We start from the raw sequence: 140,831 nt of genomic DNA, 5'->3' as shown, positions 1-140,831 counted from the left end.
ATACTGACCTATCCACTCACATACAGACCCACACTGACCTATCCACTCACATACAGACCCACACTGACCTATCTATCCACTCACATACAGACCCACACTGACCTATCCACTCACATACAGACCCACACTGACCTATCCACTCACATACAGACCCACACTGACCTATCCACTCACATACAGACCCACACTGACCTATCCACTCACATACAGACCCACACTGACCTATCCACTCACATACAGACCCACACTGACCTATCTATCCACTCACATACAGACCCATACTGACCTATCCACTCACATACAGACCCACACTGACCTATCCACTCACATACAGACCCATACTGACCTATCCACTCACATACAGACCCACACTGACCTATCCACTCACATACAGACCCACACTGACCTACCTATCCACTCACATACAGACCCACACTGACCTATCCACTCACATACAGACCCACACTGACATATCTATCCACTCACATACAGACCCACACTGACCTATCTATCCACTCACATACAGACCCACACTGACCTATCCACTCACATACAGACCCACACTGACCTATCTATCCACTCACATACAGACCCATACTGACCTATCCACTCACATACAGACCCACACTGACCTATCTATCCACTCACATACAGACCCATACTGACCTATCCACTCACATACAGACCCACACTGACCTATCCACTCACATACAGACCCACACTGACCTATCCACTCACATACAGACCCACACTGACCTATCCACTCACATACAGACCTACACTGACCTATCTATCTATCCACTCACATATAGACCCACACTGACCTATCTATCCACTCACATACAGACCCACACTGACCTATCCACTCACATACAGACCCACACTGACCTATCCACTCACATACAGACCCACACTGACCTATCCACTCACATACAGACCCACACTGACCTATCCACTCACATACAGACCCACACTGACCTATCTATACGCTCACAGACATAAAACAATATACCAATATCTATACTAACTGCAGATTTTAATATCACAATAGAGATATTCTTATTCTTCAGGAAGTCATCCAAACCCCTCTTATAGGCATTCTGGAAACCTCGTAGCCAAAATTAAAGGGGGGCCTCGGGTGCATTGATGTTTTCTAAGGGGAAAAAAGATCCCCCCTATCTGCCTATAATCCCCTCTGATGTACTTGTAAAGAGTAACCATGTCACAAGCGCCTTTACCGGTTTAGTTGCACTCTCTCCAGCTCATGAATCTCCTTCTTAAGGACTGAAACCCCAAACTGCCCCCATACTCACTATTACTGCCCCCATACTCACTGTTACTGCCCCCATACTCACAGTGAGGCCTTACCAGAGACCTATAAAAAAACAAAAATATGTTTTCATCCCTCAAGTTAATGTCATTTCATTATACCAGATGATGCTTTGTTTGCTTTAGTAGCCACTTACACTGCCTATAGTTACACAGTCTGTTATCCACAAACACCCCCAAACCCTTCTCAATTAAGGAGGCTCCCAGCACTTTATGATAAGTGTATAACTACATTACACACCATACTATCCCCATCACTGGTACAAAGGTATAGGTTATGCTGACAAATACAAAGAACACATTATTCTTTCCCCTACTTATTTTTATAATCACCAGTACCCAAAAATGACATTCTGCAAATTCCATGCTTAAATGATTCTGAGATATGATTTGTCAGTATTCCCGTAACACAGGGAGATACTCAGCAGCACTGTTTGGTCACCATGAGTTTCCTGTATAATTACAGGGCATCCTGGAGGTTCAGGCGCCACCTGACAGCATTTTTATTTGCTGTTAATGAAATCAACAAAAATCCAGACCTTTTGCCAAATATCACTCTGGGCTTCCAGATCCATGATACTTGTTATTCTGAGAGCCTGAGTATCGAGAGTGCCCTGAGAATCCTATCAGGAACCAGATATATGGTCCCCAATTATAACTGTCACAAGAGGGGAGGGTTGGCTGCCATTGTTGGGCATCTTCTGTCTTCTCCGTCTCTAAGTATCAGCACTATAATCAGTAACTACAGAATCCCACAGGTAAGTAAGTGTCCATACATGTCTGTATGTCAGTAGAAATGTACATACAAGGTTGCGGGGAGGCTCAGGAAGGGACAGGAAGGTGTATATTATATAAAGGGTATACAGTATGCTGAGGCATTAGCTGGTAGCCCAGGATGGATGCCCTTTACTGGAATGGATTCCTACAGCCAACCTTGGTTCAGGGGTAAATACTAGCCTGAATTGCTTTGTCTTAACTGGAGTCCCTACAGCAAGGCATAGAGCCTGGGGTAGGCTAAACCCGTAATGTCTCCTTTGGTGGGGCTAATGGCTGCCCTTTCTAGCTGGACTAACTATGCTCACCTCTCCTAGAGGGTGCTATTAAATATATCTGCTGTGCTTTCTTGTGCTCGTTCACAGGGCCCTGTCCCCGATTTTCACTAGGGTATAAGGTCCCCTAGGGTACAATTGGCTTTTGGGGCCTATGTCTGTTCCCAGGCTCAATGGAGCTCTGCTTAGGACACAGCCTGCAGCCAATAGAGGAAGCTGCACCCTCCTGCCAGACACTATATCAGTCTGCAGGGGGAGTGGTCAACCTGTGTAAACCTATGAGGGATACAGTTACTTAACTGAAACCTAAGAAGAAGGGCTTTGCCCAATAACAGAATAGCTTGTGAAGTAGGGGTATAAAGCCACAGGGGACTTAACCCTATGGGTCCCTACACAACAAAGAGAACGAATAAGCTCCGCAGATCTCAACTGGAGGGCCCCCACCCGTATCAAGACAGCAAGACCAGAGAAGGACAATGGACTATAACACAAAAAACCTGAGCAGATTGACCCTATAATCTTTCCTACCTCCTCTCTATCTCTTTTCCTTTCAGTTACTGTTATAGTTAATACACCTTACTGTCTTTTCTCCTCATACTTTCCCCCATATATACTATTCTAATCTGTTTAAGTAACACCAGGCAGCACATTCCTCTTACTAACCAGCTCAACTGGTGAAAGGGACCCAGGAAACATTACTAATATTGAGAGGCCTAGGTCTGACCCTTAATGAAGGGGACCCCCAATTTGATCTATCATCACTGTTAAATCTGACTATTATGGTTTGTTAAGACTTAAATATCAATAAAAATCTAAATTAAAAAAAAAAAAATGTTAATAATAATAATAGCGAGCATGCCCAGTTTAGTCTGTATACAGGATCCAGACAGGGCACAGCCCTTACAGGGGGTCTTGGGGCCAACTATGTGTATTGGAATACAGAGGGTCCGGGCTTTATTTGCCCTCACAGCAGGGGCAATTACCTTGGGAGAACAGGAATTCAGGCGGCTACACATAACATTAAACAGACATGAGCACAGGCTGTACCATTTGCCCCACACTTACATTATAGCAGAAGAGATAACATTTTTTTTCTCAGAGTACAAAAAAGTGGTTTTATCACACATGGGAGTAGGAGAAACAATAGGTTAGCTGAAAGCAGTTCTAATGTGTAGCGCCGGCTGAAAGCTCAGACTCAGGCACACTTTACTGCTGCGCTGCAAGTTGGAGTGATATCCCCCCCCCTCCCCCCCAGCAGCCAATCAGCAGAACAATGGGAAGGGAGCAAGATAGCAGCTCCCAGTAGGTATCAGAATAGCACTCAATAGTAAGAAATCCAAGTCCGGCTTGGGACTCCTCCAGTTACATGGGAGTAGGAGAAACAATAGGTTAGCTGAAAGCAGTTCTAATGTGTAGCGCTGGCTGAAAGCTCAGACTCAGGCACACTTTACTGCTGCGCTGCAAGTTGGAGTGATATACCTGCCCTCCCCCCCAGCAGCCGATCAGCAGAACAATGGGAAGGGAGCAAGATAGCAGCTCCCAGTAGGTATCAGAATAGCACTCAATAGTAAGAAATCCAAGTCCGGCTTGGGACTCCTCCAGTTACATGGGAGTAGGAGAAACAATAGGTTAGCTGAAAGCAGTTCTAATGTGTAGCGCTGGCTGAAAGCTCAGACTCAGGCACACTTTACTGCTGCGCTGCAAGTTGGAGTGATATCCCCCCCCCTCCCCCCCAGCAGCCGATCAGCAGAACAATGGGAAGGGAGCAAGATAGCAGCTCCCAGTAGGTATCAGAATAGCACTCAATAGTAAGAAATCCAAGTCTGGCTTGGGACTCCTCCAGTTACATGGGAGTAGGAGAAACAATAGGTTAGCTGAAAGCAGTTCTAATGTGTAGCGCTGGCTGAAAGCTCAGACTCAGGCACACTTTACTGCTGCGCTGCAAGTTGGATTGATACCCCCCCCTCACCCCCAGGAGCCGATCAGCAGAACAATGGGAAGAGAGCAAGATAGCAGCTCCCAGTAGGTATCAGAATAGCACTCAATAGTAAGAAATCCAAGTCCGGCTTGGGACTCCTCCAGTTACATGGGAGTAGGAGAAACAATAGGTTAGCTGAAAGCAGTTCTAATGTGTAGCGCTGGCTGAAAGCTCAGACTCAGGCACAAGGCACTGAGATGGCGCCTACACACCAATATTACAGCTACAAATACATTTGTTGGTTGAAGAATAAAAGGTTAAATGGCAGAGGGAATTATTTGCTGTGTAACAGGGTCATTTAGAGATAAACAGCTCCATAAATATCATGGCAGTGTCCCTTTCAATACTCTTTATGTTCCAAGTAGATCAGCTATGGGGCGATGGACCCTTCCTTTTCTGACAGGGAGCAGTTTCCCTCTTTCTTCCGTACGGTTCCCAACCAGCTGTCCCACCACCAGGCCATCATAGAGCTCCTCAAGCACTTCGGCTGGGTTTGGGTTGGCATTGTGGCTTCTGCTGATGAGAGCAATGCCAAGTCCAGTAGCCTTCTGAGGGAGCAGCTCATCAGCCATGGGATTTGTGTGGAGTTTCATGTCATTTTTCCAGTAGATAAAGGGGAAACCAAAAGAACAAATGTTCTCATCAAGAACTCAACTGCAACTGTGATCATTTTATACTGCAACATCGGCTACTTCCTCCAGTTAATGATTGGTGAGCACTGGGAGGAAATAAAAGGGAAAGTCTTTGTTACTTCTGTTACTCTGACACTTATTCGAGAAAACGTGTATAATTTCAAAACTCTTTATCCGCTCAACGGCTCCCTGCTGTTTGTAACACGAAGAGGAAACATTCATGGTATGAAAGATCTCATGGATTATGTTCCTAGAAGGGCAATCAGGCACATAGAGGGAATGTTATTTTCTCTTCCCAGTGATAGGAAAGGAAATCCTTTAAACAAAAGCAATTCCGAGCCCTTCCGTCTCACCTACAGCGTCTATACAGCCGTGTATGCCGTGGCGCACGCGTTCCATGATATGGTCTCCAAGGCACGGAAACAACCAGGGTTCCTTTCCACTGGGCAATGGCTCAGACATTTCCACCCTTGGCAGGTAGGCTTATACTTCATATCTTCATATCCTTATTTTTTTTGTAAAAAGAACGATCTAGCCCTATGTTTGAGCCAAACAAACTAGGGGTGTTCATGACTGATAAATGTATTAACGACCTTCTGAGCCTCCCATGATTTAACTTGGCATTAAGACGGCAGGGCAAGGTGCATTGTGGGCAAGAAATGGTCCTTAGATCACCATTTAAGGCTTCTTTTATTGTTCACATTCCCTGGAGTCTATGTAGGTTGGGGAAATTCTGTTTCCTGCTGATTCTTTACAACAGAGGTTGTCCCTCGGTGATGTCCAAGACTGACAGTAATGGAGCCTGGGCAGCTTGTTAGACTTTACAAAAAAAAAAATCAAATGTGACTGATAGGAAATGCTCTAATTTTTAGCTCTTACTAATAACTGACTTCTACCTATAGTAAGTACATTACGGATTAATACAAATGTAAACGTATAAAGAAATGCAGATTATATTCAGTATCAAATATTGATATTTTATTTACATTGCAGATGATCCCCCATCTAAATAAAGTACAATTTCCAACACAGAGCGATGGGGACTTTTTCTTCTCTGACGAAGGGGAAATGCCTGGAGAGTTCGATATCCTAAACTGCATTGTGTCCCCAGATGGGAAGGACCGAATGGTAGAAGTTGGCAGCTACAGGTCTCATCCTGCCCAGTTCCACATTAAAGATAGCGCCATAGGGTGGGGGAGCCCATATACAGAGGTGAGATGTTTCACGTACATTCTGGGGCTGAGGGACATAACCATTCAAGAAGAACTAATATACTGTATATTGTGTGTCGGTCCCTAAGCTCGGGGAGAGCAGCCCAGAGGATGATGGGGAGTTACCGGTGCATTTTCTGAGGCACAAATAATCCTACCTGCTATGGGGCTGTGGGGGTCTTGGGTTGGTACAGAGACATGAAACATGGAGTGTAACATGTCCAGCCTTAATATGTGTTAAGCTTTAGTTCTTTAGCTGCTGATGAATTGCACAGAAACGGAACCCTGGGATCAAAACCCTCATGGAGGAGGATTTACTCCGTGAGCGTCCCACCTACACAGCCGTAGTCGAGCTTGTGTCCACAAATATATTCCAGATTCTATTAAACACCTGAAATTACACCCACACTGACTAAGAACAAATAGAGATGGAAGGGGGTATTGCAGTAAGGGGTAAAAGGAATACAAAATTATCTTTTAAATATGTAAATAACAAAAAAAATGAAGCGAGACTCATAGTATCAGAGGGAGGTCAGTTGGTTGATGAGAACAGGGAAAAAGCAGAGATTCTGAACTGTTATTTTTCATCTGTCTGTCCAACTGAGGAACCAGTTAATAAAGGTTTTCATTAGAGTGTATAGATAGTATGTGTGTATATACATGTGCACTGGGGTCCACTTGGAGGGGTTTAACATGATGGACTTTGGTCTTTTTTTAACCCAACTTAACTATGTAACGTTGTAATTTGCATCCACATCGGTAAATCATCTCTAAAACAAGGCAGTTTCAGGGCTTCTCTATGATTTCATGATCTAGGAGCTGACAGTTATTTCATTTTTTTTACTGGAACAGACATGGGAAGGGAATGAACCATAAGTGTCATCTTAACAACAGGGTGTGGCACAGTGCTCCCATCTTCATAATATGGTTGCTTTTAGAAACTTAAGGTCCCCATATACGGGCCAATAGTGGGTCCCTTAGACCGATTCGGCAGCTAATTGGCCCGTGTATGGGCACTACCGACGGGCCTGCCCGACCAATATCTGGCCTGAAATCAGATTTCGATCGGGCAGGTTTAAAAATCTAGTCGGATCGGGGAGCGCATCGGCTCGTTGATGCGGTCCCCAGACCAACTTTGCCTATACCCGTCATTATAATTAGATCGTTTGGCACCAGGGCCAAATGATCAAATTACCCTGCATTCTCCCGATATCGCCCACCCATAGGTAGAGGATATCAGGAGAACATCTGCTCACTTGGTGACATTGCCAAGTGAGCAGATCTGCCAATGTATGGGGACCTTTACAGTACCTCTTTGCATTTTGGATATGTGAATTCCAGAAGATCTTATGGTTTATGATTATGAATCCCATGACCCAAGTGTTTGTTCCACCCAACAGGCTCCCCGCTCTGTGTGCAGTAGCAGCTGCCTCCCCGGCTCCAGGAAAGCCAAACGGGAAGGACAACCCCTCTGTTGCTATGATTGTGTTCCTTGTGAGGAGGGAGAAGTCTCTAATCAAACTGGTTGGTCCAACTTTGTACCTAAAGATATAGTCTAATATATGTCTATGAAGGCTTCATTCCTCCAGGCCATGGTATGCAGGATCTAGTAGTGATACGGCTGAAGCGACCAGACGTGGAGTCATCTTGGCAATTTTCCACCCCTCCTTTTGTGGCTCCTGTTCAGAATAGGTTTCACCCTCCCCCCCAGTGTGGCTTCTTCAGTTCAACGTCATGAGGGCTGAAACGATTTAAGATAACGAGCCTAGCATGCCAAACATTTTAATATAACCTGTATTCTCTTTATCCTTGTAGAATATAGAATGTCCATGAATCTTCTTGAATTTATTTGCATCTCAAGGATGATTCATAAAAATGTTTTAGATCATTAAAAGGTACAAATACAAAAGTTTTATCAAAGTAAGTAAAGAAACTAAAGGGGCGATTTCTCAACGTTCGAGTTTGAATTTTTTTTTTTTCACAATTCAAGTTGAGAACAAAAAACAAAAGGAATTCTGGGAATGAATTCCATAAAAAAAAAATCCCATAAACCATGTAAATGTAAATTTTCGTCAGTTACCTGTTTTGGAACCCCAGTAGACCTGAACCTCTTTGCTTGTGACAGATACTGGGAACTGGGATTTACAGCTCAGTGCCTCCCCCTAGTGGGCAGTAAGGAGCACAGCTCAGGGGAATTCCGCTAGGGAAAATAAAATACACCATTTTCAATGTTATTATAAATATATTTCTATTTTTTATGATTAATTTTGAGGTGCAGGATTTTTATTGTGTTTACTATTATTATTTGGAAGCCTTACGTATATCTGGGCTAAAAAAAGCTACATTGCCAAGTTAGTGTGTCCGTCTGCAGATAATCCTCTTGTGGGGTCAGAGTAGTCAAGAGTATGAGGAGCTAGTAAGGGAAGAGTGCAGGCAAGGGGGAGTGAGTAGAACCAGGCACTAGTGAATGGGATGTTTGTAATGTGGCAAATAATTGCCGTACTATAGTGGCCACGCTAATAATCTCCTTCCTTTCCAGATATGGACTATTGTATGAAATGCCCAAAGGACCAGTGGCCCAATAAGAGAAGGGATAGGTGCCTCCAAAGGTTGGTGGAATTTCTCTCCTACCAAGACCCACTGGGTGCAGGTTTGGGTGGGGCCTCCATTGGCCTTTCTGCTTGTGCAATAACAATACTGGGAGTTTTCATCAAATTCCGTGCAACGCCTGTTGTTAGAGCCAATAATACAAATATAAGCTACACCCTCCTGGTGTCTCTCTGTCTCTCGTTCCTCTCGTGCCTGCTCTTTATAGGCCAACCTAAACCTCTCGCGTGCATGGTCAGACAAGCTGCCTTTGGGTTGGCTTTCTCCATTGCTGAATCCTCTATACTCGCTAAAGCCGTCACAGTTGCCGTTGCCTTCAGAGCTACATCCCCAGACAGCCAGCTGAGAAGGTGGGTTGGACCCAGACTGCCCATCTATATAGTCATTGGCTGCTCGGTGGGACAGGCAGCCATTTGCTTAGCATGGATGGTCCTCTCTCCACCATTCCCAGACTACGACATCCAATCAGAGAAAGGAAAGATGATCCTTATCTGCAATGAGGGATCAGCTGTTCTGCTTTATGTGGAGATTTCCTACCTGGGGGTTTTGGCTCTGTTGAGCTTCACTGTTGCGTTTCTTGTGAGGAACTTACCCGACCGCTTCAATGAGGCCAAATACATCACTTTCAGCATGTTGGTGTTCCTCAGCGTCTGGGTCTCTTTCATCCCCTCCTACCTGAGCACCAAAGGAAAATACATGGTGGCCGTGGAGATATTTGCCATCCTGGGTTCCAGCACAGGGTTACTGGCTTGTATATTTATACCCAAAATGTGTCTTATTCTACTGAAGAGAGGCCTCAGCTCTAAAGTACATGTCACGGGCATGGATAATAAATAACTCTTTAGTTACCTCAAATCTTTCCGAGATATATTATGTGTCTAAACGGCTAAAATTCGAATTCAACAATGGTTGGCTATGACTAGAGGGTGTCTGGCTGAGTTAGATGGCACAATATATGTACGGCTTGGCTAGTATTGGGCTCTTCTTCTCCCTTTCTCTCTCCTTTATTGTTCTTTTTTTCTAGATTTGTTAATGTAAATTAAAGAGGCAAATAAAAACTTTAACAAATGGAACATATACCATCATTTTTCATTGTTTTCTCAGGTGAAATATCCATAAAAAAGCCCAAAAGCTGCTCCACTTGTCCCCTCTGTTTCTCTAAGGTGCCGCTGGCACTTTGTAATTCAGAACCAACAGTCCATCCAGTGAGTGAGGACTGGGCGGGCAGACGTGGGGGGCAGAGCTGTCAAGCCCCACTATTTTTTTGGGCCACTTAGGGGGGGTACAAAGTATTAAACATCTAACTTTATGGGCAAGTGTGTTATTCACCCTTTGTTACTATGTAATTATGTAACAGGCAGAAGATCATTACTGCAGCCTAATGCATGATCTGTGTAGGACAAATGGCTGTAACTACAGATACAATCAGTAATAAGGCGGCTTCACCCAGAACATGGATTTATTGTTCAGAACAGCAGAAGTATCCGGTACTTTCCAGGTACCCAGTAAGGATATGTTATGCATTAAGGTATTAAGGATATGCCCTGATTCAGTATCAGGACAAAGGCAGAACAAACAAGGAAATTCTGTGTCGCTGAAAAGTCACTTAAGCAAATATGAAATAACGTGTAGGTGGCAATAACAAACCAATGAAATGAAAGTAAGAGAGTAGGGGTTTAGTTCCTCCCAGATTTGCAAAGTAGGAGCTGCTTATTTGTCCGGAATTAGGAATCTTTGGGATCTGCTTACTGGGAAAAGGCGGGACCCTGCCACAAAGCAGCATCAGTAGAAGTAAAAAAATATCATAAATCGTTGAAGGAACTTCAAGCACGCCAGGACGAGCTGAGTCTGCTAAAACATGGTTTTTATTTCTCCATTTAAAATCAAAGTGCCTGACGTGTTTCGTGCACGTGCGCACTTCATCATTGGCGCGCGAAACGCATCAGGCACTTTGATTTTAAATGGAGAAATAAAAACCATGTTTTAGCAGACTCAGCTCGTCCTAGCGTGCTTGAAGTTCCTTCAGCGATTTATGATTCTTTCACCCTTCGGCTGCGGGTTCGGGGCTTTGGGCACCCGGACCACCTTTGGACCCTAGTGAGCTATTTGAACTTTATTTGATGCATTGATTTCCTTTGAGTGCTTTGGGATTGAATATTCTGAGATAGGTTCGGGGTTTATACACCAGAACCTCTAGGAGTCTAGGTATGCCTTATATTACTACTCTAACTTACCGTATATACTCGAGTATAAGCCGATCTGAATATAAGCCGAAAAGAAAACTGGAAAACTGTATTGACTCGAGTATAAGCCTAGGGTGGGAAATGCAGCCGCTACTGCTAAGTTTTTTTTTTTAACTGTCTATACTGTCTAATAACTTCTATTTGTGAGAGTGCATCAGGGTAGACTTACAGTTTGTGCAGGTTTACAGGGGCCTTATGCAGCCAGGGAAAAGCCAGGTTTGCTGGTGTGCCAAAGCACTGGGGTGCAATACATTGCAGGCCGAGTCGCTCCTTGGCTGGGAGCAGCCACTTTCAAGTTAAGGCACAGTTTGGACAGCTCTTCCTCAGTCCGGGTCCTGAGTTCTATGCAACCAGTTCAAATCCCTAATATTCATCTGTCTGAGGATTCCAGCAGTTGGCAATTCCCCCTCCATAACCAATGAAGTACTAGAAGGCTGCTGTGGTTTGTTGCAACTTAGCAACCAACCACCACCATGGACAACGCAATGGCTCTGCTTGCGCTGCAGCTTAGCCCCGGAGTAGCGGCGGGTGTTTACTGTAGGCTGGGAGCGGGGCCGCTTGAAGCTGCTGGGGACCGAGGCACGCACTCCTCTTTGTCACTGTCTCCGTTTTAGTTGTGCCTGTAGAGCGGTAAGCATAAGATGGGTCTCTTACGGATTATGGCATAGGAGCGCACAGCAACGAGGGGTCTTGGCAGTAAGAGCGCGCACGGCGACGGGGCGGGTCTGGGCGATACGTGCGTGCAACCACGAGGGGTGGTTGGTGTACGAGCGAGGAGCACAGAACGCAGAGCGGGAGCACAGAACGGACGTCCACGGGGGGGGGGTTGGGGTGCGAGTGCGCACACGGGAGCGCAGAACGGATGTCCACGGGGGGGGGGGGGTGCAATGAATGACATCTTATCCATATACTCGAGTATATACGGTAAATCCCACTGCCCATTTATTTATTTATTCATTCATTTACCGTTTATTTGAGTTTGTTTGTTATTAGACATTTTTTGAGAAGTAAGACAATACCCTGGCATGAATAGAAATGGGGGGAGAAAGACCAACGGAAGGAGCACTAGTCAGTTTGGAGGCAAAGCTCACTTTGGGTTTGGAAGTCAGACTTGGGAAGGTTCTACTGGGAAAGCACAGGGGTAAGTATCCCCTTTATTGGGCTTCCTACCTACCTAACAATGATCAAAGAGAAGGTAGAGCAGCACCAGATTTGTTATATGGGCGCCCCCATTCCTACATCCATTTAAACTCATGGAGCAAAATGTGGGCGAAATTTCAGTGCGGCTTGGGCAGCATGCTGCCCCCACACTTGTGCTGCCCCCTAGGCCCGAGCCTTTGTAGCCTCGCCACAAATCTGGGCCTGAAGATGAGCCTTTGCCCTGGTTAAAGGCTGAAAGAACAGATAAGGAGCTCCAACTTCTTCAGAATTCTTTGGTTTGAGTACGTGGACAAAAAGTGGTGGAACTTTATTCCCAACCCTTAGCCCCTGGGTTAAAACCAGTGAATGGCATAACTGCCTTAAGCTTTTGTGATGGTCCAACTGGTGGATAATCCAGAATTCTCACTGGGGCAAGGGGATAATCTTCTTAAAAATGGAAAAACAAGAATGAATTCTGTCTGTCTCTCTATCCATCCACCGATCCTTCTTATTTATCTATCGTCTCTGTCTAATCTATTTGTCTGTCTCTCCCATCTATCTGGTCAGGACAATCGCCCCATAATGCCCTGGCCCTACCCCAAGATGGAATCAGCTTCAAGGAAGGGTCGGATACTGTCACAGTGAGGGGGTCCCTATTACAAGGTTTGGTTCCTTTTACTTAGACAAACTGGGACCCTTTATCCATTTGTTCCCCCCCCCCCCAGGTCAGTAAGAAGCAGAATGGAAAGTATCTGGTCAAATAACTGATGTAAGTGCAGTATCTCTGAACCTGAGCAATGGATGGAATGTTCTGTAGAACAAGGTAACCTGTCTTTTCTCCTTTTGTTCTACTTGTTTGTATGAGACCAAAAGCCCAACGTGTTTCCCCTCCCTGGGTGCCAGGTAACCCGACTGCAACTCACTTTCACTTTTCATTTCTTGAAAAAAATGTTTATTTCTCATCACCCGCGGAACCGGCCTGGAACAACTGTCACTGTGATTCACTCACCCAAGGTACCCAATGTGCGGTAAGTCTCTCTGTCTGTATCTATCTACCTACCTCTATCTATCTACCTATATCTATCAACCTACCTATATCTACCTATATCTATCTACCTACCTATCTACCTATATCTATCTACCTACCTATATCTATCTATCTATCTATCTATCTACCTACCTACATATATCTATCTACCTACCTCCATCTATCTATCTACCTACCTATATCTATCTACCTATATCAACCTACCTATCTATCTATCTATGCTGTTTGTACAGCACATTTTGAGTATTTTTTTCCATTACAGTCCCAGCAATGAGGCTTCTGCTTTTCTGCATTTCTCTTGGGATACTGGGTCTGTGTATGGCTCCTCAGGTAAGAAATACATATCCAGATACCCTGAATTGTTCCATAGAATTTAATCACTGATTCAGGGCTGAGGGTGTGAGGTACCATAGGTTTAACAGCAGTGCAGTAATGTTATACAGATAGCTAGAATCTCAGCCATAAAGCAGGGCAGGACTGCTGCTTACAATGGGGGGATCAGATAGGATCTGTGCCACTGTGACAGAATGCTCTGTTATACAGATAGCTAGAATCTCAGCCATAAAGCAGGGCAGGACTGCTGCTTACAATGGGGGGATCAGATAGGATCTGTGCCACTGTGACAGAATGCTCTGTTATACAGATAGCTAGAATCTCAGCCATAAAGCAGGGCAGGGCTGCTGCTTACAATGGGGGGATCAGATAGGATCTGTGCCACTGTGACAGAATGCTCTGTTATACAGATAGCTAGAATCTCAGCCATAAAGCAGGGCAGGACTGCTGCTTACAATGGGGGGATCAGATAGGATCTGTGCCACTGTGACAGAATGCTCTGTTATACAGATAGCTAGAATCTCAGCCATAAAGCAGGGCAGGACTGCTGCTTACAATGGGGGGATCAGATAGGATCTGTGCCACTGTGACAGAATGCTCTGTTATACAGATAGTTAGAATCTCAGCCATAAAGCAGGGCAGGACTGCTGCTTACAATGGGGGGATCAGATAGGATCTGTGCCACTGTGACAGAATGCTCTGTTATACAGATAGCTAGAATCTCAGCCATAAAGCAGGGCAGGACTGCTGCTTACAATGGGGGGGGGATCAGATAGGATCTGTGCCACTGTGACAGAATGCTCTGTTATACAGATAGCTAGAATCTCAGCCATAAAGCAGGGCAGGACTGCTGCTTACAATGGGGGGGATCAGATAGGATCTGTGCCACTGTGACAGAATGCTCTGTTATACAGATAGCTAGAATCTCAGCCATAAAGCAGGGCAGGACTGCTGCTTACAATGGGGGGGATGAGACAGACCGTTTCTCTCTGTTCCCGCAGGTGGGGGCTGAGACCTACCAGCTGAGATATAAATCGGACGCATTTGATGATCAGTACATCGGCTGCGCAGACAAGATGGAGAAACACATGTTTCTGGTGCTGAAGAAGGAGAAGTTGAACAGAGAATTCGGCTCCGCTTGGGATAATGCGACGGAAAAGTGGGAGGAGATAGAGCCCACGTTGGAGCTTCCGGACGAGTTCCGGGATGAGTACGGAATCGCCCTATTGGTCTATACAAACGATTATCCCGAGGGGAACCCCATATTCCGACAGCTGAACAACAACGTGAGCGCGGCCGGGGTCTCTAGGGATCATTACATGAGGGAGTTTCACTTCAAGGCCCTTCACTTCTACCTGACGCGGGCGCTGCAGCTCCTCAAACCCGACTGTAACAGGACGCTCACGGCCTACCGGGGCAGCGACGCCACCTACAGCCTCTCGTCTCTTTTTCACTTTCGCCAATTCACCTCCTCCTCTCTCGATAAAAAGGTGGCACTGCGGTTTGGTATGGGCTCCGTATTCCGCATAGAGACCTGCTTCGGGGCCTCCATACGAGACTTCTCGTTCTTCCCGGCGGAGGCAGAAGTGTTAATTCCTGTCACGGAGCAGTTCCGATTCGTCAAACAGGTCAAATCGCTGTACGTGGTGGAGAGCACCGGGGTGCAATGCAGTTACTTCAACTGCGCCTACCTGGGAGGTGAGGGGATCTCTGCTGATTGGTGCTAATTCATCATGTGGTTACACTGGGGCTCATTCACTAACTAAGAGCAAAATATCGGGTGATGTTGCCCATAGCAACCAATTAGCAATTAGATTTGAGCGGTCACCTACACGTTAGAAAACAAAAGTAAATCTGATTGGTTGCTACAGGCAACAGCACCAATGATTTTGGCTTACACACTATAATAAATAGGCCCCTGTGGGTAAAAAAACAGGGGGAATTGTTTCGATATTTTGCTCTTAGTAAATGACTAAATGAGCCCCAGTCAGACCGCAGCGACCATGGCTATTAACCCCCCACTTGCTGGCTACAGATCTGATAACGTAATTATTGGTTACAATAATGCAAAACACAAAATTATTCAGGCAAAAAACATGGAGGCAAAGATGACTGCAACCCCCCCATATGTAATAAAAGGCACTAAGTTTGCCCGGGAACAGTAACCTATAGCAACCAATAAGGCATTTGTTTTTAAACAGCTGACCAGTAAATGCTTCCTGCTGATTGGTTGCTATGGGTTACTGCTCCTGGGCAAACCTAGGGGCACATTTACAAAAACTCTATCATTCTCTTTATTTAAAAAAAATAATTCAAACTCGACTAAACTCATTTCCCGAATGTCTAACATTTACTAAAACATCTGATTGGAAAAGTCAGTGCGAGACGAAGTTGCAAAAAGTTGCAAAAAAAGACAATTCCAAGTTGTTGCTCTGAAACCGCGACTTTTTCGAATTGTCATCCAAAAACCAACATCAAAAATCCGAAAACGCCACAGCTTTGAGGCAAACGTCGGATTTTTAGCCATTTAGACACATAATAAATCTCGAAAAACTTTTTTTTTTTTTTTAGCGGTAAAAATCCATGGAAAATTCATTTGAAATTCATTGAAATCCACAGAAATTCAAATGAAGCAATCTATAGGAAATCCATTAGAAATTATGTAGAAAAATCAAAGCTGATCCATAGAAAATCCATGGAAAATCATGAAAAATAGATAGAAAAAAATAGATAGGAAATTAAAATGAAATTCATAGAGAACATGATAAAAAGTGTGATGGGAATTTGTAGAAAATTCATCACTTCCTGTCAGGTGATCTCTGAGGGAGCACAAAGCTGTATCACTTCCTGTCAGGTGACAGCCCATCACAAGATGGTGGCTTTAGGGAAAAGAGCAATATTTACTGATAAATATATTCCAGTTTAAACTATCGGTTGGTTAAGTATGCATTGTGGGGGGATAGTTTTCCTTTAATGGGCAGAGTTCTGCCTTTTGCTCCCACACTACTTCCTGTTACAGTTAGAGCTGCATCACTTCCTGTCAGCTGATCTCTGAGGGAGCACACAGTCCATCACTTCCTGTCAGCTGATCTGTGAGGGAGCACACAGCCCATAACTTCTTGTCAGCTGATCTCTGAGGGAGCACACAGCCCATCACTTCCTGTCAGCTGATCTGTGAGGGAGCACACAGCCCATAACTTCCTGTCAGCTGATCTCTGAGGGAGCACACAGCCCATCACTTCCTGTCAGCTGATCTGTGAGGGAGTACACAGCCCATAACTTCCTGTCAGCTGATCTCTGAGGGAGCACACAGCCCATCACTTCCTGTCAGCTGATCTATGAGGGAGCACACAGCCCATAACTTCCTGTCAGCTGATCTCTGAGGGAGCACACAGCCCATCACTTCCTGTCAGCTGATCTCTGAGGGAGCACACAGCCCAGCACAAAATGGCGGCTCAAGGGAAAGGATGTAAAAGGGCAATATTTACTGATATATATATTCCAGTTTGGGAGATTCTTTAATAGGCCACTTAACATAATATAAACTGTCAGTTGGTTACGTATTTATTCTGGGGGTTTAGTTTGCCTTTAAAGGAAACCGGTAACAAATGTGCAGGAAATGCAATTATCAAATACCGGTAGAAAGCGAAAGATATCGCAGATTTTTCAGCAAAAATGAGGCTTTTGCAGCTCCACGTACTTGGCCTTTATTGTAGCAGCCGCGGGTTCAATGTATCATTTCCCACAATCCTTTTCACAAATATTGGGGGCAGGTTCTTGGGGGGTGGGGTTTATTTACATATTTCCATTGGTCCCTATTTTATTTGCTTTGCTTCACGACTCCTTTCTTTCCTTTGCAGCCGACAAGCAGACGCAGAGAAATTGCCACCTGGGTAAGAACAATATTTTTGTCTCTTAAAGCCCCGGCCTGTGGTTCCTCCTTGGGGCCCAGAGAGGGAATTCTGTGCTGTTCTGGTTCCAGCCCATTTATAGGGGATAATAAAGGCCACGTATCACTGCTCTCCAGGTATGGATACGGAGGGGAATGAAAGTGGCAGTGAGAGGCGGCAGTGCGAGGGGCAGGAGGAGAGAATCGCTGCCATAGAGGAAGTGATGGGCGCAAACCAGCAGCGATGGGGCGACAGCGAGAAGCAAATGGACGCCCTCGAGATCGACGCCCACATCAGCGCAAAGGAGTTTGGTAAAAAAAAAACTGAATTCGTTTCCTTACAGCCGGGAAAGTAGGGGTTAAATGTCGATTCAGGGTCATTACACTTCCTACTCTTTGTGTCTCTGTATAACGAATAAATACCCCCCCCCGATCCCCACAAATCTCTCCTCCGACAGACACAAAAATCGATACCCTGACCAAAGTGATGTTCGTCCTGTTCCTCCAATCAAATTACTCCACCGAGATCTCCGCTCTGCAAGAAGAGATCGCCAGAGTGCAGGAGATGAGCCAGGCCGGTCTCTTAATATCCCGGGGGCTGAGAGGTAGGAGTGTGTGAGAGACCCCAATACTGACAGGAGAGACCCCTCTGCTCACATACTGATAGGAGAGACCCCTCTGCTCAGATACTGATAGGAGAGACCCCTCTGCTCAGGTTCTGATAGGAGAGACCCCTCTGCTCAGATACTGATAGGAGAGACCCCTCTGCTCAGGTTCTGATAGGAGAGACCCCTCTGCTCAGATACTGATAGGAGAGACCCCTCTGCTCAGGTTCTGATAGGAGAGACCCCTCTGCTCAGATACTGATAGGAGAGACCCCTCTGCTCAGATACTGATAGGAGAGACCCCTCTGCTCAGATACTGATAGGAGAGACCCCTCTGCTCAGATACTGATAGGAGAGACCCCTCTGCTCAGATACTGATAGGAGACCCCTCTGCTCAGATACCGATAGGAGAGACCCCTCTGCTCAGATACTGATAGGAGACCCCTCTGCTCAGATACCGATAGGAGAGACCCCTCTGCTCAGATACTGATAGGAGACCCCTCTGCTCAGATACTGATAGGAGAGACCCCTCTGCTCAGATACTGATAGGAGAGACCCCTCTGCTCAGATACTGATAGGAGAGACCCCTCTGCTCAGATACTGATATGATATAAATGAGTTGAGGGAAACCTACCGTCGGAGCTGCGAGACTGCTGCTGGTTCTACACTTTCTAAAGTGACTTTTCATCCCCGACTCCAGACTATAAACTGCCGGAGTTGGTGCAAAGACTGAGCGACTTTAAGAAAGAGACAGCGCAGACCATGGGGACCCACAGCGCCGGAATCTCTGCCCTGGAAAAGAAATTATATTATATAATCGACCTTTATATGGAAAGCAGCAAACGTCACGTGACTATGAACCAACGCGCAGGTTTGTGATCCACTTATAGTCATGTATCCAGCCCTGTATACTGTATATTCATATATATATACTGCATATAGTGACTAAAGTGCCCCCTATTGTAACATATAGGGATATTATAAGCCCCCGAGGAGTTCCTTATAATATATAGTGAATAAAGTGCCCCCTATTGTAACATATAGGGATATTATAAGGCACAGAGGAGTTCCTTATAATATATAGTGAATAAAGTGCCCCCTATTGTAACATATAGGGATATTATAAGCCCCCGAGGAGTTCCTTATAATATATAGTGAATAAAGTGCCCCCTATTGTAACATATAGGGATATTATAAGTCCCCGAGGAGTTCCTTATAATATATAGTGAATAAAGTGCCCCCTATTGTAACATATAGGGATATTATAAGCCCCCGAGGGGTTCCTTATAATATATAGTGAATAAAGTGCCCCCTATTGTAACATATAGGGATATTATAAGTCCCCGAGGAGTTCCTTATAATATATAGTGAATAAAGTGCCCCCTATTGTAACATATAAGGATATTATAAGTCACAGAGGGGTTCCTTATAATATATAGTCGATAAAGTACCCCCTATTGTAACATGTAAGGATATTATATTGTTATATCAGAAGTCAATTCGGAGTTCCATGGCCAGTATAAAAGCGCCAGGCCTTCGGCCTCAGGTCATGGAACTCCGAGGTGACTTCTGATATCCTCATATTTTACAACAGGGGGCACTTTATTTATTATAATATACAAGTTTGAGTGAGTCATGTGACAGAAATGACATCACTAAGCTCTGATTATAACTGATGACATCACTAAGCACCGTTTATAAGGATATAATTTACAATTTGGTCCTACAGGGAAACTACCAAACTCTATATTATCTATATATATACAGTATACTGTCTATGTTCCTGGTTCTCGGCCACCACAGCTTACAATCTAATATAGGGGAACTGCTGAGTGAGAAGCTGCTTTGCGCGACATATAGGGGCCTATTTCTATATATTCTTACATTAATTTGGCACAAACTTCAGTGAACGCCCCAAAGGCTCAGCCTTGGTAGGTCTGATATTTAGTGCATTTCTTCCTATAATGTGTATTTTACATGAAATTGCCCCTTTGTTTATCCTACTGGGTGTTTTGGGGCATGACGCCTGGAGGGGCCCCATACATAATAAATAATATTGGCCCCTGGGATGCTATGGAGCAACCCTCCCCCCTATACACAAATATCACCGTCAGTCTGTGCCGAAACAGATCCATTTGGGTTCTAAAGGCCCAGTCACTATGACTAACAAACGGGTCGGACTGGGGGGTTCTGCCTCAGGGGCCCCTGCACCCCCCCCAAGGAGCCCCCACCGAGGCCTTCACAGCCCCCTTGACCCATCTGATCTCTTTCCTCCCGGTGGGGATCGGGTCATGGTCGGTGGGGCCCACTTGGTTTTTTCCCTGTGCCCCGGGGGCCCAGTCCGACCCTGATAACAAGGAACCCCCAAACTGACACAATGTAACTAAATGTTCTAATTCTATTTTACAGCAGAAATAAAGGAAGATATTTATTTTCTGAAGAAAATCATCTTTGGACTCGTCATTATCGTCGTTACTGTCCTCTGCCTGATTATATGGCCCAGCCGAGGGGCCGCACCAAAACGGACCCCCCGTTATTAGGGAACAGTTCCCACTTGTACTAAGTTTCTATTTATTGGGCGGGAATATTTCCTATTTACCTTTTCACTATATTTCATATTAAAGGCTGTATTTTCTGAGAGTCCCATAGCAACCAATCAGTGACTGGGTCTTTTCAGCAAGCTGCAGGTTGAACAATGAAAGCAAACATCTGATTGGTTGCCAAGGGTTACTGCCCAAGTACAAATTTGCCCAGAGTTTATAAATAAAACCCACTGGGGCTCATTTATCAACAGTGGGCAAATTTGCCCATGGGCAGTAACCCATAGCAACCAATCAGTGATTACCTTTTTTCAGCTAGCTGCATGTAGAACAATGAATATAATAATTTGATTGGTTGCCATGGGTTTCTGCCCATGGGCAAATTTGCCCACTGTTGATAAATGAGCCCCACTATCTTTTATATAAGGCATTCTTCTTTTAAAACTTGCTGGGGTCTAGAAAAAACAATGGAATTCCTATTATTTCTGTTGTTGCCCATCGAGCAAATATTTATTGGGCTCCTATTAGCCCCTATATTTATTGGCTTTTCATCAGTCTGTATATGCATTCTTATTAATCGATATATTTATGGGGTTCCTATTAGCCCAGATATTCATTCCTATTGGCCAATATATTAATTAGGTTCCTATCAGCCCATATATTCATTCCTATTGGCCAATATATTAATTGGGTTCCTATAAGCCCACATATCCATTCCTATTGGCCAATATATTAATTAGGCTCCTATCAGCCCACATATTCATTCCTATGAGCCAATAAATTAATTAGGTTCCTATCAGGCCACATATTAATTCCTATTGGCCAATATATTAATTAGGTTCCTATCAGCCCATATATTCATTCCTATTGGCCAATATATTAATTGGGTTCCTATCAGCCCATAAATTCATTCCTATTGGCCAATATATTAATTGGGTTCCTATAAGCCCATAAATTCATTCCTATTGGCCAATATATTAATTGGGTTCCTATCAGCCCATAAATTCATTCCTATTGGCCAATATATAAATTGGGTTTCTATAAGCCCACATATTCATTCCTATTGGCCAATATATTAATTAGGCTCCTATCAGCCCATATATTCATTCCTATTGGCCAATATATTAATTGGGTTCCTATAAGCCCATATATTCATTCCTATTGGCCAATATATTAATTAGGTTCCTATAAGCCCACATATTCATTCCTATTGGCCAATATATTAATTAGGCTCCTATCAGCCCATATATTCATTCCTATTGGCCAATATATTAATTGGGTTCCTATAAGCCCATATATTCATTCCTATTGGCCAATATATTAATTGGGTTCCTATAAGCCCACATATTCATTCCTATTGGCCAATATATTAATTGGGTTCCTATCAGCCCATATATTAATTCCTATTGGCCAATATATTAATTGGGTTCCTATCAGCCCATATATTAATTCCTATTGGCCAATATATTAATTGGGTTCCTATCAGCCCATATATCCATTCCTATTGGCTGATATATTTACTGGGCTCCCATTAGCCCAAATATTCATTACAGTGTATTGGAGATTTGGTACCTAATAAACGGAATTAATGCTGAGAGATTCTCTCCCTGTGGTTCTTTTTGGGTCGCGTCATCCCAAACTTTGTTGCAGGAATCGGAATGAACACGTTTAGTCGCAGAGCTTGACATACAGTCACATGACCAGTCCCTGTGATATATATATATATATATAAATAAACTGCTGTGTAGCCCAGGGCAGCCATTCAATCTGAAACTGGGTTAAATGGCACAGGTTACTTAGCAGATGGGCTCTGTAGAATACAATGGGGTTAGTTCTTACACAGGGTGATAAACAAAGGGAAAATATCCTTCAGGGCTGGGTCTCTGCAAGATTACAGGCTGAACCCCTATCCTATAAGATAGGACATTTGTTTCCAAGATATGTGTAGGTTCTGGATAAACAAATAGACTTTAACCCTTTCCCTGCCAGTAGTGTTAGGGGGTCTTATGGCACATAATACACATACCGGGTGCAAAAACTGCACGAGCCGGAGCGTCATATGTGAAAATTCATATGCACTATTTTTATTTGGGGGCCCCTGTACCCCACATAGTTTGGTAAATCTGTGTATATAGGGCCTCAAACTGTTCAGTAGGCCCCTGGCGTTCATATTTGGGGTGATTTGCCTTTGTACGCAAGAAATTGTGTGAGATAAATGCGCCAAATTGCAACATTTTTAGGCGATTTTCTGAAATGTCACCCTACATTTCTGACAGAAATGACAGATCATATGGGGGTTCCCATTGGGGCCCCTACATGCCACATACTTAGCTAAACCTATACATATTGGGCATCAAACTGTTCAGGGGACCCCTGGCGTTCATATTTAGGGGGGTTTACCTGGTTACTTTATGGCCTGTAGGAGATCAGATTCTATAGAAGCTTTGAAGCCATTTTTCAAAAAATTCACATATTTTGATAAAAACCAATAAGTTCAGGAAAGCATTGTGACTTGGTAGTTTGGAGCAGACAGACAGTTCTACCTATTCTGGATTCCCCAGAATCTGCTCTTTCCAAAAATGTATCATTTTCTGGGATAAACTTTCTGTTAGTGGAAGATTTGGCCTTTAAATCTAAAGTATGCAGCTTTCTGGCGCAGTGTTTTGGGGATTTGGCAGTGCCCTGCCGGGAGTTTGTGGCCTATACACGTGGGAATTCTCCATAAAACTATGTGTGTTTGGTATTGGCACCATCAGAAGGGATAGTACTTTCCAAATCAGTTGTATTTTTGTGCATAAAATAATTTTTGTTTCTGGTATATGTGTTTATATTATGGAAAATGTGATTTTTTTTTCATTTTTTAGACATTTAGAAGCCTATATCTTGTTACAGAATTGGAATTACACATATTTTGAAAGCTTAGGTTGTTCTGAAAAAAACGCTATATTGTTTTCCTGAGTAAACTAAAAGTCCCCCCGAGCTAAGGCCCCTAAAGTGAAACAGCGCAAAATGTTCACAAACTGTCTGGCAGTAGAAGTTCCGCTTTGTTCAAAACAGCTGGCAGTGACAGGGTTAAATGTAAAATAAATGTATTTCCGCTGTGTGACGTTACGGTAACACCCCGAGGGGGCGCTGCGCCTCCGCCTGACTCACTGGAACGGGAGGAAGTTACAAGTATCGGAGTTTGAGGAGAAGAAAGTTTTAGCAGACTGGTACAAAGGCTCAGAGGGGGGCGGGCACGGAGGGGTTAAAGGCAGCGACACAGACTGACAGCTGCGACTTCCTCCTCAGACAAAAACAGGAAGATGCGACTGTGCGACCGGCCCCGGGGCCCTCAGCTCGACCGCACCCAGGGGCCTGTAAGTGTCCGGGCTGGGACTGTGGGGTCTGTCAGGGCAAAGCATGCTGGGAATATGGGGGTCTGACAGGGGCAAGGCATGCTGGGAATATGGGGGGTCTGTCAGGGGCTGCCCAGGGGCAAGGCATGCTGGGAATATGGGGGTCTGTCAGGGGGCTGCCCAGGGGCAAGGCATGCTGGGAATATGGGGGTCTGTCAGGGGCAAGGCATGCTGGGAATATGGGGGTCTGTCAGGGGCAAGGCATGCTGGGAATATGGGGGTCTGTCAGGGGCAAGGCATGCTGGGAATATGGGGGTCTGTCAGGGGCTGCTCAGGGGCAAGCCATGCTGGGAATATGGGGGGGTCTGTCAGGGGCAAGGCATGCTGGGAATATGGGGGGTCTGTCAGGGGCTGCTCAGGGGCAAGGCATGCTGGGAATATGGGGGGGTCTGTCAGGGGCAAGGCATGCTGGGAATATGGGGGGTCTGTCAGGGGCAAGGCATGCTGGGAATATGGGGGGTCTGTCAGGGGCAAGCCATGCTGGGAATATGGGGGGGTCTGTCAGGGGCAAGGCATGCTGGGAATATGGGGGGGTCTGTCAGGGGCAAGGCATGCTGGGAATATGGGGGTCTGTCAGGGGCAAGGCATGCTGGGAATATGGGGGTCTGTCAGGGGCAAGGCATGCTGGGAATATGGGGGTCTGTCAGGGGCAAGGCATGCTGGGAATATGGGGGTCTGTCAGGGGCAAGGCATGCTGGGAATATGGGGGGGGTCTGTCAGGGGCAAGGCATGCTGGGAATATGGGGGTCTCTCCCTCTACTTACCCCACTGTAGCAATAAACAGTCAATAAACAGATAAAATATAGATAAAATAACAATAAACAGAGCAACTGGAGCCGCCCCCATCTCCTCCCGTACCCCTGAGGGACAAGTGGGGGCGCTGTGTCATGTGATTTGGGGTTCTTTCCTAATTAGGGCTTATTTACTATGGGCAGCGGCGAGTGCAAGTACTTTGCATAAAATTCCCCCCATAAATCCAATGTACAAAGTGGCTGTGGCCCCGGGGGGGGGGGGAATCCCACTATATATAGAGACGTGTATTTAACCCCCCAACGAGGAGTTCATTATCTGTATGTTTTACAGGTGGGTTTCTTCTCTCAGACATGGGGTAAGTGCCCCGGGCAGGGGGGGCAATGAGCCGACTCTTCCTGCTCTGTATCGCCCTGTGTCCGGACCTGCTGGGGGACATCCCAGGTAATGTGCCCTGTCTGTACAACCACCATAGATACATTGATAGGGGGGCTGGGGGGGGGGCTGTTTGTGCCTCTGGGTACTGGGAATGCCAGGGGGGCTGTAAGGTGCCACAGACAGTCACTATTTATTGGGCTGGGGGGGGGCTGTTTGTGCCTCTGGGTACTGGGAATGCCAGGGGGGCTGTAAGGTGCCACAGACAGTCACTATTTATTGGGCTGGGGGGGGCTGTTTGTGCCTCTGGGTACTGGGAATGCCAGGGGGGCTGTAAGGTGCCACAGACAGTCACTATTTATTGGGCTGGGGGGGGGGGCTGTTTGTGCCTCTGGGTACTGGGAATGCCAGGGGGCTGTAAGGTGCCACAGACAGTCACTATTTATTGGGCTGGGGGGGCTGTTTGTGCCTCTGGGTACTGGGAATGCCAGGGGGGCTGTAAGGTGCCACAGACAGTCACTATTTATTGGGCTGGGGGGGGGCTGTTTGTGCCTCTGGGTACTGGGAATGCCGGGGGGGCTGTAAGGTGCCACAGACAGTCACTATTTATTGGGCTGGGGGGGCTGTTTGTGCCTCTGGGTACTGGGAATGCCAGGGGGGCTGTAAGGTGCCACAGACAGTCACTATTTATTGGGCTGGGGGGGCTGTTTGTGCCTCTGGGTACTGGGAATGCCAGGGGGGCTGTAAGGTGCCACAGACAGTCACTATTTATTGGGCTGGGGGGGGCTGTTTGTGCCTCTGGGTACTGGGAATGCCAGGGGGGCTGTAAGGTGCCACAGACAGTCACTATTTATTGGGCTGGGGGGGGGGGGCTGTTTGTGCCTCTGGGTACTGGGAATGCCAGGGGGGCTGTAAGGTGCCACAGACAGTCACTATTTATTGGGCTGGGGGGGTTGTTTGTGCCTCTGGGTACTGGGAATGCCAGGGGGGGCTGTAAGGTACCACAGACAGTCACTATTTATTGGGCTGGGGGGCTTGTTTGTGCCTCTGGGTACTGGGAATGCCAGGGGGGCTGTAAGGTGGCACAGAGAGTCACTATTTATTGGGCTGGGGGGGCTGTTTGTGCCTCTGGGTACTGGGAATGCCAGGGGGGCTGTAAGGTGCCACAGACAGTCACTATTTATTGGGCTGGGGGGGCTGTTTGTGCCTCTGGGTACTGGGAATGCCAGGGGGGCTGTAAGGTGCCACAGTCAGTCACTATTTATTGGGCTGGGGGGGGGCTGTTTGTGGCTCTGGGTACTGGGAATGCCGGGGGGGCTGTAAGGTGCCACAGACAGTCACTATTTATTGGGCTGGGGGGGCTGTTTGTGCCTCTGGGTACTGGGAATGCCGGGGGGGCTGTAAGGTGCCACAGACAGTTACTATTTATTGCGCTGGGGGGGTTGTTTGTGCCTCTGGGTACTGGGAATGCCGGGGGGGCTGTAAGGTGCCACAGACAGTCACTATTTATTGGGCTGGGGGGGGGGGGCTGTTTGTGCCTCTGGGTACTGGGAATGCCAGGGGGGCTGTAAGGTGCCACAGACAGTCACTATTTATTGGGCTGGGGGGGTTGTTTGTGCCTCTGGGTACTGGGAATGCCAGGGGGGGCTGTAAGGTACCACAGACAGTCACTATTTATTGGGCTGGGGGGCTTGTTTGTGCCTCTGGGTACTGGGAATGCCAGGGGGGCTGTAAGGTGGCACAGAGAGTCACTATTTATTGGGCTGGGGGGGCTGTTTGTGCCTCTGGGTACTGGGAATGCCAGGGGGGCTGTAAGGTGCCACAGACAGTCACTATTTATTGGGCTGGGGGGGCTGTTTGTGCCTCTGGGTACTGGGAATGCCAGGGGGGCTGTAAGGTGCCACAGTCAGTCACTATTTATTGGGCTGGGGGGGGGCTGTTTGTGGCTCTGGGTACTGGGAATGCCGGGGGGGCTGTAAGGTGCCACAGACAGTCACTATTTATTGGGCTGGGGGGGCTGTTTGTGCCTCTGGGTACTGGGAATGCCGGGGGGGCTGTAAGGTGCCACAGACAGTTACTATTTATTGCGCTGGGGGGGTTGTTTGTGCCTCTGGGTACTGGGAATGCCGGGGGGGCTGTAAGGTGCCACAGACAGTCACTATTTATTGGGCTGGGGGGGCTGTTTGTGCCTCTGGGTACTGGGAATTGGTACAGTTGGTACAGGCCAAGTATCTTCAGCCCCAGGGGGGCTTATCATAAACATTTAAAGTTATCAGATAAACTCTTCAAACCAGGGGCAATAAGTTGCCACAATTACTGATACTTTATCAAATGACACCTTTTATTCTATTTCAGATTACTATGAAGTGATTGGGGCGGAGAGAATCAGCAATGGAAGTTGCCCCGGGCAGGACCCAGTCAGGAGCTACAACCCTGCGCCAAAGGTACCCCCGATACCCCCCAACCTTCCCTGCCCCCGGGCTGCTCCATGTGTATCAGCCCCGCCTGCAGGGCAAGGCCACATTCTCTAAATATTTGTTTTGAAAAATACAAACCTTTGAGGGGGAGCTATAGAAATCCTTATGGGGGGTGGCATATGGGTAAAGCAGGCGGCAGATAATAAGGGGCCCTATACGGGGGGGGGGGGGCACCAAGCAAGGAAATGCAATAGGGTTACAGAGGTGGGGTGAAACTGGATCGGATAAAATAGGAGAGGATGGGACTGGATAGGAATGGATTTGATTGGATAGGAATGTATTTGATTGGATAGGAATGGATTTGATTGGATAGGAGAGTATGGAATTAGATGGGACAGTATAGGGTTGAATGGGACAAGATAGGATTAGATGGGAGAGAATGGGACAGGACAGGACAGGATAGGATTGGATAGGACTGGATGGGGCAGGATAGGACTGGGTGGGACTGGATGGGACAGAATAGGACTGGATGGGGCAGGATAGGACTGGGTGGGACTGGATGGGACAGAATAGGACTGGATAGGATTGGATGGGGCAGGATAGGACAGGATAGGACTGGATGGAACAGGATAGGACAGGTGGCTGCTCAAACTAGAAACCTGGCACATATGAACCAATGGGGAGCTTGTCACATGCTCCAATAGAGATTGAGTTAAAGGTTAATCAGATGACAAGAGTTGGGGGCAACAGCTATCAGTACAGGAAAGTGCAGATGCCCCTATAACAGTGCCACCTGCAGGAGGAGTAACAACACAGGATTCTATTATAATCCAATGGGTCAGACTAGTGACCTGACTCCCGGCTGTATCCACTGGTGAGACAATCCCGTTAGTATTGGTTCCATTGGTTAAACCCTGACCCCATTGTTGAACCCACAGAGGAAATGTAACCTCCTGAACCTGGACCTAATGCCCAACGCCTTCGACGATGAGTACGAGGGCTGCGCTGAGGAGCTGGAGAGGGACTCCATGCCCAAGGTCCTCAAGATGGAAACGTATCAGAACCCCGTTTTTGGGTTGGCTTGGAAACGGGCGGAAAAAGACTGGAACAAAGTGAAATCTACTTTGCGCCTTCCCCTGGGATTTACCGACGCTTTTGGGACCGCCATTCGGGTTTATACAACGGACTGGCCGGAAGGGAACCCCCTGTACAAAGCCTTTAATGGCAACGTGAGCTCGGCCGGCAGGTCCAGGGAGCACTACATGGAGCACTTCCACTTCAAAGCTCTCCACTTCTACCTGACCAGAGCCATGCAGGTTCTCCGGCGCAACTCAAGGAGGCGCTACCGCACCTACAGGGGGACCGACGGCTCCTACGAGGTCTCTGAGGAGCTTCTGCGCTTCGGCAGGTTCACATCCTCGTCTCTGAACGTGGAGGTGGCCAAAGGGTACAACGCGGGGCTATTGTTTGAGATAACAACCTGCTTTGGGGTGGACATCCACAGGGTTTCCTTCTTCCCCAAAGAGAGGGAAGTTCTGATCCCGGTGGCGGAGAAGTTCCATTACGTGGGGAAGAGGGACAATATCTACGTCATGAACAGTACCTGCCAGCTCTGCACCTACTTCAACTGCGCCTACCTGGGAGGTAAGTGCCCCAGGGGCCTTCACTCTACAGGAACCTCCATTAAATGGTATATGTGAGTATCACTGACAGATCATTATGGACAGTTACCAGAACCTACTAACTCTCTCTTATTTATTGTAGAGGAGAAGCGAGAAGTTCCTGTGTGCAGCTCTGGTAGGTTTCTTTTGTAGAACTCACCCTCTGTGGCCTGCGCTTGGCGGATAGAAGATGTGTTCTAAGGCTTAGAACACGCCTTCTATCTGCTGAGCACAGGGGCAAGGTAGGGTGGGTCCAAAGAATGCCGGTTGCAGATGCAGATGCGATGCGGAAGAGGGCGTGGATAGAAGACGTGATCTAAGCCTTAAAACACGTCTTCTATCCGCCAAGCGCAGGCCACGCCCCTTGTTATTTTTTTTATTAAAGATTTGGCAGCGAGCCAGAGGTAGCCATCAAAAGAGCCACATCTGGCTCCCGAACCATAGGTTCCCTACCCCTGCTCTATGGTTATGGATGCTCTCCCTATAGTATGAGTTGCCCAACTCTATGGTATTGGATGTTCTCCCTATAGTATGAGTTGCCCAACTCTATGGTATTGGATGCTCTCCCTATAGTATGAGTTGCCCAACTCTATGGTATTGGATGTTCTCCCTATAGTATGAGTTGCCCAACTCTATGGTATTGGATGTTCTCCCTATAGCATGAGTTGCCCAACTCTCTATGGTAATGGATGCTCTCCCTATAGTATGAGTTGCCTAACTCTATGGTATTGGATGTTCTCCCTATAGTATGAGTTGCCCAACTCTATGGTATTGGATGTTCTCCCTATAGCATGAGTTGCCCAACTCTCTATGGTAATGGATGCTCTCCCTATAGTATGAGTTGCCCAACTCTATGGTATTGGATGTTCTCCCTATAGTATGAGTTGCCCAACTCTATGGTATTGGATGCTCTCCCTATAGTATGAGTTGCCCAACTCTATGGTATTGGATGTTCTCCCTATAGTATGAGTTGCCCAACTCTATGGTATTGGATGCTCTCCCTATAGTATGAGTTGCCCAACTCTATGGTATTGGATGTTCTCCCTATAGTATGAGTTGCCCAACTCTATGATATTGGATGTTCTCCCTATAGCATGAGTTGCCCAACTCTCTATGGTAATGGATGCTCTCCCTATAGTATGAGTTGCCCAACTCTATGGTATTGGATGTTCTCCCTATAGTATGAGTTGCCCAACTCTATGGTATTGGATGCTCTCCCTATAGTATGAGTTGCCCAACTCTATGGTATTGGATGTTCTCCCTATAGTATGAGTTGCCCAACTCTATGATATTGGATGTTCTCCCTATAGCAAGAGTTGCCCAACTCTCTATTGTAATGGATGTTCTCCCTATAGTATGAGTTGCCTAACTCTCTATGGTATTGGATGTTCTCCCTATAGTATGAGTTGCCCAACTCTCTATGGTAATGGATGCTCTCCCTATAGTATGAGTTGCCCAACTCTCTATGGTATTGGATGTTCTCCCTATAGTATGAGTTGCCCAACTCTCTATGGTAATGGATGCTCTCCCTATAGCAAGAGTTGCCCAACTCTCTATTGTAATGGATGTTCTCCCTATAGTATGAGTTGCCTAACTCTATGGTATTGGATGTTCTCCCTATAGTATGAGTTGCCCAATTCTCTATGGTAATGGATGCTCTCCCTATAGTATGAGTTGCCTAACTCTATGGTATTGGATGTTCTCCCTATAGTATGAGTTGCCCAACTCTCTTTGGTTATGGATTCTCTAAAGTATAGTCATCCAACTCTATATATATATCATTATGGATTTACATACCATTATTTAATGATATAATGCTCCATGGTTATGGGAGTTACCCCTATAGGGCAATCCATCCACATCTCTATGGTTATGACTGTTCCACCTATAGTCTGATGCATCCAACTTCTGTTCTTATACTGTAGATGTCTAGTATGGGTCACCCAACTGTCTCTTACTATGGCGGAACCCCCACAGTATGAGTTATTAAAGTCTCTAGTTATGGGCGTGCTTTAGTACGGGTAACCCATTTCTTTTTGTCACATTTTGGCCTTTCTATAAAATTGTACATTGCTCTTCTCAGTGGTATTTGTTGTTTTCTCCTCCCACCACAGGTCTCCAATAAGAATCTGGTCTCCAGTCTCTGCTCTCCTGCATGACCCAGATTATTCCATTCCCTCCTATAGATCGGAGCGGAGTGAGGAGTCTGCGGATGTTGAGCTCAGAGACGAAGATGTTGGGGCAAGATGATGGTCAGACTTACTGTATTGTGTCAAAAAAGATCCCGGTCAAGTAGAATGTTCTACAATACATTATAGGCAGAAGTGTCTTGTCAATAAAATCTATTTTTCCTCATTTTATGATTAAACTGTGTGTTATCTGCTAATTCCCACTGATTGTGACTCTAAACAAAAAGGCCTGGGAGGAGCAGAACCTACAAAGAACCCTCTGGGCATGGCCACCTCAACAAAATGTGGCCCTCAAGGCAAATGTGAAATATGAGCAGCGCCCCAGTGTCTAGGTTGAGTATAGTCTTTCCAGACAGTAGTGTAGGGTGAGGTGAGTAGGAGGAGGTTCCTTCTGGAACTTGGGCAGGAACCTACCCATGATGCAGTTTGATACTGGGCTGGAGGAATGTTGCAACAATGGTTGAACTGAAAGAAAGAAATTGGTTGTACTGAGTCTGAAAAAGGGTTTGTGTATGGAGAGCAATTCAGAGGTGCGGCAATGGCTTGAGGGACCCCATGAAATGGAACTCAACTGGGGCTCATTTATCAACACTGAGCAAATTTGCCCATGGGCAGTAACCCATAGCAACCAATCAGTGATTGGCTTTTGTCAGCCAGCTACATGTAGAACAATGAATGCAACAATTTGATTGGTTGCCATAGGTTACTGCCCATGGGCAAATTTGCCCAGCGTTGATAATAATGGGGGCTAGACTTGATGGGACTTGAGTCAACTACTCTGGCCATGGTTACTGACTAATCAAGCACCCCAGGCTGTATTTAGGTCTGGTGTCACCCTAGGCACCTAAATGCACCCCCTATTTGGAAGAAGTGACGCCACTCTCAATGTACAGGTCACATCCGGGCACGTGACATCACTTCATGTGTGGGGGCCGCATACCCCCCCAGTTCCGTTGTGGATCTCGGCAGGAACTCTCCAATGGGGGGGGGGGGGAGATTTTTCATTTTTTTCTAAAAATAAATCTTATATAGGCACCCGGGGGACCCCCCCCCTCCAAAAGCTGCCGCCCCAGGCCCTCGGGTGTCTATATATAAATACGCCCCAGCAAACACTGACTGGAAGAGCTGTATGGGCCAATGGTGCCATGTGATTTCCCACTTATTTCACTTTAGCTGTAGGTGTGGGGGCCTGCAAAATATTCTCCAGGGGGGCAAAGTCATTCAAAAACAAGTCTTTTCGAGACTAAGCCTGGATACAGTAACTAGGTGCCCAGTTTGCAGGAAATCACTGTATTGTAACTCACATTATTGTGTAACTAGGGGGCGCTGTTTCAGCAGAGAGTTTAAATCATGAGAATGTGCTGCTCTGTACATAACCCAATAGTAGCTACAAATCTATGTAAAAACCATTGTGGCACCAAGCTAAGGCCAATAAAGGGCAGAAAGCCCACCATATCTGGGGTGGGGTAGTACCCCCCCTTGCCCCTATGCACTTTGCGTGTTGGGGGCAGAAATACAACCATCATGCATGTTTCTATCTGCATGTTGGGGGGATACACCTAATGTGGGGGGCAGCGATTCAAGCACAGCCCTGCCCAGTGCATTTCCCATAAGTCCCTATATAAAGGGGAATGTTGGGGGGATACACCTAATGTGGGGGGCAGAGATTCCAGCACAGCCCTGCACAGTGCATTTGCCATAAGTCCCTATATAAAGGGGAATGTTGGGGGGATACGCAATGTGGGGGGCAGAGATTCCAGCACAGCCCTGCACAGTGCATTTCCCATAAGTCCCTATATAAAGGGGAATGTTGGGGGGATACACCTAATGTGGGGGGCAGAGATTCCAGCACAGCCCTGCACAGTGCATTTCCCATAAGTCCCTATATAAAGGGGAATGTTGGGGGGATACACCTAATGTGGGGGGCAGAGAGTTCAGCACAGCCCTGCACAGTGCATTTCCCATAAGTCCCTATATAAAGGGGAATGTTGGGGGGATACACCTAATGTGGGGGGCAGAGATTCCAGCACAGCCCTGCACAGTGCATTTCCTATAAGTCCCTATATAAAGGGGAATGTTGGGGGGATACACAATGTGGGGTGCAGAGATTCCAGCACAGCCCTGCACAGTGCATTTCCCATAAGTTCCTATATAAAGGGGAATGTTGGGGGGGATACACCTAATGTGGGGGCAGAGATTCCAGCACAGCCCTGCACAGTGCATTTCCCATAAGTCCCTATATAAAGGGGAATGTTGGGGGGATACACCTAATGTGGGGGGCAGAGATTCCAGCACAGCCCTGCACAGTGCATTTCCCATAAGTTCCTATATAAAGGGGAATGTTGGGGGGATACACCTAATGTGGGGGGCAGAGATTCCAGCACAGCCCTGCACAGTGCATTTCCCATAAGTCCCTATATAAAGGGGAATGTTGGGGGGATACACCTAATGTGGGGGGCAGAGATTCCAGCACAGCCCTGCACAGTGCATTTCCCATAAGTCCCTATATAAAGGGGAATGTTGGGGGGATACACCTAATGTGGGGGGCAGAGATTCCAGCACAGCCCTGCACAGTGCATTCCCCATAAGCCCCTATATAAAGGGGAATGTTGGGGGGATACACCTAATGTGGGGGGCAGAGATTCCAGCACAGCCCTGCACAGTGCATTTCCCATAAGTCCCTATATAAAGGGGAATGTTGGGGGGATACACCTAATGTGGGGGGCAGAGATTACTATTGGTGAAAAAGTGTTGCTATACGGGAGTATATCCGGGAGTAAAATGCTATTGCTGTTTGTGAGATGGGATTCAGCCTTACAGACTCACACACACACAGGGATGTTTGTTATTTGTTGTTTTTATTGATTTTGTTGTTTTGTTGGCGCCTGTCAGCGGGGCCCCTGCTGAGCCTCCCACACCAACCCACACAGCAGGGGCCCCGCTGAGCCTCTCAATTTATTTATTTTTTTTATTCCTAACATAACTAATTGGTATATTTACCTAAGAACCCTAATAACTTGCCCCAGTTGGGAGAAAAGTTATGGATTCATCCATTATTTTTGGGTTTTTTGTGTTTGTTTTTTTTTAATTTCGTAAACTAACCTATTTTCTGGGGTTTTTTTATTTTCTAAACCTATTTTTTTTGTCTGTTTTTTAATTTCATAAACTAAACAATTGGCCTATTTACCTAAGAACCCTAATAACTTGCCCCAGTTGGGAGAAAAGTTATGGATTCATGCATTTTTTTTTGTTTTTTTTTTAATTTCCTAAACTAACCTATTTTTTGGAATTTTTTTGTGTTTTATTTTCTAAACCTATTTTTTATTTTTTGGTTGTTTTTAAATTTCATAAACTAAAAAATTTACCTAAGAATCCTAATAACTTGCCCCAGTTGGGAGAAAAGTTATGGATTCATCCATTTTTTTGTTTCTTTTAATTTCCTAAACTAACCTATTTTCTGGGGTTTTTTTATTTTCTAAACCTATTTTTTTTGTCTGTTTTTTAATTTCATAAACTAAACAATTGGCCTATTTACCTAAGAACCCTAATAACTTGCCCCAGTTGGGAGAAAAGTTATGGATTCATGCATTTTTTTTTGTTTTTTTTTTAATTTCCTAAACTAACCTATTTTTTGGAATTTTTTTGTGTTTTATTTTCTAAACCTATTTTTTATTTTTTGGTTGTTTTTAAATTTCATAAACTAAAAAATTTACCTAAGAATCCTAATAACTTGCCCCAGTTGGGAGAAAAGTTATGAATTCATCCATTTTTTTGTTTCTTTTAATTTCCTAAACTAACCTATTTTCTGGGGTTTTTTTATTTTCTAAACCTATTTTTTTTGTCTGTTTTTTAATTTCATAAACTAAATAATTTACCTATGAACCCTAATAACTTGCCCCAGTTGGGAGAAAAGTTATGGATTCATCCTTACCTGTTGGGGCCTGTCAGCGGGCCCCCTGCTGCGCCACCCACACACCAACCCACACAGCAGGGGGCTCCGCTGAGCCGCTAAAGTTTTTTTGTTTTTTTTCTATTTGCTAAACTAACCTAATTTTTTTTTGTTTTTTTTGTTTTTTTCTATTTGCTAAACTAACCTAATTTTTTTTTTGTTTTTTTTGTTTTTTTCTATTTGCTAAACTAACCTAATTTTTTTTTTGTTTTTTTTGTTTTTTTCTATTTGCTAAACTAACCTAATTTTTTTTTGTTTTTTTTGTTTTTTTCTATTTGCTAAACTAACCTAATTTTTTTTTGTTTTTTTCTATTTGCTAAACTAACCTAATTTTTTTTTGTTTTTTTTGTTTTTTTCTATTTGCTAAACTAACCTAATTTTTTTTTTTTTTCTATTTGCTAAACTAACCTAATTTTTTTTTGTTTTTTTCTATTTGCTAAACTAACCTAATTTTTTTTTTTTTTTCTATTTGCTAAACTAACCTAATTTTTTTTTTTTTTGTTTTTTTCTATTTGCTAAACTAACCTAATTTTTTTTTTTTTTTTCTATTTGCTAAACTAACCTAATTTTTTTTTTTTTTTCTATTTGCTAAACTAACCTAATTTTTTTTTTTTTTTTTCTATTTGCTAAACTAACCTAATTTTTTTTTTTTTTTTTTCTATTTGCTAAACTAACCTAATTTTTTTTGTTTTTTTTTGTTTTTTTCTATTTGCTAAACTAACCTAATTTTTTTTTTTTTCTATTTGCTAAACTACCCTAATTTTTTTTTTTTTCTATTTGCTAAACTAACCTAATTTTTTTTTTTGTTTTGTTTTTTTCTATTTGCTAAACTAACCTAATTTTTTTTTTTTTTTCTATTTGCTAAACTAACCTAATTTTTTTTTTTTTCTATTTGCTAAACTAACCTAATTTTTTTTGTTTTTTTTTGTTTTTTTCTATTTGCTAAACTAACCTAATTTTTTTTTTTCTCTATTTGCTAAACTAACCTAATTTTTTTTGTTTTTTTTTGTTTTTTTCTATTTGCTAAACTAACCTAATTTTTTTTTTTTTTTTTTTCTATTTGCTAAACTAACCTAATTTTTTTTTTTCCCCCCTAACCTAATTGACCTATTTACCTACGAATCCTAATAACTTGCCCCAGTAGGGATAAAAGTTATGGATTCGTCCTTTACAACCTAAAAAAGAAAACAAACAAAAAGGACATTATTAGTGTTGGAAACCTTGGAATAGATGTGTAACATACACACTAACACAAAGGACAATGATACAAATGATTTTACCTTTCGCACTCCCACACTGGGAAAGGCATAGGCATCGCTAAAGGCCCCCATACACGGGCCGATTCTAGCTGCCGATATGGGCCCATTAGATTGGGCAGCTAATCGGCCCGTGTATGGGCACTGCCGGCGGGCCTGCCCCACCCATATCTGGCCTGAAATCGGGCAAATCTCGATCGGGCAGGTTAGAAAATCTAGTCGGATCGGGGGCCACATGGGCTCGTTGATGGGACCCCCGGACCGACTTTGCCTAAACCCGCCGTAATAATCCGATTGTTTCCTCACCCCCACGCCTTATTATCTATTACTGATGATAAACTAATAATAAGCCCGTCAGTAACTACTGATGCAATGCCTGCAGCCCCCCCTGAGCCGCTAAGTACCCTATACACACAGACCCTGATCTAGCAGCCCATTTACTCACAAATAGTTATATCTGGTGTTTTTTACTTACGTAACGAACCGCCTCCCATTTGGCAACTTTTTCAGTCTAAAAAAGAAAAAAAAAACCCGTTATTATTTTATACAAATAAACCAAACCGCCAAGTATGAGGCGTCGGCAACGGTTACACGTTTATCTCTACATCTCACTAGGGAAATACGCAGGGAGCAAAGGGACTAATGCCGCACAGTATGGATTCCATGGACCCAGGGAGGCTTCTGGGAGTTTATATTAGGGAGGCACCGAATCCTTTTTAAAAGTTTCGGCCGAATACCGAACTGAACCCCAATTTCCATATGCAATGAAGGTAAGGGAAGGGTTAAAGAGAAGCGCGCACATAGTGCGTATGGAACATTTCCGCTTCCGTGCTTATGTGATTGGGTTCAGCCCGGCACATGGAAATGCTGCTGTAATGGGCAAAGCGCTATTGTTAGAGCCACGGCGACTAATCGCCCCGTCTGTCTGCGCCATAAAGGCTCCTTGGGGGCTCATTCCGGCTCATATACACATTAAACATTGTAGGAAATGAGAGCGCAGAGACGGGTGTAAATCTGTATCTTACCTCCTTTTTGTACCCGAGCCGTGTGCAGACACCTCTCACACAGTCAAGGATACAATCAAAGAGTCTGGGCGCCATTGTGGTACAGGGTCGTTACTGTCGTTATATGGAAGGGAACAAAAACACAGCAATTAGTAACAACGTAGCAAATAATGTGTGTGAAGGAAACACAGGCAGTCATTATTGGGGGTCAGTGTATGGGGCATTAGGGTACCCATATATTTATACATACATATTCCTGTTATTGGGGGTCAGTGTATGGGGCATTAGGGTACCCATATATTTATACATACATATTCCTGTTATTGGGGGTCAGTGTATGGGGCATTAGGGTACCCATATATTTATACATACATATTCCCGTTTGTTTAATGGAAATAAATGCTGGGATATGGGGCAATGTAGAGCGCAACGTTACAAAACTGAAATGAAATCTAATTGGTAGGAGAGACCTGAGTATTTTTCTTAGGAGTAAAAAGTATTTTTTCCAGTTAATCAAAACATTAGAGATTTTCCGACTCAGGGAAAATGATGGGAACGGTGAGATTTTGGTGCGAGTGCAAATTAGAATTGTAACAGGGAGGAGCCCATAGGAGGGACAACTTACCGTTTCTGCTCTAAAAAGCAATCTGAAGTGTTTCCCCAAGTTGTAACAGTTACGCACACACGGCTGGTATTATGACATCAGCGTTGCCATGGAAACCCATTGTGACATCACCAGCAGGCTGCTTAGAGCTAAATGCTCTTAGTTGCAAAGGTTTTGCAATATGAGCTGACCACATGGGGGGTCTAAAGACATCAGCGTTGCCATGGGAACCCACTATGACATCACCTGCAGGCTTCCTTCAGCTAAATGCCCTTAGTTGTAAAAGCGATGCCCTCGCTGCATCATACTAACAGGGAATTGAATGGTGACACCCCCTTTAGGTTCCTGTGTAAGATGATTGGTCAGGGCCCACCTTAGCGCCAAACAAGGGGTTAGACATTTGAACACATTGTTATGATTCCCTGTAGATCTATAATAGCAAATGGATTTCCCCCCTAATCTCGCCTTAAATGAATCAGATTTCATCCATTGAATCTCTTTGTTTCCATGTGTAACGCTCCCATTCTCACACTATTTACACCAGGTTCCCAGTCACTGGGCGACTACATATTCCAGGTTAGAAAAGTGGGCGGAGCCACCAAGAGCCAATGGCATTTTTTTCATTGATTTTAGTGGGTAAATTGTAACTGCTGCCATCCTTACACCTTTAATGTCAGGGCCCCCAAGCTTTGCACATTGTGTTACTGGGGGCCCCGTATCAAGTAGAAAAGTGGGCGAAGCCAACGGCCCAATGGGGGGGAAATTCAGCTTGCTGCCATTCTCACAGTAATAACGGCAGGGTGCCCAAACTCTTCCCAGTTGGCCACTAGGGGAGTGCACTTTTAGGTTTGAAAAAGTGGGCGGGGCCACCAACAGTCAATCAGATAAACCCCATTAAATTTCATTGGTTTAAATTTAAAGTGATGCCATTCTCATACTATTTACGCCAAGGTCCCCAAACTTTTCCCAGTTGATTACTGGGTGATTTTGTCCCAGTACTTCCCCTCTGGCATTCCCAGTACCCAGAGGCACAAACAGCCCCCCCAGCCCAATAAATGCCAGGGGGGCTGTAAGGTGCCACAGACAGTCACTATTTATTGGGCTGGGGGGGCTGTTTGTGCCTCTGGGTACTGGGAATGCAAGGGGGGCTGTAAAATGCCACAGACAGTCACTATTTATTGGCTGGGGGGGCTGTTTGTGCCTCTGGGTACTGGGAATGCCAGGGGGGCTGTAAGGTGCCACAGACAGTCACTATTTATTGGGCTGGGGGGGCTGTTTGTGCCTCTGGGTACTGGGAATGCCAGGGGGGCTGCTGTAAGGTGCCACAGACAGTCACTATTTATTGGGCTGGGGGGGCTGTTTGTGCCTCTGGGTACTGGGAATGCCAGGGGGGCTGTAAGGTGCCACAGACAGTCACTATTTATTGGGCTGGGGGGGCTGTTTGTGCCTCTGGGTACTGGGAATGCCAGGGGGGCTGTAAGGTGCCACAGACAGTCACTATTTATTGGGCTGGGGGGGGGTGTTTGTGCCTCTGGGTACTGGGAATGCCAGGGGGGCTGTAAGGTGCCACAGACAGTCACTATTTATTGGGCTGGGGGGGGGCTGTTTGTGCCTTTGGGTACTGGGAATGCCGGGGGGGGCTGCTGTAAGGTTTCACAGCTCTGGATATTTAGGGGCCAAGAACCAAGGTGTGACAGCACAGTCTATGGCGCTGAACCTTCATAAAATGCCAACAGGGATCAGAACAACCGGTCTCTAAGAGCAATTAGAACCCACAGTTTTGGCCTCAAAGAACGATTATGTAGAAACAACTGGGATATCACCTACCTGATAATTCTGTGTGAGTCCATGTTCTGCCCCTGCACAGTCTGGTACTGCAGAATGGGAGACTTTGGGGGTATAATCCTGTCAGCAGATTCACCTGTGTAACACAGAAACATGAAATGTAACTACTTCATTTGTATCAACTTGCCTACATCTGTTCTGTACTAGCCCCCACACAGTAACGATAAGGATATTGGGAGTCGCTATGGGGTTCTGTGCCCATATAAAGGCGCAAGGCTGCAGGCTGAGTTATACAGGGAACTCTGAGTATCACTCATGTATTATAAGGGATAATGTACCCCCTACTGTAAATGATAAGGATATTAGCAGTCACTGAGGGGTTCTGTGCCCCCCATATAAAGGCACAAGGCTGCAGGCTGAGTTATACAGGGAACTCTGAGTATCACTCATGTATTATAAGGGATAATGTACCCCCTACTGTAAATGATAAGGATATTAGCAGTCACTGAGGGGTTCTGTGCCCCCCATATAAAGGCGCAAGGCTGCAGGCTGAGTTATACAGGGAACTCTGAGTATCACTCATGTATTATAAGGGATAATGTACCCCCTACTGTAAATGATAAGGATATTAGCAGTCACTGAGGGGTTCTGTGGCCCCCATATAAAGGCACAAGGCTGCAGGCTGAGTTATACAGGGAACTCTGAGTATCACTCATGTATTATAAGGGATAATGTACCCCCTACTGTAAATGATAAGGATATTAGCAGTCACTGAGGGGTTCTGTGCCCCCCATATAAAGGCGCAAGGCTGCAGGCTGAGTTATACAGGGAACTCTGAGTATCACTCATGTATTATAAGGGATAATGTACCCCCTACTGTAAATGATAAGGATATTAGCAGTCACTGAGGGGTTCTGTGGCCCCCATATAAAGGCACAAGGCTGCAGGCTGAGTTATACAGGGAACTCTGAGTATCACTCATGTATTATAAGGGATAATGTACCCCCTACTGTAAATGATAAGGATATTAGCAGTCACTGAGGGGTTCTGTGCCCCCCATATAAAGGCACAAGGCTGCAGGCTGAGTTTATACAGGGAACTCTGAGTATCACTCGTGTATTATAAGGGATAATGTACCCCCTACTGTAAATGATAAGGATATTAGCAGTCACTGAGGGGTTCTGTGCCCCCCATATAAAGGCACAAGGCTGCAGGCTGAGTTATACAGGGAACTCTGAGTATCACTCGTGTATTATAAGGGATAATGTACCCCTACTGTAAATGATAAGGATATTAGCAGTCACTGAGGGGTTCTGTGCCCCCCATATAAAGGCACAAGGCTGCAGGCTGAGTTATACAGGGAACTCTGAGTATCACTCATGTATTATAAGGGATAATGTACCCCCTACTGTAAATGATAAGGATATTAGCAGTCACTGAGGGGTTCTGTGCCCCCCATATAAAGGCACAAGGCTGCAGGCTGAGTTATACAGGGAACTCTGAGTATCACTCATGTATTATAAGGGATAATGTACCCCCTACTGTAAATGATAAGGATATTAGCAGTCACTGAGGGGTTCTGTGCCCATATAAAGGCACAAGGCTGCAGGCTGAGTTATACAGGGAACTCCGAGTATCACTCATGGATTATAAGGGATAATGTACCCCCTACTGTAAATGATAAGGATATTAGCAGTCACTGAGGGGTTCTGTGCCCCCCATATAAAGGCACAAGGCTGCAGGCTGAGTTATACAGGGAACTCTGAGTATCACTCATGTATTAAAAGGGATAATGTACCCCCTACTGTAAATTCAGAGGTGCGGCAATGGCTTGAGGGACCCCATGAAATGGAACTCAACTGGGGCTCATTTATCAACACTGAGCAAGTTTGCCCATGGGCAGTAACCCATAGCAACTAATCAGTGATTGGCTTTTGTCAGCCAGCTGCAGGTAGAACAATGAATGCAACAATTTGATTGGTTGCCATAGGTTACTGCCCATGGGCAAATTTGCCCAGCGTTGATAATAATGGGGGCTGGACTTGATGGGACTTGAGTCAACTACTCTGGCCATGGTTACTGACTAATCAAGCACCCCGGGCTGTATTTAGGCCTGGTGTCACCTTAGGCACCTAAATGCACCCCCTATTTGGAAGAAGTGACGCCACTCTCAATGTACAGGTCACATCCGGGCACGTGACATCACTTCATGTGTGGGGGCCGCATACCCCCCCAGTTCCGTTGTGGATCTCGGCAGGAACTCTCCAATGGAGGGGGGGGGGCAGAGAGTTCAGCACAGCCCTGCACAGTGCATTTGCCATAAGTCCCTATATAAAGGGGAATGTTGTGGGGATACACCTAATGTGGGGGGCAGAGATTCCAGCACAGCCCTGCACAGTGCATTTGCCATAAGTCCCTATATAAAGGGGAATGTTGTGGGGATACACCTAATGTGGGGGGCAGAGATTCCAGCACAGCCCTGCACAGTGCATTTCCCATAAGCCCCTATATAAAGGGGAATGTTGGGGGGATACACCTAATGTGGGGGGCAGAGATTCCAGCACAGCCCTGCACAGTGCATTTCCCATAAGTCCCTATATAAAGGGGAATGTTGGGGGGATACACCTAATGTGGGGGGCAGAGATTCCAGCACAGCCCTGCACAGTGCATTTCCCATAAGTCCCTATATAAAGGGGAATGTTGGGGGGATACACCTAATGTGGGGGGCAGAGATTCCAGCACAGCCCTGCACAGTGCATTTCCCATAAGTCCCTATATAAAGGGGAATGTTGGGGGGATACACAATGTGGGGGGCAGAGATTCCAGCACAGCCCTGCACAGTGCATTTCCCATAAGCCCCTATATAAAGGGGAATGTTGGGGGGATACACCTAATGTGGGGGGCAGAGATTCCAGCACAGCCCTGCACAGTGCATTTCCCATAAGCCCCTATATAAAGGGGAATGTTGGGGGGATACACTTAATGTGGGGGGTAGAGATCTCAGCACAGCCCTGCACAGTGCATTTGCCATAAGTCCCTATTTAAGGGGAATGTTGGGGGGGATACACCTAATGTGGGGGGCAGAGATTCCAGCACAGCCCTGCACAGTGCATTTGCCATAAGTCCCTATATAAAGGGGAATGTTGGGGGGATACACCTAATGTGGGGGGCAGAGATTCCAGCACAGCCCTGCACAGTGCATTTCCCATAAGTCCCTATATAAAGGGGAATGTTGGGGGGATACACCTAATGTGGGGGGCAGAGAGTTCAGCACAGCCCTGCACAGTGCATTTCCCATAAGTCCCTATATAAAGGGGAATGTTGGGGGGATACACCTAATGTGGGGGGCAGAGATTCCAGCACAGCCCTGCACAGTGCATTTCCCATAAGTCCCTCTATAAAGGGGAATGTTGGGGGGATACACCTAATCTGGGGGGCAGAGATTCCAGCACAGCCCTGCACAGTGCATTTCCCATAAGTCCCTCTATAAAGGGGAATGTTGGGGGGATACACCTAATGTGGGGGGCAGAGATTCCAGCACAGCCCTGCCCAGTACATTTCCCATAAGCCCCTATATAAAGGGGAATGTTGGGGGGATACACCTAATGTGGGGGCAGAGATTCTAGCACAGCCCTGCCCAGTGCATTTCCCATAAGTCCCTATATAAAGGGGAATGTTGGGGGGATACACCTAATGTGGGGGGCATAGATTCCAGCACAGCCCTGCACAGTGCATTTCCCATAAGTCCCTATATAAAGGGGAATGTGGGGGGGATACACCTAATGTGGGGGGCAGAGATTCCAGCACAGCCCTGCACAGTGCATTTCCCATAAGCCCCTATTTAAAGGGGAATGTTGGGGGGATACACCTAATGTGGGGGGCAGAGAGTTCAGCACAGCCCTGCACAGTGCATTTCCCATAAGTCCCTATATAAAGGGGAATGTTGGGGGGATACACCTAATGTGGGGGGCAGAGATTCCAGCACAGCCCTGCACAGTGCATTTCCCATAAGTCCCTATATAAAGGGGAATGTTGGGGGGATACACCTAATGTGGGGGGCAGAGATTCCAGCACAGCCCTGCACAGTGCATTTCCCATAAGCCCCTATATAAAGGGGAATGTTGGGGGGATACACCTAATGTGGGGGGCAGAGGTTCCAGCACAGCCCTGCACAGTGCATTTCCCACAAGCCCCTATATAAAGGGGAATGTTGGGGGGATACACCTAATGTGGGGGGCAGAGATTCCATCACAGCCCTGCACAGTGCATTTCCCATAAGCCCCTATATAAAGGGGAATGTTGGGGGGGATACACCTAATGTGGGGGGCAGAGATTCCAGCACAGCCCTGCACAGTGCATTTCCCATAAGTCCCTATATAAAGGGGAATGTTGGGGGGATACACCTAATGTGGGGGGCAGAGATTCCAGCACAGCCCTGCACAGTGCATTTCCCACAAGCCCCTATATAAAGGGAATGACCCAGGTTTGTCCCAGCTGATGGTACAGGCAGGGAAGGGGTTAAGCAGTTCCTGCCTCCCCCCCCCCCCCGAGAGTCGCTAATTAATTAATTAAGGCAGGTTCTTGCCAATAAAAGGTTGAGGGCCGGGTGGGGCTCATTTTATTGAGAGAGAAAGAGAAGTTGGATCATGGCCGGGCTGGTTTACCCTCAGTACCCTGTGTTCCCAGGATTCAGACACCCCTACAGGCCACATCCCCCATTCTACAAGCCCAAGCAGCCATACTGGAAGCCGCCATACAAAGGGGCCCCGGGGCCCATGAAGCCCACTAACCCCCTGGACTGTTTGGATGGGTACAGGTGGGCTCAGCTGAAGGCCCTGCTTAGCCAGTTGGGCCCAGAGTTTGGCTTGGGCAGACGCTTCACTAGAGAAGTTGGGGTGCAAGTGAACCCCCGGGTGGATGCGTGTATCCAGTGCTCACTGGGGCCCCGGACTCTGAAGAGTTTTAAGGGGGGGCCCTTCCATTTCCATGCTGTGCCGGGGCAGCACGCCGGCTTGGGCATCATTACGCCCGTCAGGTTCCCGCGCACCATTGCCGTGTATTCCCGCTTGTCTGACCGTAGGCTCTTCACCGTGCCCACCCAGACCCCCGAGGGAGAGGATGGGACCCCCAAGGAGTCCATTGAGGAGGATGTGCTACTAAGGAGGCCGGCCTTCCAGGTCAGACTGATATGGGGGTGACTGGTGGGCAGGGTGGGGGGTACCTATACCCAGAATCCTGTGCTTTCTCATTTGACTATTGGTTCTCTTCCTGCCTCCTTCTGTGGGTGCCTGTAGGGTTGGGGTGGTGCAGTTTAGTAATGGGAATAGGGAGGCTTAACTTCCCCTTGGACATGAGATGCATGGATTCTACTGACTTTTACTCTTCAGTATGAATTGCACCTAGGGGTATATTTATCATGCTGTGTATAAAAAGTGGGGTAAAACATTACTGCTGAAATCTAATTGCTGATTGGTTGCCCTGGGCAAAATCACCGGTAATGTGTCACTCCACCTGTTACACAGCATGATAAATATACCCCCTAGTGTTAAAGGGGTGGTTTGCCTTCAGGTTATAGTATGTTATAGAATATCCTATTAGCAACTTTTCAGTTGGTCTTTATTATTTGAGCCCAGCACCCAAATAACTGCTGAGCTTACCATTCTAATGTTATTGCTACTTAATTACATATATATAATATATGTTAGGCCCTCCTATTAATAGTCTTTTAAACTACTCCCTGGTTGCTAGGTTAAACTGGACCCTAGCAACCAGCTCCTGAAATTTCAAACTGGAGAGATGCTAAACAAAAAGCTAAATTTAAGTCCAAATAAATTAAGATTAAAGTTGATTAACTCCTTTTTAAAATATGGAGTGCTGGGTATTGGTGGGATCTTGTTCTGGCCAGAAACTGATGGGGTTTTTTTGGAGGGGGGGGGATTCGTTATCCCCCCCTTCGTTATCCCCCCCTTCGTTATCCCCCCCTTCGTTATCCCCCCTTCGTTATCCCCCCTTCGTTATCCCCCCCTTCGTTATCCCCCCCTTCGTTATCCCCCCCTTCGTTATCCCCCCCTTCGTTATCCCCCCTGTGCATGTTTAAGGCAGGGGAGGCTATAATGGGTTTATAGTGGGGTTCTTGGACTTTGTGGCACTTTAAGTGGGTAAATAAAAGGACTGGGGGCAGTTAAGTAAACCCACCCAAAAAATATTGCCAGAGCAGTGACCCAAGTGTTCAGGTGGCTTTGATCATTTGGTGCCTGCTGCAGGCTGCACTGCTCTGTATAGAGAATTAGCCATGCCTGTTCCACATTTTTTATTATAAAGAGGACACTAGTCTGGCCTTTTTAGCCTTATGCTGAGTGTTGCATTTATACTCCCTGGTTGCTAGGGACAAATAGCCCAACAACAAGGACTCATCCAAAGATGCATTAAAAAAAAACAAATAAACTGGCAATGTATCATCTGGTTATGATCGGTTTGTATGAATGGGAGCCAAATGGGCACACTGGCCTGGCCTATCCCAGCACATAGGTGGCCAAAGATCTTTAAGTGTGTGGCTAGTGTGATAAACACAAGGGGAGGTTAATGATGTGGGTAAGTTGTTGGGCTGTGAAACTGGATATTGGGCCCCTGTATCCCATAGGTGCTCACCCCCCTTATGATCTCATTGCAGTTCTTGGAGCAGAAGTATGGCTTCTTCCATTGTAAGGGCTGCCAGGTCCGATGGGAAAGTGCCTACGTGTGGTGTGTGTCGGGGACCAACAAGGTGGGTGACTGTTACCCCAATGTTTCTATATATCTGTAACCTTGTTATGGGCTAAGGGGGCCCAGCCTGAAGGCCAGTTACAGGGGATTTGGGGTGAGTGCTTATATGTGCCCTGGGTACCCCTGGAACTATAGTGGGGTGACTGTTACCCCAATGTTTCTATATATCTGTAACCTTATGGGCTAAGGGGGCCCAGCCTGAAGGCCAGTTAGGGGGGGATTTGGGGTGAGTGCTTATTTGTGCCCTGGGTACCCCTGGAACTATAGCAGGGTGACTGTTACCCCAATGTTTCTATATATCTGTAACCTTGTTATGGCTAAGGGGGCCCAGCCTGAAGGCCAGTTAGGGGGGGATTTGGGGTGAGTGCTTATTTGTGCCCTGGGTACCCCTGGAACTATAGCGGGGTGACTGTTACCCCAATGTTTCTATATATCTGTAACCTTGTTATGGGCTAAGGGGGCCCAGCCTGAAGGCCAGTTAGGGGGGGATTTGGGGTGAGTGCTTATTTGTGCCCTGGGTACCCCTGGAACTATAGCGGGGTGACTGTTACCCCAATGTTTCTATATATCTGTAACCTTGTTATGGGCTAAGGGGGCCCAGCCTGAAGGCCAGTTAGGGGGGCATTTGGGGTGAGTGCTTATTTGTGCCCTGGGTACCCCTGGAACTATAGCAGGGTGACTGTTACCCCAATGTATGGTGGGGGGGGGGTGTATGGGTGATTTTCCATCCCACTCAGCAGTCCCTTCACTCTCCCCTTTCCCTGTGACACAGGTTTACTTCAAACAGTTCTGCCACAAATGCCAGAAGGGGCACAACCCTTACTTTGTGGAGTCGATAGAGTGTAAGGTGAGTGCCCACTCGTTCTTCATGCACTGATGTCCAGGGCCCACAAATATATACAGTATATAAGTACCCCTATTGTAAAATATAGGGATATTATAAGTCAGAGGCATTTCCTGATCACCAAGGTGGCTTCTAATATCCTCGTGTTACAACAGGGGGCACTTTGTTATAATATAAAAGTTTGAGTGAGTCATGTGACAGAAATGATATCACTAAGATCCAATTATAACTGATGACATCACTAAGTACTGTTTATAAGGAAATTAATTGACAGTTTGGTCCCATAGGACTGTATGTTTGTATATAAACACACGTACAGGCACAGAATTCCTTTGAGCCGCTCTTTCCCCCATATAATTTCACTGTACCTCAGGATTCCTGCCATCCTTCTCTGCTCCCTATATTTTTGCCATTTTACTTCCCCTTTAAATCAGCGCTTACACCCCTTGTACTTATTTACTCCCCTTTCTCATTCTTCCCTATAATTTCTCCTTATGTCTTTTACACTTTTTTTGGTCTTTTGGATCTCATTCCTCTATGCCCTTTCTCTTGTTACCCCCAACTTCCCTTCTGCCTGCTCCCCATTTTGCTGAAGTAAAATAAGTATTATACACAACACTATTGTGGGAGGTGTGCAGTTAAAACTATTGTTGCTCCAGGCATACTGCCCCCTGTACTCTATAGACCAGTTCTGGTTGGGTGACTATTAGACAGGGCCAGATTTAAAGTACTTATTATGCAGGATACTGTACCTGGTATATAGATAGGCAGGTCAGATGCTGGGGATTTACTTCGTACTGCCAGTTTGACTGATCCAGTTCATTTCTATTGGGCCTATAATACTCTATGATGCCATTGTGAGTGGGTGGTTCACCTTTGAATTAACAGTATGTTATAGAATGTAGTATTCCTAGCAACTTTGCAATTGATCTTTATTTATAGTTCTCAAATTATGTTTTTTTTTTTACTTTTTCCAGCTTTCAAATGGGGGTCACTGACCCCAGCAGCCAAAACCTATTGCTCTGTGAGGCTCCAGTTTTATTGTTACTTTTTATTCCTTATCTTTCTATTCAGTCCCTCTCCTATTATTATCCTATATATTCATATACCAGTCTCTCATTCATACTACTGCCTGGTTGCTAAGGTAGACAAGACCCTAGCAACCAGACGGCTGCTAAAATTCCAAACTTGAGAGCTGCTGAACAAATAGCAGAATAACAAACTACAAAAATGAAAACTAATTGCGAATGGTCTCAATATCAATATCTTAGTTGGGATCAAGTACAGGTACTGTTTTATTATTACAGAGAAAAGGGAATCGTTTAACCATGAAATAAACCCAATAGGGCTGTTCTGCCCCAATAAGGGGTAATTATATCTTAGTTGGGATCAAGTACAGGTACTGTTTTATTATTACAGAGAAACGGGAATCATTTAACCATTAAATAAACCCAATAGGGCTGTTCTGCCCCCAATAAGGGGTAATTATATCTTAGTTGGGATCAAGTACAGGTACTGTTTTATTATTACAGAGAAAAGGGAATCATTTAACCATGAAATAAACCCAATAGGGCTGTTCTGCCCCAATAAGGGGTAATTATATCTTAGTTGGGATCAAGTACAGGTACTGTTTTATTATTACAGAGAAAAGGGAATCATTTAACCATGAAATAAACCCAATAGGGCTGTTCTGCCCCCAATAAGGGGTAATTATATCTTAGTTGGGATCAAGTACAGGTACTGTGTTATTACAGAGAAAAGGGAATCATTTAACCATGAAATAAACCCAATAGGGCTGTTCTGCCCCCAATAAGGGGTAATTATATCTTAGTTGGGATCAAGTACAGGTACTGTTTTATTACAGAGAATTTTTGTAAACATTTTTAATTGATTTAAGTGCAGTCTATGGGAGATGGCCTTCTTGTCATTCCGATTTCTGGATAATGGGTCCAATATGTGTACAAATTCTCATCCTAATGGCTGTGCAGTTTCCATGTTGCTCCATAAAGCTGACTAGGTGTGAGCCTTAGTGCAGGCCAGGCTTGCATGTTGGTCACATGGTGTGTGTATAGACCCTTGCTATTGGCAGAAGGTCAGCTGTTGATCATGGAACTATCAATGGAATTAGATGGGACAAAGTGCAAGCTTCTGTTGCAAGAATGCTTTCCAAATCTCCTTTATGTCCTTAGTTTGGGGGTTTTCATGTACTTTGGGGGCTTTAAGGCTGACTGTTCCCTATGTTTGTGCCCTAGAAATGCAAGAAGGCCTGGTGCCCCTGCCCCGAGAGGCGACACATTGACCTGAAAAGACCTCACTGCCAGGAGCTGTGCGGCCGGTGTAAGGGCCAGAGACTCTCCTGCGATAAAACCTACAGCTTCAAATACATCATCTAGCCCCGCCCCCTGCACTGTGGGGTGCGACTCCGGAGCAAGGGAAGTGACCTTGTTTTGGGCTTGGGAAATGGCACGTTGGCTATAGAATAGGGTTTTGTACTATAGTATCTTTTTCTTTCTGTAAAAATGATTTTTGTAAATAAACGTTGGAACCAGAATCCATGAGCCGTTAAATTGTCTCACGAATGAACGTAGAATATGGCGGATACTGGGGGGAGGGGGTGGGGTTTCTGTATATAATGTCTGTATTGCACACAAGCCGCCTTCTATGTTGTTTAAAGGACCTGAAAGCACTTGTCTAATAAAATAATGGAATTTGCTGTTTGTTTCTGTGGACTTTATTCATGTTGGCATGTAGGAAGGGGCGGGCCTAGCAGGGTGGCCATGGAAACGGTTGCCATGAATGTGGGGGTGGCTAGAATTTATTGCAGCTCCGTATCTGCCCCAAACCCCCATGAGCAGTTCAGAGTGCCGCCTCCATCTGGTAACACTGAGGGGCCCACTCACTAACCGGTTTTTCTCAATTTAGATTTAAAGTCTGACTTTTGGATTTGTTTAGACGCATAGTAAATCACGAATCGGGCAATTCGCCGGGTTAAACTTTCATGTAGGAGTCGATGGCAGAGATCCCTTTCCTAGAAGATCCTTTTGCCACAAAGCTTTAGAGGTTTTGGATCTTTTCTGCAGAATGTAAACCGCCGTTGGGAGGGGAATACGCGGCACCGCGATTTACATAGTAAGTTGGGTTGAAAAAAGACATACGTCCATCACGTTCAACCATAATGCCTATATATAACCTGCCTAACTGCCAGTTGATCCAGAGGAAGGCGAAAAAAAACCCCATTTGCCAAATTTGCCTTGGGAGGAAACCGGCGCCTTCGGCAATTTACATTCTAATGGGTGGGACGGCGCAGTGGGGAGATTAGTTGCCCGTGACAAGGGAGATTTGTGGTGGCGCGACTAATCTCCCCGTTCATTTTTAATTACTAGTACATTGTGATTGGTTAACCTTTTCTGCAAAGTGATTGGCTATTTTTGCTTTGAATACTAAGGGGCACATTTACTAATTACTTTTGTGCAGTAAATAAAACAATGAAATCAATATGACGGCTCCTGTGTGACTTCCTTATGCCTGGATGGAATATAGAAGGGGGGCCGGCAGTAGATACCCCTCTGGCATGGAAAGCCCCGCCCCTTGGTGGAAAATGATGATTGACGTGACAAATTCTCATGTATTTAATAGAGAACTGAACAAAACCCAATATAGGCCTCCCTGAATAACCACATGGGTTCCTGCTGCGCCCATCTAACCTGTACCAGGGCCACAGGCCAAGGGAATCTTCAGGGCAGGGGGCTGCTAGACAAGGTAGGGGGTACATTATCCCTTATAATACATGAGTGATACTCAGAGTTCCCTGTATAACTCAGCCTGCAGCCTTGTGCCTTTATATGGGGGGCACAGAACCCCTCAGTGACTGCTAATATCCTTATCATTTACAGTAGGGGGTACAGAATCCCTTATAATACATGAGTGATACTCAGAGTTCCCTGTATAACTCAGCCTGCAGCCTTGTGCCTTTATATGGGGGGCACAGAACCCCTCAGTGACTGCTAATATCCTTATCATTTACAGTAGGGGGTACATTATCCCTTATAATACATGAGTGATACTCAGAGTTCCCTGTATAACTCAGCCTGCAGCCTTGTGCCTTTATATGGGGGGCACAGAACCCCTCAGTGACTGCTAATATCCTTATCATTTACAGTAGGGGGTACATTATCCCTTATAATACATGAGTGATACTCAGAGTTCCCTGTATAACTCAGCCTGCAGCCTTGTGCCTTTATATGGGGGGCACAGAACCCCTCAGTGACTGCTAATATCCTTATCATTTACAGTAGGGGGTACAGTATCCCTTATAATACATGAGTGATATTCGGAGGAGTTACGTGGGGTTATCACATACACACTCAGGGCCGCCATAAGGGGGGCACAGGGGGTACAGCCGTCCCGGGCCCGGACGATTTTAACTTTAAAAGGGGGCCCGGCCATGCTAAAGTTTTCTTAGTAGCTCGGGCCCCCTTTAATCTGTTCTGGGCCCTGTCATTGGTGGTCAGCGGGTGATCCTATTGGCGCAACCTTATAAAAGGGCCTGTGTTCTGCCGGCACTCAGAGGTGCAGAGGGGTCGTGAAGGAAGTACCTCGCCGGGGGAGTCCGAACTAGACGCGGAGGGCTGTGCTGTGCTGGCTACCAATGTATTGGGGGGGCCCTGCTGGCTACCAATGTACTAGGGGGGGCCCTGCTGGCTACCAATGTACTAGGGGGGGCCCTGCTGGCTACCAATGTACTAGGGGGGGCACTGCTGGCTACCAATGTACTAGGGGGGGCACTGCTGGCTACCAATGTACTAGGGGGGCCCTGCTGGCTACCAATGTACTAGGGGGGGCACTGCTGGCTACCAATGTACTAGGGGGGCCTGCTGGCTACCAATGTACTAGGGGGGGCACTGCGGGCTACCAATGTACTAGGGGGGGCCCTGCTGGCTACCAATGTACTAGGGGGGGCCCTGCTGGCTACCAATGTACAAAGGGGGGCACTGATGACTACCAATGTACTAGGGGGGGGCCTGCTGGCTACCAATGTACTCGGTGGGCCCTGCTGGCTACCAATGTACTAGGGGGGGGGGGCCTGCTGGCTACCAATGTACAAAGGGGGGCACTGCGGGCTACCAATGTACTAGGGGGGCCCTGCTGGCTACCAATGTACTAGGGGGGCCCTGCTGGCTACCAATGTACTAGGGGGGGGGGGGCCTGCTGGCTACCAATGTACAAAGGGGGGCACTGCGGGCTACCAATGTACTAGGGGGGCCCTGCTGGCTACCAATGTACTAGGGGGGCCCTGCTGGCTACCAATGTACTAGGGGGGGGGCCCTGCTGGCTACCAATGTACAAAGGGGGGCACTGCTGGCTACCAATGTACAAAGGGGGGCACTGCGGGCTACCAATGTACTAGGGGGGGCACTGCTGGCTACCAATGTACTAGGGGGGGGCCCTGCTGGCTACCAATGTATTAGGGGGGGGCACTGCTGGCTACCAATGTACTAGGGGGGGGCCTGCTGGCTACCAATGTACTCGGTGGGCCCTGCTGGCTACCAATGTACTAGGGGGGGCCTGCTGGCTACCAATGTACTAGGGGGGGGGCCTGCTGGCTACCAATGTACTAGGGCGGGCCCTGCTGGCTACCAATGTACTGGGGGGCCCTGCTGGCTACCAATGTACTAGGGCGGGCCCTGCTGGCTACCAATGTACTGGGGGGGCCTGCTGGCTACCAATGTACTCGGTGGGCCCTGCTGGCTACCAATGTACTAGGTGGGCACTGCTGGCTACCAATGTACTAGGGGGGGGCCTGCTGGCTACCAATGTACTAGGTGGGCCCTGCTGGCTACCAATGTACAAAGGGGGGCACTGCTGGCTACCAATGTACTAGGGGGGCCCTGCTGGCTACCAATGTACTAGGGGGGGCCCTGCTGGCTATCAATGTACTAGGGGGGGCCTGCTGCTACCAATGTACTAGGGGGGGGCCTGCTGGCTACCAATGTACTAGGGAGGGGCACTGCTGGCTACCAATGTACTAGGGGGGGGCCTGCTGGCTACCAATGTACTAGGGGGGCCCCTGCTGGCTACCAATGTACTAGGGCGGGCCCTGCCTGGCTACCAATGTACTAGGGGGGCCCTGCTGGCTACCAATGTACTAGGGGGGGCACTGCTGGCTACCAATGTACTAGGGGGGGCCTGCTGGCTACCAATGTACTAGGGGGGCACTGCTGGCTACCAATGTACTGGGGGGGGCCTGCTGGCTACCAATGTACTAGGGGGGGCCTGCTGGCTACCAATGTACTAGGGGGGCCTGCTGGCTACCAATGTCTCATATCTGTGAGTCCCTTGTACCGGTGGGAGGGGGGGCCCAGAAGATGTTGTTGTGAGGGGCCAGTGATTCCTGATGGCCCTGGGGGGCCCTGCTGGCTACCAATGTACTAGGGCGGGCCCTGCTGGCTACCAATGTACTAGGGGGGCCCTGCTGGCTACCAATGTACTAGGGGGGGGCCTGCTGGCTACCAATGTACTAGGGGGGGCCCTGCTGGCTACCAATGTACTAGGGCGGGCCCTGCTGGCTACCAATGTACTAGGGCGGGCCCTGCTGGCTACCAATGTACTAGGGCGGGCCCTGCTGGCTACCAATGTACTAGGGGGGGCCCTGCTGGCTACCAATGTACTAGGGGGGCCCTGCTGGCTACCAATGTACTAGGGGGGGCACTGCTGGCTACCAATGTACTAGGGGGGCCCTGCTGGCTACCAATGTACTAGGGGGGGCCCTGCTGGCTACCAATGTCTCATATCTGTGAGTCCCTTGTACCGGTGGGAGGGGGGGCCCAGAAGATGTTGTTGTGAGGGGCCAGTGATTCCTGATGGCCCTGGGGGGCCCTGCTGGCTACCAATGTACTAGGGCGGGCCCTGCTGGCTACCAATGTACTAGGGGGGCCCTGCTGGCTACCAATGTACTAGGGGGGGGCCTGCTGGCTACCAATGTACTAGGGGGGGCCTGCTGGCTACCAATGTACTAGGGGGGGCCCTGCTGGCTACCAATGTACTAGGGCGGGCCCTGCTGGCTACCAATGTACTAGGGCGGGCCCTGCTGGCTACCAATGTACTAGGGCGGGCCCTGCTGGCTACCAATGTACTAGGGGGGCCCTGCTGGCTACCAATGTACTAGGGGGGGCACTGCTGGCTACCAATGTACTAGGGGGGCCCTGCTGGCTACCAATGTACTAGGGGGGGCCCTGCTGGCTACCAATGTACTAGGGGGGGCCCTGCTGGCTACCAATGTACTAGGGGGGGCCCTGCTGGCTACCAATGTATTGGGGGGGCCCTGCTGGCTACCAATGTACTAGGGGGGGCACTGCTGGCTACCAATGTACTAGGGCGGGCCCTGCTGGCTACCAATGTCTCATATCCGTGAGTCCCTTTGTACCGGTGGGAGGGGGGCCAGAAGATGTTGTTGTGAGGGGCCCATGATTCCTGATGGCGGCCCTGCACACACTATACCAGAGCCCAGCGGAACAAACTACAAGACGTTATTATACCATAGTGCTGCCCGGCGGTACCAGCTCTCTACCCCCTCACGTTACACGCCGCCTTTCCCGCCGCTCCTTCCTCACGTACAGCTCCTCCCTTTCTCTGACGTTTAGTTGATAGCCCCTCCCCCTCAGTGTCAGTTAGAGGGTCCCTTGTAGCACGATTGGTTGGAATGGCTGTCAGTCACAGCAGGTTCAGCGTGGTTTTTGTGAGGAAGCGTCACACCGCAGCCCCGCCCCCCTGCGCGTCACTAACACGGGCCGGATTGGCGCGGAATTTGTTTGTTGGGCTTCGCGCCTTTTCCTGACAGGATTGTGGGCTCCGGTCTCAGCGCTCTGTCCGCTTGTCTGTCTGTCCGCTTGTCTGTCTGTCCGCTTGTCTGCTCCCTCCCCCCGGCCCGGTGCGACCCATTCCCGTCTGAGCTGACCCGGTACCTGAGCCCCAGCGGCACCATGCATGTCATTAAGCGAGGTGAGTGCCCCAGGGTAATAACCCTTCTGTTCTGCCCCCCCGGCCCCTTCTGTTCTGCCCCCAGTCCTGCCCAGTCCCTGTGCCACACTCTATGCCAGTGCCCAGTTTTTCCCTTTCCTTCTGTCACTGTACTTACCCCCATACACTCTGCCTGTTTATTTACCCTCTTCTACTCTGTCCCCCTCCCCTTATATAGCCCCCCCTGCGCCCCCCTCCCCTTATATAGCCCCCCCCGCGTCCCCCTCCCCTTATATAGCCCCCCGCGTCCCCCTCCCCTTATATAGCCCCCCCGCGCCCCCCTCCCCTTATAATAGGCGCCCCCGCGTCCCCCCTCCCCTTATATAGCCCCCCCGCGTCCCCCTCCCCCTTATATAGCCCCCCCGGCGCCCCCCTCCCTTATATAGCCCCCCCGCGTCCCCCTCCCTTATATAGCCCCCCTGCGCCCCCCTCCCCTTATATAGCCCCCCCCGCGTCCCCCTCCCCTTATATATGCCCCCCGCGTCCCCCCTCCCCTTATATAGCCCCCCCCGCGCCCCCTCCCCTTATATAGGCGCCCCCGCGTCCCCCCTCCCCTTATATAGCCCCCCGCCGCGTCCCCCTCCCGCTTATATAGCCCCCCGCGCCCCCCCTCCCCTTATATAGCCCCCCCGCGTCCCCCTCCCCTTATATAGCCCCCCCCTGCGTCCCCTCCCCTTATATAGGCCCTCCCCGCGTCCCCCTCCCCTTATATAGCCCCCCTGCGCCCCCTCCCCTTATATAGCCCCCCCGCGTCCCCCTCCCCTTATATAGCCCCCGGCGCCCCCTCCCCTTTATCAGCCCCCCGCGTCCCCCTCCCTTATATAGCCCCCCGCGCCCCCTCCCCTTATATAGCCCCCCCGCGCCCCCCTCCCCTTATATAGCCCCCCCGCGTCCCCCCTCCCCCTTATATAGCCCCCCCGCGCCCCTCCCCTTATATAGCCCCCGCGCCCCCTCCCCTTATATAGCCCCCCGGCGCCCCCCTCCCCTTATATAGCCCCCCCGGCGCCCCCCTCCCCTTATATAGCCCCCCGCGCCCCCCTCCCCTTATATAGCCCCCCGCGTCCCCCTCCCCTTATATAGCCCCCCCCGCGTCCCCCTCCCCTTATATAGCCCCCCGCGTCCGCCCTCCCCTTATATAGCCCCCGCGTCCCCCTCCCCTTATATAGCCCCCCGCGTCCCCCTCCCTTATATAGCCCCCCGCGTCCCCCTCCCCTTATATAGCCCCCCCGCGTCCCCCCCAAGCCCCCGTCCCCCTCCCCTTATATAGCCCCCCCGCGTCCCCTCCCCTTATATAGCCCCCCCGCGTCCCCCTCCCCTTATATAGGCGCCCCCGCGTCCCCCTCCCCTTATATAGGCCCCCCGCGTCCCCTCCCCTTATATAGGCCCCCCGCGTCCCCCCTCCCCTTATATAGCCCCCCCGCGTTCCCCTCCCCTTATATAGGCCCCCCGCGCCCCCCTCCCCTTATATAGGCCCCCCGCGTCCCCCTCCCCTTATATAGGCGCCCCCGCGTCCCCCTCCCCTTATATAGGCGCCCCCGCGTCCCCCTCCCCTTATATAGGCGCCCCCGCGTCCCCCTCCCCTTATATAGGCGCCCCCGCGTCCCCCTCCCCTTATATAGGCGCCCCCGCGCCCCCCTCCCCTTATATAGGCGTCCCCCTCCCCTTATATAGGCGCCCCCGCGCCCCCCTCCCCTTATATAGGCGTCCCCCTCCCCTTATATAGGCCCCCCGCGCCCCCCTCCCCTTATATAGGCGCCCCCGCGTCCCCCTCCCCTTATATAGGCCCCCCGCGCCCCCCTCCCCTTATATAGGCCCCCCGCGCCCCCCTCCCCTTATATAGGCCCCCCGCGCCCCCCTCCCCTTATATAGGCGCCCCCACGCCCCCCGTCAGCTGATTCTTCTAAACTGGGCCCTGTGCCCTACCCTCCTCCTCACTGTGCCCCAGGTAGCCTTGCCCCCCCCCCCCCCCCCCATTCTCACTTGGTTCATTCTAGCCCCCCCCTTCCCTTTGTGCCATTCCATTCATCCAGCTCCCCATTTGCCCCCTGGGTGCCGGTATATCCGTACTGTGCCCCCACCCTCTCCCTCCCACACAGTCTCCAGTTTTTATTCTATTAGACATTTAGCTGCTTACAGGTTGCAGGGAGTGGCCGGTACATAAGGGAAACTATTACCCAATCAGTACTGAGCAGAATTCTGACTGTAGGGCATGTTACTGGGAGGGGTTGGGTGCTGCAGTATGGGGGGTATATGGGAAGGGTTGGGTGCTACAGGATGGGTGCTATATGGGTAGGGATGGGTGCTATATGGGTAGGGATGGGTGCTATATGGGAAGGGTTGGGTGCTACAGGATGGGTGCTATATGGGAAGGGTTGGGTGCTACAGGATGGGTGCTATACGGGAAGGGATGGGTGCTGCAGGGTCGGAGTTGTATAGGAGGGGTTGGGTGCTGCAGAATGGGGGTGCTATATTGGAGTGGTTGGGTGCTGCAGGATGGGGGGGGGGGGGGTACCGGGGAAGGATTGGGTGCTGCAGAAGGAGGTGGAGGGGTGAGTAGTGGAAAATGAAGTTATTGGGTAGTGAGGTGTAATTGCCTATAATTAACCAGAACTGTTTATACACTCTTAACTAAAGTAACCATTACCGCACCCATTATCCTTGTACTGATGTAGCCAGTGTGCTGGCACTTGCTATTATGATTGTGCTGGGCCTGCTGAGTGCCGCTCTTACTCTGCCAGTGTGGTACCCGCCGGTTACCCAGGCATTCCTTTCTGCTGAGCCCCTTGGGAGGCAGTTTTTCCTGCAGTCTCATTGGGTTACAGTCGGCCGAGACACTGGGGCAGTGGTTCTCAACCTTCCTAATGCCGCAACACTTTAATACAGTTCCTCATGTTGTGGTGTCCCCCAACCATAGAGGAGCGGGGTGTCGGTTCCTAAGACCATCGGAAATATGTGTCTTAGGCCTTGATAACAGTATTCACAAAATGGCGCCGTCCTTCTGGCCGTGACTGTTGGGGAAAATTAAACCATTTTTATAGAGCAAAATAAAGTTTATTTTGCCCAACTAATATGAAAGAAATACATTTGGAGTTATTTCTTAGGGTGACAGGTCCCCTTTCACGAAACTACAAACATTCCTTAAACCTAAAGTTTAACCAAAAGACGAAAAAATAAAAATAAGGTTCTAAAAATGCTCATCTGGGCTTCCCTCTAGTGAAACTACTACTCTCTGCTCAGTATAATTCTTGTGCGTAAATCCAAGCGGCATTACTGATGTGAGAAACTGTTTTATCCCACAGATGGGAGGCAGGAGCGCGTCATGTTCGACAAGATCACGTCACGGATCCAGAAGTTGTGCTACGGGCTGAACTTGGAGTTTGTCGACCCAGTAAGTACTTGTTCTGAACAAGATCCTGTATTAAAGGAACAGTAACAGCAAGAAATGAAAGTAATTAAAATAAAATATACTGTTGCCCTACACTGGTACAGCTGGGGTGTTTGCTACAGAAACCCTACTATAGTTTATATAAATACCCCGCTGTGTAGCCCCGGGGGCAGCCATTCCTGCACTGGTACAGCTGGGGTGTTTGCTACAGAAACCCTACTATAGTTTATATAAATACCCCGCTGTGTAGCCCCGGGGGCAGCCATTCCTGCACCGGTACAGCTGGGGTGTTTGCTACAGAAACCCTACTATAGTTTATATAAATACCCCGCTGTGTAGCCCCGGGGGCAGCCATTCCTGCACTGGTACAGCTGGGGTGTTTGCTACAGAAACCCTACTATAGTTTATATAAATACCCCGCTGTGTAGCCCCGGGGGCAGCCATTCCTGCACTGGTACAGCTGGGGTGTTTGCTACAGAAACCCTACTATAGTTTATATAAATACCCGCTGTGTAGCCTCAGGGGCAGCTGGGGTGTTTGCTACAGAAACCCTACTATAGTTTATATAAATACCCGCTGTGTAGCCCCGGGGGCAGCCATTCCTGCACCGGTACAGCTGGGGTGTTTGCTACAGAAACCCTACTATAGTTTATATAAATACCCCGCTGTGTAGCCCCGGGGGCAGCCATTCCTGCACCGGTACAGCTGGGGTGTTTGCTACAGAAACCCTACTATAGTTTATATAAATACCCCGCTGTGTAGCCCCGGGGGCAGCCGTTCCTGCACTGGTACAGCTGGGGTGTTTGCTACAGAAACCCTACTATAGTTTATATAAATACCCCGCTGTGTAGCCCCGGGGGCAGCCATTCCTGCACCGGTACAGCTGGGGTGTTTGCTACAGAAACCCTACTATAGTTTATATAAATACCCCGCTGTGTAGCCCCGGGGGCAGCCATTCCTGCACTGGTACAGCTGGGGTGTTTGCTACAGAAACCCTACTATAGTTTATATAAATACCCCGCTGTGTAGCCCCGGGGGCAGCCGTTCCTGCACTGGTACAGCTGGGGTGTTTGCTACAGAAACCCTACTATAGTTTATATAAATACCCCGCTGTGTAGCCCCGGGGGCAGCCGTTCCTGCACTGGTACAGCTGGGGTGTTTGCTACAGAAACCCTACTATAGTTTATATAAATACCCCGCTGTGTAGCCCCGGGGGCAGCCATTCCTGCACTGGTACAGCTGGGGTGTTTGCTACAGAAACCCTACTATAGTTTATATAAATACCCCGCTGTGTAGCCCCGGGGGCAGCCATTCCTGCACTGGTACAGCTGGGGTGTTTGCTACAGAAACCCTACTATAGTTTATATAAATACCCCGCTGTGTAGCCCCGGGGGCAGCCATTCCTGCACCGGTACAGCTGGGGTGTTTGCTACAGAAACCCTACTATAGTTTATATAAATACCCCGCTGTGTAGCCTCAGGGGCAGCTGGGGTGTTTGCTACAGAAACCCTACTATAGTTTATATAAATACCCCGCTGTGTAGTCCCGGGGGCAGCCATTCCTGCACCGGTGCAGCTGGGGTGTTTGCTACAGAAACCCTACTATAGTTGATATAAATTACCCCGCTGTGTAGCCCCGGGGGCAGCCATTCCTGCACTGGTACAGCTGGGGTGTTTGCTACAGAAACCCTACTATAGTTTATATAAATACCCCGCTGTGTAGCCCCGGGGGGACATTTAATCTCTGAGCTTCATATCTGAAAAACCTTCCTTTGTTTTCCAGGCCCAAATCACTATGAAAGTCATTCAGGGGCTTTATAATGGGGTCACAACTATAGAACTGGACACATTAGCAGCGGAGACAGCAGCCACCCTGACCACAAAGCACCCAGATTATGCCATTCTGGCTGCCCGGATAGCCGTCTCTAACTTGCACAAGGAAACCAAGAAAATATTTAGCGGTAAGTATGCGCTGCCCTATGTTTCACCTTTAAGCTCATTTCTAGTATTTTATAGAATGGCCTATTCTAAGCAACTTTTCAGTTGGTCCTTCTTGGCTTATTGGATTAAAAGAATACAGTCATGCTTGTTACAAACCCATCCGTTAATAGAGCTTCTCCCGCAGAATCCTGCATTGTAACCTGTTTTTCCCATGGGGCTAGCCATATTCTTCATTTCCCAGGGTGCCGCAGCCATGTGACCTGTGTTGTGTTAAACTTCAGTATCACTTTACTGCTGCGCTGCAAGTTGGAGTGATATCCCCCCCCCTCACCCCCAGCAGCCGATCAGCAGAACAATGGGAAGGGAGCAAGATAGCAGCTCCCAGTAGGTATCAGAATAGCACTCAATAGTAAAAAAAAAAAAAAACAAGTCCGGCTTGGGACTCCTCCAGTTACATGGGAGTAGCACTCAATAGTAAGACAGTATACCTTTAAGCCTGTTGGTTCTGTATTTTTTATTCTGTGCCTTTTTGCTTTTTGTAGATGTGATGGAAGATCTGTATAACTACGTGAATCCTCTCAATGGCAAACACTCTCCCATGGTCTCCAAGGAAACCCTTGACCTTGTGCTGGCAAATAAAGACGTGAGTGAGACTGATGGGGCTTTGATGCACCTTTAACATTCGATTTAAAGCCGCAGGTTATGTGAAAAATACAAACCTTGGGTTTATTTTACTTTACCTCAAAAGGAATACTTTCTAAGTTCTCTTAGATACGTAGTGAGTATGTAATGTGTATAAATAATACACTTTAACAAATACTTAGCATTTCTCACCCCAAACTTAACTCTTGTGTTCACTTGTGCTTCCTCCAACACTACGTTTTTTTTTCACCAGCGTCTCAACTCCTCTATTATTTATGACCGTGACTTCTCCTACAACTTCTTTGGATTTAAGGTAAATAAATCTAAATTAAAATTCCTGACTCCAAGATGGGTATCGGACCAGTCCCTTGACCAACTTGTACTAAGAGCCATCGGCCATAACCCTGTATTCCCTCACTTGCTAAAAAGCCACCCAACCCCTACTTGTACCTATCTAATGTATCTGCCAGTACCACTGATTCAGGGGGGGATCCCACAACTTCCCAGCCCCCCCTGTAACTCCCCTTCCTTGTATTTATCTAATGTATCTGCCAGTACCACTGATTCAGGGGGGGGGGGGATCCCACAACTTCCCAGCCCCCCTGTAACTCCCCTTCCTTGTATTTATCTAATGTATCTGCCAGTACCACTGATTCGGGGGGGGGGATCCCACAACTTCCCAGCCCCCCCTGTAACTCCCCTTCCTTGTACCTATCTAATGTATCTGCCAGTACCACTGATTCGGGGGGGGATCCCACAACTTCCCAGCTCCCCTGTAACTCCCCTTCCTTGTACCTATCTAATGTATCTGCCAGTACCACTGATTCGGGGGGGGGGATCCCACAACTTCCCAGCTTCCCCTGTAACTCCCCTTCCTTGTACCTAAATTATGTATCTGCCCTCATGTTAGTACCTACTGGTAAATAAAGAATTGGAGAGATTATTATATTATCCTCCTATATATTCATAGTTATCATATCTCCCTTTAAACGCCTGTTCTCCAGTGCTAACAACTGACTCGTGTTCAGTTGAGATCCCAGAGTCCCAGCTGCTTTTTTCAATAGCTGGAAAACAAGCGGTGGAACATTATTTTTCTAGGGCCAGAATGATTGCAGGCAGGCTAAACATATCTTGAAAGCTATATCTATCTGAAGCATCTTTAGCTCTTCTGACCAGTTGGGGATGGGGAAGACTGTAACTGCCCTGACAACTGACAGATTGTGTTTTTGTACTAATGTTTATTATACCTAAACAATTTTATTCTCTCCTAGACGCTGGAACGATCTTACTTATTAAAAATTGATGGAAAAGGTAAACATTGGGCTTGTATGGGAATGTTAATCTTATTTATGGGAACTATGGAGGACTGAAAGCTTTATTATGCAACAGAACAAGGTTTTAAATGCTGAATCTCTAAAGGAAGGTGGGGGAGCTGAACACTATGGCACAAAGGGGGCAGTGAGGATTATTCATTATTTAAGAATTGCATGTTTAATAACTTATATACCGATAAAGCCAGAGTAGGGACTTCAGTGTAGTGAGAGACGTGTATTGGGAAGATGAAATGACTGGCTTCTCTTCTCCCCACAGTGGCAGAGCGCCCACAGCACATGCTGATGAGGGTATCCGTTGGCATACATAAAACAGACATTGACGCCGCTATCGAAACCTACAATCTGTTGTCTGAAAAATGGTTCACGCACGCTTCTCCCACACTGTTCAATGCTGGTACCAACCGTCCACAGCTGTCCAGGTATGTAGGTGTCCTTACTTAAGGTGGCCATATATGGGCCGATTTTAGCTGCCGATTTGGGTCCTATAGACTGGTCTGCTGATCTGCCTGTCTGTGGCCACTAACGACGGACAACATCTCAATCGGACAAGTTTGATTTTTATGTCTGATAGGGGACCGCATTGGCTTGTTGATGCGGCCCCCAAACCGATGGTGCCTATGGCCGCCATTTTAATTTGATCCTATCCCAGTAGCCAGATATTGCCCACCAAGTAGGTTGGCATATCGGGAGAAGGTCCGCTCGCTATGGCCACCTTACGACAGAGTTTGTAACAGGGCTGGAACTAGGGGTAGGCAGAAGAGGCAGCTGCCTAGGGTGCAACGATTGAGGGGCGCCAGGCAGGAGCCTCTTCTGCCTACCCCTAGTGCTACTTTTCCTCCGCCGCTTGTCATTAGCGGCGGAGGCAATGACCGATCTAATCGCCCCGCCCCCCTGCACCCGCCTCCTGTGCTTTGGCGCGCATGCGCTGTTCGGGAGGGGAGGTGGGCGGAGTTGGCCGAACCGGGTTGCCTAGGGCGCCCGGTCGGCTTGGCCCGCCCCTGGTTTTGTAATATAACCAAAGATGTAATGTATGTATTCCAAAATGAAAATCTAGAAAAAAATCCAACGGTTCGAGTACTGACTGTACTCTTCAGGGGCAAACCAAAAGACCATACAAACCCACCCCCCTACATATACCCCTCCACTGAAAAAGGGCGCAAAAACTAGTGATTGTATCCACAGTAACCTGTGTAAACTGTGCAGAGAACAGATCAAAGTAAAAAAATAAAAGTTAGAAAATAAAAGACCACAAAATACACACTAAGGACAGTGTCACCACCTAACATAAAGGGATAAGGTGTTGCAAAAGGCAAAAGAAGTGAGTACGGAACATAACAAGGGTAGCTGACAGTAGTGCTGGGCGGTATGACCAAAAATTTATATCACGGTATTTTTCAAAATTATATCGGTATCACGGTATTTGACGGTATTTTTTTTTCCCCATGCATGATTAGGTGACCACCCCAAACACCCGCCACCCGCACCCCCCCCGCCACCCCAAACACCCCCCCATCCGCACACACCCCCCCACCCCACCCCAAACACCCCCCCATCCGCACACACCCACCCCACCCCAAACACCCCCCCATCCCCTTCACATAAATATAACCCCCCACCCCACCCCATCCCACCCCCCCAAACACAACCCCATCCCCTTCACATAAGTATAACCCACCCACCCCAAACACCCCCCCATCCCCTTCACATAAATATAACCCCCCATCCCCTTCACATAAATATAACCCCCCACCCCACCCCCCCCCAAACACAACCCCATCCCCTTCACATAAAATATAATTACTGGCCAGGCACCCCCCGACAGCTCACATTGGTATCCGACTCTGCGTCCTAGCGATGGCGCTTTTGTAGAGTGTGCGCGCTGACGTCACGTGCGCACCCGGAAGTATTCAGCACACCGGTATGGGGGTATGTAGAAAATTCATATCGGTTTAAAAAAAAAAAAACGGTGATCGGTTTTTACCGGTATACCGCCCAGCACTAGCTGACAGTGGAATCTGTTGGCGCTGACTCGCGCTGAAACAAGGGAGGGAACAAAGTGGTATGTCGGGAAAAAGCACAGAGGCATAAATGGAGCTATATTACTAAGCAGCTACCTGGGTGATCACAGCAGGACCGAGCACCATAGACCCAAGGCCAGCCGCAGCGGCAGTTAGGGAGCGTCATCACAAGGTGCCTATTGTGTTGCCGTTGCCATGGCGACAGCGGAACGAAAAAGGGCAGCTAAACAAACCAGCGGTTTCCATAAGGCACATATACAGTGTATTGAAAAGATACTCTAAGTAGGTCCAATCGTACAAATAAGCAAATTGGACGGGAGGGAAAGGCCAGCACAATAGCGCTAAAAGTAGGAGTCAAAGTTAAAAGTTGATAAATCTGAGACTCCAAGCTAATAACTCAAAAAAAAAAATATATTAAAAAAAATCATGCACCAATAAGGATGCTGTAAAGTTGTCAAATTGCCATAGGCACCCAATGTATTATAGCGATTATTAAAGGCACCCTTGTGGGCGCTCATAAAACACTGTGGGGTATTGTTGGTACCACTGCGGGCACACATTGTGTTATTACTAGTACCACTGTGGGCACATTCCATCATTGCTGGTATCACTGCGGGCACACATCATCGAGGGCCAGGGCTGCCATCAGAAATCACGGGGCCCCTCACAAAAAAAATTTCTGGGCCCCCCTCCTCCCACACCCCCAATGGCCCCTCCCCCAGTTACCCCTCCTATCAATACAAAAGACATACAGACATTGGTAGCCAGGGCCCCCCTGAAACATTAGTGGCCAGGGGTTACGTTTTGCATTGGTGCCAGGGCAGGTACCCCCTAAATCATTGCTAGCCAGCCCAGGGCCCCCTAAACATTGGTGGTCCTCCCCCAAATTACTCATACTATGGCCTGCTCTCCACTGCTTCCTTCCGCATCCTTCGGCTCCCCCGCAGCGTCCTCCTGTTTCTTCCCAGGCCACCCAAGCATCCTCCTGCTTCCCCTCAGGCCCCTCCAAGCATCCTCCTGCTCCCCCCCAAGTATCCTTCAGCTTCCCCCAGGCCCCCCCCAGCATTCTTCAGCTCCCCCAGGGCCCCCTAAAGTATCCTTCAGCTTCCCCCAGGGCCTGAGCTATGGACACTCCAGTGCGGCCGGGCCCCCTTTAAAGCTAAAAACGCCCGGGCCCGGGACGATCGTACCCCCTGTGCCCCCCTGATGGCGGCCCTGTTGAGGGCACACATTACACCTCATCAGGCACTCATTCCACCACTGCGGGTGTCGTGCTCACCACTTAGGGCTTTAGTCACATCCATAGGACCACACCTCTGCGGCTGTCTTGCGCGCCACTTAGGGTGCTAATGTCATCTGGACGGACAATTTTCTGCACGAGTTCATGTGCCACAGAAGGTGCTAAATGCATTCTCTGCTCTAATCCAAACACCACGGTAGGTGCTGTCTTCAATAGCTGAGGGTGCCAATAGCTACTCTACAAGTGCCATTACACCCACCACAGGTAACAGTTTGCACCCCTAAGGTGCTGCTGACAATATATAATACAAAGGGTGACCGTCAAGAAGCAAATCAGGTCTATAATTTATTAATCTTTCATTTTTCATTTTCACCTTTTTTAATTTTTATTTTTAATGTTCTAGCCTACCACCACAGTATGCATGCCAGAAAAATGCAATAATAATGAAAAAATGAGAAAATGAAGAGAAAAATGAAAAAATAAAGTAATAAAAAATAGACTAAAAAACATTCGTTGCTGTCATTTGTTCGAGGGGGATACAGCTCCATTAAATTTAAGGTAGTGTGCATAGTCTATTCCCAAGCTAAAAGATCGGACCACAGGTAAAGTCACTATTCAGAGGCTGCAGCAAAAAATATACATATAGGGATAATGGAAGAACCTGTACTGTGATTAGAAGTGAAAGAACTTGCAGAAATACAGACGTGGTGTTGGGGAAACTGGACAGGAAAGCGTGAAAACAATAACTAAGAGTGTTAATGGACATAAAAGTAAAACAGAGAAAGAGACCTAACAGCGTAAAGACCAGGAGAAATGATAAATGCCCTATCAGCAAGTCATCATCACATCAACAAAAAATATATAAAGAGAGCCATTACGTAAATATTAGGTACACAAGACAGAATACATATTCAGTATTTTGAAATACAAAGAAATGGAAAAATAAATGTAACAAGTTAATAAATGCAGAAACTACTGCAGTATGATATAACAGGATTACATGAGATAGATGTAGCCACCAGAGAACCCGCAAAAAGATAAATATAAGTGAAGCTCAATATTAGGGGTACTTAGGCCACGGGGGTAGACTGTATCAAGTCTGTAGATCCATCATATGAAAATGGACAGAGGAAGAATTTCCTTAAGTCCACGAGGGTTAACAGTATCCAGTCTGTAGATCCATAGAGATTCCAATTTTAGCAAATCCAGATCCCTATTGCCACCCCTTCTTGGAACTGGAATGTGGTCAATCAACATGTGTCTAAATTGAGGTAAAGAATGTTTAGCAGTCAAAAGATGTTTAGCAATGGGTTGATCAGCTTTACCAGAGGCCAACGGTGACTGTTCATCCTATCCCGATAGGGTGTGTGCGGCTCTCTGTCCGTATAGTTCCTAATTTTTGCCAGCACCCAAGGCATTTGAACCTAAATAGGGTGTGCTCCACTCTTCCGTGTGTGTGTGTGTAATATATATATGTATATATATGTATGTGTGTATATATATATATATATATATATATATATATATATATATATATATATATGTATATATATATGTATATATGTATATGTGTATATATATATGTATATATGTATATGTGTATATATATATGTATATGTATACGTATATATATATATATATATATATATATATATATATATATATATATATATATATATATATATATATATATATATATATATATATTATATAATATCCTTGTAGACTTTTGCCTCTTTTGTGTTGCCGAATGTCATCTGCATTGTTATTGGATGCATTAGCTGGAAACATTGTTAGGTTTGAATGATCAGTTAGAAGCTGGAACTATATTTGGATTCATCCAAAGCCTGCCTATAGGGATGTAGGTGAGCTTTACACATTGCCACTCACACCAATTGAATGTTTCTTCCTGTCCCTGTAATTGCCGACTTGAATGTCCTTTTCTATCTTTTCTAAAAGCTGTTTCCTGCTCTGTATGAAAGACGACAGCATCGAAGGGATTTATGACACGCTGAAGCAGTGCGCTCTGATCTCAAAGTCTGCTGGGGGTATTGGTGTTGCAGTCAGCTGTATCCGAGCCACTGGCAGTTACATTGCTGGGGTAAGTTTCTTCTGTTCTACATATCCGCAATCATAAGGGTCGGTACTTAGAGTATCTTTAAAAATAATTGATATATATATATATATATATTGCAAACTTCATCTGAGCACAGCTTACTATTTTCAGTTTTTAGTGGTTTCTGAGATTTGCAGATTTAGCCTTTTTTTTTACAGTCTTAGTCTTACAGTGGTATAGGCAAGCACTTAAGGATTAAGCATTTAGGTTTCAAAGTTGTCTGTACTACAGAATGTCATGGAAACCAGTGCATATCCTTGGAAGTTCTTTAGGATGAAGACACACAGAGCTACTAGTAGCAGCTACTTGTCACGGCTACAAAAATAGACAATACTTATCATTTAATGGTAATTGTCTGTACGTGTGTTTAGCAGAGCCAGTTCTCAGTATTGTCTATGGCAGGGGATATTCTGGGGTTTAGTAGCCGTGACAAGTAGCTGCTACTAAGTAGCTCTGTGTCTCTTTACCCTTAGGGTGAAGACACATCTAGCTACTAGTAGCAGCTACTTTTTCACAGCTACTGAACCCCAGAAAATCCCCTGCCATAGACAATACTGAGAACTGGCTCTGCTAAACACATGTAGAGACAATTATCAGTAAAAGATCACCATTGTCTATTTTAGTAACCATCACAAGTAGCTGCTACTAGTAGCTCCATGTGTCTTTAACATTAAGCATTCCCTGTTGGTGTATTAAATACAATAAGAGACCAAAAATTACTTCTAAATGAGTAAAAAATGTCTTTACATTTATTTCAATAGATTAAAAACATAAAAAAACCCTTACATGCAATGCCTGCTGGTGTCTTTAAACCTTTTGTATATAGAGGAAAACCCTATCATAGCACCCACTGTGCCTGATTCTGCAAAGATCTGGAAGGGAAGGTTGGTGTAACTGTCCTTCCTATATTCTTTAGACAAATGGCAACTCGAATGGCCTTGTACCGATGCTGAGAGTGTACAACAACACTGCGCGATATGTGGATCAAGGAGGCAACAAGGTTGGTACTGGTGGGTTGGAGGCATTAAAGTTGGTTCTTCTGTGAATGGGATCTCCAGTAAAAAAAAAAAAAAAATAAGGACATTAAATTAGGGCTGATTTCTCACACTCTCACACTGACTCGTGTCTCACCCCAGAGGCCTGGTGCATTTGCCATTTACCTGGAGCCGTGGCACTACGATGTCTTTGAATTCCTGGACCTAAAAAAGAACACTGGAAAGGAGGAGCAGAGAGCCAGGGATCTGTTCTATGCCATGTGGATACCAGATCTCTTTATGAAACGTGTAGAGAATAATCTGGTAAGGGAATACCTTTATATGCATTTAAATTGTGCTTCATATTTGCAGTGACATGGCTTCCCCAGTCAGTGAGCAGTAACGGGGCTGCATAGAATGCACTGAGCATTTAATAACACTGGGCTAAGGATTATACTATCATGGTGCCAGGGTCAGTGACCCCCACAGCCTGATGTTGGAGAGGTTCTGAGCAAACAGCCATCAATAATTATCCTCTTAAGGGCAAGAAATAAAACTGCATACCATTTTGTCTTTCAGGATTGGTCGTTAATGTGTCCTCATGAATGTCCTGGCTTGGAAGAAGTGTGGGGAGACAAGTTTGAAGAGCTCTATGAAAGGTACAATTCTATTCCTCATCTGTGCGCTGATTAGTTTTTGAACCATCGTCCCATAGTTGTTTAGAATGTGTGCCTAAATAGCTCTACATATAGATATGCACACAATAAACAAATATGGGCTCACAGTCTATAAATCAGTTTGTACCGGCAGTTAAAGGGGAGGGGGAGTGTTAGTAATTGTTGTTAGTAAGAAATTACCTTTTTTGCTGAAATGATTGGTGTAGGCAGTGGGATTATTTTTCTTTCTCTGAATCCTTTATGAATTAAGAGGTGTATATTATTTTCTGCCTTAAATGTTAGTGATTGGCTTATTGCAAAATGTAATTGGTGTAAAATCCCTTACGCTGTTTTGGCTTCCACAGATATGAGCAGGAAGGACGAGCCCGTAAGGTGGTGAAGGCCCAGCAGCTGTGGTACGCCATTATAGAGTCGCAGACGGAGACTGGCACTCCCTACATGCTGTACAAGGATGCCTGTAACCGCAAGAGCAATCAGCAGAACCTGGGCACCATTAAGTGCAGTAACCTGTGCACAGAGATCGTGGAGTACACCAGTGACGACGAGGTAATGGCAGCGTATGGCTTTCTGGGCTATCAAACTTTTTCTTCCCATTTACATTCGGTAGAATGGAGAATAAGATGCTCAATAAAGATGCCTTTAAAAGAGAAACTATTGCTGAAAACATGTGATAGTGTTTAGTTTTAATCTGCTAAAGGTTTTGGCATATAAATTGCCAGCCTAGAAACCAAATTCAAATTTAGATACATATTGTATCTTGTGTATTTATATCGCCATGAAAACCAATCGGGAGCATATGTTTTGGTTTTAAAATAGCGTAACAAAATAGCGTGATTTCCTCGGCTTTTCAGTTACTTTTTGGCAATGTACATTGTGTCCCACTCCAGTGCTTCGTGCCTCTTTAGCCACTCCTTTGTGTCTCCTAAAGCACTTAGAATTTGCCCCTTCTGACTACCCATATCTACACAAGCATGAAAGTTCCTAGGTGGTGGCCAGTAAGGGCTATGATTGGCTATTGAGTAGCCCCTATGTGGACAGGCAAACAGAAGGTTCTGTTTGGCAGTACATCTGGTTTTCATGCAACCAAAACTTGTCTCCAAGACTTGAATTCAAAAATAAGCCCCTGCTTTGAGGCCACTGGGAGCAACATCCTGGGGGTTGGGGAGCAACATGTTGCCACTGGTTGGGGATCACTGGGTTAAACCTGTTGTCAGCCTGTGTTTCTCACCCCAAAGGAAAGCCACTCTGCCATTAAGCTGAGTAGGTGGGTTTAGTGTTGGAGTATTAAAGACAAACAGTTCTCACATTTTTCTTTTGTAGCTGCAGACATTTGACCAGCTTATCAGGTTGGGTATATACTGTATGTTCACAAGAGGCTAAACATTAGATTAACAATTACTTTTTTTTAGTCTCCCTGTTTTTTTTTTATCTTGGTATTTTGTGGTAACACATCTAAACATTATAATCATTGAAGCACTATTTGCTTACCAGAGAGACAGCTAGAATAATAACAATAATTATCTTAGCCTTTAGATTTAGTTAAAGGAGAAAGAAAGGCAGTCACTTGGGGTTGCCAAAATGTTAGGCACCCCCAAGTGACTTGAATCGCATACCTTTTACCCCGGCTGGTGTCCCTGTATGGAGAGACCAGCACCAGCCCGGGGTAGCTGCAGCGCTTCCTCCTTCCTGTAGCGCTGCGCGCGCATGCACAGTAGAGTGAATAGTGGAACTTTAACAGAAGTCTGCTTTTCACTCTACTGCGCATGCACCTGCGTGTAAGTCTTAGCGAAACGCAGGCGGAAGAAGGAAGCCCATCGCTCCAGGTACCCCGGGCTGGTGCTGTTTTCTCCTAACAGGGGCACCAGCCCGGGGTACGAGGTAAGCGATTAGTCACTTGGGGGTGCCTAACATTTTAGCACCCCCAAGTGACTTAGCCTTTCCTTGGAGCGGTTCAGTGGCCCACAATAGATCTCTATCGCGGGTGGCAAACCACTCCGAAATGGCTCTCCGCCGGCATTAATTGAAGTTGCCAGTGGAAAACCCTTTGCATCGCTTTGTCTTCAGAAGTTGCCTACAGGAGGAAACTTGGGGATTACCAAAGCGATCTGAAGGGTTTCCACCAGCGACTTCAATTGTTGCCGGTGGAAATCAAAGTCACTCATAATAGAGATCTATTGTGGCCACTGAACCGCTCTGTGGGTTCATACCCTGAAGTCTTCCTTTTGTCATGCTGAATCTGTAACAGTGTATCTGTCTTCTACACAACATTTCTCCTTTACCTTCCTTGTCTCATTTTCCCTCTCATTATTATCATTCCTCTGCCCCTCCCGTAGGTTGCGGTCTGTAACTTGGCCTCTTTAGCCTTGAACATGTACGTGACTCCAGAGCGCAGCTTTGACTTCAAGAAGTTGGCCGATGTTACCAAAGTCATTGTCCGAAATTTGAACAAAATTATCGAAATAAACTTTTATCCTGTGCCCGAGGTGAGTCTCTTTGTTCCATAAATAAAAAGAAAAGCGAAATTGTGAGCTGTTACAAATAGGGGTGCACCGAGCCCAGTTTTTTGGTTCGGCCAAATCCATATTAAGGGAACGGAATGCAAATCCTAATTAAGATTTGGAAATGTCGGCATGTGCAGTGAAAAATTCTACACTTCCGGGTATATATATTCTGTACAACTTGGCACCTTTCCTTCTCCTTTATATACAGAGAGGTACAGGGAGTCATTTCATATACAAAACTGACCAACCCAGGATCTGAGTTACCGTTTTATATGTAGTAAATGGCAGGATCTGTCTATATATTAGATATGTGCCTCAGAGCACACAATATAGTACAGGTATCCGATCCCTTATCCGGAAACACATCCAGAAAGTGCCAAATTACGGAAAGGCCGTCTCCCATAGACTCCATTTTAATCAATTTTTAATAATAAAACAGTACCTGTACTTGATCCCAACTAAGATATAATTACCCCTTATTGGGGCAGAACAGCCCTATTGGGTTTAATGTTTTATTAATTTTTTAGTAGACTTAAGGTATGGAGATCCAAATTACGTAAAGACCCCTTATCCGGAATACCCTTGTTCCCGAGCATTCTGGATAACGGGTGCTATACCTGTACAACCATTATTTGCACGCACACAAAATAGAAGATATTGCCAGCGCTCGGCTTTAAACTGGGTAAATCCCTTCACATTCTTGTTAATGTACTGTAAAATGTATTTAACCTACATCTGCTTTGATTGATGCGTTTGATTATTTACAATGTATGGAACATTAGTTTAGTGCCATTTGTCCAATTGCCATTTAATTCATATCTGTACGTCGGCTTCCTGCTGCGGCCTGTACTGCTGTGGCATAACTAAGCTGCCCTGTTTAATGTTTCCTTCATTGTTTTGCACCATTTTTATGATTTTTTTATTTTGTGATCAAATCTTTCCTACAGGCCGAATATTCCAACAAGAGGCATCGGCCAATCGGGATTGGAGTGCAGGGCTTGGCAGACGCCTTCATCCTCATGAGATACCCGTTTGAGAGTGAGGAGGCTCAGCTGTTAAACAAGCAAATATTTGAGACCATTTATTACGCTGCGCTGGAATCCAGCTGTGAGCTGGCCAAGGAGCTGGGTCCGTATGATACGTATGAAGGGAGCCCCGTCAGTAAAGGGGTAAGAATGGGGTAAAACTGGAATACAGACCCCACTGCCTGTAACTTGCAGATGTGTATTATGGTTCTGGTTATAGAATTACAGCTGGGTTTGTGTGTATCCATCTTGTCTCTCGCAGATCCTACAGTACGACATGTGGAATGTAACTCCCACAGGTCTCTGGGACTGGGCTGCCTTGAAGGAGAAGATTGCAAAGTGAGTAGTGTCTGTCTGGCTTATAATGCCTTGGTAAAGTGCTTACAGTTAACTTTTAGTATAGAATGGCCACTTCTAAGCAACTTTTCAGTTGGTCTTTATAGTTTTTTTAATTATTTGCCGCCTTCTAACTTTTTGCAGTCACTGACCCCCGCAGCCAAAAAACTGTTAAAATGTTATTGCTACTTTTTTAGTTTTTCTATTCAGCCCCTCCCCTATTCAGCTATCAGTCTTTCATTTAAACCACACCCTGGATGCTAAGGTAACTTGGACCCTAGCAACCAGATACCTGCTGAAACTCCAAACAGGAGAGCTGCTGAACAAAAACTGAAATAAAAAAAAATACAAATAAAAAATGAAGACCAATTGCAAATTCTCGATGTTACTCTTCTACATTATACTAAAAGTTAACTCCAAGGTGAACATCCCCTTTAATGATGACTTCCCCGTCACCATCCTATATAGTATGGGTTTATATATGACATACTCAACAGCCCCTGGATGTTAGTTCAGCAACTAAATGTGTTTCTCTTGACCCATTTCATATGTTTCAGTTAAGCCTGTATGTGTAAGGTACCAACAGAGCCCATAGTTTAGGGCGGGGACCCTCCACTACGACCCGCTGGCTGGATATACCCGCCCCCCCCCCCACTGAATTCTCACCTACCTTCCTCAGTGTGGCTTTTTGCCCCATTGCTTCACAACACCATGTCCCACTGGGTGACACTACTGATGTGTAACGCTGTGCTGTTGTGCGCTGCCCCCCCAGCTGGTGAGGGCGCTGGGGGGGGCTAATAACTGTAGTCCAGCCTCCAACAGTCTGAGGGGTCTGAGTTTGACCCCTGATTTACTGTATAGGGTACCTGCCAGTATATGTGTTATATATCTATCTTCTATTTATCTTCCTGCTCTTCCTGTTGCCTGTTTATCCAATACGTTTTCTCTTTGTTTTGGAATTCACTGTGTAAATTACATTGATTATCTTTGTGTTTACAGTCTGCGAGGTATTCATAGGGCTTAATTGCACCTAAAAGCCCATTATATAATGGATAATTGCCAGTTAGTCTTAAACAAGGTGTTATGGCTTTCTAAGCGTACTCCTCTGGGATTGGTGTGTGTATAACTAGTGTTCCCATGTTAATACTGAAACTCTCCCACCTCCCCAGTGAGTCAGTGTGCTTACTGTCACATTGAAACCCAGCTGCCAGCACTGTTTTACCATGTTAGGCTTTCAAACCTTAAGCCTTGTTAATTCTTTGGTTTTTTTTCCCCTAGATACGGCGTCCGGAACAGTTTGCTTCTGGCTCCAATGCCCACGGCTTCCACTGCACAAATCCTGGGCAATAATGAGTCCATTGAGCCATATACCAGCAATATATACACACGCAGAGTCCTGTCTGGCGAGTTCCAGGTAGGTCTCGGCCTACATACGTCTAATGTTGTTGCATGTAGAGTTGCAACTTTCTATTTTGTATGAAATAGTAAAGTGTGCCTGAGTCTGAGCTTTCAGCCAGCGCTACACATGAACTGCTTTCAGCTAACCTATTGTTTCTCCTACTCCCATGTAACTGGAGGAGTCCCAAGCCGGACTTGGATTTCTTACTATTGAGTGCTATTCTGATACCTACTGGGAGCTGCTATCTTGCTCCCTTCCCATTGTTCTGCTGATCGGCTGCTGAGGGGGGAGGATATCACTCCAACTTGCAGCGCAGCAGTAAAGTGTGACTGAAGTTTATCAGAGCACAGGTCACATGGCTGTGGCACCCTGGGAAATGACCTGGCTTCTGTGAGTAACAGACACTTTATGTACCCTAAAGGCTTGTAACTTTTCTCTTACAGATTGTGAACCCACATTTAATGAAAGACCTGACAGAGCGAGGGCTGTGGAACGAAGAAATGAAAAATCAGATTATTGCCAACAATGGCTCCATACAGGTATGGGTCTGGGCCGCTGCTGGCTGTGGGGCTCATCCCAGTGGAATTGTTTATAGACATTGTAGAGGGGCTATTCTGTATATTCCATTTATTCCTGGCTTGGAACATTCTTGGTCTATGATCCATCTATTATAAGATTGTATGGATAATGTTGAAAAGAATTAAGAATTGGTGATTGTAGGTATCCAGTTGATTCTGGTCCAGCCTACATTTAGGCCAATATAATTGGGCTGAAGTTTTATTTGAAATACTTTAATGCTGTAGAAGCTGCTGAGGCTTTAACTCTTCATGGGACAGAGTCCAGAGTCTGCCCCATTAGTGTCACTGGGATGTGCTTTGTGTCTGTCTCTAACGTTCTATTGTCCCGTCTCCCTAGAATGTCCCAGACATCCCTGCTGATCTGAAAGAGCTGTACAAGACGGTGTGGGAAATATCTCAGAAGACGGTGATTACAATGGCGGCAGACAGAGGAGCGTTCATCGACCAGAGCCAGTCACTGAACATCCATGTCGCAGAGCCAAACTACGGCAAACTCACCAGCATGCACTTCTTTGGCTGGAAGCAGGTAACGAACTTATTCTCCTGTTCAAACCCAACTTACACTCCGTTAGTAGCGACCATATTATGTGGAAATTGATATTGGGTTATTTTACAATAAGTTTTTTTTTTTTAACAAGACTAAAAACCTTCACATCCCCAGGCAACATGTAGCAAGAGAAGCTCATCCCACTAGGTACAAAAGAGCTCTGCTACAGGATAGAACAGAACCTCCCTGTCTTGTATTATGACCCACTAAGTCACCATTTTCAGCAAGTGAGGAAATACAGGGGTAGGGGGGATAACTCTCAGTACAAGTGAGGGAATACAGGGGTATGGGGGATAGCTCTCAGTACAAGTGAGGGAATACAGGGTTATGGGAGATAGCTCTCAGTACAAGTGAGGGAATACAGGGGTAGGGGAGATAGCTCTCAGTACAAGTGAGGGAATACAGGGGTAGGGGGGATAGCTCTCAGTACAAGTGAGGGAATACAGGGGTAGGGGGATAGCTCTCAGTACAAGTGAGGGAATACAGGGGTAGGGGGGATAGCTCTCAGTACAAGTGAGGGAATACAGGGGTAGGGGGGATAGCTCTCAGTACAAGTGAGGGAATACAGGGGTAGGGGAGATAGCTCTCAGTACAAGTGAGGGAATACAGGGGTAGGGGGGATAGCTCTCAGTACAAGTGAGGGAATACAGGGGTAGGGGGGATAGCTCTCAGTACAAGTGAGGGAATACAGGGGTAGGGGGGATAGCTCTCAGTACAAGTGAGGGAATACAGGGTTAGGGGGGATAGCTCTCAGTACAAGTGAGGGAATACAGGGGTAGGGGAGATAGCTCTCAGTACAAGTGAGGGAATACAGGGGTAGGGGAGAGAGCTCTCAGTACAAGTTGCCCCAGGGACTGGTCCGATTGCCATCTTGGAGTCAGGAAGGAATTTTTTCCCCTCTGCAGCAAATTAGAGAGGCTTCAGATGGGGTTTTTTGCCTTCCTCTGGATCAACTAGTAATTAGGCAGGTTATATATTGTCATTATGGTTGAACGTGATGGACGTGTGTCCACCCAACTTACTATGTTACCAGGGCTCAGGCCATAGGACTAAGGTCGATTTTTAGGATTTTAGCCGCCTCCCTAATGTTCCCGTCTCTCATGTACATTGTGGTAGCCACAGGCAGCGCAGTATTTCTCTCCCTATGTATCGGGGATTAACTCTGCAGGGTGACTTTGTGCAATGAGAGAGGCCAGGGTCAGACTGGGCCAATGGTGCACTGGGAAAAAAACCTGGCGGCCCAGCTGTCCTAGACCCAAACCTTGTGTCGCTCCTAAGGTAAGACTAAAGCAGGTGTGCTCAGGGGAGGGGTTTGTGGGGCCCCAATGGGCCCTGTACCCCCCAGTCTGACCCTGGGAGTGGCAGGGGGTTGTGCTGGGTTGAACCTTGGGTGGTGGTTTTGCTGCCTACAGGCTGGAGCATCTCAAGTGCTGCCTTTGGGGCTGAGGGAGAGAAATAGAAATTTAAGTAGAAATATGTCCTTTCATGTCAAGGCAGTAACTCGTGGTAACCAGTCATAGTCATAGTAACATAGTAAGTTAGATTGAAAAAAGACATACGTCCATCACGTTCAACCATAATGCCAGTCAGATTTCAACCTTTTTTTTGTCGGTTTTATTAAGTGTTGAACCTTGAGTGATATTCCTACGAGGTTCAATAGGTATAATAATTGCATGTCTTACAATTAATAGTTTTAGTTTTTCAAAATAAAGATTGTAACTGATTGTAACTGATTTAACTGGCAGAATACTAATCCCTGATTGGGCTGCTTTGTACGTGGGCTGTAACCCATAGAACCCGGTGTTAGTAACTGGGCCCACACTCTGGCTGGTTCTGTGTACATCAAGTCTAACCCCCATATTCTCCCGGCAGGGGCTGAAGACAGGAATGTACTACCTGCGCACGCGGCCGGCTGCCAATCCCATCCAGTTCACACTCAATAAGGAGAAGTTAAAGGAAAAGGAGCTGATATCCAAGGAGACTATGGAGAAGGACAAGGAGGAGAAAGAGAAGAACAAGGCGGCCATGGTTTGCTCGCTGGAGAACAGAGATGAGTGCCTTATGTGCGGCTCTTAGCGCGGGGGGGCCCGGGTGCATCTGAATAGAGACTGGAAATCTTGTGCTTTTTCTCTGGGCCTGTTAGGCACTTCCCTGAGGGTAGCGGTTATTCCTGGACTCTCCGGTGTTTCTAGGCTCCGAGACAGTTACAAGTCTGTGGCACCAACCACATATCTCAGAGATTGATTTGCCGGAGCTTTTGCCTCTTTTTTTCAGAAAAAAATTAAAATGGAAAAAAAAGCAAATACTTTCTAGTTGTGTGGGGGTTTTTTTTTTTAAATACAGAATCTGACGCATCCAAAAGGGGCACATTTACTAAGCAATATTGAGCCTTTTGAAATAACTCCGTAATTCATGATGTTGAATTCACAGGTACAGTTAGCAATCAAGTCAATCATTTTCTAGGATATGTAACTTAGAGATTCAGCATCTTATAATATCTTGGGCCTAGTAATTGAGGATGACTGGAGTCTCTGGATCGGTATTGGCCTTGCTGCTGGTCCAGATCCTTCTTTGTAAACCATCTGAAAGCCTAAACTTGAGGGAAATTTGCCTTCAACATATTTTCCTGTATAAAAGGATAGTAGAGTAAGGGAATGTAAGGAAAAGAGTGGAGGGATGAGGAGAAAAGGTGGCTAGCGGTGGTAGATAGGGGTGTAGAGAGGAGAAAAGGTGGCTAGCGGGGGTAGATAGGGGTGTAGAGGTGGTAACAGAACAAAACCAAAACTTCCACCTGGAATTGGATAAACGGTGAGGAAGTAAAATATCGAACACTGGGATTAATAGTCTCTGGAGTGTGGGGTCTGTAGCATTGGATATAGTGCCTAAAGGGGGACTGCATTTTTCAAAGTGAACAGAGTCCAAATTAAGATCTCATTATACGGGAGAAAGTCTAATGGTTGTGGGTTGGCCAGGCCACGGAACTCCCAGATTAGCCAGGTATCCGTGTGTCGTCGGACTTGACTGGGGAGTCGTGCAATTCTGTATTCAAAGTCCCTATTGCTGTTGAGCCTCCGTTGCCAGTTTGAAGCGATGGGTAGTCTCGCGGAGGGTAAGTATATGGCTGGGCAATATTCGAAGATGTTTTGGTAAATTGGGAAAGGGTCGTCCAAGCAAAAGGGTCATTATGCCCCTCTGGAGTCGGGTTGGAATGAGTGTTTATATTATGGAAACAATATTGTCCCAAAATGGTTGAATTACAGGACAGTCCCAGAATATATGAAACTTGTTGTTGCCCCAGTGTGATAGAAGGGTGGATTGAGACTTGGGATGGAACTCTGATTATTGAGATGGTGTTTAAGGGGTGAGGAGATGTCAGTCTGTGTTTGAATTTCAATTTGTTCCATGTGTGTAAAGTGAGGAGTGGAGCAGTGTTGGGGGCAACATTAAAGCTTTATTAGTGGAGCAGATTATTGAGTTTGGGTATTTGTCAGTAGAACATTTTCTACTCTGGGCCCATTTGGTTCCACCCTTTTTCAAGGGAAACTTAATCCCATCCTTGTTTTCTACTTCACCCAGTTTCAAGGGAAACTTAATCCCATCATTGTTTTCTGCTTCACCCAGTTTCAAGGGAAACTTAATCCCATCATTGTTTTCTGCTTCACCCAGTTTCAAGGGAAACTTAATCCCATCATTGTTTTCTGCTTCACCCAGTTTCAAGGGAAACTTAATCCCATCATTGTTTTCTGCTTCACCCAGTTTCAAGGGAAACTTAATCCCATCATTGTTTTCTGCTTCACCCAGTTTCAAGGGAAACTTAATCCCATCCTTGTTTTCTGCTTCACCCAGTTTCAAGGGAAACTTAATCCCATCCTTGTTTTCTGCTTCACCCAGTTTCAAGGGAAACTTAATCCCATCCTTGTTTTCTGCTTCACCCAGTTTCAAGGGAAACTTAATCCCATCCTTGTTTTCTGCTTCACCCAGTTTCAAGGGAAACTTAATCCCATCCTTGTTTTCTGCTTCACCCAGTTTCAAGGGAAACTTAATCCCATCCTTGTTTTCTGCTTCACCCAGTTTCAAGGGAAACTTAATCCCATCCTTGTTTTCTGCTTCACCCAGTTTCAAGGGAAACTTAATCCCATCCTTGTTTTCCAAGAATGAGCGCCAATGCCCCTAAAATGGCTGCTGGAGCACTTCCTGTTTGGGGGGAAAAATAGAGGATTCATGGAAATGAACGTCCGTTTATACTCAAATTTTTCAAGTTTTAACAATTTTCAGCTCGAAAAATTTGGGGATTTTCGATTGTAAACTCGAAATTTCAGTACGAACGATTCCAGCATTATTGTGCCATTTTATAAATACAGCAATGATTGTGTTTAATTCGAATTTATAGCATGTTGAGTTTATACGAAGAAAAAAAACAAATTTTAGTTAATCAGCCCCTTACTGTGATGTGCAAATGTCTGTCTTTGCCCACTGTGCCTCTTATAATCCCAGTGTAACTGCTCAGCACTGTCTGGTGCATTTTTTTGTTTGTTTTTTCCATTATGGGGGAAGAAACAGAAGGAGTAACGAGTTCTGATTGGCTGATAGTAGGTGCAGGCGATGGCGCATAATGGTACCAACCAGCATCCATACATACACCATTTGGCTCCCTGCACTCCTATAAAGCGCATCAAAGGCACCACTGTACTCCCTGCCATGAGTATGACCCCCCCTGCACTCCGTAGCCAATGACTGTGGCAGTTTTGCTTAAAGTGATACACTAAACACTACTCTTCAAGTTCCCTATGGGACCTGCCGATGGTTTGTCGCTGATAGGGCTGCTCTTGTGTGTAATTGTTACTTGCCCAAACCTTTATCGTTTTACCGGCTCGGCTGTCTCTTCTCGTTGTTCCTGTGCCGTGTCGCTTCCCTGCCGCAGTGTAACCGCAGCCCAAGGACCTCCAACTGTTGTTGCCCCTCATAAGAGCCCAGAGGCACAAGTTTAACAGCGGCTTAATGAGCGCAGTTGTTCGCCCCTTTGTTTCTACCCTGGTGCCCACCATTAACTCTGTTACTAAGCTGGCGTCCAAGCTCTCTGGCTTTCTGGTTCTTATAGGGACGTCACCTAGTGATGGCGGTGCCAGGGTGCAGGTATACAGGTCAGGGGGCAGGGAAACATAGGTGAATGGGGCAAGTAGGCAAGGCAGTCACTTCACTAAGGGACATTTGAACTGCCATACACCTTCCCCCTAGGTGGTGCTTTGCTGATCCCAGCCCAAAATGGCTGCCAGTCCTGCTGAAGGGGGAATTCATCTTAGTCTTAGTCACACTTATGTACAGGCCACTGTGCAGGGCAACATGTCTTTAACCCTCATGGCTGTACCATAGAATTACAGCAAGTGCTCCCCCCCAGCCCAATTGCCCTTACACGCCCAGGCTGTGCCCTCTGCCAGCATCTAGAATTATTTGTACACACAAGTCTGTGCCAAGGGTGTGTATTCTGTGCCGCGTGCCTGGAATAATTTAGTGACACACAGATCTCGGGAGTTTTTTCATTTGTTTTTAAGGACAAGTAACCCCGACGCCAGTTCATAGTAAGGGGGGGAGGCTCAGAGGTCTTTTAAAAGGGGATAGAAGTTGCCAAAAAACATAAGTATCGACTGACATTTTAATGCTTTTTTTGGACAATAAAAACCAATTGTAAAGCCTTTGCTTCAACCCAGTGCACCGTTATCTTCAAGGGGAAGTCAATCCTAATCCACTTACAGTTGTTTTATTGGGCCAATTAAGGCCGGCGTTACTGAAGTGAAAGTATGATCCAGTCACAATGGTACCAGGCAAGTCCAGTTGCCTCCGACTGATCCCTATGAGATACTGTCATTATTGTGTTTATACACACAGTCCCACTGAGAGTCCAGTAGATGAAACCCAAGAGCTAGAGTAACATGACAAAGTTTAGATGGTAAGTTTTCACACAACCATTGGTTATTGATGCTCAAAATGGAGAAGAAAGAAAAGCTGAAAAAACTACTTTGCGCCTCTATTGGGCTTAAAATTGGTTTAATGGACATTCTATAAGTTTCCCAAAAATCTTCATATTAACATTACGTCAAAAACCACATTTTTCATCCAGATTGGACCTTGAGATAAAATGATCAACCCTCCCATGTACCCCACTACAATTAATAATAGTAGCAATTAATAATAGCTCACACCATGAGTATTGCCAGAGGTCTCACCAGAAGATGAATCCTTCCCATCCCTGGGGTTCAGTCCCATCGTTTATAAGGAATGTGTGACTGTTAAACAGAAGAAAACAAAGTATAAAATGTAAAGCTTTAGAATCTTCTGGCAAGTGATCATGACCATGAAGCTAAGAACCTTCTATAGAACATTACTATATAATATCCAGGGAATCACTTATCCTCCTATTGCTATTAATCCATATCTATGTCCCAGTTCCCAGTATCTTTCCCATTGCAAAGAGAACTATAAAACTCCTGTTTAAGCAAGTATACAGCCCCAAGAAGCGAGTGGTTACACGCCCAAGGATGGAAGAGAAGAACAGATGGAGACACTGGAAGGAAGGGAACAAGTACCTAAGTAAACTTACTGGCAGCTCATATCTCCAGGCTTCTGATTATTTCTTCTGCTGTTGGTCGAGTGAGTCTTGTTTCTGCTCTTCTCAGATATGGACTTAGAGCCTCACAGGCAGAGAGACTTTCCCTCAGCTTCTCCCTAGGGATCCTCAGGGGCTCATTCTCAGGCAGGTGGAAAACAAATATCAGATGGTTCCAAACGCAGTAAGTGCCTCTATTTTGGGCACATTGTCCATGATCACAATCAGGGCAACTCACGGGACAATCTCGCTTACGGCACTGTTTTTCAGAGATTCTCATTTTTAAGATGTCGGCTGTAGACTCAGGTCTCCAATACAACTTTCCATCTTCTTGGGAGCGGAAGACAAAAGGTAAGGGGTTGGCATTTCTCCCAACAATGGGCACAGAGGGCAGGTCACTAAATTCAGTAGTCATAGGGCTGTGCACTAATACAATATGAGCAATCTCCTCTTCGTACATGGCAGTGCCCAGCACCCTGAACTCCGGCTCGGCACCCTGGCAGTGCTGCTCCTTATACTCCGACATGAAATCTGATAGGGACAATGAGAACTTGAAGTTTCCATAACGAGAAGCATCAGCATTAAATGCAGGAGAGTTGGCAAACTGGCGGTTAAAGACACCTTCAAATTCTTCGGCATTGTGTGGTGGGACCATTGCCTGAAGAGCTTGGAAAGCCTCCTGACGTAACTCCTCTATCTGATCCTTGAGGATCTCCACGCTCCAGTATAACAATTTGGCATTGGGGTGGCTCCATGGCAATCTAGATTGGTCTCCGGCACAGAAATATCCCAACTGCACAATTTGCCTCGTGGGAATTTCAGTAGTGACGTGCTGCAGCCTCGTGACTGGGAAGGTTATTCCCAACTGCAGGAATTGGTCCGGAATTGTTCTTTCAATGTAACCAACGGTCTTCTTCCCTGCTTCACTTAAACCTTCTAGCTGATTCTTCAGGCACCTATAGACATCTTCAACTGACAGATAACTGTTGCCCACAAAGATGCCGACTAATCTATTTACACCACGCAGTTCCCTTACTATATCTACAGGCTGAGCGGCCGCCATGGCTCCTATGTTGGTGCCCGGTACAGACGTGACTGAGCAGTGACCAATGCTGCCAATATATATTGACGAGGATCCATGCCATACCCAGATGCCAGAGCTGGTTGGTAAGAAGTGAAACTAAGAACATGAATGACAACATTCCTATGTACGTGCATATCACTTGGAGACGCAGCGATGGACAATATGTGGAAACGCACAAACAGAAAGGACAAACGTTGCAATAAATAATATACAGAGATTAGGCGCCACGGAGTAAGGAGAAGCACAGGAAGGTTTGGGCAGGACTGTAAGCTCTAGTTATAGGAAATGCCTTTCTTATTGGCTCTCGAACAATGGAAATCTACCCCTCCCTTGCATATAGACGTCTGTGTTTCCTTATAACAAATAGGGGCTGTGTAGTGGGGGGCTGGGGCAGCCCCCACATTCTGACTCAGTGGTAAAAAAAATCTCAGGGCAGAAGGTCCCTAAGAAAATATTTATTTTAGGAATGGACCGAATCCAGGATTTGGTTTGGGATTTAGACTTTTTCAGCAGGATTCGGGCAAATCCACACTTCTGGCTGAAATCACTTTTTTGACACGTAAACTGTTGAAAAACTGTTAGGTATTCGGCCAAATCTGTCACGAAGGATTCAGGGTTCGGCGGAATCTGAAAAAAGTGGATTCAGTGCAACCCTAATTCCCTGGGTCTGGCTGAAGAGTGGGCATTTGTTACATCACGGGATGAGCCTGAGGTGCTTTTACATTCCAGTGGCCAATCCTTACTCACAGGACCAACCTCCGTGACTAAGACCGGGGCTACCTACCTCCAAGTCTTACTCTTCTGTTTCTTTGATGGGGTTACCAAAGACCGTCACAGCTAAACATCTCCCCCACAATTTATACACTTTGTCAGTGGTTAAGAGTAAGGGCCCATGGAGAGGTTCGGTCAACAGCAATAAATTTCTTCTATTGTTAGCGACTAACCTCTTTCTACCAGTAACAGTAGGAGTTGCTGGTGGAAATCTCTTCTCATCGCTTCATTTTCTGAAGTGGCATGAAGTTGCCTGCAGGAGGAGACTTTTGCTTTCCTGCCGACAATGGATTTCTAACCATCCCGAAACCATCTAACCATCCCTAGAATATAGAAGGCAGTGTTTCCTTATAAGAAATAGGGGCTGTGTAGTGGGGGGCTACGGCAGCACCCACATTCTGATTCAATTAGGATTCAGTTCAGTATTTGGCCGAATCTGTCACGAAGGATTCAGGGTTCGGCCGAATCCGAATAAAGTAGATTATGTGCAACCCTAATTCCTTTGGGTCTGGCTGAAGAATGGGCATTTGTTACATTATGGGAGGTGCTTTTACATTCCAGTGGCCAATCCTTACTCACAGGACCAACCTCCGTGACTAAGACCGGGGCAACCTACCTTCAAGTCTTGCTCTTCAGTTTCTTTAATGGGGTTACCAAAGACCGTCACAGCTAAACATCTCCCCCACAATTTATACACTTGGTCAGTGGTTAAGAGTAAGGACCCACGGAGAGGTTCGGTCAACCGCAATAAATTTCTGCTATTGTTAGCGACTAACCCCTTTCTACCAGCAACAGTAGGAGTCGCTGGTGGAAATCCCTTCTCATCGCTTCATTTTCTGAAGTGGCATGAAGTTGCCTGTAGACTATTAGGTGACTATTGTTGGTGACTAACCCCTTTCTACCAGCAACAGTAGGAGTCACCGGTGGAAATCCCTTCTCATCGCTTCATTTTCTGAAGTGGCATGAAGTTGCCTGTAGACTATTAGGTGACTATTGTGGGTAACTAACCACTTTCCACCAGGAACAGTAGGAGTCGCCGGTGGAAATCCCTTCTCATTGCTTCATTTTCTGAAGTGGCATGAAGTTGCCTGCAGGGGGAGACTTTGTTCAACTGGATTCCTAAAGCGATGTGAAGGGCTTTCCACCAGTGACTCCTATTGTTGCGGGTGACTGAACCACTCTGTGGGTCGTTACCCATAGAAAGTTCAGTCTGTTGGATGTATTGAGTCTCAGACACACTAGTGGAGCTGTGCTATGTTCTCCTAATACTTCTGCCCCAGGGAAACAACCTCCTGCCAGTGGGTTCCTACTCAAAATCGTTGAGTGTAAAGGCCGTGGCAGACGAGGAGATTTACTGCGGGTGCAAAATCCCCCCAAAATATCATCCCATTCTCTAATGTTTCACCACAAGTAAATCCCATTCCTCGCCCCAAGGCTCCTGCCCTAGGCACTGGAATAATCCAGATGAGGTTTTTCAACCTTCTGCTTGAGCCCCAAACATTCCCACCGCTATCGGCCAATCGGCTCACCGACATGTTGTTGTGCCCATGTTCCCTACTTTTTGTCATACACCCAATCAGGCGCCTTTCAATACCCCCAATGCCTTTGTTCAAGTCCTACATTCTGAAGAGTGTGAGCTCTTGGGAACAGGGTCTTCTTTCTGCTTTGCTTTCTTTATTCCAGAACATATTGGTGATTGGTTGATATAGAAATAAAAGAAATCCCACAGCTTCGGGAACAGGATAAAGCAAAACCTCCTTTGCAGAGACTGTATATGGGCCTCAAATACTCCTGTTCTTAGTACAGATCTAACTTACACGGCTCCTTGGGGCTCATTTATGTGAAGTTGCTGAACATTAATGGGAACAGACGAGCCTGATGTAGATAATCTGCCCCGGGAATGGATGGGTGCAGCCCCCACAGGCTTTATTTTGAGCTTCATTGCTGTGTAGAGGATTTAATGTATGAAAGCAGGAGGGGCCCCTCTCTAGCACTGAGCCCCCGGGCTGAACCAGCAGCCCCGACATATACACACGAGACGTCTCCGCCGTTTGCGAGCCCCATGGCTCCAGATGGGGTTGGATCTGCAGGACACAAGTCCCGGCCATATGGCAGCACTCACACACACAATTCAGTCATTTACTGCAACATGGCAGCACCAAAAGAGTCATTAACAAACACAGCCACCTACTGAGCAAAGTCGTAAATGACCCTTACAATTTACAGCGTTTAGATTTGCTGTCGGTAGGTAGGTAGGGTAGGTAGGTGGTTAAGTAGGTAGGGTAGCATACTGCTACTGATGGTCACTGGAGATCCTATCCTTGTGATAGGGCTCAGCAAAATACAATGGCAACTTCCAGAGCTGGCCAATCAAACATGCATTCTAGGCAGTATATTATATTATATAGGAATCTACAGTATATATTATATAGGAAGCCATTGGTGAGCATGCCCAGTTCAGTCCATATGCAGAATTTATACAAAGCTTTTACAAGGGAACCTGTATATGGCAACGTTACCCAGGGTTGGTTTGTTCCTATAGCTGAGCCCCACTAAATGGAAGAAGCTTGAATGAATACTGGCTGCATCTTAAATTATTTATAATGGAACCAAATGTAAATATGGATTACACAGTTTGGGTTTATGTTAGAAGGGGAGCAATTTCATTTATAGCTACATATTGGGAAGGGCAAGCCCCAACATTGTGCTGAAAAACTTGCCAGAAATAAAAAATTTACCCTTGAATTTGTGTAACTTACCTGTTCAACGTGTCTCACCAAGCTTAGCTGAGTCCGTACCTTTGGCTTGGCCACCTTCATGCAAATAAAGGGCAACCCAGAGTTAAAGGGTCCCAATACTGTATTGAACAGGTTGATCCAATGGCGCCTGTACCCCCCCCCCCCCCCTTCTTCTCTGCTCTCCAGGTCTGTTTTAGTGATGTGCGAGCCGCCCCATACCCCTGGGACCCATAGGTGCTGGCCCCTTATTTCCTCCTTGTTGGAACCCCAGCTGCTCATCTATCTGGCTTTTCTCTATCTCCCAGGGCTCCCACCACCTACAGTGAGCTCTACATGATTCATTGTTTTAAACATGAAGAAATAAATTTTGGATTTTAGCAGTCTTCACGTGTCCGGAGTGCTTGATGTTCCATATGCTAACTTTGGAGATTTCCCCCTTCAGCTGCGGGTTCGGGGCCTTGAGCACCCGGACCACTATCGGCTTGTGGTGAGCTATTCTTTGATTCCTCAGCTTTTACACTATTTGAGCGATGTGCATTGTGTGATTCTTTGAACCATAGCGTCAGGCTCAGGGTTTGAACACCCGGGCCCAACCCGATACTGGGTACTATATATTTATTTACTTCATATAAATTTATGCCTGGGAATCCCTTTGGGGTTTGTTCGTTCCCCTTTTCTTTTATACTCTACATGATCTGCCCTACCACTAGCTAACCTATCACCACTAGCTAACCTATCTGTAGGGCTGGTAACTCTCTAACCTTCAGTTCTGGCCACTTTTATACCTTCTTCCCCTGCCTGTGACATCATACAGCCTGGTTACAGGCAGGGGAGAGATTAGATTGGTTGGGAGGTGGGAAATGTGCCTGAAGCTTGTGGGGAGCCCCAGGGTATGTCTGGGAAGGAGAATGAAGCCTCTTTGGTTCCTGTATCAGTCAATAAACTGTATGTTTCATGTATATGTATATATATAACCATTTATTGTACAGCTCTGTTACTGCACATACAGTACCATATTTCATGCCAGTTGGGTCTATAATTGCAGAGTTGCTGTCTCTGATAGATAGATATAATAGATAAATTTAATAAAAGTTCAAGCTAAAGGGTAGCAATAAAGAGATGAATGCAATATGTTACATTGATTCTCCTGTTAACCATAAACACCTTGATGGCCAATTTGTGATCCATTTCTTCATATCAACAAGATAAATTGCGTCATTCCCGGGGTTCAGCCTCTCCCATACGGACACCGCTGTCTAACTGCGATTCAAACGCAAATGAAAGATAATCTTAAGGTGGAGCTTATAGGGAAGGGGTAAATAAAGAAGAGAGGCGAGGGGGGGGAAGTGTAAGGGGGCAAGAAGAAGATTGGGGGCTGAGCACAAGATTGGCATCAAAGTAAAGCTGAGGAAACAGAAACCAAAATGTACTGGAATGAAGAGGGTAGAAGGAAAGGAAAGGGAAGAAGAAAACAAATAGTGTAAAGAGAGAGAGAAATGATAGGGCTGGAGAGATGGGAAAAATAGAAATGGAAGAAGTGAGCAGAGTGGTGAGAAGATGAGACCATCAGCCTTGGGGTGGGGACATTTTACCTGCAAGTTTCTTATTATTTCTTCTGCCTCTTGTCGTGTGAGTTTTGTTCCTTCCTCCCTGAGATACGGCTCCAGAATATCACAGGCAGAGAGACTCTCTAACAGCTTCTCCCTAGGGATCCACAGGGGCTCATTCCCAGGCAGGTGGAAAGCCAATATCAGCTCGTTCCAAACACTGTAGGTGTCTCTACAATGGAAACAAGTTCCACGTTCCTCATAATAAGGGCAACTCATGGGACATTCCCTCATACGGCACCGGTTTTCAAATATTCTCATTTTGAAGATGTCGCTGTAGACTCAGGTCTCCAGTAAAACTTTCCATCTTCTTGGGAGCGGAAGACAAACGGTAAGGGGTTGGCATGTCTCCCAACTATGGGCACAGAGGGCAGGTCCCTGAATTCAGTAGCCATAGGGCTGTGCACTAATACAATATGAGCAATCTCCTTTTTGTACATGGCAGCGCCCAGCACCCTGAACTCTGGCTCGGAGCCTCCACAGTGCTGCTCCTTATACTCAGAGAGGAACCAGGATCAGGAAAACGAGAACTTGAAGTTTCCATAACGAGAAGCAGAATTAAATGCAGGAGAGTTGGCAAACTGGCGGTTGAACTTGCCTTCATACTCTCTGGCATTGCGTGGTCCCACCATACCCTGAGCAACCTGAAAAGCTTCCTGACGTGCCTCTTCTACCTTATCTGGAGGAACCTGAACACTCCAACATGAAAGGCTGATATTTCCAGCACAAAAACATTCAGATTCCATAATTCGACTCAGAATCCAGCGTAGTGACGTGTTGCAGGTTGGTGATGGGAAAAGTTACCCCCAACTGTAGGAATTCATCTGGGATTGTGTTTTCAATGTAACCAATCATCCTCCTTCCTGCTTCATTTATACCCCTTGGCTTATTCCTTAGGCAGTTATTGACCTCTTCTACTGACAAAAACTTGCCATCTACAAAGTTACCGGCTGATCCGTTTAAACCACGCAGTTCCCCTACTGGTTGGGTTCCCAGTACAGAGGTGAGGGAGCAGTGAGAAGGCAGTGAATGTGAAATCTGTATTTATCAGTGTTATAACAAGCATCAGGTTACAGGGCAGTTTGGGAAGAAACGTAAAGATATGGACTTCAACCCTTATGTGTAAATTCCCTCAGTCATGGGAACTGGGCCTCATAATATCTGCCTGTGTCTCCCCCATCAGTAGCTGAAGCCTAAACATATAACATGGTGGTTAGTGTATCATTAAAATGAATTCTCCTGGCGTGTAGGTACCTGCAGGTAGGTTCCCACTCGCATAAAGGGGGTGCTACTCTGGGGGAGTCATATCGTTATGAAAATGGTTTATTTAGATGAAGCAGGGTTTTACATGGGAGCTGTTTATGCAATATATTATTATAGAGACCTACATTGTTTGGGGGTATAGTTTCCCTTTAATTGCATGGTGCAATGGCTGGATTAATACACATGGACTATAATAACTGATTCCTTAGCCTTTTAACCCTCCTAAATTCCCTCGAGTCTGGGGGAAGGTCGGACACGGGTTCTATTCAGACACTTTACACCCAGAGAGAAGATCACAGCAGCGTAAGGAAGGGTGGGGTAGAAAGGAATATAGGGGGGCGCACAACGATGGCATTTCCTGGGACGGGCGGAGCTGTTCTGCAGAATGGATACTTCCCTGGTGTTAGAGCTTGGTGCTGAGTAATTACATTGGGTGTGTAAAATCGAGCCAATCTATGTGCAGCCTACTGACCTCATTGCACCCAGGCGTCTACTGTGTTGTGGTCCCATTACGTTACTCACCAGTGTTCTTGGCACTAAATTCAATAGCCTCGGGGCCCTGACTGGTTGATAAGCTTCTAAACTATAGTGCTACATACTTATAGAGAATATTTGGAGTGAGGATCAGTTCTACCTGAGGGTTCCTATACAGCACCGTTCTGCCCAAGGCAGATACCCCATTGGTGCACCCCTTTAGGCCAACAGAAATGTGTGGCAGTGGTTTCCTCACCCTAGCTAACACCCACACATTTGTAGCACTAATACCTGGGGGGTCTGTATATACTGGGCCCATCTGCGCTCAATCCAGGGAGCAACCTGAATAAATACCCAGTGTTCCCATCAGAACTAGGCCCATTTGTAGCGGTTACTCAGTGATAGGGCCTTTTTTAAATGAATATATGAGTATTGCTCATCCAGCCCAACCATTCTCATGGGGGTCACTGTTTCCAACTAAGGTCTTTTGCCTCAGAGCTTTATTGGGACCTCCCCATACCCCACAATTCTTATCCCACTTCTGACACCATATGTGGCAGGGTCACAGGGAAAGGTAAAGTTAAATCGATGGGGGGGGGGGCAAAATGTTAGGGACACCCCAATATTGTAATCACTTACCTGATACCCCCAGCTGGTGCTCCTGTTATGAAAAAAACTGCCCCAGCCAAAATCCTCCAACCCCACAAGCCGTGGCACATACAAGTCCTTATGGCTCATTAACAGGCTTTCTGTATCTTTCCTATATATCTAACTGGCCTATCCCAGGAAACCAGTGACCAATGGGAAACTCAGTGCCATAGCTGAGAATTAAAGTTTTACTTTATACATTGCACTGCATTTGTAAAAGAGGCTTCAGGTGTCAAGATCACTTTACATAAAATATATCAATATCATCCAAACAAAAGGGGGTACAACAACCTGGGGGCTAGTAATGTGGCAAGTTTAGTGGCTAACTCTACCTCTGGTTTTCAGCTATTGCTGATTTTTTAAAGAACAGCCAACTGAAATGTTCCCTGGATTCATGGGATTGCTTAAGTCTTACAAAAAGTTAATCTGGGTAATAATTCTGCATGGAAATTCCCTTATTACCCACTCGATACACCCCAATATAATGGAAGGACAGATTAAACCATAAATAGATCAGATCATATCATTTATTACTTTTATTCTTTTCTTTCAACAATGTAGAACAACTTCAGGCTCAGACTTCATGATTATTATTGGTGATCATTTCTGCTCAACAAGGGGGCTCACTGCCATTCCCGGGGTTCAGTTTCTTCCTCTCTACTGGTTCTGCCTTGGAACAAATGGAAGATAATAGAATATAATGCATGAGAATCTTCTGGGAAGTTTGAGATACAGAAAGAAATTGAATTATTAAAAATAACCATGAAATAAAGTTGGACAGAAGAAACGTCTTCAATGATTACTCAGCGAGTCCAGTTGCTCTGGATTTACCTACACTAGATATACCCTCACCTGGATATATGGAAATCTTCATAGTCATACAACCATGAAATGAGATAAAAGAGATAAAATGTACAGTCTCCTCCTTCTATTAAACATTTTTTACCCAAAACATTGTCTTCAAGAAACCAGGGGAATTCATTATCTCCTCTACCTTTTTGGCCATTTTTGTGTCTCCACAAACAGGAGCATTGACTCCCCAACAAGTCGTTCTACTGACCCCTTCCCGGGAGGGAGCGGGAAAGCACAAGAGAAGGGAGAGGGGGGAATGGAATTGCATTGGGGGAAGGAGGGAGGCTATGGCACATAGGGAAGAGGAATGAAGAGAGGGGAAAGGGCACGGGTGGGGGAGAATAGTAACAATGGAAGGATGAGCAGAAAGTAGAAATTGCAAAAAAAGTACAGGATCCCAAGAGAAGGGCAAAGAAGAGCGTGAAAGTGAAAAAGTAATGTGAGGACAGGTTTAAATATAGGTGTTTAAGCGTCAGGCCTACTAGTAAATTTGAGGCCTAAAACTAGCACAAATTACAGTAAAAGTTTATACATTTAAAATAAGTTGTTTTGTACACTTATGTAAGTTGTTTACAGATAAGGAATGATTAATTGCTATATGCTGAATCATACATCGTCACCCCATGCTATCGAAGGGCCCCAGATGTCCAGAAACTTCTAGTATCACGCGTGGTCAAACGTGAGGAGAAGATTCCCGAATGATGGATAGATAACAGGGGAACATTGGACTCTGATTGGACAATACTTGGGGGCAGTGGGGGCCTTTGGAAATCCCCCACTGAAGGGTATAAAAAGGCATGATACAGTGTAAACAACTTGGAGGTTTTATGCACAATATTCCTTTGTACATTGTCTCCCCATCGATGTAAAAGATTAAATCTCTTCTGATAACTGAAGAACGAAGTCTAGGTGGTGTTCTTGCATTGTTACATAATTTGTGGGCCTCACAGTTGGTGCCGAAAAGAACGTTTTTTTGTTCTTATATATTTTGCTTGAATGTGGTAGTCCTGTCGGTCACGGTGCTATCGAGACTGACTTTCTAGAACAGGTAACACCATCTAGAAAAGACTAAATGACTGTGCCTATGTTCCTAGAGCCGTTCCCAATATTTTGTGTATTTCTCATAGCCATAATTCTAATCTTCCTAGTTTGCTTTCATTATTACTGTTGCATAAACGGGAAAAACGAATATTTCCTCAGGAAGTGTGTCAGGGCGTGGCTAACAAAAAAAAAAAAGAGAGAGAAGAGAAGCTGATAACAGATTAACCCGTTGTGCTAATTCAGAGTGAATGTCTGAAGTGTTTGCAAAACTATCCCTGTTCTAACGACTAACTAAAAGCAATGTTTATACGTGTTTAGCGTTATATTACTGTTTAGAATTAGTCGTGACAATAAGTATACTTGGCATATAGAATAACAATAGCACACACACCCGTAGAAAGTTCCTCGGTCCTTGGGAAAACTACACGTTCCATGGATCTAGCGCCTAGGAAAAATGAACCTTCAGGGAAGGTGAAAGAGACTGTGTAGTGTCTGGCTTCCGCTTTTCTGACATAAGGGCAGAATCCGTCGTAGAAGGATAGAAGCGAGAAGCGTAAAGTGTAGGGGCTAGTCTACGCAGGGAAAGAGCCCTTAAGTAATATGGGGAACTTGGGGTCAGCAAAGAAGGCTGACCATGGGTCTGCTTTGCAGAGAGATGAGCAGACGCCTGCCGAAGAAATGGCAGAGAAGTATGGGTTGTGGGTAATTGAAAATTTGCCAGAATGGAATTGCATAACCAAAGGTGATACATTTGGTCAGATTCCTTTGACAGGGAGCTATCGTTTAAGTATATGGGCAAACTTCAGGGAAAATTATTCTGATAGCTTAAATGAAGAACAGATGAGTGCAGTGAAAATCTGGATCTTAGAAAGTGGCCAACACACACCGGAAATAAATAGTTTAGCGAGTGTGCGTGCGTGCTTTACAAAGTTGCAGGAAAATCCAAGCATACGTGAGGTAGAGCTTGCAATTAAAACTCTTTGTAAATGCTGTGTAGGTACGACTATAAATACAGAGAATATAGATGAAATCATGAAAAAATTAAACTATCAGTGGGATGTAGAAACACGTAGAGACCCTAAGGGCAATCGGGACTACACCACTGTGACAGGGAAGCATCTCTCTAAAGGGGGGATCAAAGGGAAAGGTGGACTAATAGGTAGGGAATATTCTCACACTAGTGGGATGCTTAGCGCAAAGTCCAGACATTCTCCTACTGTAGCAACTACATTTAAAATCCCACAGGAGAAACTTAGGCAAGCTGCCAAGATGCACTTAGAGACAAGAACTTCTCCCTCTGCACCCATAGAAACGCACACACGTACCCCTCCACCGTATTATGACCCAGAGTCAGATTCTGACTTAAGACGAATAGCAATACCGCATCATGAACAGATGCTTGAGGAAGGTAATACAGCTTCCACTCATGGATTCCCTGTAAGGACAACAGTGACGTCAGAACCTCAAAGTGGTATTAAGGCAGGGACGAGCGGAGGAGAGAAAACAGTGACCTCGCGCACATGGGTGCCTTTCACCCATTTTGAGATTGTGCAATTAACTAAAGAAATCCCTCATCCACGAAAAAATAGGATAGTATTTTTGAGGGAGATGCGAAAAATTAAAGACTCACAAAGTCTTGCTTGGGCAGATGTTATTACAATAATGAGACCCGTGTTGGGGGTAAGAGATTTAGAGGTGGTCGCCCAAGAGACTTGGCTTTAGAACAAAGAAGTTTGTGCCCTGATGGCAGTCAGAGATACCCGTTTACTCCCGAAGACTATGACTCAGGAATCTTAGCAGACAAATGGCAAGCCTTTGAGGGGGTTATAACCAGATGGGAGTCACAAGAAAGAGGTTCACTATTCGAAGTCAGACAGACAACTGGGGAGGACGTATGGGATTATTGCAAGAGGTATCTGGATTTAGCTAGAAAGCTAGAAGTAGATTTAGAAAACCAAGCAAATATAATTTCCAATGCTGCAAGACAGGCTTGGATAGCAGGGCTACAAGAGGCTATCCGCAAGAAATTATATGAAATAAGACCAGACTATAAAAGTATGACTATTAGTGCTTTGCGTGATCTATGTGCTAGCATAGAGCAAGAAAGTAATAAGAAAACAAGAGTTAAAAGTCTGTATGTGAGTGACGAGCAGGAAACAAAGCAGAAGAAGTTGCGTAAGTGCTTTAATTGTGGGAAGTCAGGGCACTTTGCCAGAACCTGCAGACTGCCTCGTAAAGGCAGAAGGAGGCAAAATCCTGCCCAAAGCACCTTGCCAGTAAAGTCAGAATGACAATCAACTCTCCCGAATCATGAACCAGAAACTTATATTAATTCGGTAATATCTGAAACGGACGGGAAAGACGCTTTTGTAGAACTACGATTCCCTGATTTAACAGATGAGGAGGTAGTTTGTCTGGTAGATTCGGGAGCAGCACGAACCATAATAAATGGGAAGCACTTTAAGGGCAGAAAGCCAAAATTTAAACAAGGTCCTATAGCAACAGGCATAGGAGGAACGATACCTTTGCTAGAGACGCCCCCTACAGTCGTAAAGATAGGAAACAATTCTGTTATTCAGAATATTTTGATATCGGACGATATTCCTATAAATCTCTTAGGGCGTGACATATTGCAGCAATTGCAGGCTTGCATACAATACACACCTGAAGGTGTAATCGTGACAACAAAACCAATCCCAGAAGAAATATATTGTAGACTGGTTTCTCTCTTAGACAGTGAAAGGGATTGCGTAACTGATGTAGGGACCCATAGGGTTAAATGGTCCCTATGGCTTTAAATCCCTACAGGTTCAGTTCCCTTAGTTACTGGGCAGAAGGGAATGTATCTAAGTGAGTTCATTAACATGTGTGCTATTGGTTAGAAGGTATAGTGACCACATCCTGCCTGACTTTGGTATAGTGTTGGGAGAGGAGTGGCACCTTCCTGTTGTTTGCTTCCACCTTAGGGACAAGGTGGATGTGTGCTGAGAGCCCAGGGCATGGGCCCAGGCCCATTGAAGTCGGGGAACAGGGCCCCGTGAATGAGGCATTAGATAGAGGCAGGTGTAGCCCCCTTTATAGTACACTCTAGGAGTGTAAGGCAGTTAGGGTTGGGCCCCTGTACCAGTACCACTCTAGGGGTATAAGGCAGTTAGGGTTGGGCCCCCGTACCAGTACCACTCTAGGGGTATAAGGCAGTTAGGGTTGGGTCCCTGTACCAGTACCACTCTAGGGGTGTAAGGCAGTTAGGGTTGGGTCCCTGTACCAGTACCACTCTAGGGGTATAAGGCAGTTAGGGTTGGGCCCCCGTACCAGTACCACTCTAGGGGTATAAGGCAGTTAGGGTTGGGCCCCTGTACCAGTACCACTCTAGGGGTGTAAGGCAGTTAGGGTTGGGCCCCCGTACCAGTACCACTCTAGGGGTGTAAGGCAGTTAGGGTTGGGCCCCCGTACCAGTACCACTCTAGGGGTGTAAGGCAGTTAGGGTTGGGCCCCCGTACCAGTACCACTCTAGGGGTGTAAGGCAGTTTGCGGTTGGGTCCCTGTACTGGTACCACTCTAGGAGTGTAAGGCAGTTAGGGTTGGGCCCCCATACCAGTACCACTCTAGGGGTGTAAGGCAGTTAGGGTTGAGCTAGAATGAGCAGCATGAGCTCCTGCATAGGATTTGCAGTTTTTCTGGAGATAGTTCTCCCAGGCCACATTGCCTGTAGTGTAGGGATCCAAGTGAATAGGGAATCAGGATAGAGAATTCCCTGAGGGATCCACTACAGGGTGTGTCGCAGAGGTGAAGGGAGATTCCTGCCAGTCTGCCCGCAGGAGAGTGTGAGTCTGAATATACACTCGGTATGTGTTGCATGTACCAATGGCCTCTGAAGCTGTATTGTGAGTAACCCTGTGGATGTTCAATAAACACTTATCATTTTGTTATTTGCAAGAACCTCTGGCGCCCTCTGTTTTCATTTTTCTGCATAGCAGCAAGAGAGGTGTAGTTGCACAACACCCTCACCTTCCTCTTCCACTTAGCGAAGGCCCATTCTGGGTAAGAGAGTACAGTATAACCCATGTTCTACTGGTACTAGTCCGGGAAGGCAGCTATTGAGCTGAAATAGGTGTTACATTTGGCGCCCAACGTGGGGCTTGAAGGTTAAGCTGCTGGTACATGTTTCTTTAATTTTTTGTGACAAGCGCAGGCACTGCTGGATGCAGGAGAGAAAGCTGCTTGGTCACTTCGTGAAAGGCGCAAAGTAATTGGCCGTGGGTTCGGGTTCTGAGGTTCTTTTCCATTACTCCCATTGGCTGCAGTTACTGCCTGTCATTTAAGTCTCGCGTGCATATGTTTTGGCGCGAGTGAGTAGTTTTGGCGCGAGTTGACCAGGGAGGATCCCTGATGTGAGGTCATAGCCACCATTTTGTGGGAAGCAATAGAGGAAGATGGATGTCTGGTGATTGCTCTGTACCTGGGTGTGCGCATTATCTCTAATCCTTGCTGAGGAGAGACTGCTGCATACTGTTTCTGTACCCGCATAAGCTGTGGGACTGTGAGAGTATCTTTCCAGTGACTCTGTGTGCATTGGAAGGCCGTAAGCCCATACCCACGCAGAATGGCGGATGCCCGCTGGGATGGCTAGGAGGAAAAGTACATTCCGGCTGGAGTTTCCGGTGGTGCCACAGGGGAAGTGCCAGTGACTGAAATGGGCCAGAGATACATCTGGCGCGGCACGTTTGGAACAAAGCCTGATAGTGGCAAGCGGTATGTCTGGCGAGGCACATTTATACAGAAGTCTGACAGTGAAGGCAGGAGGGTCATGGTTCCTTGCTGTGGGAAGTGCAATGCGGAGGTCACCAGGGAGCTGCGTGATTTTGCTGCTAAATGCCCTCAATGCCAAATGCCCTGCTGGGTGAGACCCTTCCAAGCCATTGGGAAAAGCAAAGACTCTGAACTGAGGTCTGCCCTGATTTCTGCTCTGGAAGGACTGTCAGTGGTGATAAAGGAACTGGAATAGGGGGGAGGCCTGGTACCCCATTCTGCTCCAATGTTATTGATTGCACTGTTGATATGTTGCAATGTTTGAAATGCCTTGCTTGTTTTTCAGTGACCCATTGTTACCCGGTAGTGCTCTGGAGAGACTACCAGAAGAGGATGTCATATGGTGCTATGGTATTCTGTGGGTAATGTGATGTGTTTGATATTGTACCCCATTGTCAGGACGAAATGGGTTTTTCCCAGGGGTGAATGTAGGGACCCATAGGGTTAAATGGTCCCTATGGCTTTAAATCCCTACAGGTTCAGTTCCCTTAGTTGCTGGGCAGAAGGGAATGTATCTAAGTGAGTTCATTAACATGTGTGCTATTGGTTAGAAGGTATAGTGACCACATCCTGCCTGACTTTGGTATAGTGTTGGGAGAGGAGTGGCACCTTCCTGTTGTTTGCTTCCACCATAGGGACAGGGTGGATGTGTGCTGAGAGCCCAGGGCATGGGCCCAGGCCCATTGAAGTCGGGGAACAGGGCCCCGTGAATGAGGCATTAGATAGAGGCAGGTGTAGCCCCCTTTATAGTACACTCTAGGGGTGTAAGGCAGTTAGGGTTGGGCCCCCGTACCAGTACCACTCTAGGGGTATAAGGCAGTTAGGGTTGGGCCCCCGTACCAGTACCACTCTAGGAGTATAAGGCAGTTAGGGTTGGGCCCCCGTACCAGTACCACTCTAGGGGTGTAAGGCAGTTAGGGTTGGGCCCCCGTACCAGTACCACTCTAGGGGTGTAAGGCAGTTAGGGTTGGGCCCCCGTACCAGTACCACTCTAGGGGTGTAAGGCAGTTGGGGTTGGGCCCCGTACCAGTACCACTCTAGGGGTGTAAGGCAGTTAGGGTTGGGCCCCCGTACCAGTACCACTCTAGGGGTGTAAGGCAGTTAGGGCTGGGCCCCCGTACCAGTACCACTCTAGGAGTGTAAGGCAGTTAGGGTTGGGCCCCGTACCAGTACCACTCTAGGGGTGTAAGGCAGTTAGGGCTGGGCCCCCGTACCAGTACCGCTCTAGGAGTGTAAGGCAGTTAGGGTTGGGCCCCCGTACCAGTACCACTCTAGGGGTGTAAGGCAGTTAGGGTTGGGTCCCTGTACCAGTACCACTCTAGGGGTGTAAGGCAGTTAGGGTTGGGCCCCCGTACCAGTACCACTCTAGGGGTGTAAGGCAGTTAGGGTTGGGCCCCCATACCAGTACCACTCTAGGGGTGTAAGGCAGTTAGGGCTGGGCCCCCGTACCAGTACCACTCTAGGAGTGTAAGGCAGTTAGGGCTGAGCTAGAATGAGCAGCATGAGCTCCTGCATAGGATTTGCAGTTTTTCTGGAGATAGCTCTCCCAGGCCACATTGCCTGTAGTGTAGGGATCCAAGTGAATAGGGAATCAGGATAGAGAATTCCCTGAGGGATCCACTACAGGGTGTGTCGCAGAGGTGAAGGGAGATTCCTGCCAGTCTGCCCGCAGGAGAGTGTGAGTCTGAATATACACTCGGTATGTGTTGCATGTACCAATGGCCTCTGAAGCTGTATTGTGAGTAACCCTGTGGATGTTCAATAAACACTTATCATTTTGTTATTTGCAAGAACCTCTGGCGCCCTCTGGTTTCATTTTTCTGCATAGCAGCAAGAGAGGTGTAGTTGCACAACACCCTCACCTTCCTCTTCCACTTAGCGAAGGCCCATTCTGGGTAAGAGAGTACTGTGTAACCCATGTTCTACTGGTACTAGTCCGGGAAGGCAGCTATTGAGCTGAAATAGGTGTTACACTGGTAAAAAGATAGGAGCAGATAATATACCAGAGGAAATAATGGCGCAGATACCTGATAAGGTATGGGCTAAGAGCAAATATGATGTGGGTTTGCTAGATCTGCCTCCGGTACAAGTAAAGATTAAGCCAGGGAGTGTGATTCCAAGATTAGCACAATACCCACTATCAGCTTTGCAACAAAGTAGCATTAAGGAACAAATAGATAAGTTGTTAGAACAAGGGGTGATAGTGCCGATTAAATCACCTGCACAAATGCCGTTATTCCCAATAAGGAAAAAAGGCAAACCTGGAGAAGCTCCTACTTTTAGAATGGTACATGATTTAAGGGCAATAAACAAAATTATACAAGAGGACACACCCGTGGTACCAAACCCACACACCATGTTAAATGACATACCTGCAACTACAACAATGTACAGTGTTTATGACCTTGCAAATGCCTATCATTCAATTAGGATAGATGAAACTGGGCAGAAATTAACCGCTTTCCAGTTTGAGGGAAAAATGTATGGTTGGGCTAGGTTGCCAATGGGCTTATCAATCTCGGCCAATGAATTTCAAAGATGTTTGTTACAGGTATTGCAAGGATGGGTTCCAAAATATGATACTATGGTATTAAAAGTATATGTTGATGATTTATTAATCTGTGCAGAGTCTAAGGAAACATGTGAATCAGATTCACTTAGTTTGCTGCAGTATCTAGCACACAGTAACTTACGAGTGTCCAAGGGGAAAATACAATGGTGTATGTCACATGTTAGCTTCCTAGGCCATTGTTTAGGCCCAGGAACGAAGCATTTAGATCCGAGTAGGAAAGCTAAAATTGAGCGCTTGCCAATCCCTACTAACCACAGAACGTTGAGAAACTTTATAGGGATTGTTTCTTATTGCAGGCAGTATATATTAGATGCAAATACATTGTTGAAGCCGTTATATGTAGCTTTAACACAACCATTTCAGTGGACAGAAGAAATGCAAAAATCCTTTGAGGCTTTAAAGGAAGCAATAACGCAAGCGCCAGCGTTGAAATTGCCAGATTCAACTAAGCCATTTCAGCTATACTGTGCTGTAACTCAGGATACAGGTAATGGAGTTCTTTGTCAAGAATTCCCATCTGGGCGACATATAGTGGCATATGAGAGTGTGCAACTAGATCCGATAATTCAAGGAGCACCTACATGCGTTAAAGCAGTAGCTGCAGCTGCGTTGCTCTCAGAAAAGGTGGCTATTATCCGGCTGGGTCAGCCACTTACTATCTATACGTCACATGCAGCTGCTGAGATAATACAGCGCGCTCAGACACGGCACATGTCCTCTGCCAGGCTTGGCAGGTATGAAGCTATCCTGTTGGAATCAGGAGATATAGAGGTAAAGCGCTGCCCAAACCTGAATCCGGCCACTTTAGTGAGCTGGAGGAGGGGAAGGGACATAATTGCCTCGAATTAATGGAAGAAGAAATCAGAAATCAAATGACCTCTGTGCAAGGAGAGCCAATACCTAATCCGGACATGGTATTATATGTGGATGGATCAAGACTATACAAAGATGGAACGCCCAGAACCTCATATGCCATTGTAAGTCAAACAGAAGTTTTAGACTGTGGGTTGTTGCCACCCCATTATTCAGCACAGCAGGCTGAACTGATAGCGCTAATAAAACCTAAAAACCTAACAGTGGTACATAAATAATTTAGCAAGTAAATGTTTGGAGTATGTAAAGAATTGTCAAACCTGCACATTGCATAATGTGGGTAAACCTGTACCAACTCCACAGCGACATTTGTCAAAACCTAACTATCCATTCCAACGTCTACAGATAGACTATATAACGTTACCTCAATCTGGGATATACAGACATGTCCTAGTTTGCATTGATATGTTTTCTGGTTGGCCAGAAGCATGGCCAGTAGCTTCTGCCACGGCTAAAAATACAGCTCTAAAGATAATACAAGAAGTGGTATGTAGGTATGGAGTGCCGGAAACAATAGAAAGTGATAGAGGTACCCATTTCACGGGACAGGTGATGAAGGAAATTTGTGAAGAATTAGGAATAAATCTCTCTTTCCATTGTGCGTTCAATCCGTCCAGTAGTGGGAAAGTCGACAACCCGAAGCTTAGTCCATATGAAATAGTGTTTGGAGCTAAGCCAAAAACTGGATTATACTTTCCCCATGAGCCAGGGAAAATGCATAAAGACTTAAGTACCTATGTAATAGCACTGCAAAAACAACTTACCATGTTGCACAGAAATGTGTATAATTCTATTCCAGATTCCAGAACACGTGTGAAGGAACTCATAATCTGAAACCCGGAGATTGGGTTGTCGTTAAGGTATTCCAAAGACATACCTTGGAAAAACGGTACGAGGGACCCTGTCGTGTTATTCTAATTTCTCCGAGTGCAGTCAAGTGGGAGGGAAAACCGACCTGGATTCATGCCAGTCACTGCAAGCTGGTGACAGCCCCTCCCAACTAACAGAATGAGAGAATATATCCTTTACTCATTGAGTTTAATTGCTCTCGTCATTGTGCAATGCAGTGAGGAGGAAGCAGAATTTTATGTCAGATATGTAAGGCTTTCAGCAGAAACAGAGTGTGTTTCATTACGAATTTACAATGATATTAATGATGATGTGGTGACTATAGTGGGAGTGGTAGCAGATGACTCTTAAGGTGGCCATACACGGGCCGACTATAGCTGCCGATATGGGTCCCTTGGACCGATTCGGCAGCTAATCGGCCCGTGTATGGGCAGGGCAGAGCGGCCTGGCCGACCGATATCTGGCCTGAAATTGGCCAGATCTCGATCGGCCAGGTTAGAAAATCCGGTCAGATCGGGGACCGCATTGGCTCGTTGATGCGGTCCCCAATCCGACTGCCCCATTGCCGGCCACATAATCCGATCGTTTGGCCCCAGGGCCAAACGATCGGATTATTTTTTTTTTACCTAAATGCTCCCCGATATCGCCCACCCGTAGGTGGGGATATCGGGGGAAGATCCGCTCACTTGGCGACGTCGCCAAGCGAGCGGATCTGCTCGTGTATGGCCACCTTCATGCACGAGGTAACTGGACAACCAGTTATCAAGACCCAGTGCCTTGGTCTTGTAAACTAACTGATAATTTAAGGATCAGGATAAATGATCATACAGACAATCCAACCATCACACAAGTGCAGTCACCAGATCAGCCAATATCTGTGGGCAAGGAAAAGAAAGATTATGTAATCTCTCATACTATACGGGTTACTAGTATAATGGAAGGAGCATACCTGGAAACATTTCTTATGAGACATGAGCAAAAATCGTTTCGGGTTAATCTTGCTCTATTTCCTCAGGAAAAACCTGAAGGTCAAAGGCCCACAGATGTATCTCCAGAATTGGTAGAGGATGGTGGCTATAAATCAAGGTTGGCAACAAAATGCAGTTTGGCAATTGCATCAGCAAGCTGCCAGACAATTAAATGCAACTGATTGTTGGATCTGCTCACATGTTCCAGTGGATCATAAAGGAATCCCATTAATAGGCATCCCTATAACAATGAAAGATTTAAATGAAACAGATTTCAGTTACAGGGTAGAAGTAGATACTAATCATACTTATAAGAATGCCCTCACAGATCAAGGAACATATTTAGAAATAAAGGGGCTACTTGCTCCGCCTACTTTATGCATGGAGCCAATGTTTGTCAATCATACAGTCAAGGTAAACGGGCGCATGATTCGCATACCCAAGATTTTTTGTAGGGAAAACTAATTGTGAAAGCGCCACATTGAAAATTTTCATGAGACACGAGAGTGAGGAATGTGACACAAACTTGGGACACTGTAATATTAATTGTTGGTGTGCAACGCTGTGCGCCACTTGTGCCCCTAAGTGTTCATGCGCAGAGGAAAGTGAGGATGCAATCTGTGAATCTAAAAATTGAAAGTAATATGCAGTGGTTTACAGGATTGATGGGATATCATGGCCTGGCTATTCCTAAACTCTTACCACCAGGGTTATATTACATATGTGGTAACAGAGCATATGCATGGCTTCCTATGGGAGCATAAGGAGATTGCACCATAGGGCATGTAGCACCCATACTAAGACCACGTACAGAAATTTCTTTCTTACCTGAACACATCAAGCCTAAGAAGCGTAAAAGAGATTTGTTTTCTACTAGTGATAAAGCTTGGATGTGGTTTCCTGCATGGACTGGGTGGGGAATACAGCTGGCGAATAAGTTAAATGAATATTCTAGAATCCTGGATGGAATTATTAATGATACCACAAGTTCCATTCATGTCATGAATGAGGAATTGGCACAAGTAAGAAAGGTAGCACTACAAAACAGAATGGCCTTAGATTATTTGTTAGCAGGCCAAGGAGGAGTTTGTGCCATAGTAGGAAATGAATGTTGTACATGGATTCAAGACTCACATGATCCAATAGAAGCGCACCTAGCTAAAGTAAGAGAGCTACAACAAAAGGCACAGGAGATAACTGATGAATGGGAGAATCCATTCTCATGGCTAGGAAGTGCAGGGACATGGTTGTCGAATATTTTCAAATCATTTATGGCTCCAATAGTGTGTGTGATAATACTAATCATAATAAGTTTCATCATAATCAAGTTGATTTGTTACAGAACTGCTGTAAAAACACCATCTGATAAAAATGCAGAAGGAGGAAGGTCCTTCAACTGAATTGTTTGAAGTAGAGGAAATAGTAGACTATGTGATCAAAGGTGACGGCTTCCATTACAGAGTAAGATGGACAGGATATCCTCCAAGTGATGATACATGGGAACCATCTAGACATCTTACATCATGTGATTGTAAATGATTTTTGGGATAAGCAATGGAAAGAAGCTTCGTCAGATTCTATTAATATGTTGTTACAGTCTAATACTTTGATCACCAATATTGTAGCAGAGACTCCACACCATACAAGTGGGCTCCGTGAGATAAATAAGATGATTACAGTAAAAGTTTATACATTTAAAATAAGTTGTTTTGTACACTTATGTAAGTTGTTTACAGATAAGGAAAGATTAATTGCTATATGCTGAATCATACATCGTCACCCCATGCTATCGAAGGGCCCCAGATGTCCAGAAACTTCTAGTATCACGCGTGGTCAAACGTGAGGAGAAGATTCCCGAATGATGGATAGATAACAGGGGAACATTGGACTCTGATTGGACAATACTTGGGGGCAGTGGGGGCCTTTGGAAATCCCCCACTGAAGGGTATAAAAAGGCATGATACAGTGTAAACAACTTGGAGGTTTTATGCACAATATTCCTTTGTACATTGTCTCCCCATCGATGTAAAAGATTAAATCTCTTCTGATAACTGAAGAACGAAGTCTAGGTGGTGTTCTTGCATTGTTACATAATTTGTGGGCCTCACAGTACCAGTGAAACAGACATGTAGCTTTGGGGGAGCTCCTCTTACCTTCAGGCTTCTGATTATATCTTTGGCTTCTTCTTGTCTGAGTCTCGTTTTTTCTTCTCTGATATACGGCTCCAGAATATCACAGGCAGAGAGACTCCCCAGCAGCTTCTCCCTAGGGATCCTCAGGGGCTCATTCCCAGGCAGGTGGAAAGCCAATATCAGATGGTTCCAAACACTGTAGGTGTCTCTATAGTGGTCACAGGCTCCATATGCAGCATATTTAAAGCAACTCAGAGGACATTCCCGCATACGGCACTGGTTTTCAGAGATTCTCATTTTTAAGACGTCAGCTGTAGACTCAGGTCTCCAATACAACTTTCTGTCTTCTTGGGATTGGAAGATGAACGGTAAGGAATTGGCATTTCTCCCAACAATGGGCACAGAGGGCAGGTCACTGAATTCAGTAGCCCTAGAGCTGTGCACTAATACAATATGAGCAATCTCCTTACTGTACATGGCAGTGCCCAGCACCCTGAGCTCTAGCTCAGCATCCCGGCACTGCCGCTCCTTATACTCAAAGAGGAGATCTGATAGGGGCAATGAGAACTTGAAGTTTCCATAACGAGAAGCAGATTTAAATGCAGGAGAGTCGGCAAACTGGCAGTTGAAGTCTTCTTCGTATACTTTGGCATTGTGTGGTGGGACCATTGCCTGAAGAGCTTGGAAAGCCTCCTGACGTAGCTCCTCTATCTGATCCTTGAGGATCTCCACGCTCCAGTATAACAATTTGGCATTGGGGTGGCTCCATGGCAATCTAGATTGGTCTCCAGCACAGAAATATCCCGACTGCACAATTTGCCTCGTGGGAGTTTCAGTAGTGACGTGCTGCAGCCTCGTGACTGGGAAGGTTATTCCCAACTGCAGGAATTTGTCCGGAATTGTTCTTTCAATGTAAGTAATTATCTTCTTCCTAGCCACTTTATGCTTCAAGCAGCCATGGATCTGTTCAACAGACAAAAAATTGCCTTCAACGAAGTTACCAACTGATTCATTGAAACCCTGTAGTTCTCTTAGTTCATATAGAGGCTGAGCGGCCGCCATTGCTCCTGTGTGGGGTGGGTGCGCGGTACGGAGCCAAGGGAGCCGAGACAAGGAGATGGCTGCCAGTAGCACAGTATGTCTGAAGGTCAAGTTAATATACAGGACTTTACATTACAGGGTTGGTTGGGAAGAAATGAAACTAAGAATATGGACTTTGACCCGTATCTGTAAATTCAATTTTTATCTGTAAAAAATCAATTTTACTGTAGGACTTGGGTCTTATAATCTCTATGTGTGTGTCGTTTCCTTCTGATCACTCTCAGTGGCTTTAACCTAAAGATATAACAAGGTGTGGGGAACAGAAGATAGGACTGGGGGCTGCGGCTGTGTTCTCAAACCCAATGAATGAATGATAACCTAGAAATAGCTGATACCAGACCTTACTGACAGAATTACAGCCCCTTTAATGGTTTTCATTAACTTCTGAACCAATGAGCATAAACCATAACAACTGTACCCTTAGGCAGCAGTGATGAGGTGACCCAAAGCTTGCAGGACTTATGGCTTTACCTACAGTTTGGGTGGGTTTGGGCCAAGAAGATGAGGCCAAGGTGTGGGTTTGGGTGGGCGGCAGGCCAAACTTCAAGCAGGGCCCCTCGCTTTGGTGGTACTGACCCCTCTTCTGTGGTGACTAATCCCCACCAATAAGTCATTGGAGGGGAGCGGGTCAGGTTATAAGGTAGAAGAGGGCTTCGGACCGGGAGGGGTGTGGGTTGGGAAGTAGCAGGTTGGATACAAGTACAACATCTGACCCCTTCATCATTATTATCCAGGCTTTGTAACTGTTAGAGCCCTCCTAAAGTTCCATTGGGTCTGACAGAATGTAGGACATGGGTTCCATTCAGACACAATAGTATGAAGGATGGTACAGAAAGGAATATGGTTTCCTCGCCAGTATGGGATTTTATGGAACCAGTAGAACCAGTAGAACTTTTGTCCAGAGTGGATGCTTCCCAGGCCTTCTGAGAATTCTTTAAACTGCAGTTAGAGGGAGTCGGGCTCAGTGCACCCCCTGCCTGGAACAATGTGCCCCAGTGCTCCCCCAGTACACGGTTTAGGGTTAAAGAGGGTGCAGGAGCTTGCAATTGGGGTGGGGCCATTGACACCCCAGTCTGCCCCTGCTCAGGGTTTATTGAACTTTCTTTGGAGTTGGAGAAAGATGTGACTGCTGACACCGGGGTATTTAGAGTGAGGGACAGTGGCGCTACACCAAAAATGTTGTACTTGTATCCAAGTACCCACCTGTACCTGAGTACCCACATGTATCCGCATGTACCCACATATACCCAAGTACCCACATGTATTCAAGCACCCACATGTACCCACAATCCCGTTTTATTTAATCCTCCAACCCCACGAGCTGTGGCACATACAAGTCCTTATGGCTCAGTAACAGGCTTTCTGTATGTTTTCTATATATCTAACTGCCCTGTTATTTAGCCCTCTCTGGCCCTGTCCCAGGAAACCAGTGACCAATGGGAAACTCAGTGCTAGTGGCTAAGTGGCTAACTCTACCTCTGGTTTTGAGCTATTGCTGATTTGTAAAAGAACAGCCAACTGAAATGTTCCCTGGATTCATGGGATTGCTTAAGTCTTCCAAAAAGTTAATCTGAGTAATAATTCTGCATGGAAATTGCCTTATTAACCACTCGATACACCCCAATATAATGGAAGGACAGATTAAACCATAAATAGATCAGATCAGATCATTTATTACTTTTATCCATTTCTTTAAACAATGTAGAACAACTTCAGGCTCAGACTTCATGATTATTATTGGTGATCATTTCTGCTCAACAAGGGGGCTCGCTGCCATTCCAGGGGTTCAGTTTCTTCCTCTCTACTGGTTCTGCCATGGAACAAATGAAAGATAATAGAATATAATGCATGAGAATCTTCTGGGAAGTTTGAGATACAGAAAGGAATTGAATTATCAAAAATAACCATGAAATAAAGTTGGACAGAAGAAGCTGCTCGGATGAGTAGTGAAACGTCTTCAATGATTACTCAGCGAGTCCAGTTGCTCTGGATTTACCTACACTAGATATACCCTCACCTGGATGTATGGAAATCTTCATAGTCATACAACCATGGAATGAGATAAAAGAGATAAAATGTACAGTCTCCTCCTTCTATTAAACATTTTTTACCCAAAACATTGTCTTCAAGAAACCAGGGGAATTCATTATCTCCTCTACCTTTTTGCCCATTTTTGTGTCTCCCAAACAGGAGCTTTGACTCCCCAACAAGTCGTTCTACTGACCCCTTCCCGGGAGGGAGCGGGAAAACACAAGAGAAGGGAGAGGGGGGAATGGAATTGCATTGGGGGAAGGAGGGAGGCTACGGCACGTAGGGAAGAGGAATGAGGAGAGGGGAAAGGGCACGGGTGGGGGAGAATAGTAACAATGGAAGGATGAGCAGAAAGTAGAAGTTGCAAAAAAAGTACAGGATCCCAAGAGAAGGGCAAAGAAGAGGGTGAAAGTGAAAAAGTACCAGTGAAACAGACATGTAGCTTTGGGGGAGCTCCTCTTACCTTCAGGCTTCTGATTATATCTTGGGCTCCTTCTTGTGTGAGTCTCGTTTCTTCTTCTCTGAGATACGGCTCCAGAATATCACAGCCAGAGAGACTCCCCAGCAGCTTCTCCCTAGGGATCCTCAGGGGCTCATTCCCAGGCAGGTGGAAAGCCAATATCTGATGGTTCCAAATACTGTAGGTGTTTTTATAATGGAAACAAGTCCCATAATCATAAAAAGGGCAACTCAGAGGACATTCTCGTATACAGCACTGGTTTTCAGAGATTCTCATTTTTAAGACGTCAGCTCTAGACTCAGGTCTCCAATACAACTTTCCATCTTCTTGGGAGCGGAAGACGAACGGTAAGGGGTTGGCATTTCTCCCAACAATGGGCACAGAGGGCATGTCATTGAATCCAGTAGCCATAGGGCTGTGCACTAATACAATATGAGCAATCTCCTTACTGTACATGGCAGCGCCCAGCACCCTGAACTCCAGCTCAGCCCCCCGGCAGTGCTGCTCCTTATACTCAGAGAGGAGATCTGACCAGGAAAACGAGAACTTGAAGTTTCCATAACGAGAAGCAGAATTAAATACAGGAGAGTTGGCAAACTGGCGATTGAAGTCTTCTTTGTACTCTTCGGCATTGTGTGGTCCCACCTTATAATAAACATTCTCAAAAGCTTTAAAATATCCCTCATTTATCTCACCTGGTGGGATCTCTATACTCCAGAATAAAAGTCTGGCTTTGGGGTGTTTCCATGGCAAACCAGTAGTGTTTCCTTCGTGGAAATATCCCGACTGCACAATTTGCCTCGTCGGAGTTTCAGTAGTGACGTGCTGCAGCCTCGTGACTGGGAAGGTTATTCCCAACTGCAGGAATTGGTCCAGAATTGTTCTTTCAATGTAACCAATCATCTTCTTCCTTTCTTCATATAAATAATCCTCTTCACGCTTCAAGCAGCCATAGATCTTTTTCACAGACAAAAAATTGCCTTCTACAAAGTTACCAACTGAACCATTTAAAGCCTGTAGTTCTCTTAGTTCATATAGAGGCTGAGCGGCCGCCATTGCTCCTGTGTGGGGTGGGTGCCCGGTACAGAGCCAAGGGAGCTGAGACAAGGAGATGGCTGCCAGTAGCACAGTATGGCTGAAGGTCAAGTTAATATACAGGACTTCACATTACAGGGTTGGTTGGGAAGAAATGAAACATGGACTTTGACCCTTATCTGTAAATTCCATCAATTTTACTGTAGGACTTGGGTCTCATAATTTTTTTTATGTGTTTGTTGTTTCCCTCTGATCACTCTCAGTGGCTTTAACCTAAAGATATAACAAGGTGTGGGGAACAGAAGATAGGACTGGGGGCCGCGGCTGTGTTCTCAAACCCAATGAATGAATGATAACCTAGAAATAGCTGATACCAGACCTTACTGACAGAATTACAGCCGAACTTCTGAACCAATGAGCATAAACCATAACAACTGTATCCTTAGGCAGCAGTGATGAGTTGACCCAAAGCTTGCAGGACTTATGGCTTTACCTACAGTTTGGGTGGGTTTGGGCCAAGAAGATGAGGCCAAGGTGTGGGTTTGGGTGGGTGGCAGGCCAAACTTCAAGCAGGGCCCCTCGCTTTGGTGGTACTGACCCCTCTTCCGTGGTGGCTAATCCCAACCAATAAGTCATTGGAGGGGAGCGGGTCAGGTTATAAGGTAGAAGAGGGCTTCGGACTGGGAGGGGTGTGGGTTGGGAAGTAGCAGGTTAGAGTTGGGTTCAGGTTGAAAACATCTGACCCCTTCATTATTAGCCAGGCTTTGTAACTGTTAGAGCCCTCCTAAAGTTCCATTGGGTCTGACAGAATGTAGGACATGGGTTCCATTCAGACACAATAGTATGAAGGATGGTACAGAAAGGAATATGGTTTCCTCGCCAGTATGGGATTTTATGGAACCAGTAGAACTTTTCTCCAGAGTGGATGCTTCCCAGGCCTTCTGAGAATTCTTTAAACTGCAGTTAGAGGGAGTCGGGCTCAGGGTGGGACTTGGCCCAGCCCGCTCCACCCACCAGTGAACTACAGGCACCGGCTCACCCCCTGCCTTGAACAACATGCATCGGTGCTCCCCCAGTACATGGTTTAGGGGGGTAAAGGGGGAGCACGAGCTTGCAATTGGGGTTGGGCCCCTGACACTGCTCAGGGTTTATTGAACTTTCCTTGGAGTTGGAGAAAGATGTGACTGCTGACACTGGGGTATTTAGAGTGAGGGAGTACCTACATGTATCCACAATCCCCTTATACTTAATCCTGGCTCAAGCACCGACTTTCTGTATGTTTTCTATAGATCTAACTGCCCTGTTATTGAGCCCTCTCTGGCCCTGCCCCAGGAAACCAGTGACCAATGGGAAACTCAGCGCTAGTGGCTAAGTGGCTAACTCTACCTCTGGTTTTGAGCTATTGCTGATTTGTAAAAGAACAGTCAACTGAAATGTTCCCTGGATTCATGGGATTGCTTAAGTCTTCCAAAAAGTTAATCTGAGTAATAATTCTGCATGGAAATTCCCTTATTACCCACTCGATACACCCCAATATAATGGAAGGACAGATTAAACCATAAATAGATCAGATCAGATCATTTATTACTTTTATCCATTTCTTTCAACAATGTAGAACAACTTCAGGCTCAGACTTCATGATTATTATTGATGATCATTTCTGCTCAACAAGGGGGCTCGCTGCCATTCCCGGGGTTCAGTTTCTTCCTCTCTACTGGTTCTGCCTTGGAACAAATGGAAGATAATAGAATATAATGCATGAGAATCTTCTGGGAAGTTTGAGATACAGAAAGAAGTTGAATTATCAAAAATAACCATGAAATAAAGTTGAACAGAAGAAGCTGCTCGGATGAGAAGTGAAACGTCTTCAATGATTACTCAGCGAGTCCAGTTGCTCTGGATTTACCTACACTAGATATACCCTCACCTGGATGTATGGAAATCTTCATAGTCATACAACCATGGAATGAGATAAAAGAGATAAAATGTACAGTCTCCTCCTTCTATTAAACATTTTTTACCCAAAACATTGTCTTCAAGAAACCAGGGGAATTCGTTATCTCCTCTACCTTTGTGACCATTTTTGTGTCTCCCAAACAGGAGCTTTGACTCCCCAACAAGTCATTCTACTGACCCCTTCCCGGGAGGGAGCGGGAAAACACAAGAGAAGGGAGAGGGGGGAATGGAATTGCATTGGGGGAAGGAGGGAGGCTACGGCACATAGGGAAGAGGGATGAGGAGAGGGGAAAGGGCACGGGGGGGGGGAGAATAGTAACAGTGGAAGGATGAGCAGAAAATAGAAGTTGAAAAAAAAGTACAGGATCCCAAGAGAAGGGCAAAGAAGAGGGTGAAAGTGAAAAAGTACCAGTGAAGCAGACATGTAGCTTTGGGGAAGCTCCTCTTACCTTCAGGCTTCTGATTATATCTTGGGCTCCTTCTTGTTGTCTCAGTCTCGTTTCTTCTTCTCTGAGATACGGCTCCAGAATATCACAGGCAGAGAGACTCTCCAGCAGCTTCTCCCTAGGGATCCTCAGGGGCTCATTCCCAGGCAGGTGGAAAGCCAATATCAGATGGTTCCAAACACAGTAGGTGTCTCTATAGTGGTCACAGACTCCATATGCAGCATATTTAAAGCAACTCAGAGGACATTCCCGCATACGGCACTGGTTTTCAGAGATTCTCATTTTTAAGACGTCAGCTGTAGACTCAGGTCTCCAATACAACTTTCCGTCTTCTTGGGATTGGAAGACGAACGGTAAGGAATTGGCATTTCTCCCAACAATGGGCACAGGGGGCAGGTCCCTGAATTCAGTAGCCCTAGAGCTGTGCACTAATACAATATGAGCAATCTCCTTACTGTACATGGCAGTGCCCAGCACCCTGAACTCTAGCTCAGCATCCCGGCAGTGCTGCTCCTTATACTCAAAGAGGAGATCTGATAGGGGCAATGAGAACTTGAAGTTTCCATAACGAGAAGCAGATTTAAATGCAGGAGAGTCGGCAAACTGGCAGTTGAAGTCTTCTTCGTATACTTTGGCATTGTGTGGTGGGACCATTGCCTGAAGAGCTTGGAAAGCCTCCTGACGTAGCTCCTCTATCTGCTCCTTGAGGATCTCCACGCTCCAGTATAACAATTTGGCATTGGGGTGGCTCCATGGCAATCTAGATTGGTCTCCAGCACGGAAATATCCCGACTGCACAATTTGCCTCGTCGGAGTTTCAGTAGTGACGTGCTGCAGCCTCGTGACTGGGAAGGTTATTCCCAACTGCAGGAATTGGTCCGGAATTGTTCTTTCAATGTAACCAATCATCTTCTTCCTTTCTTCATTTAAATGATCCTCTTCACGCTTCAAGCAGCCATGGATCTGTTCAACAGACAAAAAATTGCCTTCTACAAAGTTACCAACTGATCCATTTAAACCCTGTAGTTCTCTTAGTTCATATAGAGGCTGAGCGGCCGCCATTGCTCCTGTGTGGGGTGGGTGCCGGTACGGAGCCAAGGGAGCAGTGACAAGGAAATGGCTGCCAGTAGCACAATACAGCTGATATACTTTACTTCACATTACAGGGTTGGTTGGGAGGAAATGAAACTAAGAACATGACTCATATCTGTAAATTACGTCAGTTATACTGACTTGGGTGTCATAATGTCTTTCTGTGTTTTTTTGGATACAAGGTAGAAGACGGCTTCGGACTGGGAGGGGTGTGGGTTGGGAAGTAGCAGGTTAGAGTTGGGTTGAGGTTGAAAACATCTGACCCCTTCATCATTATTAGCCAGGCTTTGTAACTGTTAGAGCCCTCCTAAAGTTCCATTGGGTCTGACAGAATGTAGGACATGGGTTCCATTCAGACACAATAGTATGAAGGATGGTACAGAAAGGAATATGGTTCCCTCGCCAGTATGGGATTTTATGGAACCAGTAGAACTTTTCTCCAGAGTGGATGCTTCCCAGGCCTTCTGAGAATTCTTTAGACTGCAGTTAGAGGGAGTCGGGCTCAGTGCACCCCCTACCTGGAACAATGTGCCCCAGTGCTCCCCCAGTACACGGTTTAGGGTTAAAGAGGGTGCAGGAGCTTGCAATTGGGGTGGGGCCATTGACACCCCAGTCTGCCCCTGCTCAGGGTTTATTGAACTTTCTTTGGAGTTGGAGAAAAATGTGACTGCTGACACCGGGATATTTACAGTGAGGGACAGTGGCGCTACACCAAAAATGTTGTACTTGTATCCAAGTACCCACCTGTACCTGAGTACCCACATGTATCCACATGTACCCACAAGTACCCAAGTACCCACATGTACCCATATGTACCCAAGTACCCACATGTATCCAAGCACCCACATGTACCCACAATCCCGTTTTATTTAATCCTCCAACCCCACAAGCTGTGGCACATACAAGTCCTTATGGCTCAGTAACAGGCTTTCTGTATGTTTTCTATATATCTAACTGCCCTGTTATTGAGCCCTCTCTGGCCCTGTCCCAGGAAACCAGTGACCAATGGGAAACTCAGTGCTAGTGGCTAAGTGGCTAACTCTACCTCTGGTTTTGAGCTATTGCTGATTTGTAAAAGAACAGCCAACTGAAATGTTCCCTGGATTCATGGGATTGCTTAAATCTTCCAAAAAGTTAATCTCTATATGCAGCATATTTAGTGCAACTCAGAGGACATTCTCGCACACGGCACTGGTTTTCAGAGATTCTCATTTTTAAGACGTCAGCTGTAGACTCAGGGCTCCAATACAACTTTCCATCTTCTTGGGAGCGGAAGAACGGTAAGGGGTTGGCATTTCCCCCAACAATGGGCACAAGGGGCAGGTCACTGAATTCAGTAGCCATAGGGCTGTGCACTAATACAATATGAGCAATCTCCTGTTTGTACATGGCAGTGCCCAGCACCCTGAACTCTAGCTCAGCATCCCGGCAGTGCTGCTCCTTATACTCAGAGAGGAGATCTGATAGGGGCAACGAGAACTTGAAGTTTCCATAACGAGAAGCAGATTTAAATGCAGGAGAGTCGGCAAACTGGCAGTTGAAGTCTTCTTCATATACTTTGGCATTGTGTGGTGGGACCATTGCCTGAAGAGCTTGGAAAGCCTCCTGACGTAGCTCCTCTATCTGATCCTTGAGGATCTCCACGCTCCAGTATAACAATTTGGCATTGGGGTGGCTCCATGGCAATCTAGATTGGTCTCCAGCACGGAAATATCCCAACTGCACAATTTGCCTCGTGGGAGTTTCAGTAGTGACGTGCTGCAGCCTCGTGACTGGGAAGGTTATTCCCAACTGCAGGAATCGGTCCGGAATTGTTCTTTCAATGTAAGTAATTATCTTCTTCCTAGCCACTTTATGCTTCAAGCAGCCATGGATCTGTTCAACAGACAAAAAATTGCCTTCAACGAAGTTACCAACTGATTCATTGAAACCCTGTAGTTCTCTTAGTTCATATAGAGGCTGAGCGGCCGCCATTGCTCCTGTGTGGGGTGGGTGCCCGGTACGGAGCCAAGGGAGCCGAGACAAAGAGATGGCTGCCAGTAGCACAGTATGGCTGAAGGTCAAGTTAATATACAGGACTTCACATTACAGGGTTGGTTGGGAAGAAATGAAACTAAGAATATGGACTTTGACCCTTATCTGTAAATTCAATTTTTATCTGTAAAAAATCGCTTTTACTGTAGGACTTGGGTCTTATAATCTCTATGTGTGTGTCGTTTCCCTCTGATCACTCTCAGTGGCTTTAACCTAAAGATATAACAAGGTGTGGGGAACAGAAGATAGGACTGGGGGCCGCGGCTGTGTTCTCAAACCCAATGAATGAATGATAACCTAGAAATAGCTGATACCAGACCTTACTGACAGAATTACAGCCCCTTTAATGGTTTTCATTAACTTCTGAACCAATGAGCATAAACCATAACAACTGTACCCTTAGGCAGCAGTGATGAGGTGACCCAACGCTTGCAGGACTTATGGCTTTACTTACAGTTTGGGTGGGTTCGGGCCAAGAAGATGAGGCCAAGGTGTGGGTTTGGGTGGGCGGCAGGTCAAACTTCAAGCAGGGCCCCTCGCTTTGGTGGTACTGACCCCTCTTCCGTGGTGGCTAATCCCAACCAATAAGTCATTGGAGGGGAGCGAGTCAGGTTATAAGGTAGAAGAGGGCTTCGGACTGGGAGGGGTGTGGGTTGGGAGGTAGCAGGTTAGAGTTGGGTTCAGGTTGAAAACATCTGACCCCTTCATCATTATTAGCCAGGCTTTGTAACTGTTAGAGCCCTCCTAAAGTTCCATTGGGTCTGACAGAATGTAGGACATGGGTTCCATTCAGACACAATAGTATGAAGGATGGTACAGAAAGGAATATGGTTTCCTCGCCAGTATGGGATTTTATGGAACCAGTAGACTTTTGTCCAGAGTGGATGCTTCCCAGGCCTTCTGAGAATTCTTTAAACTGCAGTTTGAGGGAGTACATGCACCGGCACATCCCCTGCCTGGAACAACATGCATCGGTGCTCCCCCAGTACATGGTTTAGGGTGGGAAAGGGGGAGCACGAGCTTGCAATTGGGGTTTGGCCCCTGACACTGCTCAGGGTTTATTGAACTTTCCTTGGAGTTGGAGAAAGATGTGACTGCTGACACCGGGGTATTTAGGGTGAGGGACAGTGGTGCTACACCAAAAATGTTGTACCCACCTGTACCTGAGTATCAACATGTACCCACATGTATCCGCATGTACCCGAGTGCCCACATGTACCCACAATCCCCTTATACTTAATCCTTGCTCAAGCACAGACTTTCTGTATGTTTTCTATATATCTAACTGCCCTGTTATTTAGCCCTCTCTGGCCCTGTCCCAGGAAACCAGTGACCAATGGGAAACTCAGTGCTAGTGGCTAAGTGGCTAACTCTACCTCTGGTTTTGAGCCATTGCTGATTTTTTAAAGAACAGCCAACTGAAATGTTCCCTGGATTCATGGGATTGCTTAAATCTTCCAAAAAGTTAATCTGGGTATTAATTCTGCATGGAAATTCCCTTATTAACCACTCGATACACCCCAATATAATGGAAGGACAGATTAAACCATAAATAGATCAGATCATATCATTTATTACTTTTATTCTTTTCTTTGAACAATGTAGAACAACTTCAGGCTCAGACTTCATGATTATTATTGGTGATCATTTCTGCTCATTCCAGGGGTTCAGTTTCATCCTCTCTACTGATTCTGCCATGGAACAAATGAAAGATAATAGAATATAATGCATGAGAATCTTCTGGGAAGTTTGAGATACAGAAAGAAATTGAATTATCAAAAATAACCATGAAATAAAGTTGAATAGAAGAAGCTGCTCGGATGAGAAGTGAAACGTCTTCAATGATTACTCAGCGAGTCCAGTTGCTCTGGATTTACCTACACTAGATATACCCTCACCTGGATGTATGGAAATCTTCATAGTCATACAACCATGGAATGAGATAAAAGAGATAAAATGTACAGTCTCCTCCTTCTATTAAACATTTTTTACCCAAAACATTGTCTTCAAGAAACCAGGGGAATTCATTATCTCCTCTACCTTTGTGACCATTTTTGTGTCTCCACAAACAGGAGCTTTGACTCCCCAACAAGTCATTCTACTGACCCCTTCCCGGGAGGGAGCGAGAAAACACAAGAGAAGGGAGAGGGGGAATGGAATTGCATTGGGGGAAGGAGGGAGGCTACGGCACGTAGGGAAGAGGAATGAGGAGAGGGGAAAGGGCACGGGTGGGGGAGAATAGTAACAATGGAAGGATGAGCAGAAAGTAGAAGTTGCAAAAAAAGTACAGGATCCCAAGAGAAGGGCAAAGAAGAGGGTGAAAGTGACAAAGTACCAGTGAAACAGACATGTAGCTTTGGGGGAGCTCCTCTTACCTTCAGGCTTCTGATTATATCTTGGGCTTCTTCTTGTGTGAGTCTCGTTTCTTCCTTCCTGAGATACGGCTCCAGAATATCACAGGCAGAGAGACTTTCCAGCAGCTTCTCCTAGGGATCCTCAGGGGCTCATTCCGCGGTGACGATCAGATGGTTCCAAACTGTAGGTGTCTCTTATAGTGGAAACAAGTCCATGAACATAATAACACGGAGGTGCCCAGTCGGTATACGATGGAGGACAATAAGCCACAAGAGTAGATGAGTGCAGCCACCATCAGGTGTGTCCACAGGTGCTCAGAGCTTTATTGTGGGCTTTCCCTGAGACCAGTTTCATTGCCGTGTAGAGGATTTTAATGTAGGAAATAAAGAGGATTCCTCCATCCACCACCGAGACCAAGATCCGAACGATCAGTCCAATAACTTGCAGTTTAGAGATGTCTCCACAGCCCAAGCTCAACAATCCCATGTTCTCACAAGCAAAGCTCAGGATAGTGTTGGACCTGCAGAATGGGACCTTCATGAAGGAAACAACTATGGGAGACACAAGCAAGAGGACTCGAGCCACGTTGATGACGTTCAGCCACATCAGTAGATGTTTGGTCATGATGGCGTGGTAGTGCAGCGGCCGGCAGATGGCTACAAACCTGTCCAAGGCCATTATCAAGACTAGTGCAGACTCAAACACTATTGCCGAGTAGATGAGGTACATCTGAATGAGACAGCCACTCAAGGAAATATGATTCAGGCCAAAGGCAAGACCCAACAGGAACTTTGGCATGATGGAGGTGGTGCAGGACAAGTTGACGGCAAATAGAAGTGAGATGAGCCAATACATGGGATACTGAAGGCTCGGTTCCACCCAGATCCTGTACATGAGGAGAGAGTTTCCCATCAGAATGCCTATGTATATGAAAAGGAATGGGATAACCAGAATAGGCCTGGAGACTGCTATCCCAGGGAATCCCATGAGTAGGAAGTCGGTGTGGGAGAAACTAGTGTTCAGCTCAGAGGTTGTGTCCATCATGGTGATACCAAGGCTCCTACCAACTGGGGTGGGGGGGGGGGGGGTGGGAAAGGAAACAACCAACATGGTGTCAGTACTGTAATGTCATCTGAGCCAACTGACTGCTATACTGTCTCCCTGATCCCTTGTAATCTGAGAATAGTTCCTACTCCAACACAATAAATAGAATTATAGTCAATAGTTACATAGGGTTGCAAATGTCCATCAAATTCAACCCTTCCAAGTAAACCCAGCAGCCACAAACCTATACTTACCCATCTATAGTCATTTAAAGAAGATGTAAAATGGAATTTCAGGGGCGATACTGACTCCCAGACTTAATTTGAGTCCCATCCAATGAACGGATAAGATCATCTGTGATCTGAAGCCTTTAGGGCCCGTCCATATTTAGTTTTATCCTCTTCAATTCTGATCAACGTTGGGGGGTTCAATAACCTTTATAAGTGTGAACCTGTCATTCCCAGGCAGGTGGAAAACGAATATCAGATGGTTCCAAATACTGTAGGTTTCGCTATAGTGGAAACAAGTCCCATGATCATAATAAGGGCAACTCAGAGGACATTCCCGGACACGGCACTGGCTTTCAAAGATTCTCATTTTTAAGACGTCGGCTGTAGACTCAGGGCTCCAATACAACTTTCCATCTTCTTGGGAGCGGAAGACAAACGGTAAGGGGTTGGCATCTCTCCCAACAATGGGCACAGAGGGCAGGTCACTGAATTCAGTAGCCATAGGGCTGTGCACTAATACAATATGAGCAATCTCCTGTTTGTACATGGCAGTGCCCAGCACCCTGAACTCCGGCTCGGCACCCTGGCAGTGCTGCTCCTTATACTCAGAGAGGAGATCTGACCAGGAAAACGAGAACTTGAAGTTTCCATAACGAGAAGCAGAATTGAATGCAGGAGAGTTGGCAAACTGGCGGTTGAAGTCTTTTTCATACTCTTCGGCATTGTGTGGTCCCACCATATTCTGAACAGTCTGAAAAGTCTTGTAACGTGCATTATCTTTGTCACCTATCGGGACATCTAAACTCCAGTATATAAGCTTAGTATTGGGGTGTCTCCACGGCAAATCAATAGTGTTTCCTTCATGGAAATATCCCGACTGCAGAATTTGCCTCGTGGGAGTTTCAGTAGTGACGTGCTGCAGCCTCGTGACTGGGAAGGTTATTCCCAACTGCAGGAATTGGTCCGGAATTGTTCTTTCAATGTAACCAATCATCTTCTTCCTTTCTTCACATAAATAATCCTCTTCAGGCTTCAAGCAGCCATAGATCTTTTTCACAGACAAAAAATTGCCTTCTACAAAGTTACCAACTGAACCATTTAAACCCTGTAGTTCTCTTAGTTCATATAGAGGCTGAGCGGCCGCCATTGCTCCTGTGTGGGGTGGGTGCCGGTACAAAGCCAAGGGAGCCGAGACAAGGAGATGGCTGCCAGTAGCACAATATTGCTGAAGGTCAAGTTAATATACAGGACTTCACATTACAGGGTTGGTTGGGAAGAAATGAAACATGGACTTTGACCCTTATCTGTAAATTCCATCAATTTTACTGTAGGACTTGGGTCTCATAATTCTTTTTATGTGTTTGTTGTTTGCCTCTGATCACTCTCAGTGGCTTTAACCTAAAGATATAACAAGGTGTGGGGAACAGAAGATAGGACTGGGGGCTGCGGCTGTGTTCTCAAACCCAATGAATGAATGATAACCTAGAAATAGCTGATACCAGACCTTACTGACAGAATTACAGCCGAACTTCTGAACCAATGAGCATAAACCATAACAACTGTACCCTTAGGCAGCAGTGATGAGTTGACCCAAAGCTTGCAGGACTTATGGCTTTACTTACAGTTTGGGTGGGTTCGGGCCAAGAAGATGAGGCCAAGGAGTGGGTTTGGGTGGGTGGCAGGCCAAACTTCAAGCAGGGCCCCTCGCTTTGGTGGTACTGACCCCTCTTCTGTGGTGGCTAATCCCAAGCATATATAAGTCATTGGAGGGGAGCGGGTCAGGTTATAAGGTAGAATAGGACTTTGGACTGGGTGGGGTGTGGGTTGGTAGGTAGCAGGTTAGAGTTGGGTTCAGGTTGTAAACATCTGACCCCTTCATCATCGTTAGAGCCCTCCTAAAATTCCATTGGGTCTGACAGAATGTAGGACATGGGTTCCATTCAGACACAATAGTATGAAGGATGGTACAGAAAGGAATATGGTTTCCTCGCCAGTATGGGATTTTATGGAACCAGTAGAACTTTTATCCAGAGTGGATGCTTCCCAGGCCTTCTGAGAATTCTTTAAACTGCAGTTAGAGGGAGTCGGACTCAGGGTCGGACTCGGCCCAGCTCGCTCCACCCACCAGTGAACTACAGGCACCGGCACACCCCCTGCCTGGAACAACATGCATCGGTGCTCCCCCAGTACATGGTTTAGGGTGGGAAAGGGGGAGCAGGAGCTTGCAATTGGGGTTGGGCCCCTGACACTGCTCAGGGTTTATTGAACTTTCCTTGGAGTTGGAGAAAGATGTGAATTCTGACACCGGGGTATTTAGAGTGAGGGACAGTGGTACAACAACAAAAATGTTGTACTTGTACCCAAGTACCCACCTGTACCTGAGTATCAACATGTATCCGCATGTACCCGAGTGCCCACATGTACCCACGTTATACCCAAGTGCCCGCATGTACCCACAATCCCCTTATACTTAATCCTCCAACCCCACAAGCCGTGGCAAATACAAGTCCTTATGGCTCAAGAACGGCTTTCTATATGTTTTCTATATATCTAACTGCCCTGTTATTGAGCCCTCTCTGGCCCTGTCCCAGGAAACCAGTGACCAATGGGAAACTCAGTGCTAGTGGCTAAGTGGCTAACTCTACCTCTGGTTTTGAGCTATTGCTGATTTGTAAAAGAACAGTCAACTGAAATGTTCCCTGGATTCATGGGATTGCTTAAGTCTTCCAAAAAGTTAATCTGAGTAATAATTCTGCATGGAAATTCCCTTATTACCCACTCGATACACCCCAATATAATGGAAGGACAGATTAAACCATAAATAGATCAGATCATATCATTTATTACTTTTATCCATTTCTTTCAACAATGTAGAACAACTTCAGGCTCAGACTTCATGATTATTATTGATGATCATTTCTGCTCAACAAGGGGGCTCGCTGCCATTCCAGGGGTTCAGTATCTTCCTCTCTACTGGTTCTGCCTTGGAACAAATGGAAGATAATAGAATATAATGCATGAGAATCTTCTGGGAAGTTTGAGATACAGAAAGAAATTTAATTATCAAAAATAACCATGAAATAAAGTTGGACAGAAGAAGCTGCTCGGATGAGAAGTGAAACGTCTTCAATGATTACTCAGCGAGTCCAGTTTCTCTGGATTTACCTACACTAGATATACCCTCACCTGGATGTATGGAAATCTTCATAGTTATACAACCATGGAATGAGATAAAAGAGATAAAATGTACAGTCTCCTCCTTCTATTAAACATTTTTTACCCAAAACATTGTCTTCAAGAAACCAGGGGAATTCATTATCTCCTCTACCTTTTTGCCCATTTTTGTGTCTCCCAAACAGGAGCTTTGACTCCCCAACAAGTCATTCTACTGACCCCTTCCCGGGAGGGAGCGAGAAAACACAAGAGAAGGGAGGGGGGGGAATGGAATTGCATTGGGGGAAGGAGGGAGGCTACGGCACATAGGGAAGAGGAATGAGGAGAGGGGAAAGGGCACGGGTGGGGGAGAATAGTAACAATGGAAGGATGAGCAGAAAGTAGAAGTTGCAAAAAAAGTACAGGATCCCAAGAGAAGGGCAAAGAAGAGGGTGAAAGTGACAAAGTACCAGTGAAACAGACATGTAGCTTTGGGGGAGCTCCTCTTACCTTCAGGCTTCTGATTTTATATTGGGCTTCTTGTCGTGTGAGTCTCGTTTCTTCTTCTCTGAGATACGGCTCCAGAATATCACAGGCAGAGAGACTTTCCAGCAGCTTCTCCCTAGGGATCCTCAGGGGCTCATTCCCAGGCAGGTGGAAAATGAATATCAGATGGTTCCAAATACTGTAGGTGTCTCTATAGTGGAAACAAGTCCCATGAACATAATAAGGGCAACTCAGAGGACATTCCCGCACACGGCACTGGTTTTCAAAGATTCTCATTTTTAAGACGTCGGCTGTAGACTCAGGGCTCCAATACAACTTTCCATCTTCTTGGGAGCGGAAGACAAACGGTAAGGGGTTGGCATTTCCCCCAACAATGGGCACAGAGGGCAGGTCACTGAATTCAGTAGCCAGAGGGCCGTGCACTAATACAATATGAGCAATCTCCTGTTTGTACATGGCAGTGCCCAGCACCCTGAACTCCGGCTCAGCACCCTGGCACTGCCGCTTCTTATACTCAGAGAGGAGATCTGATAGGGGCAATGAGAACTTGAAGTTTCCATAACGAGAAGCAGATTTAAATGCAGGAGAGTCGGCAAACTGGCAGTTGAAGTCTTCTTCGTATACTTCGGCATTGTGTGGTGGGACCATTGCCTGAAGAGCTTGGAAAGCCTCCTGACGTAGCTCCTCTATCTGCTCCTTGAGGATCTCCACGCTCCAGTATAACAATTTGGCATTGGGGTGGCTCCATGGCAATCTAGATTGGTCTCCGGCACAGAAATATCCCGACTGCACAATTTGCCTCGTGGGAGTTTCAGTAGTGACGTGCTGCAGCCTCGTGACTGGGAAGGTTATTCCCAACTGCAGGAATCGGTCCGGAATTGTTCTTTCAATGTAAGTAATTATCTTCTTCCTAGCCACTTTATGCTTCAAGCAGCCATGGATCTGTTCAACAGACAAAAAATTGCCTTCAACGAAGTTACCAACTGATCCATTTAAACCCTGTAGTTCTCTTAGTTCATATAGAGGCTGAGCGGCCGCCATTGCCCCTGTGTGGGGTGGGTGCCCGGTACGGAGCCAAGGAAGCTGAGACAAGGAGATGGCTGCCAGTAGCACAGTATGGCTGAAGGTCAAGTTAATATACAGGACTTCACATTACAGGGTTGGTTGGGAAGAAATGAAACTAAGAATATGAACTTTGACCCTTATCTGTAAATTCAATTTTTATCTGTAAAAAATCGCTTTTACTGTAGGACTTGGGTCTCATAATCTCTATGTGTGTGTCGTTTCCCTCTGATCACTCTCAGTGGCTTTAACCTAAAGATATAACAAGGTGTGGGGAACAGAAGATAGGACTGGGGGCCGCGGCTGTGTTCTCAAACCCAATGAATGAATGATAACCTAGAAATAGCTGATACCAGACCTTACTGACAGAATTACAGCCAAACTTCTGAACCAATGAGCATAAACCATAACAACTGTACCCTTAGGCAGCAGTGATGAGTTGACCCAAAGCTTGCAGGACTTATGGCTTTACTTACAGTTTGGGTGGGTTTGGGCCAAGAAGATGAGGCCAAGTTGTGGGTTTGGGTGGGCGGCAGGCCAAACTTCAAGCAGGGCCCCTCGCTTTGGTGGTACTGATCCCTCTTCCGTGGTGGCTAATCCCAACCAATAAGTCATTGGAGGGGAGCGGGTCAGGTTATAAGATAGAAGAAGACTTCGGACTGGGAGGGGTGTGGGTTGGGAGGTAGCAGGTTAGAGTTGGGTTCAGGTTGAAAACATCTGACCCCTTCATCATTATTAGCCAGGCTTTGTAACTGTTAGAGCCCTCCTAAAGTTCCATTGGGTCTGACAGAATGTAGGACATGGGTTCCATTCAGACACAATAGTATGAAGGATGGTACAGAAAGGAATATGGTTTCCTCGCCAGTATGGGATTTTATGGAACCAGTAGAACTTTTCTCCAGAGTGGATGCTTCCCAGGCCTTCTGAGAATTCTTTAAACTGCAGTTATAGGGAGTCGGGCTCAGGGTGGGACTCGGCCCAGCCCGCTCCACCCACCAGTGAACTACAGGCACCGGCACACCCCCTGCCTGGAACAACATGCATCGGTGCCCCCCCAGTACATGGTTTAGGGTGGGAAAGGGGGAGCAGGAGCTTGCAATTGGGGTTGGGCCCCTGACACTGCTCAGGGTTTATTGAACTTTCCTTGGAGTTGGAGAAAGATGTGAATTCTGACACCGGGGTATATTTAGGGTGAGGGACAGTGGTACAACAAAAAAAATGTTGTACTTGTATCCAAGTACCCACCTGTAGCTGAGTATCAACATGTACCTACATGTATCCGCATGTACCTGAGTACCCACATGTACCCACAATCCCCTTATACTTAATCCTGGCTCAAGCACCGACTTTCTGTATGTTTTCTATATATCTAACTGCCCTGTTATTGAGCCCTCTCTGGCCCTGTCCCAGGAAACCAGTGACCAATGGGAAACTCAGTGCTAGTGGCTAAGTGGCTAACTCTACCTCTGGTTTTGAGCTATTGCTGATTTGTAAAAGAACAGTCAACTGAAATGTTCCCTGGATTCATGGGATTGCTTAAGTCTTCCAAAAAGTTAATCTGAGTAATAATTCTGCATGGAAATTCCCTTATTACCCACTCGATACACCCCAATATAATGGAAGGACAGATTAAACCATAAATAGATCAGATCATATAATTTATTACTTTTATCCATTTCTTTCAACAATGTAGAACAACTTCAGGCTCAGACTTCATGATTATTATTGGTGATCATTTCTGCTCAACAAGGGGCTCGCTGCCATTCCCAGGGTTCAGTATCTTCCTCTCTACTGATTCTGCCATGGAACAAATGAAAGATAATAGAATATAATGCATGAGAATCTTCTGGGAAGTTTGAGATACAGAAAGAAATTTAATTATCAAAAATAACCATGAAATAAAGTTGGACAGAAGAAGCTGCTCGGATGAGAAGTGAAACGTCTTCAATGATTACTCAGCGAGTCCAGTTGCTCTGGATTTACCTACACTAGATATACCCTCACCTGGATGTATGGAAATCTTCATAGTCATACAACCATGAAATGAGATAAAAGAGATAAAATGTACAGTCTCCTCCTTCTATTAAACATTTTTTACCCAAAACATTGTATTCAAGAAACCAGGGGAATTCATTATCTCCTCTACCTTTTTGCCCATTTTTGTGTCTCCCAAACAGGAGCTTTGACTCCCCAACAAGTCATTCTACTGACCCCTTCCCGGGAGGGAGCGAGAAAACACAAGAGAAGGGAGAGGGGGGAATGGAATTGCATTGGGGGAAGGAGGGAGGCTACCGCACATAGGGAAGAGGGATGAAGAGAGGGGAAAGGGCACGGGTGGGGGAGAATAGTAGCAATGGAAGGATGAGCAGAAAGTAGAAGTTGCAAAAAAAGTACAGAATCCCAAGAGAAGGGCAAAGAAGAGGGTGAAAGTGACAAAGTACCAGTGAAACAGACATGTAGCTTTGGGGGAGCTCCTCTTACCTTCAGGCTTCTGATTATATCTTGGGCTCCTTCTTGTGTGAGTCTCGTTTCTTCCTTCCTGAGATACGGCGCCAGAATATCACAGGCAGAGAGACTTTCCAGCAGCTTCTCCCTAGGGATCCTCAGGGGCTCATTCCCAGGCAGGTGGAAAGCCAATATCAGCTCGTTCCAAATACTGTAGGTGTCTCTATAGTGGAGACAAGTCCCATGATCATAATAAGGGCAACTCAGAGGACATTCCCGGACACGGCACCGGTTTTCAAAGATTCTCATTTTTAAGACGTCGGCTGTAGACTCAGGGCTCCAATACAACTTTCCATCTTCTTGGGAGCGGAAGACAAATGGTAAGGGGTTGGCATTTCCCCCAACAATGGGCACAGAGGGCAGGTCACTGAATTCAGTAGCCATAGGGCTGTGCACTAATACAATATGAGCAATCTCCTGTTTATACATGGCAGTGCCCAGCACCCTGAACTCCGGCTCAGCACCCTGGCAGTGCTGCTCCTTATACTCAGAGAGGAGATCTGATAGGGAAAACGAGAACTTGAAGTTTCCATAACGAGAAGCAGAATTGAATGCAGGAGAGTTGGCAAACTGGCGGTTGAAGTCTTTTTCATACTCTTCGGCATTGTGTGGTCCCACCATATTCTGAACAGTCTGAAAAGTCTTGCAACGTGCATTATCTTTGTCACCTATCGGGACATCTAAACTCCAGTATATAAGCTTAGTATTGGGGTGTCTCCACGGCAAACTAATAGTTTTTGCTTCATGGAAATATCCCGACTGCACAATTTGCCTTGTGGGAGTTTCAGTAGTGACGTGCTGCAGCCTCGTGACTGGGAAGGTTATTCCCAACTGCAGGAATTGGTCCGGAATTGTTCTTTCAATGTAAGTAATCATCTTCTTCCTTTCTTCATATAAATAATTCTCTTCATGCTTCAAGCAGCCATGGATCTGTTCAACAGACAAAAAATTGCCTTCTACAAAGTTACCAATTGATTCATTGAAACCCTGTAGTTCGCTTAGTTCATATAGAGGCTGAGCGGCCGCCATTGCTCCTGTGTGGGGTGGGTGCCCGGTACTGAGGGACAGAGCTAAGTGAGCAGGGACAAGGAAATGGCTGGAAAATAAATACATAAAGATCAACGTCATAACAAGCATCAGGCAACAGGGCCGGTTGGGAGAAATGAAACTTAAGAACATGTTCTACAACCCTTCAATCAGTTTTATGGATTCATATCTGTTTGTGTCGCCTTTGGTGATTCCTACGTTATTTATAGTTCCCCCAGCATATATGTGCGAAAAAAACTGCCCCAACCCGTCCTGCTAGGATTCTGGTTTAATCTATGAGATTGGACTGTCAGGGTTGGGGTTATTTTCTCTGGAAAAGAGGCGCTTGGGAGGGGACATGATTACTCTGTACAAGTACATTAGGGGGGATTATAGGCAGATGGGGGGGTTCTTTTTTCCCATAAAAACAATCAACGCACCAGAGGCCCCCCCTTTAGATTAGAGGAACGGAGCTTCCATTTGAAGCAGCGTCGGGGGTTCCTCACGGTGAGGGCAGTGAGGAGGTTGGGGAATGCCCTGCCGGGGGGTGTTGGGTAGGGGGTTCCTCACGGTGAGGGCAGTGAGGGGGTTGGGGAATGCCCTGCCGAGGGGTGTTGGGTAGGGGGTTCCTCACGGTGAGGGCAGTGAGGGGGTTGGGGAATGCCCTGCCGGGGGGTGTTGGGTAGGGGGTTCCTCACGGTGAGGGCAGTGAGGGGGTTGGGGAATACCCTGCCGGGGGATGTTGGGTAGGGGGTTCCTCACGGTGAGGGCAGTGAGGGGGTTGGGGAATGCCCTGCCGGGGGATGTTGGGTAGGGGGTTCCTCACGGTGAGGGCAGTGAGGAGGTTGGGGAATGCCCTGCCGGGGGGTGTTGGGTAGGGGGTTCCTCACGGTGAGGGCAGTGAGGGGGTTGGGGAATACCCTGCCGGGGGATGTTGGGTAGGGGGTTCCTCACGGTGAGGGCAGTGAGGGGGTTGGGGAATGCCCTGCCGGGGGGTGTTGGGTAGGGGGTTCCTCACGGTGAGGGCAGTGAGGGGGTTGGGGAATGCCCTGCCGGGGGGTGTTGGGTAGGGGGTTCCTCACGGTGAGGGCAGTGAGGGGGTTGGGGAATACCCTGCCGGGGGATGTTGGGTAGGGGGTTCCTCACGGTGAGGGCAGTGAGGTTGGGGAATGCCCTGCCGGGGGATGTTGGGTAGGGGGTTCCTCACAGTGAGGGCAGTGAGGGGGTTGGGGAATGCCCTGCTGGGGGATGTTGGGTAGGGGGTTCCTCACGGTGAGGGCAGTGAGGGGGTTGGGGAATGCCCTGCTGGGGGATGTTGGGTAGGGGGTTCCTCACGGTGAGGGTAGTGAGGGGGTTGGGGAATGCTCTGCCGGGGGATGTTGGGTAGGGGGTTCCTCACGGTGAGGGCAGTGAGGGGGTTGGGGAATGCCCTGCCGGGGGATGTTGGGTAGGGGGTTCCTCACGGTGAGGGCAGTGAGGGGGTTGGGGAATGCTCTGCCGGGGGATGTTGGGTAGGGGGTTCCTCACGGTGAGGGCAGTGAGGGGGTTGGGGAATGCCCTGCCGGGGGATGTTGGGTAGGGGGTTCCTCACGGTGAGGGCAGTGAGGGGGTTGGGGAATGCCCTGGCGGGGGATGTTGGGTAGGGGGTTCCTCACGGTGAGGGCAGTGAGGGGGTTGGGGAATGCCCTGCCGGGGGATGTTGGGTAGGGGGTTCCTCACGGTGAGGGCAGTGAGGGGGTTGGGGAATGCCCTGCCGGGGGATGTTGGGTAGGGGGTTCCTCACGGTGAGGGTAGTGAGGGGGTTGGGGAATGCTCTGCCGGGGGATGTTGGGTAGGGGGTTCCTCACGGTGAGGGCAGTGAGGGGGTTGGGGAATGCCCTGCCGGGGGATGTTGGGTTGGGGGTTCCTCACGGTGAGGGCAGTGAGGGGGTTGGGGAATGCCCTGCCGGGGGATGTTGGGTAGGGGGTTCCTCACGGTGAGGGCAGTGAGGGGGTTGGGGAATGCCCTGCCGGGGGATGTTGGGTTGGGGGTTCCTCACGGTGAGGGTAGTGAGGGGGTTGGGGAATGCCCTGCCGGGGGATGTTGGGTAGGGGGTTCCTCACGGTGAGGGTAGTGAGGGGGTTGGGGAATGCCCTGCCGGGGGATGTTGGGTAGGGGGTTCCTCACGGTGAGGGCAGTGAGGGGGTTGGGGAATGCCCTGCCGGGGGATGTTGGGTAGGGGGTTCCTCACGGTGAGGGCAGTGAGGGGGTTGGGGAATGCCCTGCCGGGGGATGTGGTAATGGCAGATTGTGTGAGCCATGACTGAAATCTTGTTATCTGTTCTGGGTTTTGGGATACCAGTCATGACAGTAAGTATCTGAATTTGAATGTCTCATTACGTCTCAGGGTCAGGCTGGGGCACAAAGAGCCCACCAGAGAACCTGAAATCAAGGGCTCACCAGCCAGAGCCCTAAAAACTTTTCATCTTATCTAGAAAATCCCTGGTTTCCTCATATTTGAGAAGCTCATTATTCAAATGTGATTAACACAGCCTAGAAGGCTAGATTCCAGTTCATCGAAGTCTGTGGGAAACATTTTATACACAGAAACGTAACCCTTTCTTGGCACATTTCTGCAATGGGTTAAACTCACTGCTCTGGCTTGGGCTTAGTCCATAAGAGCTGAATTCTCCGCGCATAGAAGCATACCTGGAAGTGGGAATTACAGCGCAGTACCCCTGGAACTATAGCGGGGTGACTGTTACCCCAATGTTTCTATATATCTGTAACCTTGTTATGGGCTAAGGGGGCCCAGCCTGAAGGCCAGTTAGGGGGGGATTTGGGGTGAGTGCTTATTTGTGCCCTGGGTACCCCTGGAACTATAGCGGGGTGACTGTTACCCCAATGTTTCTATATATCTGTAACCTTGTTATGGGCTAAGGGGGCCCAGCCTGAAGGCCAGTTAGGGGGGGATTTGGGGTGCTTATTTGTGCCCTGGGTACCCCTGGAACTATAGCGGGGTGACTGTTACCCCAATGTTTCTATATATCTGTAACCTTGTTATGGGCTAAGGGGGCCCAGCCTGAAGGCCAGTTAGGGGGGGATTTGGGGTGAGTGCTTATTTGTGCCCTGGGTACCCCTGGAACTATAGCGGGGTGACTGTTACCCCAATGTTTCTATATATCTGTAACCTTGTTATGGGCTAAGGGGGCCCAGCCTGAAGGCCAGTTAGGGGGGGATTTGGGGTGCTTATTTGTGCCCTGAGTACCCCTGGAACTATAGCGGGGTGACTGTTACCCCAATGTTTCTATATATCTGTAACCTTGTTATGGGCTAAGGGGGCCCAGCCTGAAGGCCAGTTAGGGGGGGATTTGGGGTGAGTGCTTATTTGTGCCCTGGGTACCCCTGGAACTATAGCGGGGTGACTGTTACCCCAATGTTTCTATATATCTGTAACCTTGTTATGGGCTAAGGGGGCCCAGCCTGAAGGCCAGTTAGGGGGGGATTTGGGGTGAGTGCTTATTTGTGCCCTGGGTACCCCTGGAACTATAGCGGGGTGACTGTTACCCCAATGTTTCTATATATCTGTAACCTTGTTATGGGCTAAGGGGGCCCAGCCTGAAGGCCAGTTAGGGGGGGATTTGGGGTGAGTGCTTATTTGTGCCCTGGGTACCCCTGGAACTATAGCGGGGTGACTGTTACCCCAATGTTTCTATATATCTGTAACCTTGTTATGGGCTAAGGGGGCCCAGCCTGAAGGCCAGTTAGGGGGGGATTTGGGGTGCTTATTTGTGCCCTGGGTACCCCTGGAACTATAGCAGGGTGACTGTTACCCCAATGTTTCTATATATCAGTTACCTTGAGGTAAGGGGTCCCACCTTAAAGGCCAAGTGAGGTAAGATTTGTCATGGGTGCTTATCCCTGAGTTATAGCAATGGTACTAAATACAGTACCTATAACCATGCTATAGGCTTAGGCAAACTTCCCAAACAATGGCCTACAAAGGAGAACTTGGGTTCAACTAAATCTATTTAGCATAAACCTTAGGAAACATCTTACTCATCCATACATTTGGGAGTGTCCCAGTTTTATTGCCTTTATTTACACCTTTGGGGACTGGATACATAATTATAATGTACATAACACAGTGGAATAATACTACACAGAAGTGAATGAAATCCATGGAGAAGACAAGGTAGCCCTTTCAGATCTTTGGAGGTTTCTTGGACACAAGTAAGAATGAAATACTGTCCTTATTCCTCAAATCCAGGTCTTCTACAATATTGAAGATGTCCCTATGGCATTAGGGTGATAAGAATCAAGTCCCAGATGTTCTAAACCTCATTGTTCTTCAGACAAATTAGTAACATAGGTCTTAAAATGCTTGAAGTGGATCATTATCAGCAGATCTGGACTGGGAATCAGAATAGCATTTTGAGAGGCCCAGCACCAATGACAATATGGCAACTTACAGAAGACCCTGTAGAATTTGCCAGAATCCATAGATTGCCTGTCCGGGCTTGGTTATTACCCTTTAAATGTTGGTTTAGTAAAAACCTCATGTTTCTCGGGTATTATTTATTTAATTAGTTGCCATGTCCCACCCCATCATTGTTCTTGATTCTCCTACCATAGGCTTTCTCTAGGCAGATCCTTATTTCACTGACACGTAGCCCGTATATAATGGGGTTAACAGCAGCAGGAAAGAGATAATATATTGCGCTGATAGTATTCTGAACATTAATGGACACGGAGGTGCCCAGTCGGTATACGATGGAGGACAATAAGCCACAAGAGTAGATGAGTGCAGCCACCATCAGGTGTGTCCCACAGGTGCTCAGAGCTTTATTGTGGGCTTTCCCTGAGACCAGTTTCATTGCCGTGTAGAGGATTTTAATGTAGGAAATAAAGAGGATTCCTCCATCCACCACCGAGACCAAGATCCGAACGATCAGTCCAATAACTTGCAGTTTAGAGACGTCTCCACAGCCCAAGCTCAACAATCCCATGTTCTCACAAGCAAAGCTCAGAATAGTGTTGGACCTGCAGAATGGAACCTTCATGAAGGAAATAACTATGGGAGACACAAGCAGGAGGACTCGAGCCACGTTGATGACGTTCAGCCACATCAGTAGGCATTTAGTCATGATGGCGTGGTAGTGCAGTGGCCGACAGATGGCTACAAACCTGTCCAAGGCCATTATCAAGACTAGTGCAGACTCAAACACTATTGCCGAGTAGATGAGGTACATCTGAATGAGACAGCCACTCAAGGAAATCTGATTCAGGCCAAAGGCAAGACCCAACAGGAACTTTGGCATGATGGAGGTGGTGCAGGACAAGTTGACGGCAAATAGAAGCGAGATGAGCCAATACATGGGATATTGTAGGCTCGGTTCCACCCAGATCCTGTACATGAGGAGAGAGTTTCCCATCAGAATGCCTATGTATATGAAAAGGAATGGGATAACCAGAACAGGCCTGGAGACTGCTATCCCAGGGAATCCCATGAGTAGGAAGTCGGTGTGGGAGAAACTAGTGTTCAGCTCAGAGGTTGTGTCCATCATGGTGACGCCGAGGCTCCTACCAACTGGGGGGGGGGGGGGGGAAGGAAACAACCAACATGGTGTCAGTACTGTAATGTCATCTGAGCCAACTGACTGCCATACTGTCTCCCTGATCCCCTGTAATCTGGGAATAGTTCCTGTTCTAGCACAATAAATAGCATTATGGTCAATAGTTACATAGGGTTGAAAATGTCCATCAAGTTCAACCCTTCCAAGTAAACCCAGCACCCACAAACCTATACTTACCAATCTATAGTCATTTAAAGAAGATGTAAAATGAAATTTCAGGGGCGACACTGACTGACTTAGTGTCCTATCCAATGAACGGATAAGATCATCTGTGATCTGAAGCCTTTAGGGCCTGTCTATATTTAGTTTTATCCTCTTCAATTCTGATCAACGTTGGGGGGTTCAATAACCTTTATAAGTGTGAATCACATCTGATTATAGGTGCAATGGGTGCTGTTGTGAGGCCAATGAGACTTAATGGTAAATTGAAGAAGGACATTGGGCAAAATTATATTCACCAAGTGCCTAAATGTTACTGGGACTCTCTAACCCCGACAGCCCAGATATACTGACCTCAACTGGGTCCACTGGACGTAAGGTGATAGAATTATGACCATCTTACCCCTGGCCAAGGATTTGTTTCTACTACATTGGATTTTAGATTTCCTTTAACTCTGTAAGTAAATTCCATGTGCCCCTCCGTAGGGCCCAATAGTCTACTTTCCTCTCGAGGAGGGTAATTGTATTCCAGGAGGTCCCTACACATTGTCTTATAATGGTTAGTGTGGTTAGGCCTACAGTAGGGTCTCCTTGCCCAAGCTTTGGTAAAGGGGAAAACACTGCCTGACAAACCATGATGCCTAAATGAAAGGGAAACTAAACCAGCCCAGTTATGCACAGACAGGCTTTCAGTTATCCACATATTTGGACAATGTTAGAACTCCAACCTATGGCAGTATGTGGCTCAAGGACCAATGGTCTCTTAAGGGGATATAAACCCTGCTGCCCAGCGCGGCTCAACCCAACGTTACTCAGTTGTTACTGGGCTACAAATTCCACAATAATGTTACATATAATGAAGCTTGGGGCATGCTGGGAGCTGTAGTCCAGCAACATCAGGGCTGTATTCTTAAAGCAATATTGCCCAATAAAACTTTCCCCCAAATCCCCACAGCCAGCGACTGCTTTAACATGCGAAAAATCCTCCAATGAGAATCCCAGCTGATGTGAGTAAATCCGGCTCCCTGTTCTCTGTTCCTGCAATTGGAGTTGGGAGCAATAAGCACAGTTTCCCAGCACTGAACAAGTCTGTCCCTTTATCCCCATGTCTGATTCCTGTGCCATATAATGACGGGAGAAAATGCCATCATTATCTCTATATGTAAGGTACCAGCAAGGGGCCTGACACAGTGCTGGGAATCAGCATTCTCACTGGGCAGTTCTTTTGCATTTATAATCAACTTATTTATCAGTACAATTCTCATTGGGGAATTTCCTTGCATCTATAATGATGGTTTTTGGCAGCTTCTATAGCAAAACTAGGGGGCGCCGTGGGGCAGCATCATGGCTGGGTTTGTATCCCCTTTAAAGGAATATAATATGCACCAAATGAACAATGATGGAGTAGAATATATGTTGCCGACAGGGTAATTAAAGCACTAAGTAGCCCAGCACTGACTGTTTAAAAAACAGATTAGCCATTGTGGGTCTGTATAAATGACCTGTAGATTATATTGTGTTATAACCACACTGTCCATAATCAATCCCTGAGCCATGTGACCTGCCTTGGTAAGGCTTGAGCACCGGCCGGGTAGAGATTATGTGCAGGGATCTCATTGGGGGATCAGCTGATGCTTCAGGCTATAGGAGCAGTGTGGGTGCTGCCATAGAGATCTTGAATACAGTTATATTTAAGGTAAAAGAGTAAAGTTAAAGTAACGCACATCCCTGCTTAGACTGAGAGTAATCAGTATGTACCAACCTGTATCCCGAGCTCCGACCCAGGGCTTGTGCCGCATTCCCTGCAGTCTCCATATATTTATCCTCTTCCAGTCGCTCCCCACTGACCTGGTCTCATTATTCCTGCAACTAATTACAGCTACAGAGACCTCTCAGCAAATGCACAGAATTTATTAATTGGTGCAATGTCCAACTCGTGGGATTGGCTCTGTATTTATCCTGCTGTGCGTTCTGGGGTATTATACATGGAATTGGCACTGTATTTATCTGCTGTGGGTTCTGGGATATTATACATGGAATTGGCTCTGTATTTATCTGCTGTGGGTTCTGGGGTATTATACATGGAATTGGCACTGTATTTATCCCGCTGTGGGTTCTGGGGTATTATACATGGAATTGGCACTGTATTTATCTGCTGTGGGTTCTGGGGTATTATACATGGAATTGGCACTGTATTTATCCTGCTGTGGGTTCTGGGGTATTATACATGGAATTGGCACTGTATTTATCCTGCTGTGGGTTCTGGGGTATTATACATGGAATTGGCCCTGTATTTATCCTGCTGTGGGTTCTGGGGTATTATACATGGAATTGGCACTGTATTTATCCCGCTGTGGGTTCTGGGGTATTATACATGGAATTGGCACTGTATTTATCTGCTGTGGGTTCTGGGGTATTATACATGGAATTGGCACTGTATTTATCCCGCTGTGGGTTCTGGGGTATTATACATGGAATTGGCACTGTATTTATCCCGCTGTGGGTTCTGGGGTATTATACATGGAATTGGCCCTGTATTTATCCTGCTGTGGGTTCTGGGGTATTAAACATGGAATTGGCATTGTATTTATCCTGCTGTGGGTTCTGGGGTATTATACATGGAATTGGCACTGTATTTATCTGCTGTGGGTTCTGGGGTATTATACATGGAATTGGCACTGTATTTATCTGCTGTGGGTTCTGGGGTATTATACATGGAATTGGCACTGTATTTATCTGCTGTGGGTTCTGGGATATTATACATGGAATTGGCTCTGTATTTATCTGCTGTGGGTTCTGGGGTATTATACATGGAATTGGCACTGTATTTATCCCGCTGTGGGTTCTGGGGTATTATACATGGAATTGGCACTGTATTTATCTGCTGTGGGTTCTGGGGTATTATACATGGAATTGGCCCTGTATTTATCCTGCTGTGGGTTCTGGGGTATTATACATGGAATTGGCACTGTATTTATCCCGCTGTGGGTTCTGGGGTATTATACATGGAATTGGCACTGTATTTATCTGCTGTGGGTTCTGGGGTATTATACATGGAATTGGCACTGTATTTATCCCGCTGTGGGTTCTGGGGTATTATACATGGAATTGGCACTGTATTTATCCCGCTGTGGGTTCTGGGGTATTATACATGGAATTGGCCCTGTATTTATCCTGCTGTGGGTTCTGGGGTATTAAACATGGAATTGGCATTGTATTTATCCTGCTGTGGGTTCTGGGGTATTATACATGGAATTGGCACTGTATTTATCTGCTGTGGGTTCTGGGGTATTATACATGGAATTGGCACTGTATTTATCCTGCTGTGGGTTCTGGGGTATTATAAATGGAATTGGCACTGTATTTATCCCGCTGTGGGTTCTGGGGTATTATACATGGAATTGGCACTGTATTTATCCTGCTGTGGGTTCTGGGATATTATACATGGAATTGGCACTGTATTTATCCTGCTGTGGGTTCTGGGGTATTAAACATGGAATTGGCACTGTATTTATCCCGCTGCGGGTTCTGGGGTATTATACATGGAATTGGCACTGTATTTATCCCGCTGCGGGTTCTGGGGTATTATACATGGAATTGGCACTGTATTTATCCTGCTGTGGGTTCTGGGGTATTATACATGGAATTGGCACTGTATTTATCCTGCTGTGGGTTCTGGGGTATTATACATTGAATTAGCACTGTATTTATCCTGCTGTGGGTTCTGGGGTATTATACATGGAATTGGCACTGTATTTATCCTGCTGTGGGTTCTGGGGTATTATACATGGAATTGGCACTGTATTTATCCCGCTGTGGGTTCTGGGGTATTATACATGGAATTGGCACTGTATTTATCATGCTGTAGGTTCTGGGGTATTATACATGGAATAGGCACTGTATTTATCCCGCTGTGGGTTCTGGGGTATTATACATGGAAAGGGCACTGTATTTATCTGCTGTGGGTTCTGGGGTATTATACATGGAATTGGCGCTGTATTTTTCCTGCTGTGGGTTCTGGGGTATTATACATGGAATTGGCTCTGTATTTATCCCGCTGTGGGTTCTGGGGTATTATACATGGAATTGGCACTGTATTTATCCTGCTGTGGGTTCTGGGGTATTATACATGGAATTGGCGCTGTATTTATCCTGCTGTGGGTTCTGGGGTATTATACATGGAATTGGCACTGTATTTATCCCGCTGTGGGTTCTGGGGTATTATACATGGAATTGGCACTGTATTTATCTGCTGTGGGTTCTGAGGTATTATACATGGAATTGGCGCTGTATTTATCTGCTGTGGGTTCTGGGGTATTATTCATGGAATTGGCACTGTATTTATCCTGCTGTGGGTTCTGGGGTATTATACATGGAATTGGCACTGTATTTATCCCGCTGTGGGTTCTGGGGTATTATACATGGAATTGGCACTGTATTTATCTGCTGTGGGTTCTGGGGTATTATACATGGAATTGGCACTGTATTTATCCCGCTGTGGGTTCTGGGGTTTTATACATGGAATTGGCACTGTATTTATCCCGCTGTGGGTTCTGGGGTATTATACATGGAATTGGCACTGTATTTATCCTGCTGTGGGTTCTGGGGTATTATACATGGAATTGGCACTGTATTTATCCTGCTGTGGGTTCTGGGGTATTATACATGGAATTGGCACTGTATTTATCTGCTGTGGGTTCTGGGGTATTATACATGGAATTGGCACTGTATTTATCCTGCTGTGGGTTCTGGGGTATTATACATGGAATTGGCACTGTATTTATCTGCTGTGGGTTCTGGGGTATTATACATGGAATTGGCACTGTATTTATCCTGCTGTGGGTTCTGGGGTATTATACATGGAATTGGCACTGTATTTATCCTGCTGTGGGTTCTGGGGTATTATACATGGAATTGGCACTGTATTTATCCTGCTGTGGGTTCTGGGGTATTATACATGGAATTGGCACTGTATTTATCCTGCTGTGGGTTCTGGGGTATTATACATGGAATTGGCACTGTATTTATCCCGCTGTGGGTTCTGGGGTATTATACATGGAATTGGCACTGTATTTATCCTGCTGTGGGTTCTGGGATATTATACATGGAATTGGCACTGTATTTATCCTGCTGTGGGTTCTGGGGTATTAAACATGGAATTGGCACTGTATTTATCCCGCTGCGGGTTCTGGGGTATTATACATGGAATTGGCACTGTATTTATCCCGCTGCGGGTTCTGGGGTATTATACATGGAATTGGCACTGTATTTATCCTGCTGTGGGTTCTGGGGTATTATACATGGAATTGGCACTGTATTTATCCTGCTGTGGGTTCTGGGGTATTATACATTGAATTAGCACTGTATTTATCCTGCTGTGGGTTCTGGGGTATTATACATGGAATTGGCACTGTATTTATCCTGCTGTGGGTTCTGGGGTATTATACATGGAATTGGCACTGTATTTATCCCGCTGTGGGTTCTGGGGTATTATACATGGAATTGGCACTGTATTTATCATGCTGTAGGTTCTGGGGTATTATACATGGAATAGGCACTGTATTTATCCCGCTGTGGGTTCTGGGGTATTATACATGGAAAGGGCACTGTATTTATCTGCTGTGGGTTCTGGGGTATTATACATGGAATTGGCGCTGTATTTTTCCTGCTGTGGGTTCTGGGGTATTATACATGGAATTGGCACTGTATTTATCTGCTGTGGGTTCTGGGGTATTATACATGGAATTGGCTCTGTATTTATCCCGCTGTGGGTTCTGGGGTATTATACATGGAATTGGCACTGTATTTATCCTGCTGTGGGTTCTGGGGTATTATACATGGAATTGGCACTGTATTTATCCCGCTGTGGGTTCTGGGGTATTATACATGGAATTGGCTCTGTATTTATCCCGCTGTGGGTTCTGGGGTATTATACATGGAATTGGCACTGTATTTATCCTGCTGTGGGTTCTGGGGTATTATACATGGAATTGGCTCTGTATTTATCCCGCTGTGGGTTCTGGGGTATTATACATGGAATTGGCACTGTATTTATCCCGCTGTGGGTTCTGGGATATTATACATGGAATTGGCACTGTATTTATCTGCTGTGGGTTCTGAGGTATTATACATGGAATTGGCGCTGTATTTATCTGCTGTGGGTTCTGGGGTATTATTCATGGAATTGGCACTGTATTTATCCTGCTGTGGGTTCTGGGGTATTATACATGGAATTGGCACTGTATTTATCTGCTGTGGGTTCTGGGGTATTATACATGGAATTGGCACTGTATTTATCTGCTGTGGGTTCTGGGGTATTATACATGGAATTGGCACTGTATTTATCTGCTGTGGGTTCTGGGGTATTATACATGGAATTGGCACTGTATTTATCCCGCTGTGGGTTCTGGGGTATTATACATGGAATTGGCACTGTATTTATCTGCTGTGGGTTCTGGGGTATTATACATGGAATTGGCACTGTATTTATCCCGCTGTGGGTTCTGGGGTTTTATACATGGAATTGGCACTGTATTTATCCCGCTGTGGGTTCTGGGGTATTATACATGGAATTGGCACTGTATTTATCCTGCTGTGGGTTCTGGGGTATTATACATGGAATTGGCACTGTATTTATCCTGCTGTGGGTTCTGGGGTATTATACATGGAATTGGCACTGTATTTATCCTGCTGTGGGTTCTGGGGTATTATACATGGAATTGGCACTGTATTTATCCTGCTGTGGGTTCTGGGGTATTATACATGGAATTGGCACTGTATTTATCCTGCTGTGTGTTCTGGGGTATTATACATGGAATTGGCACTGTATTTATCCTGCTGCGGGTTCTGGGGTATTATACATGGAATTGGCACTGTATTTATCCTGCTGTGTGTTCTGGGGTATTATACATGGAATTGGCACTGTATTTATCTGCTGTGGGTTCTGGGGTATTATACATGGAATTGGCACTGTATTTATCCCGCTGTGGGTTCTGGGATATTATACATGGAATTGGCACTGTATTTATCCTGCTGTGTGTTCTGGGGTATTATACATGGAATTGGCGCTGTATTTATCCTGCTGTGGGTTCTGGGGTATTATACATGGAATTGGCACTGTATTTATCCTGCTGTGGGTTCTGGGGTATTATACATGGAATTGGCACTGTATTTATCCCGCTGTGGGTTCTGGGGTATTATACATGGAATTGGCACTGTATTTATCCTGCTGTGGGTTCTGGGGTATTATACATGGAATTGGCACTGTATTTATCCTGCTGTGGGTTCTGGGGTATTATACATGGAATTGGCACTGTATTTATCCCGCTGTGGGTTCTGGGATATTATACATGGAATTGGCACTGTATTTATCCTGCTGTGGGTTCTGGGATATTATACATGGAATTGGCAC

At 46.3% G+C, this 140,831-nt stretch overlaps 11 protein-coding genes and 3 long non-coding RNA genes across 18 annotated transcripts; 6 read left to right on the top strand and 8 right to left on the bottom strand.

The window, feature by feature from the left end:
* Nucleotides 1-1,772: 1,772 nt before the first annotated feature.
* Nucleotides 1,773-9,743, top strand: LOC116408620 (vomeronasal type-2 receptor 26-like). Its single transcript, XM_031896260.1, has 5 exons — nt 1,773-2,087; nt 4,722-5,465; nt 5,982-6,200; nt 7,600-7,723; nt 8,739-9,743. Exons 1-5 carry the CDS (start codon nt 1,773-1,775, stop codon nt 9,641-9,643), a joined length of 2,307 nt encoding a protein of 768 aa, XP_031752120.1. The 3' UTR covers nt 9,644-9,743.
* A 1,779-nt stretch (nt 9,744-11,522) lies between these two features.
* LOC100493422 (ecto-ADP-ribosyltransferase 5-like) lies at nt 11,523-15,297 on the top strand. The gene is made up of 3 exons (XM_031896259.1): nt 11,523-11,586; nt 13,500-13,567; nt 14,572-15,297. Exons 1-3 carry the CDS (start codon nt 11,523-11,525, stop codon nt 15,295-15,297), a joined length of 858 nt encoding a protein of 285 aa, XP_031752119.1.
* A 2,081-nt stretch (nt 15,298-17,378) lies between these two features.
* Nucleotides 17,379-20,772, top strand: art5l1 (ADP-ribosyltransferase 5 like 1). Its single transcript, XM_018089873.2, has 5 exons — nt 17,379-17,463; nt 17,598-17,771; nt 17,918-18,064; nt 18,765-18,935; nt 20,474-20,772. Exons 2-5 carry the CDS (start codon nt 17,600-17,602, stop codon nt 20,602-20,604), a joined length of 621 nt encoding a protein of 206 aa, XP_017945362.2. The 5' UTR covers nt 17,379-17,463; nt 17,598-17,599; the 3' UTR covers nt 20,605-20,772.
* A 2,960-nt stretch (nt 20,773-23,732) lies between these two features.
* LOC100489326 (ecto-ADP-ribosyltransferase 5-like) lies at nt 23,733-31,573 on the top strand. Of its 3 annotated transcripts, XM_031897409.1 has the most exons (6): nt 23,733-23,963; nt 25,086-25,196; nt 27,483-27,571; nt 28,483-29,188; nt 29,309-29,341; nt 31,320-31,573. In XM_031897409.1, exons 2-6 carry the CDS (start codon nt 25,136-25,138, stop codon nt 31,328-31,330), a joined length of 900 nt encoding a protein of 299 aa, XP_031753269.1. In that variant the 5' UTR covers nt 23,733-23,963; nt 25,086-25,135; the 3' UTR covers nt 31,331-31,573. The 3 variants fall into 3 exon arrangements, with proteins under 3 accessions (XP_031753269.1, XP_031753268.1, XP_031753270.1); XM_031897408.1 differs by lacking the exons at nt 29,309-29,341; nt 31,320-31,573 and having other exon boundaries at nt 28,483-29,300; XM_031897410.1 differs by lacking the exons at nt 25,086-25,196; nt 29,309-29,341; nt 31,320-31,573 and having other exon boundaries at nt 28,483-29,300.
* Nucleotides 31,574-36,388: 4,815 nt separating this feature from the next.
* On the bottom strand, nt 36,389-55,281 carry LOC116408929. The gene is made up of 5 exons (XR_004221443.1): nt 55,134-55,281; nt 40,035-40,128; nt 37,625-37,717; nt 37,075-37,110; nt 36,389-36,518 (listed from the first exon to the last, which is right to left on the bottom strand). It is a non-coding gene; the product is annotated as an uncharacterized LOC116408929 (long non-coding RNA).
* On the top strand, nt 44,597-50,314 carry LOC100486817 (zygote arrest protein 1). Its single transcript, XM_002942363.5, has 4 exons — nt 44,597-45,169; nt 46,663-46,755; nt 47,527-47,601; nt 49,851-50,314. The coding sequence occupies exons 1-4, from the start codon at nt 44,639-44,641 to the stop codon at nt 49,989-49,991; spliced, it is 840 nt and encodes a 279-aa protein (XP_002942409.1). The 5' UTR covers nt 44,597-44,638; the 3' UTR covers nt 49,992-50,314.
* Nucleotides 55,282-55,389: 108 nt separating the features above from the next.
* On the top strand, nt 55,390-78,631 carry rrm1 (ribonucleotide reductase M1). Of its 2 annotated transcripts, XM_031895707.1 has the most exons (20): nt 55,390-55,459; nt 55,492-55,596; nt 58,914-59,002; nt 60,782-60,959; nt 61,482-61,582; nt 61,835-61,894; nt 62,853-62,892; nt 63,172-63,334; nt 68,133-68,274; nt 69,206-69,289; nt 69,426-69,587; nt 69,843-69,922; nt 70,285-70,486; nt 72,274-72,423; nt 73,389-73,610; nt 73,729-73,805; nt 75,081-75,216; nt 75,645-75,740; nt 76,117-76,305; nt 78,199-78,631. In XM_031895707.1, exons 2-20 carry the CDS (start codon nt 55,578-55,580, stop codon nt 78,400-78,402), a joined length of 2,394 nt encoding a protein of 797 aa, XP_031751567.1. In that variant the 5' UTR covers nt 55,390-55,459; nt 55,492-55,577; the 3' UTR covers nt 78,403-78,631.
* Nucleotides 78,632-82,351: 3,720 nt separating this feature from the next.
* LOC101733852 lies at nt 82,352-84,211 on the bottom strand. The gene is made up of 2 exons (XM_004919426.4): nt 82,922-84,211; nt 82,352-82,607 (listed from the first exon to the last, which is right to left on the bottom strand). Exon 1 carries the CDS (start codon nt 83,988-83,990, stop codon nt 82,929-82,931), a length of 1,062 nt encoding a protein of 353 aa, XP_004919483.2. The 5' UTR covers nt 83,991-84,211; the 3' UTR covers nt 82,352-82,607; nt 82,922-82,928.
* Nucleotides 84,212-92,025: 7,814 nt separating this feature from the next.
* Nucleotides 92,026-102,716, bottom strand: LOC116408928. The gene is made up of 2 exons (XR_004221442.1): nt 102,424-102,716; nt 92,026-92,182 (listed from the first exon to the last, which is right to left on the bottom strand). It is a non-coding gene; the product is annotated as an uncharacterized LOC116408928 (long non-coding RNA).
* A 9,091-nt stretch (nt 102,717-111,807) lies between these two features.
* On the bottom strand, nt 111,808-113,918 carry LOC116408722. Its single transcript, XM_031896383.1, has 2 exons — nt 112,641-113,918; nt 111,808-111,959 (listed from the first exon to the last, which is right to left on the bottom strand). Exons 1-2 carry the CDS (start codon nt 113,697-113,699, stop codon nt 111,900-111,902), a joined length of 1,119 nt encoding a protein of 372 aa, XP_031752243.1. The 5' UTR covers nt 113,700-113,918; the 3' UTR covers nt 111,808-111,899.
* Nucleotides 113,919-117,316: 3,398 nt separating this feature from the next.
* Nucleotides 117,317-118,258, bottom strand: LOC116408721. The gene is made up of 2 exons (XR_004221177.1): nt 118,139-118,258; nt 117,317-117,454 (listed from the first exon to the last, which is right to left on the bottom strand). It is a non-coding gene; the product is annotated as an uncharacterized LOC116408721 (long non-coding RNA).
* Nucleotides 118,259-118,412: 154 nt separating this feature from the next.
* LOC116408619 (olfactory receptor 52E8-like) lies at nt 118,413-119,162 on the bottom strand. The gene has a single exon (XM_031896258.1). It carries the CDS (start codon nt 119,160-119,162, stop codon nt 118,413-118,415), a length of 750 nt encoding a protein of 249 aa, XP_031752118.1.
* Nucleotides 119,163-122,248: 3,086 nt separating this feature from the next.
* Nucleotides 122,249-127,699, bottom strand: LOC116408927. Of its 2 annotated transcripts, none has more exons than XM_031897406.1 (2): nt 127,451-127,699; nt 122,249-123,910 (listed from the first exon to the last, which is right to left on the bottom strand). In XM_031897406.1, exons 1-2 carry the CDS (start codon nt 127,646-127,648, stop codon nt 122,717-122,719), a joined length of 1,392 nt encoding a protein of 463 aa, XP_031753266.1. In that variant the 5' UTR covers nt 127,649-127,699; the 3' UTR covers nt 122,249-122,716. The 2 variants fall into 2 exon arrangements, with proteins under 2 accessions (XP_031753266.1, XP_031753267.1); XM_031897407.1 differs by lacking the exon at nt 122,249-123,910 and adding an exon at nt 125,756-125,911 and having other exon boundaries at nt 126,596-127,699.
* Nucleotides 127,700-132,211: 4,512 nt separating this feature from the next.
* On the bottom strand, nt 132,212-133,192 carry LOC100489177 (olfactory receptor 52K1). Its single transcript, XM_002942378.2, has one exon. The coding sequence runs from the start codon at nt 133,190-133,192 to the stop codon at nt 132,212-132,214; it is 981 nt and encodes a 326-aa protein (XP_002942424.2).
* Nucleotides 133,193-140,831: the final 7,639 nt, after the last annotated feature.

This window comes from Xenopus tropicalis, chromosome 2 (assembly GCF_000004195.4).
Source record: "Xenopus tropicalis strain Nigerian chromosome 2, UCB_Xtro_10.0, whole genome shotgun sequence".
Lineage (NCBI taxonomy): Eukaryota > Metazoa > Chordata > Amphibia > Anura > Pipidae > Xenopus > Xenopus tropicalis.
Note: the sequence above shows the minus strand (reverse complement) of the source record. Positions and strands in the feature narration are given on the sequence as shown.

Bases quoted from the DNA above. Each gene is read 5' to 3' on its own strand.
- LOC100489326 (XM_031897408.1), top strand. From the start codon at position 25,136: ATGAGCCGACTCTTCCTGCTCTGTATCGCCCTGTGTCCGGACCTGCTG. The intron at 25,197-27,482 runs GTAATGTGCCCT...ATTCTATTTCAG, and splicing joins CCTGCTGGGGGACATCCCAG to ATTACTATGAAGTGATTGGG. The intron at 27,572-28,482 runs GTACCCCCGATA...TTGAACCCACAG, and splicing joins GCTACAACCCTGCGCCAAAG to AGGAAATGTAACCTCCTGAA.
- LOC116408620 (XM_031896260.1), top strand. From the start codon at position 1,773: ATGAGTTTCCTGTATAATTACAGGGCATCCTGGAGGTTCAGGCGCCAC. The intron at 5,466-5,981 runs GTAGGCTTATAC...TTTACATTGCAG, and splicing joins GACATTTCCACCCTTGGCAG to ATGATCCCCCATCTAAATAA. The intron at 6,201-7,599 runs GTGAGATGTTTC...TCCACCCAACAG, and splicing joins GGGGGAGCCCATATACAGAG to GCTCCCCGCTCTGTGTGCAG.
- LOC100493422 (XM_031896259.1), top strand. From the start codon at position 11,523: ATGGACAACGCAATGGCTCTGCTTGCGCTGCAGCTTAGCCCCGGAGTA. The intron at 11,587-13,499 runs GTAGGCTGGGAG...TTTCCATTACAG, and splicing joins AGTAGCGGCGGGTGTTTACT to TCCCAGCAATGAGGCTTCTG. The intron at 13,568-14,571 runs GTAAGAAATACA...CTGTTCCCGCAG, and splicing joins GTCTGTGTATGGCTCCTCAG to GTGGGGGCTGAGACCTACCA.
- rrm1 (XM_031895707.1), top strand. The intron at 63,335-68,132 runs GTATGTAGGTGT...CTTTTCTAAAAG, and splicing joins AACCGTCCACAGCTGTCCAG to CTGTTTCCTGCTCTGTATGA. The intron at 69,290-69,425 runs GTTGGTACTGGT...GTCTCACCCCAG, and splicing joins TGGATCAAGGAGGCAACAAG to AGGCCTGGTGCATTTGCCAT.
- LOC100489177 (XM_002942378.2), bottom strand. From the start codon at position 133,192: ATGATGGACACAACCTCTGAGCTGAACACTAGTTTCTCCCACACCGAC.
- LOC116408619 (XM_031896258.1), bottom strand. From the start codon at position 119,162: ATGATGGACACAACCTCTGAGCTGAACACTAGTTTCTCCCACACCGAC.
- LOC101733852 (XM_004919426.4), bottom strand. From the start codon at position 83,990: ATGGCGGCCGCTCAGCCTGTAGATATAGTAAGGGAACTGCGTGGTGTA.
- LOC100486817 (XM_002942363.5), top strand. From the start codon at position 44,639: ATGGCCGGGCTGGTTTACCCTCAGTACCCTGTGTTCCCAGGATTCAGA. The intron at 46,756-47,526 runs GTGGGTGACTGT...CCTGTGACACAG, and splicing joins GTGTGTCGGGGACCAACAAG to GTTTACTTCAAACAGTTCTG. The intron at 47,602-49,850 runs GTGAGTGCCCAC...TTTGTGCCCTAG, and splicing joins TGGAGTCGATAGAGTGTAAG to AAATGCAAGAAGGCCTGGTG.
- LOC116408722 (XM_031896383.1), bottom strand. From the start codon at position 113,699: ATGGCGGCCGCTCAGCCTCTATATGAACTAAGAGAACTACAGGGTTTA. The intron at 111,960-112,640 runs GTAAGAGGAGCT...ATTTGTTCCAAG, and splicing joins ATATAATCAGAAGCCTGAAG to GCAGAACCAGTAGAGAGGAA.
- art5l1 (XM_018089873.2), top strand. From the start codon at position 17,600: ATGGATACGGAGGGGAATGAAAGTGGCAGTGAGAGGCGGCAGTGCGAG. The intron at 18,065-18,764 runs GTAGGAGTGTGT...CCCCGACTCCAG, and splicing joins AATATCCCGGGGGCTGAGAG to ACTATAAACTGCCGGAGTTG. The intron at 18,936-20,473 runs GTTTGTGATCCA...TCTATTTTACAG, and splicing joins GACTATGAACCAACGCGCAG to CAGAAATAAAGGAAGATATT.
- LOC116408927 (XM_031897406.1), bottom strand. From the start codon at position 127,648: ATGGCGGCCGCTCAGCCTCTATATGAACTAAGCGAACTACAGGGTTTC. The intron at 123,911-127,450 runs TTGGGAATAACC...CGATTCCTGCAG, and splicing joins TTCCGGACCAATTCCTGCAG to TTGGGAATAACCTTCCCAGT.